The sequence below is a fragment of the Pleuronectes platessa genome, chromosome 10 (genome assembly GCF_947347685.1).
Source record: "Pleuronectes platessa chromosome 10, fPlePla1.1, whole genome shotgun sequence".
NCBI lineage: Eukaryota > Metazoa > Chordata > Actinopteri > Pleuronectiformes > Pleuronectidae > Pleuronectes > Pleuronectes platessa.
In genome coordinates, this window is record NC_070635.1 from 24669489 (window position 1) to 24795008 (window position 125520).

Consider the following 125520-nt stretch of genomic DNA (forward strand, 5'->3'; position numbering starts at 1 on the left):
GTTTATTTTACTTCCATAGAAGTTATGTTTTCATTTCATTTTTCTTGAAACCTGGTGGAAGGATGGAACATGAATCAGGAGAGAACCCAGTAGTTTTTGCTGGGGATCTGGACAAAGGGGCAAATCCAGGAATTTTCCATCGCTTTCTTTAACATTGTATGATATTTCATTTTTTGTAGGGCTTTGAAATGATTAAACATTTTAATCAAATTAATCCCAGGTTTCTATGGATTAATCATGATTAATCACATTACCAGTTTTCTTGGTATATTTTTGTGAGAACAAAAAGATTTATGACAAAAGACGGGTATATACATTTAACACGTTTTCTTTTTTATTCATACAAAGACTAAACAATGGTGCTGCAACGCAGCAGTTCTTTAGCAGTTCTCTTTGCTATTCCATATGGAACATTAATATAATCTTCATCCTAAACAGAATTTGGGCTTCTTAGCCATTGTATGGTTGAATAAAACTTTTTCTTTTTAAATCAAACTGAAATTATTTAGGCTTCTTAGCCATTGTTTGTATAGGATGATTGAATTTTTTTAATTTTATGTCAAACAACCATTAACGACACCATGACACAATCTAATGCCCTCTTAGCTAGTCTTCCTTTAGCCAGTTGGTGAGGCAAACTAACTTGTTCACATTCTTTGACAGTAAAGCTGACCGCTTCTTTTGCACAATGGTGAGGCTGGTTTGGCGCATTCCACTTGAACGCGGGTATTGCTAAGGTGAAACGATAACGTCTTCCCGCAGAGTATGCATATCACCTTGGTTTTTTATTGATTGTTTCATCTCTTATTTTTGGAGCACGAACTTCCCATCCAGAAGGTTCTCAGGTTCATCAGAATTATCCATGTTGTTTGTTTGTTTGTTTGTTTGAATAGCAGCTGCCGTCTGACTGCATTAGAGCGGCGACTAGTGCAGATTGGGCGGAATTGTGGGTATATTGGAAGGTCCTTCTGCGTATGCGTTAAATGCGTTAAAAAAAAAAAAGAATCCTGTAATTTAATCATAACGCATTAACGCGTTATTTTTCACAGCTCTTATTTTTTGACATTTTCCCAGATTTCTCAAGGAATCATTAATGGATCTTGATGATCTTTGGTGCAAAGCATAAAAGCTTGATTGGATTTTAGGGTGCTGTTGGGTCTTTACTGAGGTATGTGCTCCACCTATGCTATTGTAGTTTTTAATGAGCTCTTCTTACTTGTTTAAAAGTGGGCACGGCCCATTGGAAAGGGTGACATCACTTCTGTGCACCAATGAGAACCTATCAATATTTTAATAACAAGTAAGTGGGTAGTTTGCTCATGTATGTCCCAGGATCAAATCAACAAGCAGACACAATAAGTCATTCAGAGTTTAACGCATGTATACTTGATTTATCTGGACGAGTCGCTGCTGATCACACTGTGAGTCTCAGAGAGCTTAGCCAGGTCTGTCCATTTGGCAGGAGTCTGATGTTGACTCTGAGTCTTAAACACAAAGAAGCTTGCCACTGCCACAAGGAAGCATGCAGCAAAAAAATACTATGACCCCATGTGAACCTCCACGGCCTGATGGGGCTTCATTGGTTGTTAGACAAGTATGCAAATACGTATGAGATAAAACTGTATTTCTAGTTCATCTGAGATGGAAAACATCATGAGAAATGTTCCCAACAACCCAAAACACCAAGAGAAATATCAAGCCTCTTTGTATATCTGCCAATTTACACGTTCAACAGCACATGTGGATGTCAAAGAAGTAACAGATGTATCAATCGCTTCACTAATAACAGGATAACAACACTTAGTTAGAGCACCAGCATGGTCTGATTTATGTGAGGAAATGCTGTATGTCTGCAACGAGTGCAGTCATGCTCATTACTCTGACTATTGTTGGCACATTCCATTTAGTTTAAGGCTTATTTTTCTTCTAATTCAAAAAAATGTCTCGGCCTGTCTGTCAGTCGAACCAATAAAACTGGTCAAACATTAATATCGTCTTCAACCAGCATAACCACAGGCCAAGCAAACAGTAAGTTCCAAACAGGCATGTTTAGACTGCATTAGTAAAGTGGATGAGGGAGGAATCCACAACAGTCCTGAAAACCTTTCAAGTCATTATAAGCCTACCAGTGTATGAGGACTTAGCCTCCATTCATACTGAGTCTTGGTTCTTGCACTCTGGTCTGCAGATGCACTGTCAGATAACGTTATCAGTGCAACTGTCTTCACACTCTTGGCACAAGCTCAAGCTGTGCATGAAATCAGACTTCAGATGTTCTCACCCAGGTTCCAACCTCCCTTTATCTCAGTGACACACAGTTCTGAGGATACCTCGGTAGTGGAGGCAGACATGAAGGAGCCAGAAAGATATGACAGCATGCACCTGATTAAATCATTTTAAGGCGAAACAACAATAATAGTAATAATAAACATCTCTGTAAATACCTGTGCATCTAAACGGACAATAATACATTGGCTAGAATACATTGACCTCGATAACTCAGCTGGTTTCCTGGTAAGACCTTTGTGAATTCGGCGCAGTCATTCCATCCCTGTGTGGTGTGTGGAGTAACAGTTGAACAACCTTAATCTCACGCCACAGTCACTGTCAAACTTGCTGCTCTCTGATGTTGCAAAACTTTTCAGCTGTAACCATGTGAAGGTCGACCTTGGCTTCAAATTTCCTCACTCATGTCACAGCCCTCCAGCGCTTTGTGTCATAAAGTCATATCAGTTATGTGTTTGTGAGAAATGTCATGACTCTCAAAAACCCTGGAGAAACCTGTGGAGAGGGGAGGGGGTGGGTGCAGTCATACTAATTACAGCATGAAGGCCTCGCTGTTTATGTTAGACCCAGTAAAGTCACTGTCACCCCTGGGAACACTGCCCATTGTAACACATACTGCACTACAATTATTAACAATATTTCTGCAACTGCAAACTCCTTTTGCTACACTTATTCTACTACCACCACTATTTTGGTATTTTTAGCCTACTGCTATTAATAGCATAGGGTTATGTAACCTACTGTTACGACCACAACACAACATCAAATTGTTCTCAAAGGCTTTTACTCTGGTCGAAAGTGTTTAATGTACAGGTTCTCCTTGCTGCTTCTTCCTGGAATATTTTTTTTCTAGATTCTCGTAATATTACAACTTTGTTCAGAAATGTACAACTTTTCTCCCCTTTATTCTGGAAATATTATTTTCCCCTTTAAGTTGCCCTAATACTTGTCATTTAGCTATGCTAACAGTAGTGCTAATATGAATCTACTGTTACAACCTCACTTCCTTCAGTAATATGCTGGTGCTTCTCTTTTCTCATGTAATGCTTGACCTCTGGTCAAATATTTAAAGGGATAGTTCACAGAGAAATGATAATCCATTCATTATCTACTCACCACTATGCCGCAAATAAATTAAATAATTACTAAATAATTAACAGCATGAATGTTTTTAAATGGAGGCCTATGGCTCATATTATTTTCTGTGAGGTGACCTAAGCCGTACACAGAAATCCTAAATTCAACATTCGTACCATTCATAAATTAACCTCAGAAAAAAATGAATGTGATGTAGTTTAACAGTGTAAAACGATGTCATCATATAGGAGAAGTGAAGGCATAGAAGTGAAGGACAAGTTCCCTCCAGGTTCACGTGTGTGACAGAGTGAACCCGGTGGCCCACTGATCTGCGGGGACTGATTGGGAACAATAAAAAGCTGTGGACTGATAAAGACGCTGTGCCTCTTCTTACACTCACTCACTGTCCATGAGGGACCTGGGCTGAGCGGCTGCACTTGTTGAGTTCACAATAGTTCACCGGCGTCGCTCTATAAAAAGACATGTCACACGGACTGGTCAGACGGGAGTCGGTGGACACGGAGATGCAGAGGACCGGCGGGAAACCCTTGGTGTACACCACGAAGAGGGGCTTCGATGTGACCCGGAGCCCCCTCCTCAACAAGGTGAGCGCGGACACAGCGGGACACAAGCCGCCTTGGAGTTTCCACGGCGTTTCTGTCAAAGACGGAGCGGCCGGGCTGGTTGCTGCCTTCAGGGGCCGTGGGAAATCACACCTGCCTCCAACATCACTGTGACGGTGTTGGGGAGAGATGGAGCTGTTCATTAATATCACAACTCAATAGGTGTATTAACTTTTAAATTGTGCTACGCTAACAGCTACTGAGATGCAGGCCCTATAGCAACCTGTAGCATCGCTTTGCTAACAAGGTGCTAAAGTGCTAATGTTAAAGATGCTGACTTGGCTTAATGAGGTGTTACATTTAGCGTCATACTCACTTGACGCGCCTCCTCTACTCACTATGAAAGCAGCAACAACAAAAATATTTGAGATGTGAATCATGTTTATCATCAGACAACTTTTTGTCTTGTTTTCTGGATCTCCCAGGGAGTCAATGAACGCAGCACCAGCCAGGAGGTTTAGGTATCAGCTTTGTGGTTATATTTAGATTTAAAGAGGCTATTACTGCTATGTCACGTTTTACATAACCATTCCAGCCCATCTTCATTCACCACAACAAGTGATGCATCACATTGTTAAAACTGGTGTGAGACCAGTGTGACAGCGGACATCGATCACAGTAAGTGAAAGTCACCACTGCCTCTACAAACTCCTAAAGACATTTAAGATTGAGGCTTGGTTTAACTTCCTCTCTAAAAGAGTAACAATGAAAGTTGCTTAGTCATGCAGCTCATGACATAGAAACAAAGTTATAAATAAAGATACATAGAACTTTATCAAAATCACAGCGTAGCCAAGTGCAGAATCCACTTAAAGATCTGTCACAATATACTAATAAAAATGGGCAAACACAAATCATAGACTGTTCTCCATATGTAAGGGACCATGATAAGTACAGTCTCCAGCAATTGTAATATATTTTTTCAATTAAAATCCAATTTATCACTGTGACTGATATTGCAATGGTAATATCTGTCAATCATTTAGTTAAAAGTACAAGCTTTTGAAGATATCTTTTGTTTGTCCCAAAGCTGGGAAATTTGCTGTGTTGCAGCAGCAAAGAGAAGAGTTAAAGATAGACACCAGTTCAAGTTATAAATAAGTAAATATGTAACATCAACACAATCAAATGAACGACTATAGTTTGAAGGACAAAAAGCTCAAGTGAGCAAGAGCTACAATAGGCACCTCTTTTCATTTTAGTGCTGAGTTTTCTCACATGATTTTAGTGACCAGCATTAACTGTTGAATATTCCCTTTTTTCCCACTCTGTAAATGCATCTTTAACAAAAGAGCCCCTGGCAGCCTTTGAGTCCTTCCAGTGTTTTCCTGGTTTGTGTGGGGGGATGGGGCCCCACAGCTCAGGCAATGGTGACAGGGTCTCTGTCCATGGTGCTGACTGGCCATCAAAACAACTGGCTTGATTCAGGGTCACTCTTAACATCAAGTGTGCACTGTGAACACTGAGCATAGTCTGACTGCTCTTTGTCAATATCAGGCTAATTTTAGAACACTTGTGCAGTCTAATTCCCCCCCTCTGAGCTGCCCTCTGCACGCTCACTGGACAAATCCTCATGTTTCCCTGTTGGCAGCGACAGGAGCACGTTGAAACTGCTCTGGCTAATTTCACTTTGAATTCATAGATACAAAATCCAAAATATGATGTTGCAGACCACAGAGTCTGTTCACTTTTAGTATGACAGCAGTCCCTGTGTGATAACAGCCACAGGCAGTTTAATAACGGCTGAAGGAGCTGCCAGCCGGAGTGGTGTCAACACCGAGCTGATAAGTGAGACAGTGGAGTTCACACAGGCCAGTGTGTTTAGGTGAGGGGCGGTGTTGTGGTAGCTGCACAGAGACCCGGTTGTCGGTCAACTTAATGACTCCACTCCGACACCGCTACCTACTGTGCATCAACCCTGTGTCTGTTTGATTTAAAGTGCGTAAGTGTGCATGGTGTGCAGGGGTGAGTGAGGTGAGGTGTGTGAACAGAGATACATTATAGGAACAAATTAGGCCACAGTTTTCAACCCTGGTGTGTTACACCAACATGCACATGTCATGTTGGTGTAAAGTGTAGATCATGTTTGTTTAATCAGTGGAATTTGTTTAGTAAAATGTCATTTAGAAACGGTACACCTCATTAACGTTTGAGCTTGAAGTAAACTGGATTATATTATAGTACAGAATAGATCGGGTTCTTCAACAAAATGGAATAAAAACTAGAAATACATCTCCTGTGTGAAATAAATGATCGCATTCAAGGGAAGTGTAGTGCTAATCTGGACAGAGCTGAGCACTATGATTCCAATATTTCAAATGTCAAGTTTTCAAATTGTGTTTGAACTTTTCAAATTATGCGTCTCACTACAGTGAAAATTAACTGGAAAGACTTCTTTTTTTATAAGCACTTTATTCAAATACGACAACACATCGACGTCAGACACTTGCTTGTTTTTATACTAATCAATATCAAGTATAGGTAGATGCAGTTCATGTATATGATGAGATGACTACAGGACATACATGTCACACAAAAGTCTTTGTCAGCTCCCTTAATTACAATAAGAAACCTTTACTGACCAGATCGAATGTAAACAATCGTAACAAAGGCAAACCCTTGATTAAGACATTAGTCTGGACCTCCATGTGTGAAGTCACACTGTTGGCTGCACTTAGTTCTTTGCTGTTTGTGATAGTCTACAATTGCTTTTTCTCTATGGAACTGGAGAATTTTCAAGGAATGGCTCGGTATATTATTGACTTTGTTAGGTTATCCGACATCTCTCTCATTGCTTCTGTTTCTGCTCTGTCTATATATTAACTTAATTTGCAGTGGATCATGTGTAGCTAACCACTTGTTGATGATCACTCACTATTGCTATGTAGTCACAGACATGGTACCAAAGCACAGGTCTGGTGGTCAGCCTGTTGTTTATATTCTTCAATTTATCAACATGTTGTGAAGCTTCTCTGTTCACAGCAACATTTGAGCCAACCATGGTGTTGTTTCAGGTTGTGGTTTGTTGCTGATCTGAGAAATATTGTTGTCTCAACAACCCTTTTTGATATTCTCCTTATAAAACTTACATTTGTTAAGAGAACATTTTCTTACTGATCTGATATGAAAACCTTCTGTTTAGACTACGAGGATGCTTGTATAGTGTGAGAGGTCAATCTGCAGGCCTTTAGCTTCAGTGCGTAGAAGCTGGCCCAGTAAACTGTTTGTTTACATCCCAATTTACACCTTGGGGCCCTGAATGGACCCAGTGTACAGTGAGGCTCTTAAAAAGGGCTGGAAAGGTTGACCTAAAACTATGTGGAAGCATGACTGGTCTACAACAAGGGATGTTTCGTTTGTTTTAATACACTTCTGTTGTGATCTGGGGCCTTGTCTGACAGACTCACAGCAATCATCTTAACACCAACTCTCACAAGCACTTCTCGTATTGTTTGTCCTTTTTGCTCTCCCTTACTCTGTTTGCTCTCTTCTTTTGCTTAGAGTGAATGTTACCAGAGCCTTTGTTCTTTATTTTACGCAAAGGCTTTTCATTTCTCTTTCAAGTTGTCCATCTTCAAATGAGCTCATAATTTTGTGCAATTTTGTTGTTTGAAGTTCTCCTGGCCTTTAGACTTTTAGAAACAGTTTTTAAAGACAGTTTTTACGAGTGCACCAGTTTGTTCAACCTGAAAACAAAAACAAAGGGGGAATCTCCATCCATCTATTATCTGTACTGCTTAGGGTTCCTGGGGGAGCTGGGGCCAATTTCAGCTGATATTGGGCGATAGCTGCAGTACACCCTGGGTAGTTCACCAGTGTATTGCCATTCCCTCTTTCATTCACACAAACACGTACGTACAATTTAATGTCTCCAAATAACCCCAATCTCCATGTCTTTGGACTGTGGGAGGAAGCTGGATTACCTGGAGAAAAACAACACAGACATGGGGAGAACTTGCAAACCCCACACAAACAAATTGAACTGAGAATCTTCATATTTCATTGTTTTAAGAAGTTACCCAAACAGTCATTGCATACAGAAAGATTGTTAAAATTGGCTTAAATAACTCAAAACACAGGCTCCACCAAACACACACGTTACAGTAATAGCACAAAAAAGGGTTCCTTAAGCAGCCAGGTGAACCATTCCCTGTCAGTCCCGTACATGAACTGGGGCGAGGAAATTGGAGGAGAAGGTAGGAAATGACTGCTAAGCGCGTTAGCAGTCAGGCACAGGCGAGCTTCTGTGGCTCAGGCAGTGGCACATTGTTGCCTTCCATCTGATCCCCTGGGGATGAGGTGTGTTTACCTCCCTCAGCTGGTCCACTTCACCTCTAAGGAGCCAGTCACAGCACAACCTGCTAATTGATGCTGAGGGCCGCAGCGCTGAAAGCAGCCTGCACTCACCCCGGCAGGATTCGATTTCCTTTTAATCTCTCCACACATACACATATGCAGAGCAGATGTATGGGCACACACACATACTCACACTCACACAGCTTCACCTTCCTCTTTGGTTAACACTCCTTACTCCCTCCTCCCTCCACCAGAGGTGGAACCGGATATTATAGGTGTGTGTTCACCATGCAATAAAGAGATGAAGTTGGGTGCAAGATGCAGAAAGGGTTCTCTGTGATGAGGAAGAGAGCGCTGGCCATGCTTCACAGACGTCCTCTGTCTCTCTTGATCACACATTAATGAGGCATCTGTGTGAATCCCGGCCCTCAGTACGTCTCTCTGACGCTGGTTCCGACTGCCACGGCTATGAAAAACAACAACAAACTTCTCAAAAACGCTCTTAGCACCCAATCAGGGATGCTGTTTCACCTCCAACACTGAACTGAGTTGCCGGTGTGTCGGCGACCAACAGATGCCCATTCACTGGCTCTGTGCTGTGGTTGAAGTCAGTAACATGTGCAGACAGTTAGAAAGGTTGGGGAGAATAAGACGTGCAGCTTTGGTCTGTTTGTTGACCATTTTTCACAGTCTTACAGCAGCTGTCTGGCAGGCAGGTTTTACTTGTTCCAACAATTAACTATACTTGCAAAGACCTGCATTCAAATACATTTTACCCCTAGTGAGAAATGGTGCTGTCAATCATGCCTTTTAACGCTAAATCCTACGAGAACATAAATTGTTCACCTTGATTGAACAGCAACGATTTGTTTATTGAGGTTTTCTGAATCGCAAAGTCATGCATCATTTGAGCCTCTGAATGCTGAGTAAAACATAGGGCCCCTGAACAGACAGTGCTGCAATTGGATGCCCCATTTGTAACCACAGGCTCTGCATATGACACCGCAAGATGGCCCGCCAGATGAAAGACTCAAATTAAGAATCTCTGTTCTCGGCAGTAGCGGAACAACAATGTATCTGATTGGACACTGAGGATGTTTTGGTATGCCAAATGGCGACAGTCCTGATAACCCTCTGTTGAAACTGGAAACCATTAGGGTCACATGTTAGATTTACTCGGGTTTGGCAGATGCACTCGTCAGAAATGTTATCCCTCAACCAGGTTTACATTTCTTACCAAGAGCCACATAAACAAATTCAGAGTTTTTATTTTCCTAAGTGGACATATTTCTGTATGAGTTTCTACGTGGCTCTCTTCTTTGTGTAGCTTTCCATGTGAAACATAATGTACTCCAGCTGGTCTGTATCTCTGGTGAGGCCTGATAATGTTTTTATAACAGTCCATGCACTCTGATAGGATTATGTCTCAATTGGTTAAAGGTGCCTGTGAGAAAGAAGCCTGATGATCTGGCACAGACTTAAGCCAGTGGCGTCTGGAACTTTTATTCCCAGTGAGTCACCATGTCAGCGTGACACAAGGTCAAAGTTTGTTTTCTGCACAGTCAAGACGATGACAGTTGTGTGTGTTGACAAAGTATTACAGCAATGCTTTGTTTGTGCTGCTAGCCAAGGTTCCCATGGATCGTGGTAATCTTTCTAAAATTATCGGTCTCTAGTCTTGCGCCCCTATCCACCAATTATCAACATTTCAGGGGAAATTCTGTGATGGATGTCTGTGAAGATAAAACAGTGGTTTTAAAGCATATTGTATTTCTTGCAAAATTTAGGAACAAACAATGCTAATAAGGATAGAGTTCAAAAGTTTAGATGATATGGTTGATACCAAAATCAAGTCAGCAAGAAAAACAGTAAGAAGCTAGAGGCCATGTGTTTTACAGTAGCCTAGCATAAAGACTGCAAGTAGTGACAGCTAACTTCCAGGCATGAGTCAGTCAGCTCTCATCTAGGAAGTCTTGGAAGTCATGTGCGAAGCGGAAATATAGCTCAAGCATGTGTAAACTTGTAGTTCTAACATGTGGGATGTTTTTTTAGATTGTACAGGTGAGCTTTTCAGGTGCTAGTGATTCATGTTCCCCCTGATGAATATAATGGCTCTGCCCGAAATCACTCACTTATATAATGAGTTTGCCATTTTGTATTTGTGTCTGAATGTTTTATGAAGTTTTTTATATCCTATACAGTAGTGCACACATTGTTTCCCATAATGCATCATGAAAATAGTTTACAACTGATAGTCACAAAACCAAGCAATATATACCATCATGCATTGCATTCGCGGCGGATTGTTTAGAGGAGCGAGGGGAGCAGGAACAGCCCGACCTGTCGTACAATTATAAAAACAAGCGGAACAGATCATCACAGCTGTCGGAAACAAGTCTATTTCTGTGACAAATGTGGCCAAATCAATGTTTGAACACAAAGGGCCTCATATGACGGACAACCTACACAACGCCACAATATCAATACTTTGATCAAATGGATAAAATCTCTCTCTCTCTCTCTCTCTCTCTCTCTCTCTCTCTCTCTCTGTCTCTCTCTCTGTCTCACTCCTACACAAATGCAAGTGGTCACAGGAGACAGATTCAGGATGCATTCTATCTTCAGGTGATGTAAGTGTAAGATGTAAGTTTTTGGTTTTGTAGCTACTTTTATGCTGGCTCTGGCTTTCTATTTAATGTGCCGGCATGAGAAAGAAATGATGGTAATGCATCTTGGGCTGCACCGTTGAATTTCACCAAACTGCAAGAAACTTTCTAACCTTCAATCAAGACCTTTTAAATGCTTTATTTATTTATTTAATTATATTGCTGTACGGCTACTGCACATGGGGGTCGGACATCAATCTGCATCAGTCATCAGTCTGATTCTGAGCAGAAATGATTTTGGAATAACAGTGTGTGTATATATGTTACAGGATGTTTTGAAATGAATGACAGTGGTTATGTGAGGGTGAACACGATGATGATGGTCATCAGATTACAAGGCTACGTTTAATCGAGCGGTAAAAATTGGGACAAACCGTTCTCTGTTCTGGCTTCAAACAGAGCAGCTGCACTTGTCAATCCCCCTCCCTAGGTGGACTGCAGAGTTCTGTGAATGTGTGTGCACACTGTTTGAGTGTGTGTGTGTGTGTGTGTATGTGTGTATGTGTGTGTGTGTGTTTGGGGTCGAGGGGTTGTCCCAGGTGTGGCCAGGTGTTTCAGGGCGACCGCACGCATTGCTAGTGACCAGACATTCCTCTGATGGACTGGAGTGGATCGGCCAGACAGAGAGAGTGCATGCTCATTCTCCTCCAGTAACCTGCAAACTCGAGCTTTTTACACAAACGCACATTCGCACACACACACACACACATACACAGACACACGGACACACGGACACATACATGGCAAGTTCACAAACAGTTGCCATGTTGTTAAACTGCCGACAAATCAAGGGATCAGTGTTTTCCTCAGGATTGGCTTGAATAAACTTTGTGTCATATGATCAGACTATCAATTCAATTGTGTCGGCACAAACACAAATATAAACACACAAACATCTCTGAAGCTGTTTATACAATAGCAGGTCCCTCTATATACCCCTATCTCCTTAGCTCACCTTTGCGTTTTTTTGTAAGATGGTCCTCATTCATGTGAGCACAATGGAGAAGTCATTAGCTTGTCCCAGACAGAGACGGGGAGACAGTCTGAGCCTCGTCACCTTCCTATGAAGCTCATCTCAAGCATCCCTCCTGTCTTTTCCACCTCTGCTCCTCAATGCGGCTTTTGTCTGTTATATTAGAGTAGTGGAGGAGTGGAGGAGGGCTCTGACTGTTGTAACAGTGAAGTATTTTGTTTCAGCATTCTGCTTCATAGTGGACGCAGGACCATTATGTACAAATGGTTTTCTCAAGGTCTGAGAGAAGACTGACAGTATGACTGATTGGGTGAGGAATGAGAGCTTCTGATAGCATCAGAGGATTTAATGCGTTAAATACAAAATGTCAAAATGTCAGATTAAGGCCTAAAGTACCAGTCATACCAGCATTTAAAATTGATTATTTACAATTGAAATATCCATCGTGCACCATTACTGGGGTTAAGATATATACGCTTGTGAACTTTGACCCACCAATTTCTGCCTTGACCAATAGTAAGTTGACTCAACAGTGCTGACCTTTGAGAGAACAGGTGATTCTGAAATTCAGTCTGTTGAAGTTTTAAGCAATGTGCAAAGGACTAATAAACAGACAGTTATTAAATATGAGGCAATGGTTCCAGGATACAAAACAAAATAGAAATAAGAATCTAACTAATTAGCACTAAGCTAGCAGACCAGTTGATCAGCACTTAAATTCCAATCAGTAATGTTCATCATTCAGTTGTTTCATTACCCATCTTTTACAGTTTATTGCACCACCACCCAGCATATCTTTACTCCAACTGACCTTGTTCATCACCAGCTGCTCCAACACAAACAAAGCAGTTAAAAAACCCTTCAAAACCCTGGTATAGCTTTTACTTTCTCAAGTGAAGCTTGCCCTTTACCATTGACAATGAGCTCCTGCATTACCAGTGAGTGTGTTTTCCGGCCTTTTACTGTGTTTAAACAGTAGCAATGCTGTTGCTTTGTGGAGAGAAAAGTTCTCTTATTTCCTTGTTTTTACTGTCTAAGTGCATTTAAAGAACCAGCTGCCATGTAGGTGGTCATTTCTGCCATTAGAGAAACTCGCTTTGACACAAGGCACATGCTTTTCACTGGGGCCCGGACATTAACTTGACAAGTCCACGTGTGAGTATAATGATGTTTTACTTCTGAGGTGAGTCACAGAAGTGAGTGGGAGACTTCTGTGATTAATTGCTTCAACAGAAAGAATGTCAATGCAAAAACAGCTTAATTTCCCCTCTATGGTGATGCTAAAGTATAATGGTTCCTTCTTGGTATTGCCTTCAGTAGTAGACAGTTATTTTGAGACAGCCAGTTAAATTGGATTGGCCGTCTCTGAGACCACAAAGAGATTAATCAGGGATTTCCTGTGCTATTAAGATAGTTCAGCCAGTGGACACTTCACTGTGTTATAAGTGAAGCTTAAACATTACTCTACAAATTACACAACATCACACAACATTAGAGTTACAAATGAGAGAAATAAACATAAGTCAGGCAGTGGGCCAGACAGGGCTAGCAAAGCCGCATTCTGTCACCTGAACATGACCAGTGAATACCGATGCACCACAATCCAAAAGTGAATATTTGGAGGGACTCACAGAGTTACAGAATTATATCTAGGCTAGGACCCTTTCCCAGCAACACTCAGGCTCCTAAGGGACCTGGACTGTTCAGCATGAAAAGGCTGCCTCAAGGGGATTGGCTGCCTTTGAAGAGCGCTACATGTCCGCTACCTCCGCCCACTCAAGGCTGCCCTCCCTAAGTCAACAGTGGCTCGGTTTTCAAGGCTGTTTGGCAAACAAGCGTGTCTGTACATTCACAAGTTGACACCTCTTGATTTAAGAAGCACTGCGCTTGCATATTTGCTCTAGATGAGGAATTTAAGACGCTTCTTTTGGTCAGTGTCGAAGCTCAGCGTTGCTAGGTGGAGATCATGACTCAGGAAAATGAGAAGTACACACCCTCACAAGAGATGTGCAGTTGTTGTCCACATTGATAATAATCGGATCACAGGCAGGGGAATTGATACACAAAACGTCAAATACTATATGCATTTCTCGATAGGCAATGATGACTTTTTTACCTCTTCTCCGAGGTACAATTTGCAGTGTTTTTGAAAATAATAAAAAAAAATACAGATATAGTCCAAATATACAAAATGTTGGTAAAATATGCTCAAGATATGATTAGATTACAGTAAAGAAATTGCATAATCAACATAAATAAGTGGCAAGTGTACAAAAGGAAAGAAACAGACAATATAACACACAGCTTACCAAAATGGTTATGAATCAAATAAAAATGCATCACTACAAACCACGTGACAGTATTCACTCTGCTTATTGGTCAGATGTGTTCTGAAATAGGGCATATTTCATTCAATTTAACATGGATCCGCTTCTACCTCTCAACAAAATGCCCTGACTACAACACGTAGTTGATAGTATTTGTTAACTCAGGACTCTTAAGGCTGTCAAGATATTTTCTTACACTCCAGTGTGTGATAAAACCTGTAATTAAGATCAAATACATAGTAAGATGGGAGATTAAAACCAAGCATATGAATCTAATTTAGCACACAGAACTCAGCTATACATTTATAACTCCTCTTTTTGTTGTCAGCCTGCTTCTTCTCTTTTATCTGACTAACATGTTGATAGAGAAAACACTAGTGATCTTTGTGCTGAATGTGTCTGGCCCAGTGCACAAAGTTCAAGTGCTTGGTCTTCTAATGACCAAAATTGTTTTGCAAAGAGAGAGCACGTGAAGGGCCTCCACAGCACATTTATTGGGAGGCATTCACTGGGAAAAGCCTAGTCAGGTCATAGGATCTGGAGAAGAGATGGATGGGGATGATGTGTGCTCTTCCAATTCCTTCAGAAAGGAAGTGGTGGATTTTAAAGGACGTGATTTGCAGGGCATTCCTCTTTAACCCAGTGGGGACTACATGTTTAGTAGGGGCCAGATGGGGGCCAATAGGCCTTTGCTGAGAAGATCTTTTGGATTTTGTCACCTAAGAGCGACATGTTAACGTGTGGTTTCAAACTGAATACAAACATTTTCTTAAATGAGAGCTTACATGGACAAAAAAGGCACTGGCCGTTTATTTAGCTTCTAAGTTTAATGATAAGTAACATTCCATTTCGTGTTATCGTACCTTTTCCTCTGCTCTGTTTCATTTGCCTTTCAATGATAATGTCTTTCCATATTACCCTCTCCTTATGCAATCTTCTGTTGACCTTAACCTCTTTTTTCAACAATGATATATTGTATTAGCGTGTATCGTGCAATGAGTAACAAGCAATCATATAGCTCATGTCTTGCTCTTATGTTTAGAGCAAGATTGTGATCAACTATGGTGAGATATCAATGTGTCAGAGTCTTGTCAAGTCCAAATAAAACTTGACCGTTATTTGTTGAACTCATTTCCCCATTTTTGAGCCTTTGTACAATCTGCACACAGTGAGGCACTAGTTCTGTTCTAGAAATTATTAACAGTTTCTTTGTGTGTTTCATATGACATCCATGCCTAGCCCTTTCCATGGAGACAGCATATAGACATGAACTATACAACCCAACCTTCTTAACACAATACCAGTCAAAGACATCTGATTGCCCCCCAAAAATAAAATGTTCCACAGTTCAAACTGAATGTGTCTTTAACATTATACTTTACTTTCAGTGTTCATCCACAGACATCTTTCTATCGTTTGGTACTTCATACAGGTGGTGTAGTGTTTCTCCCTCTGGCAGCTTTGTTGGGCTGAGGGTGCAGTCCCGTCCATCAACAAGCACTGATGGTCTACTAACATGAGGAGGAGAAAGACAGGAGATAATGAGCTGTCTTTGATTGCTTGTAAGTCATTGCACGATACAGGCTAATACAGTATATCATTGTAGAAAAAAGAGGTTAAGTTCAACAGAAGGTCGCATAAGGAGAGGGTAATATGGAAAGATCCAATAGTACATGTAATGTCATATTAAAATATCAATGCATCTCTACTTGAAAATCAATTGAGGAAAGTTGTTATGGATGACAAGTCGGTAAAAACAGCAATGTTTCATGGGCATTCATTTTATTTCCTTGGCCTCAAGGGACAAAGAAAATATATGGCCAGAGTTTTGAGACAGTATGGTTTCCCACTTATACCCAATTTGAACAAAAATGGCTTAAATTTGGTACTGTGGGACCTTTAAAATTTAATATAAGCAGTTTTTTTCCTTGTCCTCTGCAATAAAGGTAACTAGCTGTCTATGAATGATCATCTTTCTTGTGGAATATTAGTAAAGAAATATGTAAAAACTATTTTTTTATTTCTTACAGCAATATGAAACTGGGAATCTGCTTTTTTTGGGCTATATAAGAAAATAATAGATTTATTCTGGCTAAATTCTATTTAGTTTCTTAGTAGTGATTATATTTTCATGTTCAAAGGTCAAGGTTATTGAGACATCATATTCGTATAACCTAAGAAAATCATATGCTAATAACGAGAAAATACACTTATTGCCTTATATTAAGTTCCTTCATAGTCGTCACTATGTCCTCTTGGGTTGTCTCTCTATCCAAATGTACATTTGCACATATGTGTATCCCTCATGTTCATCTCCTGTTTCATTGCATCTGGCTTGTAGTCAAGGATGAAATGATCTGAATTTGGTGGTCAGACGTCAAAGGTCAAGCTCACTGTGACCTAAAAATGTTTGGCCATGAATCATGAATTCAAACTCAAATTATGATCAAATGGATGCAAACTACAACTTGACTGGTTGGCGAAGCCATTTAACCACAAGGCAGTAATTCAAGTTTTGGAACAGTTTAGGGGTCATTTTTTGCATTATTTATTGTATACTATATCGCTGAGCTAGATTTCTCCTAGGAGCCTGTGGTCGAAATGTGATATTCAATGAAAACGAGCACATGTTGGGTGGGTTCAGAGATACTTATGCAGGTTGAAGATGTTGAAGCAATGGCAGAAACAAAGATGTCATCTCTCTCCCTTTCATGTGGTGGTTATTATTGGCACCAAGGCAAACGTGTGTTACCATGTAGTCCTTACAGGAGATAGAAAAACAGGGGCTTTAGTGGGAGACGAGGAGAATGTCGTCTGACAAATGCCCCCAGTGTCAGGCTTATACCCACACTCTACATCTGGTGAGTCCAAATAACTTGCAAATAACACACATGCCAGGTTCTCTGGCATGTGTGCTGTTTGGAAATGATGTCAGTGGAGATGGTCGTTTGCCTTTAGGATGCGTGACAGTACTTCACCTCCATGGGAAATGAGCGCAGACATATTTGACCTTCATGCTCACGTAACTTTTTCAGACTTTCACCTCATGTCCTCTGGATGTTGACATTGATACTTGGTATATTTAGATGTGCTTTTGACTGAGGTAAATTAAAGCAAATGCCTAAGCCAGTGGACTTTGCAGACACATTGGGTACATTCTTGAAAATTAGTTGGCGTTTTGTAGCAATGTGCTTATATTTGTTTTGTTCTTAAAGACTTTCAGTGAACATATGTTGACCAGGTGTCAGCCTAACTCTTCTGCTTGCTCAATCAAATAATCTAATTTCTCTCCTGGCTCTACCTTCAGAGGAATCCCTGATTAAGCTCTTTCCAAAGCTAAGCCTCACATATGATTATACTTCTCATGCTTATCCCTAACGAAATGTTAGCTAAGACAAACCAGAACTGTAAGCTTGGGAATTCAGAGAATTGAATGGGGAGGCGATCAGCAGAGAGAGCAACTACAGTAACTATAGGAAGTTATTTTACCTCTGCTCATTCCAGGGGAGTGCAACCTAACAGCAAAGGGGGGTTTCTCCTTTGTGAAATCAAAGATCCACTGTGTTAGATGTTGGACTTCAGTACAGTGAAAGGTTGGATTAAAATAATCCCTGTTTCATGTATTTACAGTTCATACTACTTAGTTTTCTTTGTAATCTTCCATTAACATCAAATAAAGTACAATTCTTGAAATGTTTGTACCAGTTTAAATTATACACTCAACTTCCAATTTTGCCTTAAAATATTTGACAACAAGAGGATAGCAAATATTTCCCCTTAAAATATTTCACCTCTTTATTATATGCGCTCATCAACTGCTGGGTTGGTTTTCTCAATACACTGGTGTTAGCACATATCTCCATACATAATTCAATGTTGGATAATTGTGTCCATAAAGACCAAAAAAATCATGCAATTTAAAAAAAAAAACATTCATAGTTATAATTTAGGATTTTGTTAATTGCCAGTGAAAACCATGAAAAGACTAATAACTAAGCATGGCTTCTGTGGCTCATTACAACTGTAGTTTGTGACTATGAAAACCAAAACATATATACAACAATGGATCATTACACGTTAAACATAACCAATCACATTTTTTAGAATCAAAGTTTGAAGTCCTAGAGCTATTTTGCACTATTTACTTATGGCCTGGTCAGCATCATTATGTGATCTGGTATTGAAACACATCTTAGGTCATGTTTCCCTGGGGCCACATGTGTGGGCTGATGTGTAGCCACAGCAGGCTGACTCTGTTTCAGGATAGATGGCCTTCTTATGTTCCTACTGTTTCCACTTGATTGCTGAAGCCTGTATGATTAATATAGTGTAGGATGACTGTGATGGCCATCAGGAACAATGAGTGCAGTGATGCCATTAGGTTTGCTTCCTTCAAATCAGGAAATGCATTCCTGTGAAGCGTGGGCCTAACATGTCGTTTTTTTTAAAAGACATGGTTTAAGTTTACCATGAAGTTTGCAGAATTTGCCTTTGTGAAATCCAACTTCTGCAGGCCGGCTCCATATGGCTCTACAATGCAGATGATTGACACAGCATGCATGAGAGATATCCCATCATTAAGGGCAGTAGCTGGATGATTGGCAGCAGGGATACTCTCAAGCTCTCATGTCTTTCTAAGTGGAAGAAGAGAGGGGATAGATGGAGGGCTGGAGATAATTAATGAGTTAGGAGGAGAGAGTGGAGTGTGTTGGGACGAGTCAATAGTTTGAGTGTGAGTGTGAGTGTCTCTATTTGTGTTGGACATAAACCAGTTCAGTGCACACTTCCATTCATATTCATGTCCAGTCTATGCTTTGGAGATCAAACATAGAGCGTGAGCACGAACACACATACTGGCATGAATGTATTTATTTTTCCCTTCGCTCTCCCTTTCTCTCTTTCCTTTTATCACTCCCCCAACACACACTTATCCACTCATCTAATGCAAAAATATAAGAGAGCACATGAGAACACACGTTATGTCTGAACCAGATTTGGTTAGCTGCTTCTGCAGCGGAAACCACTAAAGACCGCACTATGGTTTAACACCTTCATTCTTTCTCTTTCCATGTCCTCATGACCACAGACCCTCTCTGAAGGGCTGAGGCTGCTAATTGCATATTCAGTTTCTATAAACTTGAACATTTTCCCTAAAATATTTCCCAAAAGCATCAGTGAATTATTCATGCAACAAAGGTCCCTGAACAGAGTCAAACTAGGGATGTTACATAAATGGTACATATTACCGCAGATGGCAGTAGTGTGGAGTAGAAGGAAAAAAATACGTATATCCACACATGTTGCATATTGATAAATGACTGAGTTATTCAAACAGCGCAAATACTAAGTAAAAAGTACCAGATAAACGATGGTTGGCTGAACGTGAAGGAAAAACCGCTGAAATAATTAACGGCAATGTTCATCCATCCATCCATTCATCTATCTAGCCATGACTCTTTTCCTATGAGGGTGGCAGGGTAGCTTGAGTGATTGGGTGGGAGGTGGGGTACACCCTGGACAGGTCTTATAAGTTGGAATGATTAGCTAAAAGGGATCAATAAATATCTAAGAAAGTTAAAAGATAATGGTTAAAACATTGCAGTTATTATTATTATATTATTATAACGATTTATATGATAAATAAATAGTAAAGGGTCTCTATCGCTTTTCCGAGTCTAAATCATGACTCAAAGCACTTTACACCACAGCTTTGCCCTCCACCCATTCACTCACACACACACTACTCTTCTTCCTCCTACACTGTCGGCACAGCAGTCAGGGGCAGTTAGTAATTAAGCCCAGTGCAAACTATTGTCTGTCAAAGAAACAAACTTGAGCTTCAGACATACACTGAACAGTGGACATTTTATGGAGGGGCTACATGTGAGATTGCAAATGTCAACAAATTTCTACTTCAACTAGGTTTGAGAGCTTCTGGTGATGAGGGCCAACGCAGGTGTCAATGCAGTGGAAACCAAAACATTGAGCTTACTGGAGTGGAATTTATACAGTACATGATGTCCGGCCTCCAACATGCTCTACCAATGCTCTACCAAGGTGACAAGCTTTGGTTTAGTTATACTGATATGGCCAAAGGTACATGTAAACGTGTTGAAGACTCCAATTCACATTTTTTATTGCCTGGTCATCAGATGAAAAACTTCCAAAGTAAGGTTTTGTTGCTGTTTTTACAGACTGTTTGGCCACAGACCTGTTGAAATCCCTGAATGAGATTTGGTGGCCTGGGGCAAGGCTTGGTTCTGTGTTCCTTAATTTTGTTTTATTTAATTGTTGAAGACATCCACATCTGATTTGAATAATGTGACACTTCCCTGAGGTTAACAGCTTGACTTAGTTTCAAATCAGATGTCTGATAAAACAGTCCAAAAATCGGGCTGCTGACTACATTCAAGATGCAAAATAAGCATCATTGCACAGTAAGTTGTACTGAGATTTTGGGAAATACTCACCATCATGCTTTTTAATCAGATACATGATACTGCCACATATTCTGACATTGTGAGAAAAAACTGGGTGAGAAACATGTGCACTTCTTCATTCTTATCCATTAACACATTCTTCCGTTTTGGTTTGATGACAAATTTTTGCTCTTGAGTGAAGGTTTTGAACTCTTCTTCATGACAAACATTTAAACAGCAAAACATTTAAACCTTATAACTTCTCACTGTGCTTACATAATGCATAATAAATATACCGTTTATAAATAAATATATACTTTTTTTGATATTGCCATCGAATGACATTTTATTATGGATATTGTTTTATTGCGCATCCCTAATCACAATTGTTTTATGAAAACACTGTAAATCTTCGGGGGGTGCTAAAGAGGTTCACCTTCTCTGATGAGTTTACTTTTCAGTGGACAAAGTACTTTTATTGCTTCAGAGCTTCCTGTGTTTTGGGCAGATTCCCTGCTGGTGACCTCACTTGAATGCAGATATGTCATTGGATATTTGCTCTCCTCTGTGTAAACCCCACTTTTAGACTTTCACAGCAAAAGCCGGTGTAAGTTTACCAAACAATCTTTTCCTGTGCAGCTTTAAAAGATTCCTCAACTTCCAGCTCAGGCCTCATTTGAGCATGAAACAGCCTCTGAAAGGCGCTGCCTGCTGCATGCTAGATCTCTCCTTCTCGACGTGGCAGCACCAGCGAGAGGGTGAGCTGTTTGGTGGTGCGTGGTCTGGATGGTTTGCTGTTATATAACAAGCGTGGTCGGTTGGCTGATCAGAGCCTAAAAGAGCCATGGATACTGGGCCAGTCCAACTCGTCCATTAAATCCAGTGAACCAGTTACTCCACTAGCCAGATGCCTGACGCCTGATCAGTTTGCTTTGACCTTCATAAAGGAGTTAACTCACCCCTCCCACTTTATTTCTTTCTTTTTCCCGCTCCTTTTTTTGTTTTGTAATTGTCTCCCTTCAACCCACCATTTCTCTCATCTGTGTCCTCTAATCCTAACTATGACAACTATGGGATAAATCGTCATTCCGCTGGCCGATCCACTCTCCTACTCCCACCAGCTGTTTTTACAGAGTCTAGACACACATGCCGCTATTGATAAAACAAAAGGACGCCATGGTTTTGCTGCTGGACAATGTGGACGTCGTGGAGTGTGGGTGCTCTCCTGCAGCGGGATTAAATAGACTCTCTGTTCTTCTTTGATTCACAACCAGGAATTTGTTAAGTTTAGCTTGTTGTGTGTGTTTAGGAAGCATCACAGTTTATGTAACTGTACATAAACATAAGGCTAGGTCTGTTTAGTAAGATATCACTTGAATCTGCATCAAGGTCACAATTTTTGCGTGTGTGCATGCATGTATGTAAATGTGTGTGTTTATAAACACTAGAGCAGGAATGGAGAAGGAGGGAGGCATGTGACTCAGTCTTTCCTCCAGCTGTTGGCCAAAGCCCCCCTCATCTGTGGGTCACTGCCAACCAAACCAGTGAACTCATCCCGAGGCTTCCTGTGATAGCGAGTTTCTAATTATATTTTTTAGGTTTCTGCTGACTGTGACTATTTGCTTGTCTTCTTTATGAGCTTTGGTTTCCAAATAGGCTTACTTTGCATGTCTGGGACACATATTGTATTCAGCTCTGAGTCCTCAAGGCAGGAAACCTCTTTAATTCCAAGTCTACTGTAAATCCCTGTTTTATTGTTTTTATTCTTTTCCTTGGAGGACCACTATTCTTTTCAGCTGATTACAAAAATTAATATGATCTATTGCAGGAGAGTTGCAATATACTGGACCTCTCCTGCAATAGACAGTATTTTCTTTGGGACCAGGTTGCACTGTGGGAGAACATGTGGCAGTAATAGTGGGGTAGAATAGATGGCGCTGGTGGCGGTATTTATGAGAACAACCTCTGCTCTCTGTTTGGGCAGCTGCAGAGAGGTTGCTGGTCTGAGGAGCTCTGACATCACCCCCAGAAGTGAATCCAGATCCACTGGCGTGTGGTGTAAGAACAGCGTGGGCGAAGTCAACCGCTGTTGAGGACTTTCTCACAGTCACGTCTAATGTTAAGCAAATTTCTGTCTCCTTGCAGTTTCATTTCAGGTTCACTCAAAGTCAACTTTAGTATTGGCAGCAATTGAAGAAATGCTCCTTTGTGCTGCTAGCACAAAAGTTTTCCGCTCTCTGCCCTCCAAGTGGCAATAATATCACTCACAATAGTTGCTTTCAGACATGAACTGAACTTGAGAAAGCGATGTGTGAACACAGCAGGGGATCCCCCGGTGGATTGAGATGCTGTAATGCGTGACAGTTAGCCTGGATGCCAGACGAACTTAGCCCCGCCCACAACATTTGTGGTCGGGAAGTTCGGTCGGGAAGTTCGGTCTGGCACCGCTCCGTTGGGGAGAAACTATGCCCGAACAGAAGCTTTTGGACCAATCAAGTTGTCAGGGCGGGCTTTATACGATGATGGACAGATGATCAACAGTAACGGAATCTACCACGTCACCAAAGAGTGCTTGGGCCACCGGTCTCTTTTCTCTGATGCCTCAGATGAACACTCTTCTTCAGCCTGGTCTCCTTCGTGGTCTGTCCATTTTTTAAACACGGGAATGTCGCGTTCCAACCGTGTTATTAAGTTCTTACAGGAACGACAAATGCGATACGATTTGTTTGATGTGTTGTGGAGTTGTAATCCTAAACGGAGAACTTGTTTGTAAATGCTCTCACCTTTACGCCGGGTTCACACCGGACGCTGAAGCGACGCCAAAGCGACGCGTAAGCGCAGCGCCAAGCCTTAAAAAACAGCTGGCTCCCATCCACTCCCATGTTAAACCTTTGTGCCGGTCACACCGGAGGCTGAAGCGCCGCGCTGCGCCAAGGCTGCCTAGCGCCGTGCAGCGATCGTTTTGACGTCGAGTCTATTTTTAGCACTTGACACGAGCGTATCGCAACAGGAAATACACTGAAAAAGGATTTTAAACGATATTGATGACATATTTTATATGATATAAATGATCAAATATGGATCCCATACTTTGAATTCCCCTTCTGTTGTCCTGGAGTTTTAATTTTACCAATTTTACCAATGACATTATTAAATGTCCCCCTCTGCCCATCCACTACAGCCACACAAGCAGTGATAAAGATAAAAAGAGAGAGGGGGGGGGGCTACGTATTCTCCACATAGGCTTGTGATATTATAAGCGCTGCCGGGCGCTTCAGCGTCCGGTGTGAACAGCCAAGCGCCGGTGCACTAGGGATTAGCGCGGTGCGTTGGCGTCGCCTCCGAGTCCGGTGTGAACCCGGCGTTACTGTTTCTCTCAAAAATGCTGATCGTATTGGTAAGTTCTCTGTGTATCCTTAAATTATTTTTACAACACGTTCTTCATCTTCTTCTTCTTCTACTTCTTCCAGCGTGCGTGCAGTTGAGTTCTGTTGAACTATGCGTCGCTTAACATACGTCACATACTACGTTGCTCTGATTGGTTGTAGGTCTATCCAATTGAGCAAAGAAGCATTTTTTTTCCTGGTTCGGTTGAAACACGCCCCATAATCACAGCCCAATGGAGCGGTATCAGACTCATATTCTGACTAGAATTATGAGTATGACAACGTCAGGCTACGTGACAAAAAGGAAAAAAATAAAACCAATATCTCGAGGTGATAAGCTTTGAAACCCACACACAGAGAACACCGACAATGATGTCAAAGGAGTTTGTGTTATTAAGAAAGCTGTGTGTTGTCAAGAAAATCACTTGATCTCCGCAGCAGAGATAATATATCACTTCCTGTCTCTGTCTGCTGCAACCGGCGGATCCACCTCTTGCCTGAATAATGCGGAGGTTTTGTTGTCTGTGCATATAACCTCTCACTGTGTTCAATACCAAAAGTAAATGCCAGAAGTAAACAAATGCTGTCTTTATAGTAAAGTGCATCAAAAAGACTTGTTGGTCTTGTCTTAGGATTTGGGACAAAGCAAAGATGTTAGACAAAATTGTGAGAAGTTTTGAGAAGTGATGACTCGACTGTAGATCCTCCATTAAATTACATGTAATTTGGCAGACGCTTTTATCCAAAGCGACAATTAGTGCATTCAATATTTATGAAGGGCCATTTTTAGGGGTTGAGTAACTTGCCCAAGGTCACCTTTGCATGCAGATGGGGAAGACTGAGGATTGAACCACTGACCTTCTGGTTGGAGGACGACCGCTCTACCAAAGCCACCCCAGAGTGCTGACCAGAGTAAAGTATAAGCCTGGCAGATGTGATTTCCTGTGTTTAATGTGCAGATTATAGATCTATTTTAACACATTTTAAACCTCTTATTGCTTTTACAGCTTTTCAGTGTGACTGATGTGGTTTACCTGTGTTCAATGTCATGGGTCAGCCCATTTAGTGTTTCTTTGATGTCCTTACAACGATGAAACAATTTTCATCTTATACAGATGACTTGACTTCAAAAAAGAAGTGGTGACACTAATTCAACATGAATGTAATGAATGAGAGGAAAGTAAGGTTAAGATGGCTATCACCAGACATCACTTTCAGCAAGTGGTTTTACTGATAAACAAGTAACACAAGAAGGCCGTCTCTTGTCAAACCTCGCCTCTCCCTTTTGAAAAGACAGCCCTCCCTCTCCCACACAGGGTTGAATAGAGAAGTGCTCTGTGGCCACACACATCTCTGCCAGACCCATATCGCGGTGCCAAACATTTGAGCCCTCTGCCTGTTGAAGGCTTGTGGGCTTTTGTCTCCGTGTCTTATCCGCAACTGTGGTTGAGAGAGACTCAATGGGGGAAAGGCCTCTCTTGTCGTGTTAGGCTCAGGTCTCTGTCAATAGGGGCTGTTTCTCCCAGACGAGAGGGAGCTGCCATTGAAGCGGCAGCTCTGCGAACACACAGGCAAAGAGGTGGGGCGGAGTGACGCTGCATCCAACACTTTGATGGATTTTTATGTGGACGTGGGGATTTTTGTGTTGTTGTGCTGGGAGCCGGAAGGTCCTCCTCCTTCATCTTGTCCTATCTCTAAATCTCAAGTTAATCATGGCTTTATGGGGAATAACATCATTTTTGAGTTTTCCCAGCCAGTGGAAAGGTTTTCAAGGGTTCTTGAGTTGAGTTTTTCTGAGTCAGCACATCAACAAAAATGTCCATCTAAACCAGTTATTTAGTCTAATAGTGAGTCATAAACCCTTATTTTCTTTTAAAATGGAGGGAAAAGTAACTGCTGAAGAAAGAAATGACTTCCATACTTTCACTGAGAGAAGTTTCTCTGCTCAAGTGTATAATATGTTTTATCTTCCTAGTCATAGCAACATTCTCACAATTGCATGACAAATAGTGCAGGATATTATGGAGATACAGTATATATACCTAGACATGGTTAGATTGTTTTATCAATACCCTATTTCCCTTTATACCACACTTTGCAGTTAACCTGTACTGTACTACGTGAGCATCTTTGGAAACTTGTGCAAGGAAGGCCTCACCTAAAAGGGAGTTTAAAACAGCAGCTGATAAAACTATACAAATACAAATACACAATTCTTAATGACATAAATAAGACAAAAAGAACAGAGAAAATTGCCAAAGGCATCATGTGTTGTCGAATTTACTTTAGTATTAAATATCTGTTTCATCCTATCACTTTTTGAAGAAAAAAGGTTACACCTCACACCAAACAATTCTGTATTTATCAATCCATTAAGCAACAAATACAAAATAAACATTTTGCCATACAAAAGTACAATTAGCATGATAGAGCATCACCAGACTCGTGTTTATTTTCCTATACAAATCAAATGTGTTCACTTTAGGTTCACTCCATATTTCCCCAGGTAATCCACACCCCGACCCTGCAGTGACTCTATGCCCCCTCAGGGGGGCCTTGACCTCAAGTTTGGGAACCACTGCATTAACCCTTGAGTTGTGCTCATGTTTTTTTTAATCAGCAAATGTTTGTGTTTAAATATAGCATATGGTTGATATTTGCATCTTTCCTCTTCGATGACATTTATGAATAAAAGTGCTATTTGTCTAATAGTGATAGATTAAAAAAAAAAGAATAATTATAAAGCTATAAATACCTGAACACCACATATGTAGGGGTGTGTGGAGTCATTAAAAGTGTGATCTTTTATATTTACAGAAAATGAGCCTAGGACAATGAGTCTGAGGTTGACATTTGAAACATCTAAACATTGGAAAATGGCCCTACAGAATCGAACACCCCAATGGTTAACTTTGTGTTTTTTTTTTTGTGTGACCTGTGTCTTCATCTTGAAGGAAGTTCCACACGTACAGTCATCCAACACATCAGGGAAAAGCAGTCTGAGAGAAAGGTTTATGAACCATGTCAATATTGTGAGCCAATGGCATAACAGAATGTAACTCGTTCCAGATCAGGTGTAGCTGTCTGTAATGATGGGAAGGGCCCTGCTGTCAACTGCAGTTAGACGCAGCCCTTTGTGGTTATGGGGGAGACAAATTAAAAGGTTGAAGTTGCAGCGTGTTTAACTTTCTCAGTCTTATAACTGAAAAGCTGCAACAAACCCATCCTTTGAACTCCTCGGGAAGCACAGAAAGGCATTTTATCGCTTTCACAAGAGCATGTTTATCTCTCTTGTTTGGCCCTCTGGTGAACTAATTAGCTGTTTCCTCTCCGCTGACTGCTTTGGGGTGGGCATGGCAGCAGTCCGAGGTTAAGGGGTGGCACTGCCCAGTGGGTAGATTACAGGTTTGGTTTGTTACCACGGCTTCTGGAACATGGAGTTGCGGGCATCACATGTGTTGGCACAGGGTGCGGGCACTTCAGATGTGGTCAGGGCCATGTGGAAGCTTTCTAGGGTTTATCCAGCCCAGCCCAGTTTAGTTTAGAGCCACAGCAGAGAGAGAGTCGGCATTACAGCAGTCTAACATGTGAAAACCTGTAGTCAGGCAAGCAAACACAGGGATGGCTTGTGTGTATACAAGAGTCAATGTGTGTATATGTGTGCATTTTTGTGAGCTTGTCACTGTTGACCTGTGAGTATGTACTGTCATTTGGTTTTGAAGAACATTAACCAAAAGACAACATACATCTGTGTGCATATTTGGCTCATTTACATTCATACATATTTACAAGCTAACAAGCTGATATATTCAACTAGGCAGAAGTATGGCAGGCTAGCGATTTTTGCCTCCAGGGAAGCTGACATGATGGATTACTTTTCAGGGACATTTTTGTGTGCCATTGTCACGGAGAAAGCATGCCACACTTTAAATGCAGTGCTTTAAATAATCTTGGAGTGAAGCCGTCATCACCCCCGCACCATCTTGGATCATCATTCCTGCATATTTACATATTTGGCCGATGTTGAGACAATGGATGGATTGGATCTCTCAGAGGGTTGACTGATGGACGTGTTGATTGAGTCCAGCAGGCAACCTTGGAATTGAAGATTGGCAGCTTTTTTTACATGCTGAGGACAAGGGGGCGTTGAAAGGCCAATATTCATGTCAAAAAACAAAGAGATGTAAGGTCTAGCGTCACCGGTTCCCACGCTTTGTGCAATCCGTGCAAAACTGCTAATCTTTAGTGCGCAGCCCGAGCACCAACCAGCCGTATCGTCAATCATAAAGTCACTCTACTGGCCCCAGCCCTCCCTCATGTATGGCTACCTCCTTTGTGGGGGATATTAATTGGTTATTTTGGTCCCGACTGCATGATGGTTTCTATTTCACATGATAGCCTTTTAGGGCCCTTATAGCTGTGTCGCTAATTGTTCTTCATGAGCCATGGTGCACATTCATGGGTCCTTTTATTCAAAATTGACTGGCTGCAGATTTGCTGTATTAATCAATTTTAATCAAAAGGTTTTCCTCCACTTCCTTTTTCCTCTTCAGACCACTCACCCATCATGAAATTAATTAATTGATTCAACAGTTGTTGTATTCAAACCCATTTCTGACAACAATAACACATCATATATGAACATGGAAGACTTTATTAGTTTGAATTAATCCCTTATTACATATACATACAAATACTGCAAATAAAAAAACACACATTTTTGCTACATGAGAAAAGAAGACTCTCAAGCCTCCCCAGCCATCTCCCCTACCATCCCTCCAAATGAGGTATGACTGAGAGGAGGGAGCTGTTGAATGTTGAACTCCCTTGTAAAAGAAAAAGATAAAGAACGGCCAAAATCACTTGCAGAACGACATGACTCCAGGCATGGTGTCAGGCACAAATCTCCTCTGCACATTTTGTAGTTATCATTAATTTGCATTGCACCTTATTTCTCCCTGTTGAGCTCAGGCGTCACTTTAAAAGTGATAAGAGTGAAAATAAATTCTTAAATGTTCTTTGGTGAAGTACAGTGGAAGTGCTAGAAAAGCTAAATGTAAGCACAAATGTGTGTGTGTGTGTTGATTATAGATTTGCATGCTCTGTCATGATCTGCCTCTCTCCTCTAAACTGAACCTGTGGACTATCTCTTTCCTTATGAGACCATTACTATTCCCTGTGTTTGTCTGTTTTTATACTTTTGTGGTTGTCTGTTGCCTGATGTGGTTCACTTGTGTCCAGTAATCCCTTCCTCTCTTGTGTATTTGGTCAATGAGTTCCCTGTGATCGTTGTCGGTTTTTCTGTTTGTCTGTTCAGACCTATATTGTGCTTCTTTTCAGCTCTGTTGCGTTTCCCTCAGATTTTTTGATAAGTTTTATTGTGTTGTATTTTTTAATTTGCCAGAGTCTGGCTATAAGACTAGGCAGAGTATACCTGTAAAGTTTATCTTTATCAAAATACAATATCTGCACCTTCCTTGCTGTGCGTGTGGATTTTATAGGGCTATTTCTGAAAACCTAAGTGCATGTATGAGCAACTCTGTTCAGAGTTGTTTGACCTATAACATCTGTGTTTAAACATGCTTTTATGCATGCAGAGTTAATCGCAAAACCAAAAATGATATTGACTCACCACTGTGCAGATGGAGGGTTGGGTGAAGTGTTTGAGTCCACAAAACACTTTTGGGGTAAACAGTGTTGCAGCCAAATCCAATGTAATTGAAGTAAGTGCCACGTGGTGACCACATCTTCAAACAGAAAAAAAAAAACAGAAAAGGCCTGCATAGCGGTCCTGTGATGTCATCCAGGTGTCGGTAAGACCCGACATTTAGTGTGTGCAGGAAAGAATTTGAACTTATTAAAACACAATACATTTCCTCATTTAAATCATCAGAAACAGAGAATTATATAAAATGTTTGTATTTCAATCAACATTTAGTCTCATATTTTTGATATAATTTAATGATGATAGTGCCACCTTGTCTTAGTCGTGGCCAAAAATAAAATTGACCAAGTATTTTACCATAATTTTCATGAAATTCTTGTTTTTAATCTTACAGGATTTCAGCTTTCAAGTGTGAGTTGTGAAACGACCGTTCCACTCACAGAGAAAGTCAGAGAGAATTTTCTACATGTGCTACAAAGTTCCGCTCTGAGTGTATCTCAGCTAACGAAAGAGCAGTGTGACTCTGGAGCTCCTTTTACAGTCTCATATTAAGCTCAGTTTGCCTCATGTATTTTAAGACGTTTCTCCATTTACTCCTCATGGTCAGCTGTGGCAGACAGCAGAACACTGGTGTGTCCTGAGCACATGGAGCCTGGAGTGAACAGCTGGCTCTCTGAAAAATAGAAAATCTTTTTTGATAATTGGGCAAGGTTATAATTCTGAGCTGCTTCTGCCTATTTGAGGTCCGTTAAGTACAGACTGTGTCGGGGCTGGGCGAATGGCAGCCGGATCGGGACTCGTGCTCCAGTGTCTGAAATAACCGATGACCTTTTTGCAATCATGCCTGGTTCATCATCAATCATGCCTAATTTAGTACTGTGAACTAAACTTTGTTTGTAAGGATTCATCTTTGCACGTTATTCTGTGTTAACCTATGTCATAACATACATTATAAATCCTGACGGATTGTAAACACAAAGCCCATTTCTTTCAGATGTTCTGACAAACTGGAAATAGCAATTTTTTTCCCTCAGGAGTCACTGTGCTTAAATCTAAAATCAGTCATTTGTGATCCGCCTGCTTTTTTATTCATTATAATTTAAGTCATATACGAATTTGGAAGTGTGTCTATGGTCGGCACTGATGGCTCGTCTGACGTCAAAACCACGGAAGTTTCTTCCCAATGCCTCATTCTGGGTCGTGTGCTTTTCTTCTTCCTTCTAATAGTGCGTCTCGTGTGATCAAGCACATTTTAACGACCTCAGGACTGTTTTAACACAGCCAGATACACAAAAAGTGCCGGTGGCTTGGAAAGGCTGTAGGCTGTGGTGCCGGGGCCAAGCATCCGTGGATATGATCCAAAACAGAGACTGTCACAGCGCAGCTCTGCTTCTGTCTCAGCAGTCAGCAACAGTAGCTGGTGTGTTGAGGCTGAGGCTTCACCGGGTCGCTAGTCTTTAATAGATGGAGAAAGGATTAAAGATGCCCTCCAGATCATGCCTGACTTGCAGAGAATAGAAGAGAATGTTTTCCTTATTTAAAATATAGAGTCATGATGGGGACAGGGTCCTTTGGGGGCAAACCACATTAATTTTGTATAGGCAGATGAGCATTAGCTGAAGCACATCAATCTCATTCTGCTTTTTGACGTCACATTTAGGCCCAATCCCATTTCCCCCCTTGGCCCGATCCCTCCCCCTTGTTTTCAAGGGGTAGGGGTGAGGGTTTGACATGAAATTATGTGAAAATACGGGATTATCATGCAAAAAAAAAGATTGATAACATGCTGAATCTAGAGTAATTTTGTAATCCTTATTAATTGAGAAAAAAAACTACATTTGTGGGTCTCTCTCCCAGTTTGCCGGTTATTCAATAGACAATCTGCGTACCCCTAGGTATGAAGTGAGTGTCGGAAAATCTCCGCTCCGAGGGCTAAAAGAGTGTACTCTGTGGAATAGGTCAGAGGTCAGACTCCTTAGTGTGTTTTTCAATGTTTCTCTTCAGAGGTCAAGGGTGAGCGAGATAAAAGCTGAAGTAAAGGTCAAAGCAAAGCAAGTTATTTGTCTGGGCCTCATTGAATGCGTGTGAGTGTGTGTTGTGTTTGAGTTTGAGTAGGTGAAGACATCCACCAGTGTATGAGCTAACGGCATCCTGTCTGAACACAGTGATCCCCTCTGAGAGCCAACACTGACGGATCAGACACGTTTGACCACCTCCTTCATCACACAGGAATGTGGAAACGTTCGTACGTGGGTCTGCCTCCAAATCCGCCCTCCACACGCCCACTTTCAACCATAAATGCTCAATGCAAACCACGGCACGAATATCAAATGATGCTGCTGACAAATGGGCTTCCCCGTGAGTCCTGACGGAGGCACGGCATCAAGCGATGTGAAGAGGAAGCAAAACTTTCTGACACTGACATCGAGCTGTTTGTTAGTAAGGTGGAGGTGAAGAGCGACTTTATGGGACAGCAGTGATGTCACTAATAAAGAAAATACACTGATACTCTAACGCTGCTGTGGTGGATAACACAATGTGTGAGATCAGAAATCGCTGAACCCTCGCTTCCTCCTCGTCCTTCCATTCGCATCGTGCAGAACCCCGCACCACTGTCACGGCAGTATTTATTTATTTAGAGTATTGGACCGATTCCCTGACATCAGTGGATCCTTGTGATCCACTGATGGGCTGTGGCCTGTGGCTGAGGGGTAGAGTGGTCGTCCTCCAACCTGAAGGTTGAATGTCATACAGGACCTGGTTATTGAATCAGGCTTGTGCCGTCATGAATGAAAAGCCACTGTTTGAGACTTAAAATCAACAGGAAAAAAACCACTGGGCAGGACTGGGCAGCAAGTCTAACAACTGCTGAAATGACTTAGAGTGATGTGTCCCTGAGCAAGGCATTCAACACCCAGTGGTGTCTTCCTTTTCTTGATATCCAAAGAAGGTAGAGATTGTGTTAGCCTGTGCTAGGAGAGGATAACCAAGTTGGTTTGTGTGTGTCTGTAGGGCATGGCTTTCACCCTGGATGAGCGTCACCAGCTGGGGATCCACGGCCTGCTGCCCCCCTGCTTCATCAGCCAGGATGTCCAGCTGTTGAGAGTTCTTAAGAACTATGACATGAAGAGAGACGACTTGGACAGGTAAGATGACCACGGGTCAAAGTCTCTTCATGGTGTCATTACGTTGACGTGGTATCTTCTATGAACACCAAAGGGGCAGAGTTGAATTTCCACTGATACCCCAAGACGGATCCCCCGCCTGCTTGCACACTGAGACATCTAACATCTGGTAGCTGTCAAAACGCAAGAGGCAGATTAGTGATCAGCCCTTAGAGATCTTCATTCATCCCCAAACAGCATATATTTTACTGAGAAAATCTCTGCACTGTTCTCTCCTCTGCTTTTCCCCCCTTTTCTCCATCTACTCCCTGTGCCCCTTCATCTGCATGGATGTTTTTATAACCTCCACAGCGACCAAATGAAAACTTCAGTTCAGTTATGCGTGCTTCATCAGGCGCTTAGGAGTTGTAGCTGTTGGCATTATGTAATGAGTGTACCCGCACTGGGCTCTTTGATCAACGAGGTCAGGCCTCTAACTCGGGTCAGAGCTTGGTTTACTGGTTTGAATTATATGCTGAGTGCTTAACATTATCTGTCCGTGAAATTGCTTCTTATTCCAGTCTCCATCATGGACTCTGACATCTCCCCATGTCAGAGTGAGCTGCCTGTGAGACAGGGTCGACAGTTGCTTCGTTTCTCCCCGTAGCAACATGACGGCATCAGCATCTACAAACATTCATTATGAGCCATTCCCATGCAGCATCAACATCACTGACAAGCTTTGGGCTTTGGTCCAGTGGATTAAACGCTGTTATAACATGTTGTGTTTACATGCCGTCTGCTCCTTGACTCTCAACCCCCCACTGGTATTCACTGCCAGACACTGTCATTCATTCTTTACAACCATAATTTGGAACTTTCAATACTTCCTGCTCTATTTTAACCGGTTATCTTAATTCCAACCCAGTCTCATCAGAAAACGTTCAGTGGCAACGTTGGTCCACTTGGAACGACGTTACCATCTCACAATCTGGCCTCTCAGATTGTGAGATGGTAACATTTAGTCAGCCCATTGTTTTGCATTGGCGTGTTCTCACGTCACGTGACTCACAAGCTCCCGTCTGCGGAGAGGAAAACATGGCGGATATTCCTTGTTTTTTCAGATAAAAATATAATTTTGTAACTTAGTTTGGGCATAAAAATACATTCTGACACCATTTCTAGCGAGAAATGTGCTCTTTGCTTCCACAGTCTTCAGCCAGTTCGTGCTTATGATCAATATTTTAATAGTTATCACGAATGTTTTTATCGTTGCTATGAGGGTTGCTATGACGCTGCCATGCGGAAGACCAGGCCACAGCGTGCTGTTAAATTCACCGTCCCTGCGTGGCATCGTTCAGTGATCGTGAATGTTATTCACGGTATATAATATTAATATTTGAGGCTAGATTACACCCCTAATGCTAAGGACCCATCGAGACCGTTCTTCCCGAAGGGGGACCGACTGCGCCACGGACGGACTGGGCGAGCGGAACTGACGTGTGGCTTTTAGTAAACATCCGGTCCTTTAACTCGGGGCTGCGTAATAACCACCGAGCGCTTGGAAGACAAACGATGTCATCTTCCTTCTGTCAGGTGAGTAGTTTATTGTTTTTAAAGATCGTTACGATCTAGGTTTACAGTCCGAGTGCTGAGACAGCGGATGCGGAGTCCGTTGATACACACAATGGATGCTATTCTTCAGCTAAAACGCCATTGATAGCCACATGCTACAGCCCACATTAGCCTGTGCTACCTGGGAGGTGAATACATGGTTGTTAAAACCAGTTCAAGACGCTTAGCTCATCATTGAGGGACGCTACAATATAAATATAAACATGAATTTGATTTATGAATGCTTTAGATTAATAAGGAGTGTATTTCTCTACCATTACTCCACAATATCAGGTCAATTTGGTTTAATGTATAGTATGCACTATGACAATAATGTTTCCATGTTATGGAGTTGCGATTCATTTTATAAAACAATTGCTATGTTCTGTTTTTTAATCAAGGAGGATCCAAGTGAAGCTACAGGAGTTTCATTAACGTCAACAACTTGGACCGAACACTTTGTTTTGCTTGATGAAGAGCAGGAAGGGCAGCCTGGAGAGAAAGAGAAGCCGGGTTGAGCCCACTACCATCATCCACGTACCACGAGGAAGATGAGGGAGAGAAATGATCCTACCATTAAAGAGGTACTTTTAAGTTACATACCAGAAACACCATTTTATATAATGTGCCAAATATACATTTTTATTAAATCCCCAAAGTACGCTTGCTGACATACAAGTTAATATCACACTGAAAGAATTTTGATCAATCATGCTTCCCTGCTGTGATTGTTTAACTGGGAAAACAACTTTTTCCACAGGAAGGCAAGTAAATTTAAGGAATACATTTGCAAAGTTTTCCTCTGTTATGTATAATGATGACCCCCATCAAACATAATGTTAGCAATATTTACACCTTTTAATTTATACTGATTATTTCTGTCTACATGTGTGAATTTGCCTTTATTAGTTTCAGAAAAGAGCGATGATGTATCGGTCAGTGGGCGGCAGCCCGAGACTCCGCAAACTAGTCTGTAAGCAAAGTAGACGAAGGCATCGAGGTTGCGGCCTGCCATCATTGTTATTTTGCTTAAGGGACTGAATATGTTTCATGTAGAAATATTAGCATTTCCCTTATATCTACCAAAACTGCTTGTTTCACAGACTGCAGTTTTGATTTGATCCGATGTGGTGTGCAAATAAAACCGTATCGGCAATGGGTTGTGGGGCATTAACATTTGTAACTCTAATTTTGTTTTGACAAACTGTGAAAAGAACGTTGAGAACATCACCACTCTACAGGAAGACACAGTCCAGTAACGGGTGTCAGAAGTTCAGTAGTGAACGACGGGTACTGTGGAAAAATGTGTGTCATTGTTTGACTCTGTTTACACAAGGTTAACACAAAAAGTTTTGATTGTAAACTGATATCGGTACGAATTCATGTTATTCTCCTCTTCACAAGAAACAAACAATCCAAATTACCTGCAGAACACCCTTGATGGACGCTTCAGCTGCATCGTCAGACTGGCGAGACAGCAAGATGCCAACTTTAATGCCAATTTATTTGTGTAACATTCTGTGACCAAATGTATAGATAACTTTTTGTAGATTGTAAAAAAAGATAACCCATTTATTTAAAAAAAACTACACTAGAATTACCGCACTGCGTTGTATGACTCCGCTAACCAGTGCAGTGTCCGTCTACATATTTCTACATATTTTCTCTCGTATAAATGACACTGTGTCTCTTGACAAATGAAACCATAAGATGAGGTCAGTGTGGCCTTGACCTTTTGACTTTAACACAAATACACAGTTAGACAATCCAAAAACATACAGTTATGCCAAAATATATTTGGTTTCACATTCTAGATGGCATAAGCAGAGACATCAACTCAGGAAAAATATTTCTGTAGAAAAGAAAGCCCTGTACGTGTGTACGTATGTATACATACACACGTACAAACGCACTATTGAGACGTTTTGTTTTTTATCATATATTCTCAGGAAGGACTGATGCATTTACTGAGACGGGACGTGAGGGCCTAATCTGCGTCCTCAGAGTTCAAGCCCAGCAGGCTGCAGCGGTCCTGACATATTCCGGAACAGCAGCACAGTCTTTGGATGACTCCTCTGAAGATGAAAACATGGCGAGGTACTTCTCCACTGATGAAGAACTGTGAGGGCTGTGATTAGCTACACTCTCTTGCTACAAGGCTACTCTTGCTACTCCCTGGCAGCCTTAGGAAGGCATTAGCTTGCTGTTGGGTAGCTGTTAGCTTCAGCATTTTTAGTTTTTAGCGGCCTGTCTGACGTTTATGTTTAAAACAAAAAAATCAGAGGGAACCATCTTCATAATTTAACACTATGGTTTGTTTGTGTGTCCTTCAGTTCTTCTCAAGAGAAGCAGTACAGGTGTGCCTCAGCTCCACGGTCCCTCCTGCAGCCTCCGCTCCTGATGCTAACCTCATGTCTCCATCACACCAAGCAGCAGACCTGGATTGACAGACCTTTCTCCAGAGCTGCCCCCTCCCTCTGAAACCCCCCTCTCCAAAACACTATTTGTGGCGTTTTTAAAGTCTTATTTGCATGAGAATTGTTGATCATAACATTTCCAGCAGATGCCTTAATGTAATGTTTGTGCACAATAAATGACATTGATCATAACATATTGGTATTTCCTTGCACTTCTACACCATGATATTGTCAGATAAGATGCTGATTACATTAAAGCAGTGAATGCTCTGCTTTAAGCAACATAAACACACAATGATCCAATGGATCTGAAGTAGAATGGGCACATTACATTCTGTAGAGAATGCCTCAGTAATTGAAGTCAGAAAATAACTTTCTTTATCTGAGGTTCCAGTCATTTATAGTCACAGCAAAGCACACAGGTCTGGTTGTCTAGGGACACCCATATCATATTGTTTAAGATGTGTAACATCAAGTTTGTGTATCAGTGCAAAATACATACCGTCATTAGTCAAGAGTTCACTCTCTTGTTTACACTAAATTTAGGTGACCCAGATGTTTCACAATGCATCTGATAAGGTCTTATGAGAAACATTCTTAACATTAAAGAAATGAACACAGAAGATAGCAATAACTGTTTGACTTTAATCACTAGCTGGTAATCAGCAGCCTGACTTATTCAAACACATTAATACTACAATGAATGAGGCAGGGGTTATCTATCAGAAATCAACTATATCGTCACATTAGGTTTCTCTTGAGCTCATTGAAATTACCTTCACATTCCACTCACTGTCACCTGAACCATACTGTTGTTTCTGTATCTACAGTGACTTTTAGGAAAACATGTATAAAGCAATGTATAAACAATAATACATCTTATTTATATAGAGCTTTTCAAGAAGTGCAAGTACTTAACTGAGGGACAGCTCATACAAACAATATATATGTCTTAAATCCATGTGATGGGACAGCCTCACACTTGGATGTAAACCAATTTAAAAACACATTTGCTTATACTGGAGATCTTTTAAATTAATGTCCCAGAAATGATTTCTGATAGATAACCCCTGCCTCATTCATTGTAGTATTAATGTGTTTGAATAAGTCAGGCTGCTGATTACCAGCTAGTGATTAAAGTCAAACAGTTATTGCTATCTTCTGTGTTCATTTCTTTAATGTTAAGAATGTTTCTCATAAGACCTTATCAGATGCATTGTGAAACATCTGGGTCACCTAAATTTAGTGTAAACAAGAGAGTGAACTCTTGACTAATGACGGTATGTATTTTGCACTGATACACAAACTTGATGTTACACATCTTAAACAATATGATATGGGTGTCCCTAGACAACCAGACCTGTGTGCTTTGCTGTGACTATAAATGACTGGAACCTCAGATAAAGAAAGTTATTTTCTGACTTCAATTACTGAGGCATTCTCTACAGAATGTAATGTGCCCATTCTACTTCAGATCCATTGGATCATTGTGTGTTTATGTTGCTTAAAGCAGAGCATTCACTGCTTTAATGTAATCAGCATCTTATCTGACAATATCATGGTGTAGAAGTGCAAGGAAATACCAATATGTTATGATCAATGTCATTTATTGTGCACAAACATTACATTAAGGCATCTGCTGGAAATGTTATGATCAACAATTCTCATGCAAATAAGACTTTAAAAACGCCACAAATAGTGTTTTGGAGAGGGGGGTTTCAGAGGGAGGGGGCAGCTCTGGAGAAAGGTCTGTCAATCCAGGTCTGCTGCTTGGTGTGATGGAGACATGAGGTTAGCATCAGGAGCGGAGGCTGCAGGAGGGACCGTGGAGCTGAGGCACACCTGTACTGCTTCTCTTGAGAAGAACTGAAGGACACACAAACAAACCATAGTGTTAAATTATGAAGATGGTTCCCTCTGATTTTTTTGTTTTAAACATAAACGTCAGACAGGCCGCTAAAAACTAAAAATGCTGAAGCTAACAGCTACCCAACAGCAAGCTAATGCCTTCCTAAGGCTGCCAGGGAGTAGCATGAGTAGCCTTGTAGCAAGAGAGTGTAGCTAATCACAGCCCTCACAGTTCTTCATCAGTGGAGAAGTACCTCGCCATGTTTTCATCTTCAGAGGAGTCATCCAAAGACTGTGCTGCTGTTCCGGAATATGTCAGGACCGCTGCAGCCTGCTGGGCTTGAACTCTGAGGACGCAGATTAGGCCCTCACGTCCCGTCTCAGTAAATGCATCAGTCCTTCCTGAGAATATATGATAAAAAACAAAACGTCTCAATAGTGCGTTTGTACGTGTGTATGTATACATACGTACACACGTACAGGGCTTTCTTTTCTACAGAAATATTTTTCCTGAGTTGATGTCTCTGCTTATGCCATCTAGAATGTGAAACCAAATATATTTTGGCATAACTGTATGTTTTCGGATTGTCTAACTGTGTATTTGTGTTAAAGTCAAAAGGTCAAGGCCACACTGACCTCATCTTATGGTTTCATTTGTCAAGAGACACAGTGTCATTTATACGAGAGAAAATATGTAGAAATATGTAGACGGACACTGCACTGGTTAGCGGAGTCATACAACGCAGTGCGGTAATTCTAGTGTAGTTTTTTTTAAATAAATGGGTTATCTTTTTTTACAATCTACAAAAAGTTATCTATACATTTGGTCACAGAATGTTACACAAATAAATTGGCATTAAAGTTGGCATCTTGCTGTCTCGCCAGTCTGACGATGCAGCTGAAGCGTCCATCAAGGGTGTTCTGCAGGTAATTTGGATTGTTTGTTTCTTGTGAAGAGGAGAATAACATGAATTCGTACCGATATCAGTTTACAATCAAAACTTTTTGTGTTAACCTTGTGTAAACAGAGTCAAACAATGACACACATTTTTCCACAGTACCCGTCGTTCACTACTGAACTTCTGACACCCGTTACTGGACTGTGTCTTCCTGTAGAGTGGTGATGTTCTCAACGTTCTTTTCACAGTTTGTCAAAACAAAATTAGAGTTACAAATGTTAATGCCCCACAACCCATTGCCGATACGGTTTTATTTGCACACCACATCGGATCAAAACAAAACTGCAGTCTGTGAAACAAGCAGTTTTGGTAGATATAAGGGAAATGCTAATATTTCTACATGAAACATATTCAGTCCCTTAAGCAAAATAACAATGATGGCAGGCCGCAACCTCGATGCCTTCGTCTACTTTGCTTACAGACTAGTTTGCGGAGTCTCGGGCTGCCGCCCACTGACCGATACATCATCGCTCTTTTCTGAAACTAATAAAGGCAAATTCACACATGTAGACAGAAATAATCAGTATAAATTAAAAGGTGTAAATATTGCTAACATTATGTTTGATGGGGGTCATCATTATACATAACAGAGGAAAACTTTGCAAATGTATTCCTTAAATTTACTTGCCTTCCTGTGGAAAAAGTTGTTTTCCCAGTTAAACAATCACAGCAGGGAAGCATGATTGATCAAAATTCTTTCAGTGTGATATTAACTTGTATGTCAGCAAGCGTACTTTGGGGATTTAATAAAAATGTATATTTGGCACATTATATAAAATGGTGTTTCTGGTATGTAACTTAAAAGTACCTCTTTAATGGTAGGATCATTTCTCTCCCTCATCTTCCTCGTGGTACGTGGATGATGGTAGTGGGCTCAACCCGGCTTCTCTTTCTCTCCAGGCTGCCCTTCCTGCTCTTCATCAAGCAAAACAAAGTGTTCGGTCCAAGTTGTTGACGTTAATGAAACTCCTGTAGCTTCACTTGGATCCTCCTTGATTAAAAAACAGAACATAGCAATTGTTTTATAAAATGAATCGCAACTCCATAACATGGAAACATTATTGTCATAGTGCATACTATACATTAAACCAAATTGACCTGATATTGTGGAGTAATGGTAGAGAAATACACTCCTTATTAATCTAAAGCATTCATAAATCAAATTCATGTTTATATTTATATTGTAGCGTCCCTCAATGATGAGCTAAGCGTCTTGAACTGGTTTTAACAACCATGTATTCACCTCCCAGGTAGCACAGGCTAATGTGGGCTGTAGCATGTGGCTATCAATGGCGTTTTAGCTGAAGAATAGCATCCATTGTGTGTATCAACGGACTCCGCATCCGCTGTCTCAGCACTCGGACTGTAAACCTAGATCGTAACGATCTTTAAAAACAATAAACTACTCACCTGACAGAAGGAAGATGACATCGTTTGTCTTCCAAGCGCTCGGTGGTTATTACGCAGCCCCGAGTTAAAGGACCGGATGTTTACTAAAAGCCACACGTCAGTTCCGCTCGCCCAGTCCGTCCGTGGCGCAGTCGGTCCCCCTTCGGGAAGAACGGTCTCGATGGGTCCTTAGCATTAGGGGTGTAATCTAGCCTCAAATATTAATATTATATACCGTGAATAACATTCACGATCACTGAACGATGCCACGCAGGGACGGTGAATTTAACAGCACGCTGTGGCCTGGTCTTCCGCATGGCAGCGTCATAGCAACCCTCATAGCAACGATAAAAACATTCGTGATAACTATTAAAATATTGATCATAAGCACGAACTGGCTGAAGACTGTGGAAGCAAAGAGCACATTTCTCGCTAGAAATGGTGTCAGAATGTATTTTTATGCCCAAACTAAGTTACAAAATTATATTTTTATCTGAAAAAACAAGGAATATCCGCCATGTTTTCCTCTCCGCAGACGGGAGCTTGTGAGTCACGTGACGTGAGAACACGCCAATGCAAAACAATGGGCTGACTAAATGTTACCATCTCACAATCTGAGAGGCCAGATTGTGAGATGGTAACGTCGTTCCAAGTGGACCAACGTTGCCACTGAACGTTTTCTGATGAGACTGGGTTGCTTAATTCCCACGTTCTTTTCATTTTCAGTGGAATTTGTCCCGGTTTTGAATTATTGTGACAAATTGGGGAACAGCACTGTGTTTAGGATTTGAGATGATGGAGCAGGTTAAGTATCAACATTGACTGTGTCAACAAGTGTCAGAGGAAATGGATGTTCAAAAGCTTTGCCAATGAAAATAGTTCAGTGTATAAAATAGCGAAGGGAAAACCTTGTAGTCAGTGAGGTTGTTAGAAGGCAGTAACAGGCCAATAATGAGCCTGACAGACTAGAGCCGGTTCATTGCTCATGCTACAGTAGATGGAGATAGATGATGTCCTGGCTTCCTCAGTAGGTTGACTTTAAAGGAAACGCTGCACTCACTAAGGCAGCACGGCTACTCCTCTGTTAAGCAGTGTGCACCAATAATATTCTTGTTTCCTGGATGTGGGTTATGTTCACTTCTTTTAAGGCTAAGAAAAGAGGGGCAAATTATATGTAGCAGTAGTTTTAAGCAGTAACTCTGTGGCTTGTATTTGACCAAGTGATTTTGTTACAATTTGTTTGATGAGTGAAGTCAACCAAATATTTAAACTGAGAAAACTATTTTGTTGTCTGAATTCACATTTTCTCTTAGTGTAGTTGGGGAGTTTGCCTGTAACAAATTAATTCCAGCTATCTCATCAAACTGCCTCAATCCTAACGATTATTGTCTATCATTAACTAACCTGGTAATAATTTTCTCAAATTGTATTATATATTATTATATTTGGCCCATGAGGTGTCGATAAATAATAATAACAAGAAAATGCTAATCAATATTTCCTTAGGTCCAAAGTGACTTCTTGAAAACCCTAAAATATTTAGTTTACCATCATGTAAGATGACAAAATGCAGGGTATTCTTACATTTACGATAAAGGAATTTGAAAAGTTTTGGCCTTCTTGCTTGAAAAATACTTAAACAATGCACTTTCCCAATTTTCTTCGACTATTTGATGATAAATTGAAACAAATACTATACTTGAGTCTATCAAGCAAATTATCACTCTGTGGAAAAAAGAATAATTCAAGTCCAAACATTACGACAGAAACCTTTCATTTGACATTTGGCGGATTCTTAATACATTTAAACAGTTTTCTTCAAGAGCAGCTGTCATCACTGTGCATTGTGCTGCAGCCTTTGTGGCTTAACCTATATCAGAGAGGGTGTGCATGCTTTGTAACCCCTCAACAAGAGGTACCTTGTGCGTCTGGCTTCATGGAAACTTCTCTGATTAGGAAAAGAGCCCTCTCTGGCATGCGCTGCTTAATTTGGCTCATATGCAAGCCCTCAGTTCTCGGTCATTCTGCAATGAGATCAAAGGACTTGTGTGGCCTATCTAAGGAGCTGATTTTTTTCCTGTGTTTATCCAATCAGCCTCATCATAAACAAATATACCATTAGAGGTAGTTACTGTACAATAGAGCAAAGTTTTACAGTATTTTTTAGTATGTATGTGGCCCAACTCTCACAAAATCTCCAGTATCCTCCAATCTTACTGTTTTTTCTCATTCACAAACACGCAGGATTTAACATCTGACTTTAATAATCCCGTTCTCAGTTCAGCAGGTATGAGTCGTCAAGCTGGTAAAGATTAACATGAGGTGTTTTTCTCCCTGCTCCTCGCTTTCATTCACAGATATGTGTTCCTTATGGGGCTCCAGGACCGCAGCGAGAAGCTCTTCTATCGGGCGCTAACTTCAGACATCGAAAGGTTTATGCCCGTCATTTACACCCCCACCGTTGGCTTGGCCTGCCAGCAGTATGGCCTGATATTTAGAAGACCGAGGTGAGTCACCATCACAACACTTTCCTCCCTCTTGAGCTATGAAACAGTACATTCCCAAGCAAACTGACCTAATTTACATTGAGATTTTATTCATCCAATTTCTCACTGCTGGGAACAGGAAGTTGCCGATGCTGTTTTCTTACTCGGTTTCCACCCAGTCAATCTTCCACCACTCACTTATTACGTGTTTTTTATGGTATTGGCTCCTTTGTTCTTTCTTCTACTGTTGAATGTTGGCTGAAAGGCACCAATGTTCCACTGCCTCAGGCTGGTTCTTCACACGCTGCTGAGAACTTCCTGGTCACAGGTTTAGCCTAGTAATATGGAACCTAATGGGGACTTTATGTATTTTGTCAACTCAAGAAAGACTATCCAAGTTGAGGGAGCTTACTACTGTTACTTTAGTAGCCTCTCCAGTTTAAACCCACGCAATAACAGCAAGCTTGTTTCCGTGAGCCTGTCTCTGATTTGTGCAAAAAAGCCTCAGAGTGGAGGCAGAAAAAAAACATTTAAAGTACAGCAATTGTTTCTTTTTTACTTGGCTTACAAAATGATTGTATAGATGAACGCAAAATGTGAGGAAATGCAACAAAAACTGTGACTAAATCATGATGTACAAAATTAAAACAAGTAGCAGAGTCCTCCTGCAATTTGATACATGTACAATAACAAATGCCAAATTTTCCATATGGTATCATTTGAGGTTTTGACTGACACCCTTTTAAAAACATAATCTTTCTCATGCCCAGTTATTCTGTGATGGTTTAATGGCCCCTGCGGGAAGAGTTGTGGCATATGTAGCAAATGGAAACACATTAATTAACGGGCGGCTGTGGCGTAGAGTGGTCGTCCTCCAACCTGAAGGTCGGCGGTTCGATCCCCAGTCTGACCCATATGCATGCCTAAGTGTCCTTGGGCAAGATGCTGAACCCTAAATGGCCCCCCATAGAATAACAAAGTGCTGCAATTAGATGCACTGTATGAATGTGTGTGTGAATGGAAAACTTTACTGTAAGGTGCTTTGAGTGGTCATCAAGACTAGAAAAGCGCTATATAAATACAAAACCATTTACCATTTATCAACTGTCAGTTTTCAAAATATTTATCAAAAATGTGCTCGTTTTGGTGAAAACCTGGATACTCTGTTCTACAATGTGAAACATTTGTATTCCTTCAGACACAGGGTATGTGTACGCATCATGTTTATGGGGTGTCCATCAGGAGTTACGTACTGTATCTGCATCCCATTTCTTGTGAACATGATATCTCAAGAATGCCTTGAGGGAATTTCTTAATACTGTATAAACATCCACTTGGACTTAAATAGGAACCGATTAGATTTTGGTGAGTGAAAGTCAAATGTAAAGATCAGTGGACCTCACAATCTCTTTTTTGCATTGGAACAATGATATCTTAAAAATGCCTCAAGACTCTCCTTTCAGAACTGTGGACCTTGTCACAAATGCCAATTGACTCGAAGATTAATCTTTTGAATTTGGTAGATCAAAGGTGAAAGGTCAATGTGGCCTCACAAATTAAGTTTTTAGCCTGTTGAGCCTGATATCTCAAGTCTTCTTTTAGGGATATTATTCAAATTTTGACCAGAGTGAAAGATTAGGTGATCAGAAACCAGAGGTCAAAGCTCATTCCAGAGTCTAGATAAAAAATAAGTGGAAAGTGCAGTTATTGGTGACACACAAATTCACAGTACAGTGTTTCTAGTTCAACTCTTTCGCACAAAAAAACCCCCTCAAAATTCTGGTTGTGTTTATTTACTTGCAAAAACCTTTACATCCAGGCTGCGAAGGTCAGACAACAGCCTTAAAGTTTTTATCCCCCCAAATAGTGGCAATCGATCAGCGTCTGGGAATGTATGCAGTTTATTCCTGCCACTGTAATCATGGTGGCTTAGTTAAACAGCACACGGCAAATATCATACAGTGGGTTCATCTAAACATCTGAGGTGGGTTCATCTACAGGATATACAGATTGACATACAAAAAACAGATACAAATCTTCTTTGAGGCCTTGTTTCACCCGAGGCTCCAGAAATTGGTAAAACTGTTGTAGGTCTGAAAGCTGTGATTTGAAGTGTTCAGGCGAAACAAAAAGGCAGTCTTGAATGTGTATGTAATGTTAGAGCTGCTCGTAGATGCTATAAAATCTGAACCAAATTTGGAGGTTGCGGTGACTCGAGCAGCTGGAGTTTGGTTAGACAGCTCAGCCTTAGAACTGCTGAAATTCGTTCAGTGTTCACCTTAAGTGGCATTGGCAGATGTTCATTGGTTTCCTCCCCTTTTCTAATAAAAACACACTTTGACGCTCTCCCTCCATCCCACACACACACACCTCTCCACTTGTATCTTTTCCCCCTCAAATAGGTTCATCAGGTCCAAGTCTCTCACTATCTGACAGACTCTCTCTAAGCAGTTCGTAATAGATACTGATATGAAGATAGTGCTTTTTTTTTTCCAGTGATGCATTCCAGGCCATATTCTGTTTTACCTCCCTGCATTTACTCTCACCTAGGTGGTTGCAACTGTTGGTTTATTTTCATTCTAAAAAGACTGATAGGAGAAAGACCACACTGGTCAACAGATCTTCATCATTCAAGTTCACTTCCACTTTAATTAGTGCCTCCTTTTAGAGAACAAAAAAGGACCGTTATTGGGGTCAGTTGCATTTTCATAAGTGTCAGTTGCATTTTCATAATGATGCAGGGAACAACCATATAACTTCTCTGAGTACATCATACCTCTAGCATTGCCAGAAACAGTTCACTCAATTTGTTTGTCTATTCCCACCATGGATGTTTTTGATAAGCTGTGAAACCCATGTTTTCCTAATTAGGCTGTTTTATTATGAATTATTACCTTGGGCAGATTTTAAATACTTGGAAAATCAAGTTCTCCAATACACATTGCTCTGTTACCCAACAGCTCTGTGTTTCCCTGTCCCTGCACAACTATGTGGAAAATATTCCTAGCATGCTTCCCTTCCTCTCACACCGAGCTGGCTGGAAGAGTCATTTTATACACTCCCTCAGTCTCCTAGCAAAGTGGGCCAGGACCTGCTGCCAGGGCCCCGAGGCTGAGAGTAGGGCCTCTGTGAAATGTGCATCAAGGGGTCAGTCAGCAGAATACGCTGGGGACAAAGCAGGCAGTCTCTGAAAATCTCAGGCTGTTTCTCTATTCTGACCATGACTGAGAAGAAGAAAAGGAAAAAAGGAAAATAGATTTTTATATATATATATATATATATAAATATATATATATATATATATATATACAGTGGCTGCTAAATATTGTACCGTGCCTCAACAAATTTTTGGTTTTTACGTGTGATATTTTAATAGCTGTTACATAGTCATGGAATTTAGTCCTGACAGTTAGATCCTAATTTACTAAGGTGATCCCCTGACCCTTCTCTAGCACCATGAGCGGGTTCAACTTTTCACTTATCCTTGAAATATCTCTCCTGATTGGCACAAAGTTGTGTAGAGATATTCATTTTTCCAGAATGGATTGATATGAGGTTGTCAATTTGGTGGCCTCAGTGAATCTTGCCAAATATCGGTTGGATTGTGACAAAATTTGGTAGAAACATCCACTCCTCACTCTGAATTAATTGAAATAACTCATCACTTAACTTTGTGCCATCATCGAATTCAAAATGTCTCTACTTCACAAATACCCAATACAACACTCCTTTTGTTACACCCACATCATTTGCTTCCATGCAGAGAAGCATGCTTTCATATGGTGGTTTATTATGATGTGCATGTATGATAGGTTGCATTTTCTCCCTAAATACACACCCATCATTCGAGGGCTTTCACACCTATCTTGTTCGGATTTTTCAGTTAAATCTAAAATAGCCTTGCGCCAAAGAAGTAGTCTCAGTCTGAATCAAATGAACAATGTCTCAGTTTGTTTGCAGTGTGAAAACATTTCAGACAATGGCAATAAACAATAGGAGAAAAATTGGGAAAAGTGGCTCACAGGATTGCTTAAATCAAGGAGGATGACATTTTTATATTTTTCTCGTACCAATACCAAATGGATATTACAGTGACCACGAAATTAATGTCTTCATTCATTTTCTTTTTGAATTCAAATTGAAATCCCAAATTTTTATATCCACTTTAATGAAAAAGGTTTACAAACCAATCAATGTAATCTATAGATAGACGCAGCACATGTAGATGATGACAGGACATACATGTCATACAGCTCCCTAAATTAAAATGTGAAACCAAAACTAACTGGATCAAATGTAAACGATGGAACAAAGAAATGAACCTTGGTTTGAAACGGGTCCAGTCTTTCAGGTGCCAAGTGACTAAGTGCAACCCTGAGTTTGTATCATTAAAATAAAAAGGACGTAGTCTTGTTTAATTTCACAGCATTGTGCTAAAAGATTGTAAACTTTGTCAGCTTCATGGTAGCATTGCCACTTTGAGCACGTTAGCATGGTCATGTTATTCATTCTAAAGCCTTAAATGCCTAGTTACAGCTTAACAAATGTCTCACGTCTGTAATCTTTGCTGCATGTGTCAAGAGCGCGAAATAAAAACATTCTGTTACTATCTAAGTAGCAGAGTTTTTTACTCATTATCCTCCTCTAAAAATGCCTGCGTGTGTGTGTGTGTGCCTGTTTTCCAGTGGGACCACCATAGCTGCAGATTAGGGCTCTAATCACTGGCTTCTAGTCATAAAGATGTTCTGTTAGGAAGCAGCAGCCTCGCTTTGTCTTGCCTGATTTGACCAGCTAATCTGCCTCATGAAGACTAAACACTCCGACACCGGGCTCTGTACCTGAGGCCAAAGGTCAAACGCCATTAAGTGTCAAATAACGGCTGATTCACTGATCTTTAGACGGGGCAGACGCAGGAAGGCAAGCCGCACAAAGGAACACATTCAATTCATCAGAAGATTAGTGGACATGCTTACTCTTTAATGGTTTGTAAGCTCATGAGCGAACACTGTGTTTAAGCAGAAAACGTTTCTATGTCTCCGTCACATGAAGTTGGGTTGTGGGTTGTCTACTTTTTTTGACAACTAAAAGTGCTCAGTTGTGATAATTGAGTGTTTTATCGCAGAAACATATACTCAGTGTTGCATGAGTATAATGCGATTTTATTTCAGCTATTTCCAGTGCCACTGTGCTTCTGTGGTGCACTGCCAAGAAGTGTTTAAATAAACTTGTAATGAGCCCTATTTAAAGTAAGAGACTGCATGTTCAAGGAGCTCTCAGGGTAAATGACCTGAACCAATCCATCTTACTGATGGAGATGGATGATCATTGGCAGCCCATTATAGAATCCTTGTTAAGGGTCAAGGGTTATTAACTCTGTTGTAACTACAGTTGTCTATAAGGAGCTGGAAAGTGTAAAACATACACATTCTTTTACTCCCCAGAGTTAGTTTGGGTGAAGACCAGATGTTTTTTTCTTCCACCACTCCTTCAGACATACCGTAGCTTTTACTGCCTACAGATTGATTATATCTGTTTGATATTAACTGCCAATGCTGTGTTGTAAACAGGCTGTAACTGAGATGTCCACTTATTCCTGCACACTCTCGAAAATTCACAAGTTTATATGATAAGTCAGGATAAGTCAGAAAGCTTAGGTATATTTACTGAATATGCACTGTGAATATGCACAGTGTATAAAGTAGATAACAGCAGCAGCATCCTTCCACACTTTTGAGTCAACGTTTAGAGGTGTCCCGGGGGTCCCTTGTTTATGCGGCCACTTAAATGTCTCCACCGGCCCGGTTAGCTTGCGAGCTAACGCTAGCCGGGGAGCTGGGCTCCCCTAGCCGGGTGGAACCCCTAGGGAGCTAGCGTTAGCTTGCGGGCTAAATGGGCCGATGGAGCCCGGCTAGCGTTAGCTCGCTTGTCCAAGGCCATGTAGTGTTACGCCCCTGGTCTAGGGGAAAACAGAGACATAAAATGTGGTGCTTCTCCCATTCTCCCACTCCCAAGCAGGCCAGTGTCACAAGGTATTTTTGTTTAGGGGTAGCTTTTTATTTTAACTTCAGAGGGAGAGAAGGCCAACACAACAAACAAAAACAATCTATTTCCCTACCTTCCTTCTACAAACCAAAAATGTTAACAAAAAGACAAAAGCTTGCCTAACTCCTAAACCAGAAACACAGGAGAAAAAAGGGTAAAAGAAAATGGATTCTCCCTCCTACAGGGCTACCACACACAGTTTTTCTATTTTCATACATACGCAACACAACAATAATTCAGCCTGACACTGGTCCCAGTTGGATCTGGGAGAATTGGTGGAGAGAGGAGGACTGCAGTCAGTCAGTGGTTCAAGTAGGTTCCTCTCTTCACTCTGGCCAATCCTGGAGCAGCAATCAGGCGGCTAACGCCAATCAGCAGGTCCAACCTGCTAGCAATCAGGCACCCACACACACACACTCAAAGAGGAGGAACAGAGCAGTAACACATATAGACAGTAACACATAGACACCCAGGGTCGTAACAGTAGCGAGACTTCCTACATGGGCATGGTGTGACTATGATGTTTATTTCGGTCGTAATCCCATTCGACGCACTCTAGTGTATCGTTTCTGACATAGAGGAACCACAACAAATCGCGGGAGTTGTTTTTTCCAGAGTTTTTGGGATGGTAGACATGCCAGATACCCAAATTAACGTGTAGAAGCACTACAAAAGTGGAATTTTCATAATATGTCCCCTTTAAATCCACAGCAGGGCTAGGGTTTGCTGTGTAAACATAGGAAGTAATCAAATTAAATACGTTTCACTAACTGTCTACTCAAATAAGACGACCTGGATGATTTATCTGTGACCTGCAGTACCAGAGATCACTGCTTATTCAAATAGTATAACTTTCCATGACTGAAAGTGGAGTAGCATGCCCAGTGAGCAAGGTGCTTGGATTTGGCTCTTTGGGTGAAACTCCAGTGTCTCTAAGAAACCATAGAATCATTACAGATATATTTATTTAGGGTTTTGGTTGGGCTAAAGGCTGTCAGCCTAAAAGCCTGCCTGGCAGTCATTGTGATTATCTCTCCCTTTACCTCAGACATGCTCGGCTTTTGGTCAATCTCCCATTTGGTTTAGATCCGCTCATGGTCCGTGCAGGCTTCAACTGACCTTCTGTCACTCAAGTTTGGATTTTGAATTCAGGCATCTGTTTTTCTACAAACCTTACATAAACCAGAGGAATGACAGATGTGGAACAATGAAGAACAGACTGACACTGTTTACCTTCTTCAGCAGTACAAGCAGACCAGGTTGCACGGCCACTAAAAATTAAGCGATAGATGCCTTCTGACAGTTCCATTGGTTAGGTGACCCTTGCTTTGGAGGTCAGAGAGGTCTGTCAAATGTCTTTTGCCAGAACTAAGCCTGTTAGCTCAGAGCCAATCACATGACACACCCCTTCAGAATGACTCTGAATTTTTCTTTGTCGATTTCTCTTTTTTCTTATTATGTGCTTTCAGTTTGACTTTACTGAAGCTGCTGAATGAGGCATCCATAAAAGCTTCTCCATCATCACCACCATTATTATTGGATCCTATCAACGAAATTTCTGAACAACGCTGTTCAAATTTTGGTTATTTGTAATGATATTTTACAAATCTACACTGGAAATTACGACTTGTTGAACATGTATGCAAGCTTATTTGATACTCTCGTCACTGGTCGAACACTCCACTAACATCCACTAACAATTGGCTTTTGTCTGCAGTGGGAATGGATACAATCAGCATTCACACCTGGGTCAAATTACTCTCCAGTAAGCACAGGCTTTTATCGGCTCTGATCCAATCTGATCAGCGGTAACGGAAACGAGACATTAAGGTTCATCAGAGTGGTTTGTTGTTTCTAAGAAAACGCAGAGGTGTCTAAACTTCATGCTGGTAGAAATGTCATTTTCATAAATTTCATATACATATATTTCTAACAGATTAACAACAGGGCTAGTTTCTCTCTAATAGCTTTAACATGAATTTCACAGAACTTTAGAAATAAGAGGAACATTTATGGAATGACATTTGATGACAGTGTTTTAAGTTTGATACATTAGGATATTCAGCTTTTACTTAAAATGAAACAACTGCCAAAGCTTCTTCGACAGTAATAACCTGAAATAGCGTTTATTTGGTTTCCCTACTCTGTGGTAGAACTATAAAACATGCAGTAGGCGAGGTTGGTGAGTTAAATAAGAGGCCTTATGGAATAACCTCATGTTTGCAAATGTTGGCCACTTCCACTGCTTCATACTTATGGGCTCTGTATATTTTTAATGATGTTATCTTTCCTTATTTCTTCACAGTTACCACTGCCTGTGGCCCTGTGAGACACACATTCAAATAAAACTATACAAATTCTTTATTACACTTTCAAGGCTGAAGAGTGTGTGGCAAAGCAGTTGTTGGAAATGGATTTATAAAAGAAGGGTTGCCCGTACCTCAGCAGGATCAGCAAGATAAGGGTATTTGCAGCATTGGTTAGAATAAACAGTTTGTAGAATATTGGAAGGTAAAGGAATTGAGGAACTATCGGAGAAGACATATTGTATATCATGTAGTCTTGTTGTAATCAAAGTCCACGATCAGGATCCACCATCACGATTGGATGCCACCACAATCATGATCAACTTCCGCCATCAGGATTCACCATCAGCTGCCACCTCTATCGTGGTCCACCACCACTATCAGATTCCAACACAAATCAGGATCCGCCATTATTATCATGATCGACAGAAGTTCAATAGGTGCCACATGTAATATATCAACCATCCATCAATTAATTCATTATCTGTCCCACTTATCCTTTGAGGGTAACGTGGGGGGGGGCTGGAGCCAATCCCATCTGTCATTGGTCAACATGCAGGGTGCACCCTGGAAAAGGTTCTAAACATATCGCTGGGCCAACATGTAGAAACAACCATTCACAGCCTCATTCACACCTACACTATGGGCAATGTAGAGTCTCCAATCTGCATATCTTTGGACTGTTGGAGGAAGCTGGAGTACCTAGGAAAAAACCGACATTGTGAGAACATGCAAACACTGCAAGAACATGCAAACTCCACACAAAAAGTCCTCAGCCAAACCAGGATCTGAACCAAGAACATATTTGCTGTGAGGTTATCATGCCGCAAACTCAATATGACCCCTCTCAACTACCCCTCCCCTATGAGAGAGAGAGTACTGCATGTGCAGATGGAGATTTTGTTTTTGCATGTGAGCATCCTATAGTTAGGGCTTCTTGCTCAGTAAATTGTGAGATCGGCTTTTTATTTTTAAAAGTTGGAACCGTCTGCTCCTGCTACTTTTGCAAAGTAGGAGGCGGTCCTCAAAAGTGACACGGTCAGAGTTAGACTGGAAATATCGACCAGAATGGCATCGAAAAGAACATGGGGATTAACAAATGTTAAAGCTAACAGCACAACACAGATGGGCTGGAAGTTACTGAAGGCATAATCTTATTACGACTATAACTGTAACATTGGAACTGTTGCAAAGCAGTTTTTTCCAGTCCCTCCCTCCCCAAATGTGCAAAAACTTAAAAAAGTTTGTACTTACTTACCACTGCCATAGAGCATGGAGAAGAGCCTTACTAGTTTGTTGAAACCAGTTTGGTCTCTCCAGGGATTGCAGGAAATCTTCAAGCCAAAATTTCCCCATTTCACAATAACACTTTATTGGCACTTTGTCATTTAAAATCTTTTCCGTTTTCTTTTCCTTTTTAAGTCAGCTGTAAAACTCAAATTATGGTCTGAATGGGATGATTGAACTCCAGTAATGACCTGATGAAGGTGTTTGGACCGTGTGGATCGGTGAAGACGATGGAGCTTGACAGTTCGCGGTCGATGAGCAAACTGTCTGTTGCTTGTTTTTCCAGGTGTGGCAGTTTAAGCCTCAGCTCCACATGCAATTTTGTTTTTTGTTCCTGTGTTACCAAGAATTACCATGGGTGTATGGGATTCAAACAGAATTACATGTTTGAGATTCATTTACCGAGCGAAATGGCAATTTTCCTCAAGTCTGATTTGAAGGATTATTCCACCGATTTATTTGCATTTCACCCCCATCACTCTCATCGTCATGGTTAAAAGAACTACTTAATGGAATAGTCAAAACATTTCTGGATATAATTTGTTTTCTTACCAAGCATGAGAAAATGGATCGCCAGTATTATGTCTGTGTGTAACGTTTTTTAGCTGGAACCACAACAGGGAAACATCTTTTATGCTGAGAAGACCAAACTGGGTCAGCCTCATGTTGACATGGAACACTCTCTTGCTGATAAGATGTAAGTCAACAAACTCCACATTAATCATCCAAGGACAACTTTTCTATAGATTTGGCCATAGATTTGTCTATAATATGAGACCTACAGTAACAAACACTAACATCTCTTAAAGGCTCCTTTTTTTTTCTTTTAAATTCCCTCAGCTTTGTTAATGGATGCGGTGAGAAGGCAGGGTTAGAGCTAATTTCTCTTTGTTTTGACAGCTCCATGAGCTCTATGCTGAGCTTTGGCTGCAAACCCGTGAAGTCCTGTCATGCACTTGGCCCGAGGATAGAAACTGAAAACTTGAACATGTCCATCTGCACTCTAAGATATTCTGAGAGATGGAATCTATCAGAACGCTTCCAAACTGTAAACACTTTCCACAGCTATAACATACAGTAAATAAGACATGTGATAGTAGAGTGGTGATAGATTTAGGTCTGACTAACTGAATTAATGAATGAATGTGCAGCTATGGAGAAACATTTTACTCATTAAGAAAACTATCGATCAATAAGTGGTGATCAGTGTTGATATTGTGACGTCATTCCAAACAGATCGATGTTTAAAGTTTCAGTGTGTAGAATGTTATCTAGTGTGAAGTTGCTTGCTGCAGATGAATACTCGCCTCACCCTCCCCTTCCAAACTCAAAAGGTGTTTATTTTGTCCAGATTGGACTGGACTACTGTTAAAAACATGGCGGTGTCCATAGAGAGGGCCCGCTCCCGATGTGAATATTAAGTATTTCAATATAAAGGGGCCATTATAAGGTAAAGAAAACCACAGTTTGAACGATTTAAATGATTACACACTAAAAACATCACAAGGATTATTAGTATATTCAATTTCTGCCAATAGGTCCAATGTGATGCCGCCTTTATCCTTTCCCTCAAGTTCTGGGACTATCATATAGAAGCTACAGAATAAGGTTATAGTAATCAAGCACTCCTTTGATCAATTTTGCCAAGACACTGTTTGGCATTTCCACTGTATGAAGAATAACTAATGAAATTGCAGATCTCCAAAACCTTCCTGCAGTTTCATTCCATTCACATTTGCCTCGTATATGTGGTCCTGTCTGTGGTCAAATGTTGTGCTTTCACATTTATATGAAATGTTTATGTTATGTAGAATAGACGTAACAGAAGACTGTTGATCCTGGACGTGTATTTGACTGAAGGGTTTCAGTGTCTCAATGAAAGTGAGAAAATTGACACTCTGACCTGCTGATCACAGATGATCTCACTGTGTGATGATTGTTTTCTGAGGGACTACCTAACCAGCACTCAGTCCGACCCCTGGGATTTGACCCCAGGTGACTTTTCTTTACCACTTTCTTTGATCTGTTTTCATTACGTGAGACTTGACCTCTCCCCTGGCACCCTGCACAATTGATCTGATTTAGGTCTCAGCATTAGATCAGTAGGAGTTTCCTTGTTATAGTGTTGAAAAATCCCCTTCAGGGCCCACAGGGGGCTACATGCTAACAGACCACACATTCCTCTTGTGTGACAAACTGCTCAAAAGCATCTATTACAAAAGATAGATCACAAATTATGTTCAATGATTAATAATTTTGAACTTTTAATGACATTGAATATATTATTATGTAAAAGTATCATATTACATCATCATTATTGACCCCCCATTTGACACATGGGTACTACAGCCATGTATCTTAAATAAATGTTGACATTATTCTAAAAAAATCAAACAGGAGAATTCTGTCTGTTTCCATTTGTAGGTCAACATTCCTATTATTCCATATGCCTACAAAGTGGCTAAAATCTGTCTGTAGCAATGCTTTTGAGTTGTCTGTATGTCTGTCCCATTCTTGTAAATATGATATATAGAAAATACCCGGAGCAATCGTCCACTTTGAATTGATTAAGATTTTGTGGCCTAAGGTCAATGTCATGGTTACCTCATAACATAGCAATTACTTAGATTTTACTTCAAAGAGCACTGTGCTTAACCATCCTATAGTTGACAGATGAGCACTTTTTTAGGACAATATACATTCTAAAATGTATGTATTAAGAAAATACTGGCAATACATTTTATTCAGCCCTTGGTAGTGTCTGCAGGTAGTCCTCTCAAACTGCATATAGCCCCACAACTCTCCCTTATAAAACAAGATAGTCTCAGAGGCAAACACCAGATTAGCCCCTTGTTGCACCACTCACTTGATTCCAGATATTTACAAATGTCACAACCCATTTGAATGCTTTGCCTTGCAACTTGCTTTACTTTGCTTTGCCTGCTTTGTGTTTGGTAACTCATTGCAAGAACCAGCCATTCAAATACGGTTTAAACAAACACTCGAGTCAATCCGATCGCATTAATTCAAATCCAGGTCCTGTCTGACATCAGAGATGAAAATGAATAAGAGGAGGCAGAGGCAATTGCTGAACATGGTACATTTTTCATCTCAAGTTTATTTCCCATGTGCTTCCCTTTAGCATTGCTTGGACAGATAGCATGGCAGGTGATCATGCAAGCTAGGCTATGCTTTATATATTTCGCTATAAGAGAAAACTGTGGTTGTTGTCATTATGATCGTTATGACCAGAGCATCAAGCACGGCCAACATCAAGTTAAAGCAATGTATATATACAGTGCCTTGCATAAGTATTCACCCCCTTTGGACTTTTCTACATTTTGTCATGGTATAACCACAGATTAAAATTTATTTCATCGTGAGTTTATGTAATGGACCAACACAAAATAGTGCATCATTTGGAAGTGGGGGGAAATATTACATGGATTTCACAATTATTTACAAATAAAAATCTGAAAAGTGTTGAGTGCATATGTATTCACCCCCTTTACTGTGAAACCCGTAACAAAGATCTGGTGCGACCAATTGCATTCACAAGTCACATTTGCAAGTCACATAATTAGTAAATAGGGTCCACCTGTCTGCAATTTAATCTCAGTATAAATACACCTGTTCTGTGACGGACTCAGAGTTTGTTGGAGATCATTACTGAACAAACAGCATCATGAAGACCAAGGAGCTCACCAAACAGGTCAGGGATAAAGTTGTGGAGAAATATGAAGCAGGGTTAGGTTATAAAAAAATATCCAGAGCTTTGAACATCTCTCTGAGCACCATAAAATCCATCATAAGAAAATGGAAAGAATATGGCACAACCGCAAACCTACCAAGAGGAGGCCGTCCACCCAAACTGAAGAGTCGGACAAGGAGAAAATGAATCAGAGAAGCAACCAGGAGGCCCATGGTTACTCTGGAGGAGTTGCAGAGATCCACAGCTGAGGTGGGAGAAACTGTCCACAGGACAACTATTAGTCGTCTACTCCACAAATCTGGCCTTTATGGAAGAGTGGCAAGAAGAAAGCCATTGTTGAAAGGGATCCATAAAAAATCCCGTTTGGAGTTTGCCAGAAGCCATGTGGGAGACACAGCAAACATGTGGAAGAAGGTGCTCTGGTCAGATGAGACCAAAATTGAACTTTTTGGCCTCAATGCAAAACGCTATGTGTGGCGAAAACCCAACACTGCCCATCACCCTGAGCACACCATCCCAACAGTGAAACATGGTGGTGGTAGCATCATGCTGTGGGGATGCAACTCTTCAGCAGGTACAGGGAAACTGGTCAGAATAGAGGGAAGGATGGATGGAGCCAAATACAGGGAAATCCTTGAAGAAAATCTGATGCAGTCTGCAAAAGACTTGAGACTGGGGTGGAGGTTCATCTTCCACCAGGACAATGACCCTAAACATACAGCCAGAGCTACAAAGGAATGGTTTGGATTAAAGAATGTTAATGTCTTAAAATGGCCCAGTCAAAGCCCAGACCTCAATCCAATAGAGAATCTATGGCAAGACTTGAAGATTGCGGTTCACAGACGGTCTCCATCCAATCTGACTGTGCTTCATCTTTTTTGCCAAGAAGAATGGACAAACCTTTCCATCTCTAGATGTGCAAAGCTGGTAGAGACATACCCCAAAAGACTTGCAGCTGTAATTGCAGCGAAAGGGGGTTCTACCAAGTATTGACACAGGGGGGTGAATACTTATGCACCCAACAGATGTCAACTTTTTTGTTCTCATTATTGTTTGTGTCACAATAAAATTTATTTTGCACCTCCAAAGTACTATGCATGTTTTGTTGATCAAACGGGAAAAAGTTTATTTAAGTCTATTTGAATTCCAGTTAGTAACAGTACATAATGGGAAAAAGTCCAAGGGGGGTGAATACTTATGCAAGGCACTGTATATGAATGCTTGGGTAAGGGAACCTTCAATGGCTTTCAGGTAATGTAAAACTGTGAAAGGCCCTTTCCAGAGACAGTGTTTGGTTTGACCATTGTGGGCTACTGTAGAAACCATACTCTGTGGGCCCTATAAAGATGGACAATGGGTCTCAACTTCCTTCCACTAGCAACTGTATTCATAAAGGGTTTATTTATAAATGTATTCATGTGGGAGCGAGCTGGAATCCAAAGTGTTCGAGCTACATACGACACTATCTTGAGATTTTCAGCCAGCAAATGGGGGATGGAGCCATAGTAGCGTGATCCTGCAAATACGTGTTCTCTATTATTTGTGAGTTAGTCTCAGCTGTCAATCATGATATCCCCCCATTTTGATAGCGTCAACTAATTCATTGAAAGCAATCAAGAATCTTTGGCTTCATTTTTGGGGAGCTCATTTCCTCCATCTTTATAGACAGTCTATAGAAACATGGCATGGCTAATCCAATAAAAACGATGCTTCTTTCACGTTATTATATATTAATTAAAACATAATTATGAATAGTATCTGCATATAGACCCTCCTTTATTACTAAACACTAGAGCTTTAAATGATATTGAGAGCATGAAGATGTGAAGTGTGTCACAACTACTTATATTGTAAAATAAAATGATTTGAAATTCCTCTTTGGTGTCATATGCTACACATTATATATCCTCACCTATAAGTCATGAAGATTAGAAAACTCTTAAAGCACTTCGCCATCGGTTTTATAGTGGACAATCCCTAAAATCGATTGCATAGTTTCCTGTAAATGTCAAAGGGAATACATTGGACCATAAGTCATAGTCATCCATGCTCCGTGATTTAACAGTATTCTGTCTCCCATCACCAGTGAACTGTGTGTCTGTTTTCCATGAAAATATGACCTACTTGAATTTTGGATGATTTAGGTGTTCCCATATATGCACCATGTGATCTGGTCTCGACCACTGTTGCTAACACAAAGCAGCATTTGCAAATAAACATACTTCAACTGTTCCTTGGATAGTTACTGACTGAGGCAAAACCAATGGCTTTTGAAAGTGACTTTGCATCCCACGCGAAACATAATTGGCATGCCCCAAATCTCATGTGAGAGAAGGCGAGTGAATGGAAAACCTGGTTGCAGATGGTAGAAAGTCATCTAATAGCCAGCTGGGTTCATCAGGTCTGTGCCTCTAATTCCTTTAGCAGGGCCTTTGTTCTGGAATGGGCCTTTTCCTGCTATTTCTTACCCAATGAGTTATGTAAGGTTTGGCTGAAAAAGAAACTGAACTTCCACAGCAGTTGTCTGGACACTTGATTGCCGCTCCTTCACCCAGACATCTATAGCAGACGACAGCCTCTGAAACCCCAGAGCCCCACACTGTCTGGTTGCTATTTTCATCACCTGCAGTTTGGCCTGTTCCAGAGATTCAGTCATTTTCTGTTTGGCCTCAGCATGTTACCCAAGGTGATGAAAGGCTGATCAGTTTCGCTAAACTGTGTTCATTTTGGCTTGAAATTCTCCAGTTTCCCCTTCTCTCTAAGTTTGGAAAAGCTTCATAGGAGAAGATTAGCTGTTGTGTGGAGACCCGGACTGATTTCAGTGGGCTGCAGTGGAATGAGGTGGGGGTGGGTTTGGGTTTTCTCAGGCCAGGGACTGGAACTGGTCCTCACTTGTGTAAAGAGAGAGCGTGATTCAGGCAACATGTAGAGTATTTGTAATGTGATGGAATCCTGTCAAAGTCTGAGCGTGCCATCGAGGGTGGGAGTTGGAAGAAGAAGAATGCATTGTCTGTGGAGTGTCGTACTGTATGGAGAGAGGAAGGTGTGAAGGAAGAGGAAAAAGAGGAGACTGGAAAGAGAATTCCTGCCTCTCATGTCTCATTTCCGAGGGATAAGAGCTCTCTGTTGAACAATAAGTACTGGGTACTGTTCTTTTGCTGCTAAGAAAAATTCCTAGGAAGAACACACATAAAAACATTCCCCTCAGATCTCCTACACAACTGAATTTTACTGATTGAACAATTAGAGCAGAACATGTGTTTAGACAGAAATGGATTATGGGCGAGTTAATTGTGTTTGTTGTGCTGATCCTAAATTATTCACCCACTATCCGAATTCCTTTGTCGTTTTATATATAAATCTTCTTCTTTTTGTGTTTACAGAGCACTTCTTCATCCTTCCATAACCCTGTTGTATGTTTAGTTTATTTAACGATCATCCTTTCCATTACAATTAGTTATTTTTGAACTGGGCAGAGTTTACATCAGCCCAGGCTGCGGCATGATCGTGGTCATTGATTGGCACTGCCAGACCCCCTTTTGAGTTTTCTTCTTCTCCTCTACTGGTTCAGTCAGTTGCTTGGCTGCTTCATATGTGCTGCAGGGTGAGTGTGTTATTTTTAATGCTGACAGCTTCACTACCATAGTTACTTTGGAAATTACCAGTATGAAAAAAGCACCAAGTTGTGAAGCTACTATATTAAAACTAAAATAAAATGATCTTTGTCACAAGAAATTATCCAATCTCTGTCGTAAAAATATCATCCTCTCTTTCCATGGAAAACCATTGACTTATTAAATACCACTCAAGAAAGGACGCAAGAAAGTTGAAACCGGTGGTCTTGTTGCTTAAATAGTGTGCCGTCAGTTCATACTGCAGCTTGTGGTCAGATACCACATCCAGTCGTATAAATGTCCCTGTCTCCTTGTGAGTGTACTGCATGTCTGTGTGCTGGGTTTTAGAGGATGATGTGCTCAGCTAATAACTATGGATTTCAAACCCATGGTGAGTATAACGACTGGAGAAAATTGATCTTCAGTGCGAATTAAAGCATGAAGCAAAATCCACAGCACTGTATATCATGGCCATGTCTGAAATGTTTGGTTTACCTTGACAGAGACATAACCAAGACCCTGTTGTAGCCAATAATTTGCCAAATCCCTTCGTGTCTTTTATTTGTGCCTGCTTTAGCTGCTGTAACTAGGGTGTAGTAAAAGCTTCATGTTGATTCAAATTTTTTTATATCCATGCTTGGAATATCTGTATAGACGGCAATGTCATTGTGTTGGTCTCTGTGGGTCTTCATCTTTGGTCCAGACTGCAATGTCTCAGCAACTAGGGATTGCTTGCCATGATTTTTTGTACAGAAATGCATAGTCAACAAAGAATGAATCCTACCAAGTTTGGTAATCTGCGTTTATATATTTAAGCTCTCAGATTAGCAAGGATGTAATACAGATATTCTTTTTCCAGTTTTTCAATCAAAGACACAACTCCCCACATGACCAGAGTAGGACAATATATTCATTAGAGTTTATCTAATTGTTGATCTAATTTGACAAATTGAAGTCATAAACTGGCAATGACTGAAACAGGATTACTGTTTCTTTAAGTGAGTCATTGTCCCCTTTTAGGTTGTTGTTTTATCCAGTTATTAAAAGACAGAGCCAACACATTACTGATAATAAATACTGGCACATCAAAATCTGTGGTTTATTATTGCTTAACTCTTTTATTTTTGACCATTTTAACCCTGACCAAGCAATTTTGATGAATCTATTATGAATCTATTATGAACATTTACATATTAAACTGTTGCAATTGGCAATGGACTGTTTTTGTTTCTGTGGAGACCTGTTTTACTTCCCAACTTTAATAAAACGATATCTCAAATTTCTCAGCAGCTGGTCTGGCAGAAGGATCAAGTGTGTTCATTTTGGAGAGACACTCCTGTTTTAACCTGTTTTGAAAAGCCATGGATCTTCACCAGGGAGTTCTCCAATTGAATAAATGTGTTTCTTTCTCTGTGAAAGGCAGACAGTTCCTTGGCTATTTCTCAGCTTTTATTTACCACAAGTGTCGTACTGTGCTAGTGGTCACACTTCAATGATTATCCACTACATGTTCACTGCAGAGGCCCATTTTGTATAGACACAGCTCAATGTAGAGCAGGGATGGGGACTCTTCCTACCGTATACAGCTTGCAAGACAGGTTGACCTGGCTTGCCAGAAAATTCATAAATGCAAAAATAAAAATTGACAGCAATTTATTTTTCAAGGTGGTCCCCTCCTGTGGCTGTATGTGTAGCGTGTCATCACTGACACACATCATGACAACTATCAATGAAAAAAGTAGGTGCACAACATTGCACTTTCTCAGAGAAATGGACTAACAATAATTGTTTGGTCAAAGCATAGGTCAATCCAAAGGTTGCATCATTACAGCTGGAAACACTCAGCTTAACTGTATGAGTTGAAAGGATAAATATGTTTGGACAGAGTTAAGACTCTTCAGCAGAGTTTGGGCATTCAACAAGCAGCTTTAACAAGACCACATTCTCACCGAGACAATGCTCTGCAGACAATTTTTATGTTTATTGAGTTATAGCTAAGATGCTAAAAAAGAATATAATAATATGCTGATGAAGGGAAAATGTTTTCACTGTGTCAGTTTGTCTTGAGGAGGTCAACAGTTTTTCTCTCTGGCCTGCAATAAAACAACAAACAGAACAAATACCAACCAACTAGACCTTTTTTGGAGGATTACTCCTGAGTTTGAGACAAAATGTGCTCTCTCACTTTCTATGCTGCTTTGCGTGACTTGCATAACTCTTCATGTTGCATAATCATTTAGACACGGTAGGTCAGCTATGTCAAACAGCTTGGTGTAAATGAGAAAGTAATAGGACTAACGGTAACAGTTTTGGGGGTCCAATGGCAGCTCCAGCTGGCTGACAGCCGGAACGGGTACAGAGGTGGATAAACAAAACTCTATGACTCACTAAAGATTAATGGTGTCAGTTATAATGGGCTGGAAATGAACCGTATACAGACATATAACCTACTATATTTAGTGTTTAAATATTTTTATAGAGTATTTCCATGTGCTCATGATCAATTATTTACACAGAAATGTTAATATCTGTTTTGTACTCTTGATTATTAAATAGTATCTCTATTGTCACCGTTGTTTGTATGCTGCATAGTTTTCTAGGCAGTTGTTTCCAGTCTAGGTCAGGATCCCCTATAAGTTCCCAGAGTACATTTTTAGGTGTACAAGTTCATCATACAGATTCAAAACCAAAATACATTTCTACTGCACAAACCTTTTTGTATTTTTCCCGACTCCATTTTTTAACGTTCCTACCGTGGAACTGGGTTTGGATTTATAGGTCAGTGTCAGGTTTCACACACTGATGGCTCCACTGTGAGGCTCAACAAAAATGCACCTACTAAAGTGCTATCCAGGTAACCGATTCCCTTGTATCATTCCCGAATAGAGGGTATAGAGACGATAAGATAAAATACATGTATTGTCCCACACACACGACATGCAAGGGGGGAAATTTGTTTTCTGCTATGACCCATCTGGTGTACACAGGAGGACACACAGAGCAGTTGGCAGCCATGCACGGCGCCCTGGGGAGCAGGTGTTAGGGGAGTAAGGTGCCTTGCTCAGGGGCACTTAGACAGTGGGGTTCTAGCAATACGTTCTAGTATAGCATCTTTGTCAGTGAGCAAGTGATTTTCAGAGAAAATAAAGCCTTTGCTAGACTGGTGAATAATCGATGAAACTGTAAATATCCTTTTGTTCTTTCTTTCCTTGTATCCTGGAAAGATACCATAAATGCTGGTATTTGAAGACATATATAAGTTTTATGTGACCCATTGTTTTGGAACTGTGGCTTTAACTCTCAACAATTACATTTGCTCTCTGTCAAATTGACATTTCATAGGCTTTTACAAAATGTCAGGCATTTGTTTTTTTAAAATGAAAAGTTCAAATTACACACAGACACAATACAGGAATTGTCCGCACTTAGTTGACATTTACCTCCTCCCTCTGGGCAGAGTCCCAATCTAAGATGTTGGCTCTGTTCACTTCCAATTAGGGCCCTTTCAAACAAATAAGAAAATTCTCTGTCATTTTTTCACAGTGAACACCGTCCGACTATATGTGTATGCTGTGGCAGATTTTGGGCTTAATTGTATTGAAAAATCTCATACTGTGTGACTGTGACCTTTGAAAATGTTTTCACAGTCTTTACTCAGTGATTTGTGTCCATTGTGTCAGTTGAACATTATGTGACTCGCTAACTGAGGGCGCCGAGCACAGGGGAGATTAAGGCCATGCCGTTGGGGTGAAGAATGGCGGTTGGTGGTGTTTTGTGTGGACACGGGTCAACAATTGGAGGCTGGTATCCTCACACAGAAAGCAGCTTTTCCTCTTGCTGGCCCCCTGCAGCTTTTCCACAGTCCCCGGGGTATGTTTTGTGTTGGGCCACAGGTCAGTAGTGCTGCTGTTTTAGGCCATCAGGTTGTTTTCTTTAGTCTCTCTGTTCTCGCCACACTCTCTTACAGGAGGAGCCAGACATAGCAGCTCCACGCTTTGTGGCACTCCTCTCATCTAGAAAATGAGCCGAATGATGGTCATTGTGGTTGTTTTAGGAGCAACATGCTGACATACATGGACCAATACAAACACATGTGCATTCAACTGTTGTTTAGAAATAATTCACAATCAAGGCAATTTCATTTAAGCGAGATCATTGGAAATTACGGGTGTCCGATAACGATAAGCAGCTGATATTTTAGATCCTTCAAATATTTGTTCATAAAATTATATTGTCCTTTCTTGCTCTTGTTAATAGAATAATACGTGCTAGTTGCATCAGCGTTACATAGGGTTTGTACGTCCTGCCATCTGTTGCTTTGCTTAACTCTATTTTTGCACAATGACTGATAAAGTTTCCACAGTGTGTTTTTGTTGCTGGGATATGGTTCAGGCCTGCATGTCGTTGGCAGCTGACATCCAAAGCTTTTAAAACTCAACATTCTGTGTGGCAGTTAGTTTGCCAATGGTGGTTAGTCGTCGATCTGTCATTAACAAACATAGTTTGTAGATGATGGTGTTTTGAGCAACATCCATCCTTTAAAAACCAATTAGATTAAATAACATCTAACAACATATATTATGAGGCTGGTGGTGTCTGTAATTTGCCTCATTTTGACTTAAGTCATGCATTTTTAGGCAGCTATGCTTTACTTGTGGTGTGCTGACCATGCACTCTCAAAGCATATGTGCGGTATCCTCTCCTGTTAGACATGAATGCGTGGCCTCTTGTGGCATCTGTTTGATTTTTACAAAGTAAGTGACATACTACTATACATACTTATACATATCTGCTCTCAGATAACTAAAAGTAATTAATGATGGTGACAGTTGGGACAAAGGGACTGTTGAGTTTGTTGATATGCCTGCAGGGAGTCATTGATCAAAACAAGTTGGTAACCACTGTTGTAGATGGTTATGATTTTTTAGTAGACTAGAAATGATGCTGGACATGACAACAATACAAATATCAGAGGGTGGAATTTCCGCTGAACTCTCAACTGAAATTCTAACCCTAAATTAGCAGGCAAAATGACTTCACTTTGCAACTATGTTCTCCCACAAGTTTATAAAACAAGTTTTTTTTCCAATTTAATTTCTCTCTCCCACGGTCTAAGCACAGACACATACAGAGCCTGCGGTTTTATGGATAAAAATCTGTCTTATCAAACACATCCACTTGACACCAGTTTAAAATTCTCAGCCTGAAAAGATCATCATCATCTGAACAGGGAGTGATAACGGATTTAAAACAGCAGTACTTCTGACATCATGAGACACTAGTGATCTGCTCTTGATACTCTTGATACAGAACCTCTGTAAGGAAGTGGTTCATGTTTATATGTTTTTTTTTCGCTCTGCGGGATGCTGTCGCAGATGCTCCTGCCGCTCTACTTTAACATACTCATCTGGGGCAAAAGGTCATGAGGTCACCACCTCTATAGTACAGACAAGCAGAGAATGAGAATGATCAGGAGCAGAGGATTAATGGCTTGCTGAACCCAAAATGTTTTTGGTGACATTCAGGTTGACAGATTAGGATTTATGTTGAGCTGGCCTGTCTGCTCTGATCCATCTTGTGAAGTTGTTTTCCAACAGTCGTATTGTGGGGTCAACCTTTCAGCCCCACTGCTGCTCTTTCTCCCAGAATTCCTCATAATGCTGTTGCTGGCAGTGGCTCACACACTCAGCAGGCCACTCCTTTTCTCCGCTCCCATTCCTCTCTCACTCAAATACATTGTATAAAGTCAAACCTCATCCAGCTTCCCACAGCTCTTTACAGCTGCACAGACATGACCCTTTAGATGATCTACCCATGGTGCAATTCAAGCAGCACTCATTAATTTCTTGTGTAGATGTGCTGATATGCAAATGTATGAGATTACATTGCCAGAAGTCTGTGTCTATGACCTTTGTATGACCTGCAAAGTTTTTTTGCATAGAGGGGATTGTGTCCCTTTTAAAAGCTTTATAGTAAGTTTCTCTTCAAATCATTTCTGCCCTAGACCTGCAAATAACTGTTTGATTAGTGATTTGACTATACAGCAAAATGTCAGCGAATTGGAAAAAGGTTCAGTTTTGATTGTCTTTAAAAGCTTTCTTCAGATTTATAATGTGTGACACAGACAGACGAGTGTATGCCGCACACATGCATGTTCAAGAACACAAACACATATGTATACACCACATAAAGACAACATCCAACAACAAACCGCACTTTGTGCTTGATTCCTGGATAGACTCTTTCTATTTATTGTCGATCTCTTGTTGTCTTTTGTTTTGAAAAAGAAAACAAAAAATGAATGATATTAAATGCAGAAATGACTGAAAACTATCGGTCAGTGTGTGAGCTCAGCCTAACTGATAACAGAATAGACAGGGTACTCTGTTTGTTTACCAGTGTAGAGGGAACATGCCCCGTCCTGGGACCACTGATGTTTGATTTCCCCTTAGGAATCTTTCTCTTTTTTTGGTTGTTGAAGTGGAAACGGTGCGGAGGGTTTATTGTACCACATGCCCAGTCTATCAAAGTATTTCTATGTGACATTTTCATGTCTCTTCAGATGTCTCTTTCTTTTAACAACGTCTCAAACTGTTTCCAACTGCTCCACATATCTTCAACGTTTCCGTCCAACAGTGTTGACCTGGGATAGGTTTTTACATTTATGAGCAAATAGTGACGTTTTAACTGTCGCTGGCACATGATGGAGATGTCTCCTCCCTGTAATCAGATGAATTGGTCAGGGTTAGAAAGACGCTGCACCTGGACCCCACGCACTGAGATGATCTCTTTATCCTGGGATTGTCCCAGAGAGAATGAATTGATGCCAGGGAGCAAGGACAGGAAGGAGTGAGGGTTGGAAGAGGGATGGGGTACTAAACTGAGAGCCTAAAGTGTCCAAAGCAAACTAACTACAGAGGCCTGAAATTCAGGGCTAAGCATTAAAATCCCAGGTACCATCAGTAGTCAATAAAGTTCTTGGTTAAAATTAGAATGGCAGAAAATATTTAATCTCTCTAGTTCAAACAGTATCTGAACTAAAACAGCTTAAAGCTGTTTTTCCATGAAATCTTAATTAAGAAGTTTGTAAATGTTCATGAGCTATTTGAGTTCTTGTGCTGCCATTGTTTTAAACAAGGTTATTTTAGTGGCAGAATATAGCATGACAGGAGCCTTGGTTGTGAGAAACGGCCAATAACCATGTGGTTCCTTATGGATATTAGTCTTGAATCTTTATCTTCTTCTTTTTTTTCTGTGTTGCAGGGGGCTGTTCATCACCATTCATGACTCTGGACACATTGCTTCACTGCTCCAGAACTGGCCAGAAAAAGACATCAAGGTTAAATTACATCTGCTCAAACAGTGGCATTTACTCTTTGATAAATAGATGAATAATTACTACTGTACTGGTCTAAATCGTAAATAGTCCATAAGAAATGTAAAATTGTCATTATTGGGCTATATAACATACAATATGTAATGGCTTAAAGGATAACTACCAGAATAGTTGTAGTCAACAAATTGTTAAATTGTTGTCAACAAAACAATAAAGACAAACAATGCTGAATTATGGACTTACTGTAATGTGGTCCTTAATGATATACAAGTAGTTTTACAATCAAAATATACTCGAAAAGTACTTTAATATTGTTATCTGAAAGTACTGAAAATACAATTTGCTCTATATGATCGCGAACTGATCGAGGTTGAACGGACACTCTACATCACTGTGCTGGTATATACATGCACATTTTTAAATGTGTGTTTTCCATGAAATTTAACAAACAATGTTTAAAGCATAACAACATTCAACAGGGTTAAACATGCTATATCTGAATAAGGTTTAATAAGAAAAGTGAGGCAAGAGAAAAAATCTCTTAATTAATTGCATTTGATAATTATGGTGAACTTTCAGAGTATAGAATAAAACATGGTGTTTGTGCTTTTTCTTACTATAAAATATATAGAGGGTTTCTTTAAATACTACAATTTCAGACACTTGCATTAGGTTGTTATCAATAACAGTTAATGTATATGGATCAACATTGTGCAAGTCATGATTTAGTCATATTTAGAATGACGAAACCGACAGGCATTTCTGGCATGTCAAATATTCCTGCAGCCTCAGACACCTGTTCAAAGCTGTCAACAGCAGGACATTTGCTTTAGGGCTGACATGCCGCCTCTCATTGTCAGGGTGGTCTTATCGTAAACTCATCTATTATGCCTTACGTTAAACAATTCAACGGAGACACGCTAATTCCGAGGCAAGGTCCTTCAGTTACATATTAAGACGTGATATTTAAGGTCACAATGGGTGTGGTCCTCATGCCTTTTTAGCATTTGTAAGGGAAAAGCAATGACACTCTTTAAAGCGGTCAGAATGTGGGAGGAACACGGCTGTTAGTCCTTTGTGCCAAAGATTTGTACGTCACACTGATGGTGGAAAAATAAAAGACTCAGAACGTTAGGAACATTTCAAATTAAACACTTCTGCTGGTGATATTAAGTGTTACACAATTGATTTGTTTAATGCCGTGGAATCTACCCAGAGGAACCTATTTATTGCTTAATCGGTAAAGGGAATGGAAAGCCAGGTAAGTGAAGCAGGACCTGGCTCACACTGAGGAAAATACTCATGGTTCTGGGTAGCCGCGTGGACTTGGTTTCAGTGAAGAAGGTTTAAGTTAAGAAGACAGTGGGGTGGAACTGCTGCTCTCTTAATTTTCTCTCTAAGCTGTGAATGATTTCAAATATTAGTTCACCTTGTGCAGCCTCACTGACAGATTTTATGCTGATGGGGTAGTTTGTGTGGCAGGTGCACAATATGGCTGACAGTTATCTTGATTTACAGGCGGTGTGTGTGACTGATGGAGAGAGGATTCTGGGATTGGGAGACCTGGGCTGCCATGGTATGGGCATCCCAGTGGGCAAGCTTGCTCTTTACACAGCCTGTGGGGGTATGCCTCCAGAGCAGTGCCTGCCCGTCATGCTGGACGTTGGCACAGACAATGAGGTAAGAATTGTGTTAAAAAATGACTGTTTACAGAACTACAAGCTACTTGTTTTATACATACAACGTATATACAGCCATCGGTGATGGAAAAGTAATTTATAAAAAATTAGTTTCAGAATGAACAACGCAACAATATATATGAAATTGATCAAATTAGCTTCACTGAACCAGGCACAAGGTAACAGGACTGGGACGCCGGGTTCAAATCGGACAAGCAGCGCAGTGCAAGTGCCAAGAAAAGTTGTCCGCCTCCATGTTAATCAATCGGGCTGTTCACATCGGCTGCAAAGCGCCGCGCAGCACCGAGGACGGCTCGTGCTCTGCAGCGATGGTTTCGCTTTCTGGAGGTTCAATTTCCCCGATTTTTTCCCCCAAATGATGGAATTTTCCCATCTAGCCGTCCACTACAAGCACACAAGCAGTCAGACAGAGAGAAAGAGAGGGGTGGGGGAGTGGCTATGAAGACCATCAACATTTACCGCGCATCCGGTTTGAACCCGGCGTGATTCTCAACAGCAATTATCTCTTTCCTGTTGTTATAAAAAAATGTACTTAATATAACCAGGATACAGGAGGTGACATTTTGTGCTTTAGACATTATTTGGAGCCAAAACTCACAAAGGAAAATTAAAACTTGGACACTTGGCGATAAGAACTACCTAGAATGACAGAAACCATCTATGAAGAAATGTATTTAATGTGAACTTTTAGTTTAAAATTGATCCATGTCCCATCCACTCACAGGCTTAGTGGGAGGTGGTTTGTATGACCTGTTCTGTAGCCAGCCACCAGGGGATGATCAAGATAATTTAGCTTCATCTTTGGGGAACTATCTTGGCATCCATCTGTATATACAGTCTATCGTCTCCAAGCCAAACTGATGGGTCTGTGAGGTGGCTTAGTAATTAGTGCTTTGAGCTAAATGGTAACATTAGCAAAACAACATGCTAACAAGGTGAATGCTTACTTGTTCTTTTTCTAATTTAAGGGTAGTGTGTGCATAATTAGCATTAGCACAAAATACAAATTAAATATACAGGATATAATGAGTTGATATCATTACATTTCCCCCAATTGTTAAGTGTATGGTAGGTGACCTTTACGACTCAGATAGAGCGTGGTGATTCTTTAGAAGAAGCCATCAATCTATCCATTTTCGACTGCTTATACGAACTTGAGGTGAAGAGGCAGTAAGCTAAGCAGGATGTTCCAGGCACCCTTCTCCCACCCTCTACAAATTCTCCTGGGGGATTACCAGTCCAGATGGGATATGTAGTTCGCACAGCATGTTCTGGGTCTACCCCTGGGTCTCGTCCAGCTATACTGGTTTGATGCCAGAACCACCTCAACTGAACATCAACAAGAAACCAAAAGAAACTAAAATAGCTATTGTATCTTGCCCACCTTGCTATATAACCTAGTTACCTAGTAAGCATGTGCCGTTCCTGCTGAACTCTCAACTCTACTGCCCCAGACCCTTAAATTTCAATTATTGCTCCAAGAAAAACATTAAATGCCACAGTATAACATGCCAGCAGTGGGAAATGCTCTTAAGAATCCAGCGTAGCCAGTTAGGTCTCACCTCAGAAATAGCCAAGAAAAAGAAAACAATTCTAATACTTTACAGCCAGGAAACACCCTTTACATAAGTGAGGTAAGCAGCTCCATTGACGGATGCCAGCTGGGAAAGCACCTCTCCCCTGTGAAGCCTGTGAGAGTAGCAGCCAACAGAGTAGTTGTTATCCACCTGGTACAGTGGTCCTTGTTCTCTGTGGCAGCTCTGAGAGATGATTCAAGCCCTGGGCAGGGCAGCATGAGTGTGTGTAGCCTTAAACAGACTAAGAATAGTCTGTGTGCACTTCTAAACACAATGATCTTTCTTGGCCAAGGGTGCGGCCACCTCAGTTGCGTGTGTTCCCAGCAAAACTGAGCTCTACCTGTCAGAGCTGTTCTTCATTTTCTGATAGTCTCCAGATGACTAAGACTGTGGAGTTCAGTTTCATTTCAAGCAAATGTCTCATATGGATTTGGGATGACAGACATGACTCAGGGTACATGACTTTGAGAATAAAATTTAACAAGAACAAATATAAGTAGGAAAATAGAGGAGTAGTCAGAGCTGGTCAGAGAAAAGACAAATAAAAACCTTGAGCTCATGCAAGTGATGGCCTCTATAATGGCCTGAGATCTCTCTCTCTCTCTCTTGCAGTACTTAACCTGAAGCTTCATCTAAAAGTCCTACTACTAAGGACTACAGAAAAAACTGAAAATCTATAAAAGATATAGCTACATTACTCGTTTTGTGCCTCTGGAACTGGATTTAGAGCTAAATCTTTTCATTCTGCCAAGTCATCCACCTCACCGCTTTAACTTTATAGCCTACTTGTTATGGCCCTACCTTTTGATTACCAAGTTCCTTTACTAGCATCTTTTCTGTCATTGACACTTTACTATTCTGAATGGGTTCGATTTTTTACGACCTGCAGGTTAAAGTTTTTAGCCATTTGATCCCAAATTTCGTGTGTCCTCAAGTTGCCTTACACCATATGCCAAAGCAGGAAGAAGAGACACACTTGCTTATTGATGAATCTGTTGCACTTGAGGTGGCGCAGTTGGACTTTAACCGTTGGAACTTCAAATTGCCTTTGACATTGAAATTTCCACGGAACATTTTAGCCTATAAACTTATAATGTAGAATTTAGGAAAAAAAGTAAATAAGATTGAACCCACTCTAATGTCTATGTATTAAAGTGGAGCCACGTGACAATTAGCTTAGCCTAGCATAAGACTGAAAGCAGGGGTAAACAGCTAGCCAGGTTCTCTCCAAAGTTAATGAAAATAGTTGCCGAGACCTATGAAGTACATTGATGAACACATTGTATTTAATTTTTTTTTAATCTGCACAAAATCAGACAAGAATGTTCAACATTTTCTGGTTTGAGGATAAGTTATGTGCCGCAGTTTTTACTTGACAAATACAGCAACCTGCACCATATTTATGTACAGACGCTGTACAAATGTGCTGGATAGATAGGGAAAACTAAAATTGTGGTTTGTACAACATCTTCCACACCAAAATGTTCTTATTTGAAGTCTTTTTGAAAGGCTTGCTAAAATTAGGTACCTGGTTATGTTTAAAGCTGGAGGGTGTATACAATTCCTGGCTTTACTTAGAAGTGCTGCTGTGTGTGGTCAAAGCAAATGATAAGGTAGCTGTTGTTGGTCAGTAAATACCTTTAATATACTGTTTTCTATTCAATATGCTTTAAATATGTGATAGCTTGGATGCTTGGTGGTTGTTGAAAGGCATCTGTGATGGAGCTGGAGTAACAAAAATGATAAAAACAAATAATGCAACTAACCACATTTCCTTTACCTTATATAAAATAAGTTATTACATCATTGAAATTTTGACGTATTATGCTGAACATGAGATTTACTACAACCAAATCTTCCTAACTCTTGGAAAGAAGGATATAAGATAATTTTCCTCATTTCTTTAATATTATATTATCTATAGGTCAGGTACTGTATGAAGCAGAGACTTTATATACTATATACACAGAGACTCACTTGCCTGCCAGAGCACACATACACACACATGGTTTTGCTGCTTACATTAGTCTCTTTTTCTATTACTCTGAAGAGATGACAAGCTAAATGAGATGTAATGGGATAAATGGGTGGGCTGTATATGTGTCGTTTTTCTTGACTGGCTTTATTTGCCAGGCAAACTTGCCTGTTGCTCCTCGATGCTCCGCCTCGCTGCAGCCCAGACTGTAAATGCCCTAATGGAAGCAGATGAGGGTGGGAAAGGCTATGAGGCAACAGTAGCTCCAGCTAATTATTTAAATGACTGCTATTATGGGATTGTCCTTGAGGGGATATGGGAGTAGATATAGAGGCAAGCAGGCAGACATCCAAACAATCATAAAGGCAAATCCCCTGACCAAGATTGACTTTGTATTGTTATTTTTTCGATAAATTTATAAGCAAACATTTGTGAACTTTACAGGTTTATTTTTTTGATTATGAATTAGATGACAATTTTGTTACTACTATTACATTGATCATGAGAGGATTTATGCCTTTTCGAATTAAATGCTGACATTTTGCAAAACAAACTTTTTCCTTTGTGTATGGGCCTCTTGTCTAAACGCAACCAGTGCTTTAACCAGTGTACAAAAATTGGAGCTTTGGAAAAACTCCAGTTTCTGTGTACCTTTGTGTACATGTAAAACAGAATTTTATGGAAACAATGATGTCCCAGCTGTCATGATTCTGCCGTTATGGCGATTAACTTTTGAAGAAAAACTTAAAGACTGTTTTGGTTCTGGTTTTGGATGCCTTAGTTTGTGGACATTTACTTGGGTTCTCCTTGTGGTTAGATTTGTGTTCATTCTGAGTTCTGTTTTATTTTGAAATTATCCTCCTTGTGTGTCTACAACTTGATTTCCTGCCTTTGTCCTATTTCCCCACTCTTGTGATCATCTTCACCTGTTTCTAATACGTTTAACCTGTGTTCAATGCATCATCCCTGCCTCCCCTGTGTATATAAGTCTCTGTGCTTCCCTTTATCTTTGTCAGTTTGTCTTGCTTCCCTCGTTCCCCTTGTTCCATGTTGGTTGTGTGTGCCAAAACCTTTCCTGATGTTTCTCTGTATATTGATTGTTTGGGTTTAGATTTTTGGACTCTGCTTTTCATCTGCAAGAGCCTTTGCTTGAATTAAAGACATTTTAGTTTTTCCACCTAAATTTGCCTGCTGCATTTGGGTCCTCCTGCTCACCACGATATAACCCCAGCTTACTTTGCATTCCTACTGTTGCTGGTGAATGAGCATGCATCAGAAAAAACAACATGCCTATATACTGGTATTTCTATGTTTGGTTAACAGTGCTAGTTCTAATAACATCGGAAAAAACTAGTGGTTGTAGTCATGTTTGTGCCCTTGTCTGGACATAATTTCCAAATCAAAGGTTGTGTGGACAAAGACAATTTTCCTCAAGGAGTTGAAAATATCCTATCTTTCTCCAGTAGTGTGGACAATGCCTCAGTGTCTGTAAAGGTCTGTTCTGTTTAAGAGATTCAGAAAGTGAGCCACTGCAGAGTTGTTATTTTTCTTCTGTCGAGGAAAAGTAGCTGTGTAAGAACAGTAACATAATCTCACTACCTGCACAGCTCTTATCTCTCTTTTCACAGAACCCCCCTGGAGTAACTTCAACACAAACTTACTCAGTCTAAAATGAGAGTCAGTGATGTCATCCTGGACAATCTGATGTTTGTGGTCACGTGGGGAGGGGCTTTAAGAGTCCAAATTTGGGTGTCCTTTTATCTTCCACAGGTCCAGGCTATTCTTGATGTCCCGTTGATGGACAAATGATCAACGGGAACGTATTCAACCATGTCATCAAAGTGCGCTTGGGTTGATTTCGTTTTCAACAAACATGCCTGCCGCTGGAGAGCTGAGATGTGTAGATGCTGCCATTTAGTCTGTTTTAGAAGACATCGACAGCGCATTCATTTTGAAAGAGGAACAGAGAACGCGGAGGCGACGCCAAAGCACCGCGCTAATCCCTATCGCGCCTGTGCTTGGCTGTTCACACCGGACGCTGAAGCGACGCTGAACCGCTGGGCAGCGCTAATAATATCACCCGTTGATCCAGTAGTATAAAAGCATATACTCAAGCCTATGTGGAGAATACGTAACCCCCCCTCTCTCTCTTTTTATCTTTATGACTGCTTGTGTGGGTGTAGTGGATGGGCAGAGGGGGACATTTAATAATGTCATTGGTCAAATTAAAACTCCAGGACAACAGAAGGGAGTTCAAAGTATGGGATGCATATTTGATCATTTATATCATATAAAATATGTCATCAATATCGTTTAAAATTATTTTTCAGTGTGTTTCCTGCTGGATACGCTCGCGTCAAGCGCAAAAAATAGACTCGACGCGGAAACGATCGCTGCACGGTGCGAGGCAGCCTTGGTGCAGCGCGGCGCTTCAGCGTCCGGTGTGACCCGCACAAAGGTTTAACATGGGAGTGGATGGGAGCCATCTGTTATTTAAGGCTTGGCGCTGCGCTGAAGTTCGCTTTGGCATCGCTTCAGCGTCCGGTGTGAACCCGGCTTTAGTAAATAACTCACAATGCGTCACTTAACATACGTCACATACTACGTTGCTCTGATTGATTGTAGGTCTATCCAATTGAGACAAGAGGCTTTTTTTTTTTCTGGTTCGGTTGAAACACGCCCCATGATCACAGCCCAATGGAGCGGTATCAGACTCACATTCTGACTAGAATTGTGAGTATGACAACGTCAGGCTACAATTTTAGTAAAGCTTAACTTAAACTCCCTCATCAAGAGTTCCGTTTTCCCTTTAAGGCGTGTGGAATCTGGCCTCACTTTACTTTACTGAAATCTGACAGTCAACAGTGGAAAGTGAAAATAAGGGGCTCCTGTGACTTCAGCAAGCAGAGACTGTAAAACCAAACATGAGGATTAATCCCTCTTGACAGAAATGGAGCCGTACAACACAAAGAACAGCTCAGCCCGACAGACGACTTGTGTCGACTGTTCAACACATTGTCAACGAGGTCAGCCCTCTCGAAACCCACTACCTGTGTCACTTCTATCTGCAAGTGAAGCAGCAGAGCCAAACAACTCGACATAAAATCTTTCCTCTTGCATGCTGTTGCATCATCTTGTGAAATTGCCACCAAGATCTCGCTCTGATATCAGTCCACTTCTCTGTGGGATCGCATGAAAATGTTTTTGCTTGTTTTGGTAACAGTTGAACTTGGCCACCCCCTGACCATTACAGCCCATTAAAACCTTGCCAGGAAATGAGTTGTCAAGTTCAAATAAATATTGCCCAAAATAAACTTTCTGAGCTGCTCTCGAACATGACCCTGTCATGGAAAGGTGGTCGCTGCGTTGTCCAAGACTCGCTCATCGAGTGGCAGCCTCTAATTATCCATCTCCACAAGTAAAGGTCGCCTATCCCAATGTGGCATGACAACTCTCCGGATCACTTCTCCACTCTTTGAGGTTGTGTGGCACATTTAAATATATGAGTCTATCCTCTAAAATCTGATTCTGTGGGAATCTGCCTGTTGGACACTGACACACACAGCCAAGTTACTGTATTTCAGGCAGGTGCAGCATGTTAGAGATCTGATGAAATACAGGCCGATACCTTAAAGTCTGTTAACAATCTAACACGGTTAAGTGGCATCTACCTCATTCATCCCGATCACTTTCTCTCTACATTCTTCTCTCTGTAACACACACACCTTCATAGTCACCTCTGCTCTTAATATGTACACGTCATGCATCCCTCTCCTTGAATTACCATGTGCAAATGTCAAAGTTAACCCTGTCAGCTGTAATGGTTAGTTCAAGGGACTGTTTAGTTAAAGGGAATTTAAAGAATAGTTCCCGTAGCCCTGTTTCTTACAGTCAAGAGACTACAGTGACATCTTTACATTTATTATTTTCATTCATACTCCTGTATAACTTCTGCCTTGTCATTCTAAATCCTGCCCTAGGAGAGTTGTAATTTCATCATAGTACAACCAGACACTGACTGAGTAATATCACGATACAAATGAAGAAAATTGCAAGGTTTTGATTTGCTGGAGATGGATTTGCAGATTGTGTGTGAATCAACATGACAGGAGCTGTTGCTTGTGCTGTGTAGGATCACACACATGGTTCACGTTATAGCCGGGGTCTAAGGTCTACAGAGAAACCGCTGTGTGTACATGTGTGCGGGTGTGCTCACATTATATGCAGGATATATTACTCTTCTCTCTCTGAATTTCACATCCAACAAATTTCCAGACATAATACAAATCACACACACTGTCTCCTCAATTTCATACATTCTGATAAAAAATAGTTCCTCTGTTGTTCCTGGTAAACTGGGGTTCATATTCTATATGAGAATGCAGGAGATGTACAAGTACTTTCTTAAACCTACATATATTTTTATTTAGGCATCTTAATATACAAACCAACCTACCTTTACATTTAGTATACACCAGAATTAATTGTAACGTAAATCAATTCAGCAGTAAAGTAAAGAGTAACCAGTTAAAGCTAGGGTTTGTATCCCTGGAAAAGCTAGCAAAAGTAAATATACTAAACCAATACTTCCCATCCGACCCTCTAGTCAAAGCTACACCCCCAAAAACACATGAAAGTTCACTGACAGACAACAACTAGAAGCCAACTTTTCAGTCGCTTGCTCGCTAAATTCTGACTATCGTCTCCATTTCAGTACTGTATGTCTATTCGTGAAGACTCTAGTCATGTGTTGTTAGAGCTCAAGCAGGGTGTGCAAAGGCAGGCAGGTCGGGTAGTGAAAGACAGGCATGAATGAAAATAATTGATTTTTTTCTGCTCTTCATTGTTTGGACTGGATTGAACTGAACTGTGTTGGGCTTGTGGGGGAGACTAAAATGGACATTGTATATATATGGATTGAACTCTGGACATTAAGACTGTGGGACACACACACACACACACACACACACACACACACACCATTTCCTATTGGTTATTTAGTAGCTTCATGTGAAGTCAGGTCCAGCATGTTCTTTAATGTTCCTTTCTTTACTGTTCCAAATGTTGGTGTTTTAATAAAACCCAGGAATTTTATTTCATCTCATTAAACGCCTTCATTGACTGTGTAAATGCATAAAGGAATACCGAGCCGTGTCGACCAACCTCCAGCAACGAAGCACGAGGACAGTGAGCGTCCCAACATCGCTGCATGGGGCTTTAGTAATGTTTAAAGTCTTGTGTATAACCTTAAATTGAAATATCAAATACAGATATATTTATTTTTGTGAGGGTATTTTGTATTTTACTTGCATCATATCACAATGTTTGAAACAGTTTCTCTGGTAAAATATGTGATTTGGTCCTTTCGCTGTCCTTCACTTTGATCATTCCCTCATCCGTTGCCCTGATCTCTGCCTCCATGTGTTTTTCCAGGAACTGCTGAAGGACCCTCTCTACATCGGGCTGAGGCACAAGAGAGTCCGAGGCCAGGCCTACGATGACCTGCTGGATGAATTTATGAAGGCTGTGTCCAACAGGTATGATAATATCAGCCATCCTTTCATTTGCTCCGCTTCTCTTCCGGGTCTGCAATTGTCATCATAAGACAGACAGGGCACGGTGCTCTTAAAAGAAATATGTTGAGCAGTTTAGCATGGTCAGTGTGTGCAGATGCTGCCAAACCTTTTGGGATTGAAGGGTCTGGAATCTCCGTCACCAGTGATTCAGCTGCAGCTTCTTTTGAAGTCTTAGTTGCTAGGCAATATCAGTCAAAAGTCTACTCTCTGTCTGAATGGCATTAGCCTATTGAAAGTGATCAGAGAAGTTGGAGCTATTGATTTTATTGGAATGATTTGCCCCAGTCAAGATGGGGGGACAACTAACCAGCTACGTGGAAGACAACTGAACTGTCAGCAGGCAACATCCATTTAAAAATTATACACAATTACCCGATCAAAATGTAGTATTATGAAATGCAGTACATCTGAATCTTATCTTATCTTAATCCTGTTCATCCCTTGAGAGCTACAGTTAGGTCCATAAATATTTGGACATTGACAAAATGTTCATCCTTTTGGCTCTGTACACCGCCATAATGGATTTGAAATGAAACACTCAAGATGTGCTTTAAGTGCAGACTTCCAGCTTTAATTTGAGGGTATTTACATCCAAATCAGGTGAAAGGTGTAGGAATTACAACACATTTCATATGTGGCACCCCCCTTTTTAAGGGACCAAAAGTAATTGGACAATTGGCTGCTCAGCTGTTCCATGGCCAGGTGTGTGTTATTCCCTAGTTATTTCATTGATAAGGAGCAGATAAAAGGTCTAGAGTTCATTTCAAGTGAAGTATTTGTGTTTGGAATCTGTTGCTGTCAACTCTAATTATGAAGTCCAAAGAGCTGTCACTATCAGTGAAGCAAGCCATCATTAGGCTGAAAAATCTAAACAAACCTATCAGAGAGATAGCAAAAACTTTAGGTGTGGCCAAAATCAACTGTTTGGTACATTCTTAAAAAGAAAGCACGCACTGGTGAGCTCAGCAACACCAAAAGACCCGGAAGACCACGGAAAACATCTGTGGTGGATGACTATTTCACTGAATAATTATTTCCCTGGTGAAGAAAAACCCCTTCACAACAGTTGGCCAGATCAAGAACACTCTCCAGGAGGTATGCGTTTCTGTGTCAAAGTCAACAATCAAGAGAAGACTTCACCAGAGCAAATACAGAGGGTTCACCACAAGATGTAAACCATTGGTGAGCCTCAAAAACAGGAAGACCAGATTAGAGTTTGCCAAACGACATTTAAAAGAGCCTGTACAGTTCTGGAACAACATCCTATGGACAGATGAGACCAAAATCAACTTGTACCAGAATGATGGGAAGAGAAGAGTATGGAGAAGGGAAGTAACTGCTCATGATCCAAAGCATACCATCTCATCAGTGAAGCATGGTAGAGGTAGTATTATGGCGTAGGAATGTATGGCTGCCAATGGAACTGGTTCCCTTGTATTTATTGATGATGTGACTGCTGACAAAAGCAGTAGGATGAATTCTGAAATGTTTCGGGAAATATTATCTGCTCATATTCAGCCAAATGCTTCAGAACTCATTGGACTGCGCTTCACAGTGCAGATGGACAATGACCCGAAGCATACTGCGAAAGCAACCAAAGAGTTTTTAAGGCAAAGAAGTGGAATGTTCTGCCATACCCAAGTCAATCTCCTGACCTGAATCCAATTGAGCATGCATTTCACTTGCTGAAGACAAAACTGAAGGGAAAATGCCCCAAGAACAAGCAGGAATTAGAGGCCTGGCAGAGCATCATCAGGGACGAAACCCATTGTCTGGTGATGTCTATGAGTTCCAGACTTCAGGCTGTCATTGACTGCAAAGGATTTGCAACCAAATATTAAAAGTGACAATTACATTTATGATTATGTTAGTTTGTCCATTACTTTTGGTCTCTTAAAAAGGGAGGGCCACATATAAAATGTGTGGTAATTCCTACACCGTTCACCTGATTCGGATGTAAATATCCTCAAATTAAAGCTGAGAGTATGCACTTAACGCACATCTTGATTGTTTCATTTCAAATACAATGTGGTGGTATACAGAGCCAAAATGATGAAAATTGTGTCAATGTCCAAATATTTATGGACCTAACTGTATAATGCATCAGCAATCTGCCTCCATCTAGGCCTGTCTTGGGCTACATGTTGGGCTTCTTCCCATGTCACACCTAGTTTGTGTATTCTATGTCTTTGGTATGCTGGCCCAGACATGCTGTAGTCATTGTATCTGCCAACATCTGATCTCTTGTACCACACTTTGGCTCTGAGTGACCTTTTAAAGTTTTTTATTTTATATTGTTGATGTCACCTTATACGAACCGCCAGCATTCTGAACCATAAAGGAAAACTATAGCCTACTTTTTTGACATCCAGATGCCCTGGAGTCTTGCTAATGCTCTGCATGCTTTCCAAGCCTTGATCTGATGTAATTTTGTGCTGCAATTTCTTTGATGACAAGGCTGCCAAGGTAGGTGGAGACCTCGACATAGTCAATGGGTTCACTGTTGACTGTGATGGCTGCATCTGGGTTGGCATTTATGGACATCACTTAGATTTTTTAAGTTTGGCGAAGGTGTTCAGCTTATCAGTTTCCTCCTGCAGGGTTAGTGTTATTTAGGAGAGAGCAGCTAGGTCTTAAGCAAAGTCCAGGTCTTCAAATTGGTGATTGATTAATTCTGAATGCTTAGGGGACATGATGGAGCATGTTCAGAGATGCTTACATGAATAGTGGGTGACAACTGGTTTGTGGAAGAATCTGTTTTGTCTATGGTGACTCCATTTATTCTGTCCAGGGAAAACTATCTGGTTATATCGTCCCTTTCCACACAAGATGTGAACTTCAGGGTTTTTCTGTCATGTTTACATTCAGCAGTGGGTCATAGAAGGGTTCATTCTTACTTCTTGACTTGGGTGTGTTTACTGTTCCATATTGTTACTCATTTAGATGGCATGTACCAATATATGAATTGATTAAACTGACATTTGTATCTGTGATCCTCTTCAGAGCTTCTCCCTAATATGTTTACTGCATTCCTGTCCTTAACAAGGCTCCTGTAGCCAATTGCTTTGTATCTTGGTGCCACAGTAACCACACACAAACACACACATGGGCCTGGATAAGCTTTGTACTAACCCAGAGAGAGCAGAGTCCAGAGGGAGAAGCCTGGGTCTGGGCCCCCTCCAGCTGGCAACAGGAAGCCAGGACTCTAATAACCGGGTGGCTTCTCAACTACAGGGAGCAGCGATGCTTTTTTTCCCCATAGGAGCCAGATTGGCGGAAAATGAATAATTATGGGCTCAGAAATTGAATGAATGATTACAGCTCTGCAGTCTTTTAAGTAATATTCATGTTTATTCTTCTTAGAAACTAAACATGAACTAAAATACTTTAAATTGACTCATCATCAGTAAGCCAAAGTCTGGAGAGATTTTTTTGATCCACGATTTAAAAAATGCTTAGCACGGTGAGCGTTTGATTTCAGACCAGACCTTCTGTTCTCCAGGAATCTGCTCCTGTGGAACAATCACCTATGTGTTGACTTGTTTTGTCTACAGGCAGAAATAAATTATCTCACAATCTCATTGCTCCTGGACACACCCACAACACTTTACAGAGGATGAAAGGGGCTCAGCGGTGGATGTGAAACTATGAACTCTGTATTTTCTCTCAGGGCAGCCACTCACCATTTTGTCACCTTTCATCACACCTCAGATTTTGATGGTGTGTGTGCAGAATGTTTCTGTTTAGAGGTGCTGAGGGATGTGCTCAGAACGAAAACTTTACACTGTAATTAACAAAACAGTGGCTTAAGTCACACAGCAGCAGCACTTTGACTCTATTTTGTACAGACATTCAGACAGAACATCTTCACACCTTCTTCTTCCAAGGTGTATTGACATGTCAAAAAAATTCAATCAATCTTCCTATCTGACTCTAGGCAAGAAAGCAAAGAAGCACATTCACTAAAATGACAAACTATTCCTATAAAAGGCAAGGTTGGTAATCTATATTTTTGTTATTTAATCATTCGTAAAAGCCAACAATGTATTTGTCTACATCTCACTCTCGTCTCTCTCTTAAACTTTCTGTTGCAGTCAAGGTCCAAGCCCATTATTTCCTAAATGTACCCAGTAATTTTCTAAAACATCAGGGCAAAATCTTTTTCAGCAAACATTGCTTGAACAGGTATTATCAGTGCATTCGTAGACACAAGATAAGTATTAGATTAAATGTATATATTGGGGAGCTAAAGCATGATATGAATTTACTGGAAGAGACACAGTCAGTCAGGAATATTTTGTGCCATGATATCTAAACTGTCACACATGTTTTATAGACTCTATAGGTGTTTTCCACACCGATCTTAGTAGACTGCAAAGACTACAGGAATGCCACCAACTATTTTAAACTCTTGGCACTGAGGGAATAAGGAATAGACAGACCAAAGGAGGGATGGATGGATGGATGGATGAAAGGGACAACAGAGGAGAGGAGAAAGAATGCAGAATGGGTCTTTGTCATTAATGATGGCTCGGGGATTTGAGAAATAATGTGTGCTGAGAGATGCTAGCTCTCTGGAGAGTAAGGTGTGTGTGTGTGGGGGGGGGGGGTTAGGGATTTATTAAGACCGCAGCCCCAAACCCCCTCAGGGACGAAGGTAACAGACAGCCTGTGTGTGTACACCAACACACTTGTATGCACACAGGTTCGACAGCTGTGTTTGTATAGAGCAGCCTTGTCTTTGCCCCTCTTTGCAAAGTCCTCTACGGTGGTCATGAATGCGCTCCAACTGAAAGTATCAGTTCATACCATTACCTCTGCGTTTAGACTCCCCCTCAGTATATGGAAGTACATTGTAGGTGACATACTTTCTGTTCACAAGAGATTCGGATGAAGCCGGATTGTGTTTCCTAAAGGAGCTGGGTCTTTTGTTAAATCGCTCATCCTCCAGATTGGCCCAGACATAACACCAAAAGTCTGAATGATTCGCCACATGCAAACACTGGGTGTCTCATGCTTCATGCTCTTTTTCACATTATCAATCATTATAATAATGCCACAAGCATTTACGCTCAATATATTGGAGTGTATTGTCAGTACCTAGAAACCGTAGAAGTACTGCTCCAACAAACAATGACAAAATGTTTTTTTCTTTTACTCAAATCCTAAAACTATTGTGAGGAAGTTATAAATCATAGTTAAAGGTTCTGAGAACAAAAGAGCTCTGTGTTATTCTGTGTGTGTGGTTCAGATAGTTTAAACAGCCCCATGACAGGAAAGGTTGGACTTCTGGATCTTCTGCCGTTCTTTTATTTTCTGGAGGTTTGCATTGTCTAAATTGATCAATTAAAGTATCAGAGAACATCTAACTAGACTGAATAAATCTTGATTGTAGCTCACAGATATTAAACAAATACACAGTTACCACAAAAATAATAAAAAAAAATTCATGTAGACATTGGATACATAATCTTTATTTCAAATGTAAAGTTAAATACCAGTAATTGTTTTTTGTTTCTGCTCTACCTTTAATTTTATTTATTTATTTTGAACAATGTGAATAGTTTATATAATATAATTTGATTGTATCTATTTCTTATATAGAAATACTAACAGTAAACTTTTTGGGCAAACCCTCTGACCTGTCAGAAAGGGCATGGAGTCAGTGTATGGGAGTCAGTCGATATACAAACAAGTTTTTGGTAGAATACCTCACAATTCAAATTAAAATCTAGAAATCAAAACTAATATTTGTTACTAAAAGATGTTACTATGGCTGATTCACAGCCACAAAGACAAGCAAGCTCTCAAATCCTGCCTTTAACTGAGACAGTGAATATAACAATGCAGCCAATGGAAAGGTTCGCTCTCAAGTCTCATGTTAGTCTCATGTTGTTTAGATGCTCCATCTATTGCCCTGATACTGCTCACAAGAGATGCAATTTGCAACTGGGGCAAAATAAACTCCCTGTGAGATGAGGCAACCTTGAGACGAACCTGTGAGGCTCTCAAGGGCCTGCATCCTTTTGAGGGCCGGGGGTCTTTGTCCTGCTCCAGGCCATGGTACATGCTCATCACCCTTCAGCCCCCCTGGCCATCATTGGCGATGGGACCTTGGGGTGGGCCAATGCTTTCCCTATGGGAGACTCGCATGCACTAATCTTAACGGCACCGAGATCAGCTACCAAAACAAAGAATAGACAAGCTTGGATCACAAAACACGCACACACACACACACACACACACACACACACACACACACACACACACACACACACACTCATCCCAGTGACAGAAATGAGAACTTTCCCACCAGCTCCTTTTTAATCTCCAAGCTCACTGAGTAGACTGGTGTTGACAAAGCACTGGAAAGACATGTATTTTATGCATTAATTCCACATATCCCTGTCTGTGGCTCGCATATCGAGAACCGTTAATTTTATTGGCTTTCGTCTCAGCATGTGTAACGTTCAGGGACAGAGGGAGTGCAGTGTCGAATTTGTTATGATTTGGTGACAGTAATTATGTATACATGTTTTTTCCCTTATTCAGCCCATGCATATGTAAACCTTGGTCAAGTCTATTCAAATTGAATGTTTTATTTGCCATCTGTAAGGCAAAGGATCCAGAGAAGAACTTCCCAGGTTTTGGCAGTTGTGGTACATTCTGTATACAATCTCTTTCCCACGCCTTCCATCTTTCTCCTCTGCTGCTGAGAGATTAATAGATTGATTTAATGGATCCAGCACAGGCAGGAATATGGCCTGTGTTTTTCATCTTTTTGGGTGTGCCCTGGCTTGGGTACTGCCCTTGAGAATTAAACACTTAGACACAAAAGCATATTCTGCTTCTTTGTCCAGGGAACTTTTGTTATTCAGAGGGTTTTCAAGGAAAGACTTCCAAAGAGCATATTAAGCAATGGACACAAATGGCCTCCAACACACACACACACACACACACACACACACACACACACACGTTTGTTTCACTATCTCCACAGGAAAAACGAATTGATTTACTGCATTCCCCACACCCTTACACAAACCTTATACCATCACAACTAAGGCCCTGTACCAATTCCTTTCCTTTGGTTCTACCCTTAGATATGAAGTGCCCTTAGCTGATAGTTCGGCCACAAGGGAGAGGGCTGGAAAATAGGAATTGGGACACCACCGCTACGTCATCAGCAGCCAACCAGCGTTAATACAGTGACAAACACTATCAACTAATATTATGACATCAACAACCATTATCAACCAACATTATAATAGTGACACTACGGCTGTTGCTGAGTGGTAGATGGGTTGCCCTCCAACCAAAATGTTGGGGATTCAATCCTAAGTCTTCCACATCTGCATGCCGAAGCGTCCTTGGCAAGAAACCTGAACCCCTGACTAATTGTAATCGCACCCCCTCTATCTTATAAACCTCTATAAACACCCCATCTATCTTTATTGGCTCAGACCAAGAACCAAAGATGACTCTTTCTGCATTGGGAAGATGTTTCTTTCTTTCTGAAGTCCCAACACCACACTGTGTCCTACTGTGTATTTGATGGTCAGTGAAAGCCCATAAAAGTGCACATGTTCACAGCTCAGTCATTTTCAGATCCATGTCAAATGTTTATTTTTTCACTCGATAAAACAAGAACAAAAATCTATGAGTTCAGTGTTTGGCAGGGCGCATAATCCTCTGGCTTTATCGTATGATGAGAATAGTTACAGGAAATTCAACATGTAGTTTGACTTCTGCAGAGGATACACCCCCAAGTCCTCTTCGTTAGACTCCACTGCATGAGCAGCTTGGTTCTGTGTGAACTAACCTGACCTCTCGTAGCGACATGCACCATGCTATCCTACAGGGAGCTGTGCTGGCATTTGGGATAGGCCACATCTATCCTGTCGCTTGTCGCCTGTCTCTGTCTATGTCTCCTTAAGCCCAAACACAATAAAAACATTTATAGCTCCTTTCTTGGCCTCATTATTCCTCCTCTTCACACAGGCTCTCTGTGCTTTAGTGCTGCTCTCAGCTTGATAGAAAACACATTTCTCTCTTTGACGCTACTGCCGTGTTGGCAGTAAGTCAGCAGAACTGTCTGAATCTGTATTAGGCGTCAGTGTCTTGCAGTGTGGCAGAGCGGAGGATACACAATGACCCTCCAATAGCACTCTCTGATCAGGACATTAAGTTTTATTACAGCTAAACTCAGGTGGCTTCGCATCCTGCATTTCTTTTCTCTGTGCTTCTGCTCAACATCCTCCTCCAGCTGAAAATAAGCAGTTTAGCAGCCACTGTAACAAGTAGGAAACGGCTTTATTGAGATGTACATGCCTTTTTTCCAGAGTAGTTAGATGGGGTTTCATAAAGAGGCTGAAATAGAGCAGGAAGAAAGAGAAAGTGAGAAGACAGGGAAGGGAAAGAGAAAACAGAGTGAGAAACCTTAACTGCAGAAGGCGACTGTGTGAGGAGAGAATACAAACATTCATCCCCCTGTCACCTCTCCTGTTGTTCAGTTAGCTCAGTGGGCTGCAGGTGTTTCAGATGGTTTCCTCTGTTTGCTCAGCCTGTTCTTAATTTCCTCTTTCACTCACTGACTGAAACATGGGTGCTGGTGTTTATAAAACAGGTTTAAGACAACCTAACCATTGTTTCTATCTGTGAAATTGACTCAAGCATTACACTGCTCATCTTTAATTTGAGTAACAACACATAGTTATCCCATATTTCCTGCTTTTGAAATGTGTGTTGCAAAATATTAGTCAGTTGTTTGGTGTACTGCAAAGTCTGAGCTGCAATTATAGCTTGTGAAAGAATTTTCCTTGAACAGAACAACTAGTAATTGTCTAATCCTGCCTTTAGAGTTTCTGAAGTGGGAGTGGACTCTGCTTCTTGAAGTGTTTGAAGTGTTTTTGTTAAAAACATTTTATAAACCATATTCTAAACTCAGAAACACAGATCTCCCCTGGTTAAGGTAATGCTCCTGTAGCTGTGTTTAATATATGTTCCACATTTGTAACAATTTTAACTTCTGTCTGGGAAATCATGCTCTCTCTGTCATTTTGCATGGTGGGCAGGTCTGAATAGTATGAGCCTTGGGCACCATTGATGTGGCATTATAGCTGCATTCAAATTGAACTTTTGAGCTCAATGTTGTGAGAAGGGATGTCGTTTACACAGAATGATTTTTGTTTGAGTGGAGAAGTTGGGAGAACACAACATGGACGCTGACACAAAGACTCATAATGTAGTAAGCTGGCAGGCAGGAAATGTAATGCAGGAAATACAAAGCTCTAATCACATTTTGCCTTAAATTGACTATACAGTTAAATAAAATAGATAAAATGTATTATCTTACAACTCCAATTTAATGACTTCCATGGCCTCAACCATTTCTGAAAACATCTGCAAACTCATCTTGACTTGTGGACTCTGAGGTCTTCAGAAAATCCTGAGGGCCAAGGTCATGAATAGCTACCACAAGAGGGGGCTGTTCATATGGACTCCATTCATTAAACAACCCCATTTGAATCTAAATGAGTAATGAACAGTTGGTCCTCATACTTAAAACCATTTCTCTGCTCTGGAAAAAAGTACAAGAATAACAATAATGCCTCTGCAGCCTGTTCAAATGAGTACATTAACCAAACGGCCAAACAGTGTTAATGCTAGATTGAAAGACATCTGACCTTGAATACTACAAGGACTAACTAATGCCACCTTACAATTCCTCAACACTGTTTATTTATATTTCTTCTGCATGCATTATCAGGATGGAGTTTATAATCACTTTTATATGATTCTTAACAAAGGCATCCAGACCTTTTGCACAAAATACAATCATATAGGCAAAGTTAGCCTTATAGGTTCGTTATCTAACTTTTAAGTGGGCAGTTGTAAGCCCCAACAAATAAAAAAAAAAAGAATTGTCTTGCTATCTCTTAAAATCAAGGACCTGTCAAATTATCAAGAGAAAAATATTTTTGATAAATACATTATTTTCTTCTGCATGCTATCTTGCACTTTTATCAGTGTTCATTCTTCTACTTTTTGTTTTTTCTTTTGGTACATGTTTAACTGTATATCATCGGCGAGCCTGAGCAGCAGCAAGCTCCCTGCAAATATTTGATACATTTCAGTTTCATCTGTTGAAAGGCTTGGGAACTTGCTGTTGCTAAATCTAATTTACAGACTCATAACACTGGTTTTACGGGTTATTTTGTTATATGTTATTGTAGGGGCTTACTGACACAGGCTCATGCGTGTGTGTATGTTGACTACATTTGATAGGTGGTCTGAGCAGCATGGTGTTAAATTGAACACTGCTGTTTTACTGGGGACTGGGTGGGCTCTGCACTATTCTTTCAAATTTGATGTTAATGGGATTCAGCTCCTTTTGTGGGGGTTTGACCTTCTCTACTGAAAACTCATTGTGAGGTGCTGTCAAACAGCTGGGGAAGCAGGTGTCAGCCTGTTAAATTTCCATTAAAAAAAACGCAGCACAGAGTTCCATGGCTTTAAAGTCACCACTTTATACATAACTGACAACAGAGATTCCCACTTGTTTTCATTTGAAACATGCTCATATAGCTGTCACTCGGAATATTGTGATTACAATTCTTGAACTTAGTGGCATTGAGGAGTCGACATCCCCCCTCTTCATTTATCAACCCTGTGCCACGTCATATAGTGGAAGAGCGCCCCCCTATGGACTGAAATAGTGCTTGAAAGCAGAGGCTATTCTCCCTGTGTTTAGAAAATGACCCCTCACATTACTTGCTTTAGTTAATTCCGGTATCTCTTCTGTTGGTTCACTCAAAGTAAAGCCACTCCCTTTTCACAGGTATGGGATTGACTGTCTGATCCAGTTTGAGGACTTTGCAAATGTCAACGCTTTCCGTCTACTGAGCAAGTACCGCAAAAAGTACTGCACATTCAACGACGACATCCAAGGTAAAAAATATGAATACTATTGGTACAAATATTCTTTGTTTTTCAAGTGAGATTAAGTCACATTTTTCTCTGGAACAATGAAAGAAAAAGAGGGAAAAAATTCCACAGCTGTACCTCACTCATATAATTTTGTATCTAATTAAGCTCCTTTATAGAATGTCCTTGTTGTGTTAATCTAACTGTACCCTGATGTGAATAATTCAACGAAACTGTGTTGTTAATTCTTCGCATTTATCCCAAATTGTTTTCTTAAGTTACACTGTTCACTTCAGATGTACACTGACACCTCTCCCTTGAATTCTATGCAATGAATGCTAACATCAAAGTTGCAGAGTGTAATTATGTCTCATCCCATAACACTGCAATTTAGAATAGAACACACATTCTTTCATAAAGCTAACATCTCACAGAATAGCACAAAAACCCTCCCCACACAAACATCTGAGGAGAAAGCCTCAGTATAACTCTCTGGGCTTATCCAAGTGATGACTCCACAGTTTCCCCTTTTTGTAAAAACACACTCGTCTTTTAAACATCCACATTTGTTTGATTGCAGTTTGTTCTTTTTCTTAGCCTATTAGTGTTGATCAGTGTCATACTGTGAAAGAGCCAGTGTGATCACAGGCTCACGGACCCACTCAAAAAACATCTTTACGGGAGTTGATAAAAATATATTTATTGACTGATACACATATTTTTCTTGAGTTTAAAAAGTCAAAAACAGTAGCATCATGTTGTTCATCTCATGAAGAATATCATTAATTGTAGGTTGAACTCTTCATGTGTAACCTTCAGGTACTGCTGCTGTGGCAGTAGCTGGACTCCTGGCCGCCCTCCGCATCACCAAGACCAAAATGAGTGACCACACCATTGTTTTCCAAGGTGCAGGGGAGGTAGGTGTTTTAACTATGGCTGACTATGGGTATTTGTCTGCTCAGGACCCAGCCAGGGAACGTCCACATGTCCTCACCCCTCTTGTTGTGTTATTTTCTGTCAGCTCTTTGCTGTATCTGTTAAAGCAAAATGCAAGCTTTAAGAATGAAAAAACACAACCATGTCTCCCAGTGAAATATGGGGAATTTGAAACCTATTTTATTGAGAGAAAACAACTGAAAACTATATGACACTCAGTAGAGCTCACACCCCCGCCAACGTCCAACAGTCAAAATTCAATCAATCTGCACCCAATGTCACATATTAAATAAAGGGACATTCATAATTTCCTTTTACAAATGTGAAATCTCATAATGTTTAATTAAATGGAAAGAAAATCCTAGATCCACCCCCTGATCCGGATGCACATCAACATTTAATGGGTTCTCCCCTGACCCATTCTGCATCCTTCCATTAAGTTTCAATACAAATATGTTGCGTTGTTTTTGATTAATCTTACCTTTGAGTTGAGCGTGGAACAATTAATTAACGTTATGATTCATCATCATTTCTCCCTTGTGTCTTGCTTCCAGGCAGCCATGGGAATTGCTGAGCTCATCACTATGGCCATGGAGAAGGAGGGACTCAAACAGGAAGAGGGCTTGAAAAAGATCTGGATGGTTGATTCCAAGGGTCTCATTGTCAAGGTGACTTAGTTAAATCCAGCAAACATACACATATGAATACATGCAACCTACACAAGGGATCTAAGCGCTGTAGCTGACCTGAATGAATGGTCCAGTATTAATCTATTTGCCTCAATGTATATGGATGCTAAAAAATAAAAAAAAGCCAGTAAGTATGAAAGATTGAAAGATTTAAATATTTACATAAAATATTTCTGAAATGAATAGAAACATGAGAGACTGACATCAAAAGCCAGGTTGAGAATATGTGAGGGTGGAACTTCCTGAGCAGTTTGTCATCACTGCCTCCTCCACTATCCAGAAAAACACATTTCCTGTGGTTTGTTGATTTCTATGACAGAGGTCTTTCCTTGGAATCACTGCAAAAGAGCTCTCCACGGGGTTATACATCTGTTTTCTCCACAATATCCATGTTATTTATTATTCCTCCCCCATACTTTCACCTCCTCTTCACTGTCTTTTTCTCATCCCTCTGCTTTTCATTCCGCCTTCTCCCATCCTCATGTGCATCTTCTTTTATCTCCTCTTGTCTCTCTCTTGATCCAAAGTTGTTATTCTCACAAGAAATCCATCATTTTGTGAGCATTAGACCTAAATCTGTTGGCTGAATCTGTTGAATTCAGCCATGTTTTTTTTGTTTTTTTTTAAAGTGTTTAGTGTTTCCACAGATGGTTTTATGTTTTTAACGCCCCCCCTCTTCACCTCAGGGTCGGGACAGCCTGACTCATGAGAAGGAAAGGTATGCTCATGAGCACCCACAGATGAAGAAACTGGAGGATGTGGTCCGGAAACTCAAACCCACAGCAATTATTGGTAAAGCAACATGCATGTTGTTTGTCTCTACCATCATGATAGATACAGAAGAACTTCATTGTCCAACAATAAACACAGTTATTGTTATAAAAATAATAACCCTAACCCTGACTTCAAGTGACCTGAAAGGAATAGTTGAAAATTCACTCCTTATCTACTCACTACTATGCCGATGGAGGGGTGGATAAAGTGATTGAGTCTACAAAACACTTCTGGAGTTTTAGATGTAAACAGTGCTGCAGCCAAATCCAATACAAATGAAGAATATGGCCAATTTCTTCAAACAAAAAAACAAAAACATAAAAAAGACATTAAATGCCTCCATACTGTTCAGGTGGTGTCATCCAAGTGTCCGTAAGCCCCGACATTCAGAATTGACTAGAAACGGCTTCATTTACATCATGTTTTTAGCCTAAATGTCCTCTGACTTCCTCCTCTGGAGCTGGCTTCACATTAACATATACACACTGCACATAAGCTCTCGCCCAAGAGCATGTGCAGGGTGCGTGGTCGCATCGCTACATCTGCTAGCATCGCTTCTTCTGGTAGAGGATATTTAGGCCAAAAACAAGTGTAAATGACTAAGTCTTTTCTATTGTTTTTTTACGTTTTAAAAATCTGTGATTATGATTGATAATGATTAATATTTGATCAAACCTGAAGTAGTTATAAATGGTTATAAATGTAATGTTAGACATCGATGGCTTTGTGTGTCAGGTGTTGCTGCTATTCCCGGAGCGTTCACAGAACAGATCATCAGGGACATGGCGTCTTTCAATGAACGCCCTATCATCTTTGCCCTCAGCAACCCAACCAGCAAAGCTGAATGCACTGCTGAGCAGTGTTACACACTGACACAGGTACTCACTCTACATGCTCTACATAACTATGAATTATTTCTGTCTCTTATCTCTAATAAAACAATTGTTGAATACTTACTCCTCTGTATTGCAGGGGCAGGGTATCTTTGCCAGTGGCAGTCCCTTTGACCCTGTCACGCTGCCTGATGGGAGGACATTCTATCCTGGTCAGGGAAACAACGCCTACATCTTCCCCGGTGTGGGCCTGGGCGTCACAGCATGTGCCATCCGTCATATTACAGAGGAAATCTTCCTTACTGCAGCAGAGGTAACACACTGACATACACACACAAAATTAATGCATGGCATTGCAGAGCTTTGTAACTTTGTGAATGTCTTTACTGAACCTCCACTTACTCTCCTGAAGTCTCATTCAGGCCACATCTCGAGAATCTACTGCATGTTTTGAGAATGTCATTTGACTTTAGATACAACAATGGAGAAAGAATTTCCAAACTTATTTTTTTCATAATGAGACTGAAAAAAACTAGTAGAAGTCATACACTAAAATCTAGTAAAAAGTACACAGGAAACTCAAGTTCAAGTATTCAGAGCATAAAAATATCTCCTGTGAGTTTTATATTGTATATTGTATATTGTATCTCTGCATCATTATTACTGATGTGTAGCATTTTAAAGTTGTTGTTTGCCAATTTCTGTCACTTCAAATACTGTTGTAAAAGTGAATCCATGACAATGCTTTATATTTGAATACATTAATAATTAACCATGTTGTCAAACATCACTTGTTGTGTGAAAGTATAAAACTACTAATGAATAAATCATTAATAATAAAACAAGTACTTGATTGACTTGAGGTTATGAAGGATACAGATCATCCCAAAGCTCAGGCTGATCTATAACATCACATTTAAAACTTTATTCTTCATAATTTATGTTATATTTGATCGTAGTTATTTCTTTTTTTCCAGATTGTTTATTTATTTAACCATAAATGTGTTCACTGAATATGAATGGAAAGTGGCAGCACAAACTGGGACTCATGTAGCCCGTTAACATGTTATATAATTTCTCTCTGTGATAACAGCAAAGTTGTGTTTGCTGTTTAACAGACTCTCGCTCACCTGGTGACAGAGAAGGATCTGTCAGAGGGACGACTGTATCCTCCTCTCTGCTCCATCAGGGAAGTCTCTGCCAAACTGGCTGTGAAGGTGAGGGCTCTGTTTACATAAAGCAGCACTAGTAGCCCACCACATCGGTATGACTACAGTATAACTTCAACTTCCTGTGCATTACAGATCATGGAATATGCCTACGAACACAACTTGGCCTCACTTCACCCGGAGCCATCCGACAAAGAAGCGTACGTGCGCTCGCTGACTTACAGCACCGACTATGACGAGTTCGTGGTGGACTCTTACCGCTGGCCGGCCGACAGCATGACCGTGCAGTCATGCAAACTTTAATACACTGGACCGAGAGACAGAATGAGCCCTGCAGAGACAATCTAACTACTGACGGGCAATACCATCACAAGTCATTTGAGAGAGGATGTGTGCAGAATTTTCTCATTCATATATTACTGTGAGATGTATGGTGGCAATACAAGAGCCAATACTGGAACGTTTCATACTTCTGGTGGGTCTACTTTAGGAGGTATTGAGCTTTACTTCTTGTTATTAGCACCTTCCCTGCAATAGTAGAATAGTAGTTTACACAGGTTTATAATAAATAGTCCATCATTTATTAAGTACAGATGAAATGGAAGCTGATGAAATGTGAAACAGATGCTGTTTTATTAAATTGATGAAAGATTGGAAACATTTTACAATAATATATCAAAAATCTTTCAAATGGAACTTTTAATTGTACTTTATTAGACAATTACTTTTTTGACTGTGTAAGATATAACCCCAAAACTCTTTGTCAAATAAAAATGGTTTAAAATAATGTTTTCCATGTTTGATTATTACATCTGTGCCGACTGCTGAAAAGGATGCACTAAACAAAGAAGATTTATTATAGAAATGTGAATAGCCATCATCAAGTTGGTCTCACAGGAAGTCCAGTTCCTAACTTCCTCTCTCTGACATCTTTGGTGTCTTTTTATTTAGTCGCAGTGGCAACACTCACTTTGTAGTTCATAATCCTTACAAAAACCGAATCGCTTATTTAGAGGATTGAGCAAATATGGTATTATGGCCCCCTCCAGAGGTCAATGATTATCATTGCAACATAATTAGTAAATTGAGAGTTATTTTTATTGATTGTTGACATATTTTGATAGAAGAAATGGTTGGCTATATATACCTAATATATACAATACGTTGTATTTGTGTAACATTTGAAACAACAGTTATAAAACACATGTTTGCATTATTTATGCAGAGAAAACTCTTTGTTGTCTTTTTCAGTGGGGTTAGACCAGATTTGACTAACAGTAACAAAGAGACATACTATCTGTCTAAATATGTATGTAAGTAAATAAATAATGATTATTCAATAGAAAATGTAAAGTTTTTGGGGCACTTTTGGCCTTTTTATGACAGAAAGTGTGAGAGAGACGTGCAGCAAAGGGTTGGGTCTCTGCGTCAGAACAGGAGGCACCTTGTACCTCATGTGGTTAATCATTGAAAAACTATTTTATTAAAGTGTTGCTGATCTGATCAGTGAACAGAAGAATCTGTTTCATTCCCTGAGCTCCACCATTATTTCTATAATTTTCCCTTTAAATGTAGTTGTAGAATAAAATGGCTTTGGAATATCCCACATATTACACACATACATGTCTGTGGTATATTCAGGCAAAGCACAACAGCAGGTGAATCAAAAAATGTAATTGGTTTATGGACCAACAGTGTTGTTTTTGTGTGTCTGGTCCTGTCTGAATTAAAGTGCGGATGATATAATGTTAATTAATCGATCACAGGCCAGACAGTCAGTACCAGAGGCCTTGGCTGGGCCACTGCCCATCCCAGTCTGTAATCAATAGAATGGCAACCAGACCAGTCAGTGTGCAGTGCTGAGCGTCTGTCCCGGGGCCACACTCAGACAAACATTTGTTTTCCTCACTTTCTTTGCCCCACCCTCACTTTGAATCTCTAATCAGCCCAGGGCAACCAACACTCTGACATGACAATGTGTCTCAATGTCAACACCATCCAGTAGTCAGTTAGCTGTCTAGGCTGTGAATGCTCCATCAATATTCACATACACAACTTATCCAATACTGTGTGTGCACATATCAGAATAAATATTCACTGTTTCTTTTAGTCAGACATAAAAAGGTGTCACATGGACAGAAGTACCAATATGTAACTTAAATTATCAACTAACTCAAAAACTGAAAGATATTTCAGTTTTTTTGTCCATCTCATGTAGATAACTATTATCTTCATGTATGTATAACCTTAAGCTATAGCTGTCTAGACTTACCTTGTTGCTTTTTCTAAAATAGAAATCAAATCATGATTCATGGTCTGACTTAAATGTTTCCACTCTGCCTACCCTTTAGCAGCTGCAGATGTGTAATCTGCTGTAACAGTACCCCTGTCTCAAATCAGTGTTTTAAAGTTTGCTCCTCTGCAAATGTGTAAAGTTTGTAAAATAGTGTTGATATTTCTTTCTCATCTCTGACTCTTTCCAGTATCATGTGAGGTACCTTGCTGGTTCACAAACTGGCCAGCGACTGGCAGCTGTAACCCGACATCCCTTTGACCTTGTTTACAGTCTCACATTAAATGGAACCTTGTTAAGACCTTGTGATCGGTGTCTATCAGTGAAAGCCCCGAGGGAATGTCGCCTGTGTGAGTCTGTCTACCCATCCTCCAGTTGCCTGTGTGACAGTAAGCCCCAAAACCCTCACCCATCTGCCGGCCACCAATGCACACACACAGCTTGTCTACTATTACTTCATTTTCTATCAGGACCCAAAGTTTGTCCTTTTTGCCATTATTTGCTTCACAATTTATTTAACTATGTTTAACGTGCATGTTCCTTTCGTCAATATTGCAGATATATACTGGTGTATGATCTTTTCTGAAGCCACGCTGGATATAGGCTTAAATTTGCAGCTTTGTGAAGACATTATAATACAAGAACAGCAGATGGCGCTCTAACATACTGTCTGAGAAGATGTCAACAAAAGGGCTTAAAATCAATATAATTCAACATTAGGAACAATAATAATTCCAGTGCGCATTTATCTGTTATCATCTCTCCTCTCCAGCACATTTTATATAATCATATTTTCATATAAGTCTAATGCAGCTTTAGTTTATATAATCATATTTTCATATAAGTCTAATGCAGCTTTAGTTTCTACTAAATCAATATAATGACGCAAGGCAATGACTAATATATATATATGCACTAATACCCCAACCTATAAATCGTGTATATGTATTGTTCCTGCTCTTGTATGACAGTGCTAGTGGTTGGCATTATAGCCTGTTCTTTACTCTGTCTATAAATAGCGAAAATGGAATAAATTACATTGTGTTCACATATTATCTATTGCTGGTCTGTTCACTTGTAAAAAGGCCAATTACAATTAGTATATGCTGCATTTTTACACAAAAAGAAATTCAGGCTTAAGACTGAATAAAAGAGGTAATCGAATGAAAGGTAAACTCTTTCTTATAGGTTTCATTTCATTTGTTTATTGATTTGATCATGAATCAACAGACAAAATACTGTAAATGAGCCAGTAAGCTTTATAAACTCATTTTCATCTGCTGTCCCTATAGCCAGTTTTTACAAGGCAACCTTAAATAAAATGACCAAACTGCACCTATTTATTGATAATGAATGTGCATTATACTGTATATATATATATCATTCAAACTTACTGTATGACAAACAGAGCATTTAAACACAATAGCCGATAAAAAACCAATGATAAACCAGGATTAAACACCACACCCGATAAATACAAGCAAATTAGCCAGGATTCAAATAAAATGAACAATAGTATACAAATATAGCCAGAATGATGCGTGTAAATTAAATCACATTTGATAAAGTGGAATGATTACACACAATCACAAATTTGGTTTGCTTAAACCATAAAATAAGAAAAGATAAGTTGGGAAATTTGCACAATTACAGCAGCGACAGGAAAAAATAGACATCAGTAAATTAATAATTAATAATGTTTCTGAAATCAACAGGTACACTTTTTGCAGCAGAGAAAAGACAGATTCTCCAAACTTACATTATGATTTTCGTCCTTAAGTCCAAATAAAAAGATCCTGTGACAGGTGAAGAGATTCCTAATAATTTGGACAAAGTGCTTGTTCCAGCAGTTTAACATCTGCTCCTTGTATTGTAAATGAATCAGTGTGGTCATCTGCTGGACAACAGTTTAAACTTCAAGGATTTCATTACACTGCTCTTCATTGTCACTCACAAAGAGCGATATATTACATGCTCTGAAGATGGCTGCATTAGGAGTTGATGTGTTTTGAGTACAAGCGGTAAATATGAATATAATGCAGCCATGCCCTTTTGAAATAAACGTATTCATGATGGTAGGCTGTATGTTGGAATTGAAGGATCACGTTACAAAAGCTCCCTGAAAAAAAAAATCGGTATCCTTTGCCTCCTCTTCTCATCATGATTTAAATAATTTGTTTACATTTGCTTTTGTCTACTGAACAGATGCGGAGCACAGCTTTGTCAACATAAATCGAAGTTTCACAGCAGCCACTTTGTCAGAGAAGCAGGGTGTTAGCTGAACAGACGCGCTGGACTTCCCGTGATACCTCTTCATCTTACTGCTTCTGTATGGAGTCAGCAGAGACCTGTGATCACAGTAGCCGTGTGTCAATGTTCGCTCTGTGATGAGCTGAAGCAGTAATATGGATCTAAATAAAGGTTGTCAAATGGAACATAGAATGTTCTGCTCTTCCTTGTGAAACCACAAGTGACAGAACATCAGCTCAAAAATTAGATTAGAGGATAAACTCAATGTCTGACCGTCAGCATATATGACAATTTTCAATCACTATGCCGTCCAGTTTTAGTTTGATCTGCTATTTATATTCAATTTTATTTGTCTTATTATTGTTTTATCATGAATGTTACTGGTAGTATCATGTCGAGCACCTTTGTTTTCACTCTGTGCATGAATTGTGCTGTATGCATAAAGTGTGTTGTATTGTTATAGTTATAATTATTGTTATTATTGTTGTTGTTTGTTGTTGTTGTTGTTGTTGTTTTTGTTGTGATTGTTGTCATTTTTATTAATGCAGTAATTCTGATGCACCTATCTTTAGTTCTTTTACTATTTTAACATCTATCCAAATAATATTTTTTTTATTTTTAATCAAGATAGTGTGTTTGTATATTACTTTTCTTAATGATGTTATTTGTCCAATGATGTCCAATCAGGCGTATATTGAACATCTACAGGTCGTGAGGAAAGTGAAATACTGCATTCTCAAGGTGAGTTTTTCCCATTTAGGCTTAAATGTTATTGTGAAGACTGTGAAGGTGGTGTGGACATTGTTTGACTTGTGCCCATTATCAGCTTCAACCCTGATCTCTGACCTCCCTGTATGAGGAATCGATAACACTGAAAAATGTTTTATATGATTCATTTTAGCCTTTGTCCATTTTTTTGGATTGTTTGTTTGTTTGTTTATTGCAAGACTGACAAGATTACACAAAAAATACCATACGAATTACGACAAAACTGCACTTTAGGATATACAGTAACCTTTGGGATCCTTTGAGTGCGAACCAAATAAAAATCTGGATCTAGGGTTTTTAAATTCGATTTTATAAGGTCTTGAGAGTGCTAAGTGCTATTCTAGTCCTTTAATTAATATTCTTCAGTAGTTCAGGACCTACTGTATATAAAATAACCTGATGTGAGTCTTGGTGGTGAAAACAGCTCCCCTTTGCCACTGCATGCATGGTGCTCTGTCGAGGTACCAATGGAAATGGTCAAAGGAGGTCAGCCTCACGGTTTCCTTTCATGTCATTTGGGACTTTAGTGGAGTGGAGTGGATGGAGACCTCGTTCAAAGAAATTACTAACTAAAGATGGAGCAGGACAGCAGTCCTTCCCCTGAAGCTGGATCTGACTCAGGAGAGAACTGAAAGAAAGGGTCTATTTCTAACGTGAGAAGTCTAATGATTATGCTTTTCTGCCAACCTTATTGGTCTCTTGTTTGACCGTTCAAGCAGCTCCTTGATCAACCCATCGAGAAACAGGATTCATAGATCTGCAGGGCAAACCTCTTCAGGGCTTTAAAAAGGCATTCAAAGTCCTCAAGTCATAACATATCTCCAGAGAAATTTCAACCTACGACAAGGTGAAACGGAGAGTGGACGAGCGTTGAGCTATTTTGTAGAGACTGGTATTTGTTAAGCATCTTTGCAGAAACTGATTTGAGAGCAGCTCTGGCAACAAGGGAAACTTTGTGGAACTGGTTCAAGCTTTTACCGAGTTTGAAAGAATGTCAACACAACACCAGCAGCACCACCTTCTACATTTACTGGTACATACTCAATTGAGAATGACAGACAGCACTGCTGGTATTCAGGAAATATTTTAGCAGTCTTAAGTATTATAGCAAAATACCCTATTAGCCCTGTGTTGTTATCCAATTAAGTGTGATGTCTTTAAATGCAGTTTTGTGTGTGATAAGCTTTTTTCTTGAGATGAGAATAAACATCCCTTATTGTGTATCTTTTAGACCAAACGAAACTCATTCAGTTTGTTTTGTGAAAGCAAGTAACTATAATATCTAAATGTGATCATCACCATCAAATCCCGACCTTACTCCCTTATATTTGCTACACACCAGCTGAATGAGGACTACAGGACCACCTCTGGTCAGCAGCCTCATACCACTCTGCTGTTCCTGTTCCTGTGAAGGATTCTGGGAGTGATTCATAGAGACATCTCTGTTTTGCAGAGTCTTTGTGAGGCCGGGCCGTCACACAGGTTTTATCCTGAGAGGCAGTGGTGGGCACAGGTTTCCGACAGCGTGTTGTTTCTCAGGCGGGTACCACGCGCAGATACCAAGCAGGAGCACCAACGCCTTGACAACTTTTCCATAATTAGATGAGGCCTTGCACTTAGCGTGGGGATTCTTGCACTGAAATCTAACATGACATGTGTGATCACGACCCATAGTCGTTTTTAATTAATTTGTGTTGCAACACAGGGAGCACTGACATCATTCCCTGCAGCTCTCTGCACTCACAAAACCAACCAATGTTCTACTAAAATAGGCCACTTGGTTGGTTTTGTGAGAATTTAGATTTCTCTTTTCAGAATTATACCTGTATTTTTTCAACAAGTGATTGGAGCAGGCTTTTGAAAAGTACTTTTTTCACCTACCAATCATTCAGGAGTGGAGAAATGAAAATATTCAGTAAAGCTATCCTGATTTAATTAAGCTACGCAGCAACTCGCCTTTAGCTGTTCAGCATGTCTTTCCCGCCTTTTGAATGTCGGCACATGCTAGCCAGGCTTGTGCTTATTATTCTGCTGCAAGCTCCAGATGGATCAACACATGCTGAAAATATTACAAGCAAGACATTTGCATGTGACCTAAATCCCTCACTTCTGCTTCACCATGCAAACGCGACAGTCAAAAGACATTATTTAATTATCCTGAATTGGAACATTTGTACTGCACAATTCATTTTCCCATATTTAGGAGACATTAAAATCACCTAATTTTGCCTGATTAGTTAAAATGAGTGTTATATGTGGGAATTAAAACAATCAGCCAAGGAATGACTCGAAATTCACTAGACCTACATTTTTATTTTGATCTGCAACAAATTGCACAAACTCCCCCCAAAAAAGTCAACTAAACACGTGTTTATTTTATCAAAATCCATGAAGTATTCTCTGTGAAATCAACTCATCCACTGTTCGATCCAAATTTGTTCCGCCACATTTTTTTGTTACTTTATTTAGAATCTTTTAAGGGCATAAATACTGGCCTAGTCAGGACCATTAGACCTTACATGGACCAAAGCCTCATACTAGTAAGGCAAAACGTAACTTCTGAACTCCTGGTTTAGTTATGAATATGAATTGTGGTAAGGTTAAGGTTAGGGTTTTGCTCATGGTTTTTCTCTGCTCCCCCGGACTGATTGAGGCAGATGTCCGCCCACGCTGAGTCTGGTTCTAGAGGTTTCTTTCAGTTAATGAAGGAGTTGTTTCTCTCAACAGTCCCTAAAGTGCCGCTCATTGTGGGAACTGTTGGGTTTCTCTATCATTTTTAGGGTCTTGATCTTCTATGTCAAGTGCCTTGAGATAATGCATGTCATGATTTTATGCTATACAAATCAAATTGAATTGAATTGAATTAAGGATGAGTCTTTGCTTTCCATGGAAGCTAATGCAAAGCCCTAATATGGATAGCTATACAAACCTGTGTATGTGTGTTATCTTAAAATGCTGTGTTAAGGCGTAATAGGTGAATAATTAATGCATTGTTCAATTGTATTGTTCTTTGTGACGAGTGGACATATTCAAACTTTGAATCATGTCTTTAATGAGTGAGGGCCATGGTCCAAAATAAATGAAACTGACTGATTGACAAAGAGAGGTAAGCCCACCAACACACTTGATGTACTCAGGACCTGTAAGAGAGCACTGATGATAAGCCTGAGGTACACTATTGGCTGAAATCACATTTAACATGCATGCGCCTTCACATATTAACATACATGCATCTGCAACAATAGCCTGTGCTGTTGTTTTCTGGACCTTCATTAATTCTGTGATTGTTCACTGCCAGTAATTTACTGCCAAATTTTGTGGACATCAAAGCATGATCTCTTTTATTCTGAAACCAGACATAACCCATTAAATTAACATGCATATTGAATCTTGAGCTCAACAAGTTCCCTAATTAATTGTGAGAAGCAACAGTGGCTTGTGGTTGTTATGGGTATAGAAATTAGTTTGTCCTCTTAGCTTGTGTGGTGATAGTGCGTGTCCATCCCGCTGAATGTATGTTCAATGTGTGTGTCGCTGATTATAAATGAGGACAGCGCGGCGTATGTGATGGTAATCCAGCCTCCAGTGCTCTCCTTGCCCATTAATAACCAGGTTCCCTTTGAACGGGCCGTGATGAGCAAGGTGGCCCCTTTTTTCTGCATCAGTTGCAGCATGTAAATCTGCCTGCTGTGTTATCTCCTTAACTGCTCAAGGGTCCATCTGAGTTTGTCCACCTGATGGATAATTTAAAGAAGAAAGAACCTACAAAGGCTGTATGTCACAGTGTTGTGTGCTATTACTATTGGATACTGAACACTAGGAAGCTATGTGTCCACCTTACATGATGAAGGCGAATAAACGAGGCGTCCAGTTTATTACACAGGCTTTCAGCTAGACCTCGTAAAGGTCACGGTGAAATATCAACAGCCTCAGGGTTATTTGTTGTAAGTGTAAAGCTTCGACATTCAACTAAATGTGTAAAATCATTGGAGATTGCTGCTATTGTCAATGTTTCTGTTGACAGTAGAATAAATGAGTGTTAAAGGGGCTTCTAGTGGTCACAAACCCACAGAATTATGGCAGAACCCTTCAGCTCTTTGCAGAAATTTGTTATCTTTTAGCTCATTGTTTTGGTTTTGTGCATTGACTTTATAGTCTTAGTTCTCTATTACCAATCTCACCAGTGGGTATTTCCAGGTACAGCAGACACAGAGCATCTCTGATCATATATGTCTGCCTCAAACCCAGTGCCACATTGGAGAGTTATGTTAGCAGTTAGCACAGAGCATTCAGTTAGAAAGAGTGTGGGTGAAGACCAAATCTGAGCGGAAATGGAGGGTGAATAGGAGACTTATTTATCAGGTGGCCAGGAACAGAACTGGAATGATTGTCACTGCTGTCACTCTGCATCTGCTGGATGGGATTTTAGATATAGTAATATAGGGGACTTTATAAAGTATAAACTATATCATATTTTGGCTGCATATTGTCTTTACAATAAGTTTCTTCAGGTATAATCTACAAATATACTTTTTTATCCTCAAATATTTAGTCACCATTGGTTAAGGTTTCACAGGCTTGTAGAGATCACCTGATCACACTTGACCTTGGGTTGAATGCCAAACTGAAATCTCCACTCATATGCTGAAAGTAGGAAGCTCATAATTTTTTTATCGAGAAAAGTTGAATCAATCCAGTGTTTGTACCCCTGCCTTTTATCAAATCATACTCTGTGTGTGTGTGTGTGTGTGTGTGTGTGTGTGTGTGTGTGTGTGTGTGTGTGTGTGTGTGTGTGTGTGTGTGTGTGTGTGTGTGTATGTGTGTGTAGGGGTGCACGTCTTCTGCTAGCTGCAATTGGGACGATAGCTCATCATCCCTTGACTCTGCCCCCCCCCCCCCATCCAGCACAATACCTGTAAACAGCGAGCAACCTACTTGAAAACACAAACTTGTTGTTGTCTCACATTGACAGCGTTGATGATTAAGGAGGTGGGCTCTTAAACAGGTGAGCTTTATGAGTTGAAGGTGGGAGTGTGTTCCTAACAAAAGGCTGCAGCAGGGAAAAGTGTAACGTAAAAAGTTTTTGAACGGTTGTGTAATTGCAGGTGCTCTCGTGACATTTTCAAAATAAACATTGTTTGGTTACACCTAAATGTAAATAATATCGACACCACTAACTCTGGATAGCTGCACATTCATGATTAGATGTTGAAATACAAAATCAAATGACGCTAGGCATCGATTTGCTGGAGTAGCTTTTAAAATGTTGTGAATCAGCTCACTCATGCATTTAGCACTCATGTTGATCGGTACAAATGTGCCCCTCATACGAGCCTGCAGGCGCTGAAATTAGAGATACAATAGTCCTGTTTGCTCTAAATGAGGCCAATATGTGCATTAAATGACGTACGTGGAGATGTCATTCATGTAGGTCACTGAGTCTACATCCATCCATCACCTCTTAAGGATCTTAAACACATCAACAGAGAGAGGGAGTCAATCTAAGAAAAGCGCTTTGTGTTACTTGTGCTTGACTCTGTGCTGTCTAAGTAACAGTAATCCAATCAGATGTAAGACGACTCACATTCAAGTTCTGCCAGAAATTCAGCGGCTGCGCGCCCACCACATATTCACTAGTTCCCCGTCAACTTGTTGGCTTTCATTACACTGAGCTCTGATATCATGGCCCTAATTGTTCTGACGCTGTTCTTTAAGTGGGTTTTGTGATTAGACTCAGATATCTGACTGAGTCCCGGTGAAATACTTCTACTTCCTGTCCTGTCCTTAGCAGTGGCACTGGGTTCTGACACCTGACCATAGACATTATGTAAAGATGAAAAATACCTCTGCTCGCAAAAAGTGAAGCCAAAACATCTGGATTGCCACCTGTAGGCTGGCTATAGGTCATGAATTCTGCCTCCATGCTTGTGGATGCATGGACCATACAAAACATTCAATGTACAGGTCAACTTTTTTTCAGAGATGGTTTTCTGTTCTAGGTAGTTATTATTGCACAGATCTATGTTCGGGTGCTAATTTGATAGCTAAGAGTGACGCATGTATCAGCAGGACCTGGCTGCCTTGGCTCCATCCCCCAATCGCTGCTAAACAGACTCTTGCTCCAAATGTGCAATATTTTCCCTTCATTTGTGGATAAAGTGAGGAAGGTGAGAGAGGAGTCGTCCATCTGACATCTGACTTAGAAACTCTACAGCTGATACATTAGTATCAGGTCAAACTGGCCTGTACCCCAACCAGTACCAGGCCTCACTACAACCTATTGTTTTTATTGTAGTTTACAGGAGGTTATGAATATTTATACAGTATTCACTATACCTTAAAGGACCCATATTGTGTAAAATACATTTTCTGGGATTTTACCATCCGTAATTACTTGAAGTATGAAAACAGTCACTCCGATGACTTTTTCACTCTGTCAATTTGAATAAATATGCTATCGAAACGTCTTGTTTTGTACGTCCTCCCCCTTATGATGTCATATTTGGGATCACACTTGTCTCTCAGCCCCACCCAGCTGGTACCAGTCCAGCCTCCGAACCCACCACCCATGCTCCCCGTCACCTCCACCACCACCACCCCTCCACACCGAATGCGTACCAAGCAGACTTGTTGCTGAACTAGCAACTTGTTAGCTACCGCAAGCTAACCAAAACAAACAACACTGAAGAAACACAGCAGCGTGGAGAGATGCAATGAACAGAATGTGTCCTTGCAACTTCCTCCTAAGAATGTTACTGTTCGAGACCAGCGGTTATGCTTTATTTCTTCTGACGTGCCGTGTCGGTGTGCTCAGTACGGAGTAAAGTCTATGTTACTCCATATTGAAACTCCGTTGTGAAACTTGGGTCGTTACTCCTTCATTAGCTGACTGTCCTGCTAATACTTGAAAAAACATGAGGACGGTGTAACTTAGCATTCAGAAACTTCCTGTTGTAACCGACTGTTAATAAGTGGCTGGTCTTCTATGGCTGCAATCATAACAACGGGACTTTCAGCTATGTTTACCAGAGAGAACTTCAATGCACCAGAATGAGACCAGTGAAAGTGCAGTCAGCCAATCAGTGGAGGGGCTCAAGAGGCAGGCGAAAACCTCCTGTTCGGTCTGCAGCTCCAGAGAGAGGCAGAAGAGAGGACAAGGAAATACACATTGCAGCAGTTTCTTCGACTTTAAACCACTGAGATATCATCTTAGGTGTACCAATACCTCAAATTAAATGCCAGAGAGGTGTAAAATATAGGACCTTTAATTCTCCAAAGTGAATTGTACACTTCACCCGCAAAGCAGCAGGGAACGTGTAGCAATCCTAAATTCATAGATGTGCTGTCTGATTCTCTCAGGTTCCATCTTTGGCGTTGTTGGATTATTTTGATTGGCTTCTCATACGCCTCACAACTGACGTACGTCTCTCTCTCTTTCTCTATTCTTCTTTACTATTTAACTCCATCTTTATTTAGCAAGAGAGAAATTAGAAATTAAATTAAGAATCACTTTTTCTGGCGAGAGATTGGGGAGAAGACAATACATACAATACCTTTCAGATTCATTCAGAGATATGGTTGACCATATTCTACAGCAAGTAAGAGGCAGCAAGCTACAATAAAATATGTACACAACAGCCACTGTTCTAGAATAAGATAAAGACAAGGCAAGCCATGCAAATTGTAAAAGCAACATACGACGATACAAAAAAGAAATCATTTAAAATTAAATGAAAAGAGTTCAACACAGAATATATAAATAAATAAAACAGGAAAGTCTGTGAAAGTTGTGTGTCGTCTGCCATACTGTGGTAGCATATTTTGTGTATATACTGTAGGTTCCAACAGCAATTACAGAGAATTAATGTGTGCAAATGGCTGATTGATAAATTAACCAATAAGAATGACAAAATTTAGTAAATGTTGAGGATTTCTTGATAGGCCAAGGTTCCCGTATGTGTAGAAATATTTACTGAACGATTTCCTAAATTGTAACATATACAGGATCCACATATCTCTCTCATTGTGTCTCTGCCTGACTCGTCCTCTGTCTCTTACTATCTCCCTGTTGACCGTGCCCCACTTCAGCCAGTGACACACCTCGTGCTGCTCGTGGCGATGACCGCCAGATGTTTTCTCATCCAGATCTTTGCCTACAGAAAACAAGGGAGGGGTCATCATTGACCATCATGTGTCCGACCATGCTGGCCTTTCTGGGTCGGCCGGCCTCCCACTCCCTCGCTGCTGCTGCTGTTTCAGTTGCCTGAGGCCAGCGAGGCTGGTCAGTGAGCCAGCGTGACCCGGGGCTATGGGTAAACTCGGGCAGGTCTCGAACCCAGGGATGCCGCCTTAAATTTGCAGTTGGTCGGTCTGAGAAGCCGCTGTGACGGGCCTGGATGTGATCGGATCCGAGTAGCACTAATCCACTGGGCTGGTTGGGACGGGTTGGGACTCTGGTGTCCCATTAAGTTTAGCCTGGAGGATCATAAGGTTACAATTTTGAGAGTCTGGACTGGCCTTGGGTAATGCAGTCTGAAGGTCCACAGCGCAGAGGTCCTTGTAAGACTACAAGAGAAGAGAAATTAGTCTATCAGAGTGACAGACACACACACACACAGAGAGAGAGAGAGAGAGAGAGAGAGAGAGAGAGAGAGAGAGAGAGAGAGAGAGAGAGAGAGAGAGAGAGAGAGAGAGAGAGAGAGAGGTTAAAGGGTAAGACTTCTGAACAAAGAGAAGAGTCTTCAGGCCTGGAAACAGCTGAAAAATATTTATCTTAAACCTGTAAACTCAGCAGAACCAAGTGACTAACACATCTGGACCACCATAACCTGGTTCTATTGTATTCTCTTGATCTGCATCGGGGTTTGTCTACATTTAATCCAATTCACGATGGGATGACCCCTACGACACTGAATAATCACGAGCATACAGGAGTTTATTAGCACTCTTGTCAGATATAGATAATCATATTGGCCCCGGAAGTTGAAATGAAAGAGTTTTAGTAACAATATTAGCACAACAATATATTATAATGTGTAAAAACAATAGTATAGTAAAGAAAAGGGTCACTCGGACTGCAAAATAACTGCACCCACTATTCACATGTTTCAGTTTTATTAATCAGGTTTCCGATATTTATTATGACACTTCTGCCTCCACAACAATTCACTGTAAGTAATGCAATGTTGCTTGTGAGCACATTATTAAAAATAGTGCATGTTAAAAATTCATTTAAACACCTTTTGACCCTAAAAGGTTTAAATTAGCAAATTTTCTAACATTTCTGAATGTTTATTGGTAAGATAGAAGCTTATTGGTGGATTTTTCCATTCAACTGCGTCTCCAAGTGGTGACCTGGTTTAATGAACACCACCTTTACAGATATGCAATGAAGGATCAGAGCTGTATAGAGATTTAGGATTTTTTTTTCATATAAGAAAAACTCTAAGCCTGTGGGCATCATTGGTTAAATGAAAGCTGATTTAATCACATTCAATTATATCCTGGGGATATGCCCCTTTCAGATCTTCTTCTATGTTGCTGATTTCAGCTCATGATATTAATTGGGTCCCATCCCAGGCCTTTATTTAACATGACAGTCCAAACAGGCCATGTCTTTACATCTAACAACGGAGGGAAGAGGGAGGAGAGGAGGAGAAGAGGAAAACCTGAATAATTCAAATCAAATTACTGACCAGTTGATTTTGGGGATGATGTTTAATTAGCCAGCAAACGGGCAAGTGTGAACATTTGAGCAGGACTAATTTTCAAATGAGCATTTTGACACTGTGACCTGTTTGAGCCTGCAGGGGCAAAACAGATGTTCAGGAGCAGTGTGTGCTGTGGGGATACATTTCACACCATCTCACAACACACATACCACACAAGTTTTTTTACTACACTGATCTTTACAACCCCAATCTTATTGAAAAGTCACAAAGCATTTTCAAACTGACCACACAACGACCATACGGTAAAATAACCATGCCATGTGAAGTGCCGGTAGACATGATCAATAAAGGAACAGTTTTTAATTCCCTTCAGTGATCAAACATTCGATGAAATTATTAAATATCCAATTAAACCAAACATTTTAGTTATTTAATTAAATCTATCCCCTTATTAGTTCTAGATCGTACATCCCTCATCACATCCCGCATCACATCCCTCTTACTCATACTTATTGCCATGGTAGCATTTGATATGTTGATTTGAGTATATCTGTCCACCTCTTTTGCTGCTATATCTATCTGATTGGTGGCCTTGAATTTGCTTCATGTTCCCTATAAGATAAATCTTACTGACTTTGACGATCTTCTCTCCTCCTGTGCCACCAGGCAGGTTGTCACAGTCTGCTCATCTCCTGTCTGCTGGTATTTTTCCACTCACCTGTCTCTGCTCCACTCTGCCAGTCAGCCACACCTCCTCATCAGGCCAACTCTCCACACCTGTAACAGCCCTGGCTGCATTTAAGCCTGCTACTGTCTCTGCTTAAGTGCCAGATTGTCTTGTGTGTTGTGCAATAGTACTAATAGATTTGACGTTGGCTAATTATTAATAGTCATGAAATATGATTATTAAAATAAAAATTATTTATTAAAAATAATAAAAATGATAAAGCTATTAATTAAGAATAGTAAAATAATTAATTAGAAATGATAAGGTTATCCATTAATAATAGTTAAATAATTAATGAAAACAATAAAATTATCAATTAAGAATAATACAATCTGTAATCATTGCTTATCGTTGCAGGGCACCACCCTGTTTACAGGGACCAACGAGTCAATCTTTAAATATCAGTCTCAAGTGATATACGTTATATTAATAATCTCAATATTCAATATTAATGATTATATAATAAACAATGAAGGGTTTTAAGTTCGAGTACAGGCTATAGTAATCCAGCTGTATTCACATACATATGCACAAATAATCACAGAAATACAAATACTTTAAATACAAAAGTATTTATTAAAGGGAAATAAAGTTAATGTTATTCCATGATTCTTCATTTAACAAACTCCAATATTTCAAAGATGGCAACAACAGCAGCAGCACTTATCACAATTGTCACACATGTGATACTGAGTATCTATGTGTGTGTGTGTGGTCGTGGGTGTGTCTGCCTGTCTGTGTCTCTATGTGTGTGTGTGTGTGTGTGTGTGTGTGTAAAGGCCTAATTATACTCCTGCGACTGCAACCGCGGAAGGCCACGCAGCTGCATCGACGGACTCGTTTTGGTTTATGCTTCACTCACGTGTTGCGCATGTTGCAACGCAATTCACCGCCAGAACACTAGGCGGAGTAACGTTTTGTTTCGAAAACAAAACACACAAAGAAGAGACGTCTTCTTCTTCGTCGAATCTTTATTTACATCGCCACTCCGGCTCCTAATAGCCTATTTCTGGCGGACAAATCGGCCAGTCAGTGACGGGTTATACAAGTGGTCATACTTTCGGATCTCTTCTGCCAAGTGCTCTTCTATTTGTTCCATATTCGTTCTTCTAAATCTTCCGTGATTTCCGCGTATTGTGGGGCATGAAACCGGAAACTAGAGTCCGGACGGGATGTAGTAAGCAGACCAATCACAGCCTTGCGGGCTGCGTGAGGCTCGCGTCGTTTTGTCGTGTAGTTAGAAAAATTGGCGGACGCACGCAAGCCCGCAGAGGGCACGAAAGGGGCGTGTTGCGTGTCTTGCGTGCATGCGTGCGTCCGTGCAACACGAGTATAATTCGGCCTTAAGAAAGAGAAGGGGGAGTGGCTATGGCGTAATGACGAGATCACGTGGTGACGTCGTCTGGCCGAAATCAAGAGGTTACGTTCAAGTAATCTCAAGATGGAGGTTTATGACCTCTGTGACGACATGAGGTCGAAGACAAGATGGCGGTCGGGTCGCCAGTTACACAAAGGAATATTTCTAGACTAAGAGATTTCTTATCTCCTGGTTCTGGCGCCGAACGGCGTCAAGATGAATTTAGGCTCTTTTAGTCAAGATTTAGCTGTGTAACATGAAATATGTAAGTGTAGGTCGGGACGTGTGTAAAAACAGGTTTAGGAGAAAAGAGAAAGAGAGAGAGATCAGAGAGAGAAAGACATCAGAAACATCTTCAGAGACAGACTTCCGGCGAAGCGGGCAGTCCAGTTACGTGAGATTTATCTTTTAACAGATGTAAATCACAATATCTCTGACGCTAACACGTTAAAAGGAAGCGCCGGCTTGTTACCGCGCGCTTCTCAAAACACAGTAGACAAAGGAACCGGATGTGACATCTCAGTTCGCCGTGTAACACGGCTTAAAACAGATCTGCGATCTTCCAAACAAACATACACTCAAATAAAATGACACGCTAAGTATTTAAACTAGTTCTCTGCCCAGACAATAAAGCCTCTTACTGTGACCTTCTCGGTGTTGCATGCGCGTGTAGCACGGATTTTCCGGAAGCCCAGTGAATCTCTTGTTGTTGAACCTCAGGATGCGTGCACGAACGGGCGGATTCCTGGAAAACAAATGAGTGAAGTCCTGGCCTCTTAAGCGGGGCTCCGGTGGGTCTCGTGGTTGCAACGGAGGTCAGCGCTGGGCCGAATAGAGCGAATTTCTCTTGCTCTTGGAACGGTATTAAACGTTGTTCGTCTTCTTCGACGGGATTCTGCTTCGTCCTTCTGCGACAGAATGATGCTTTGTCCTGCAGGGATTAACAGCTGTGGCGCAGTTGTGGATTGTGGAAAAGAAAGTCTCTGAGCTCGGCCTGCGAGCGAGTTCCTGTGCGCGGCCTTTTCAAGTTAAAAACAAAAATAGTCTCTATCAAAGTAAAACGTTGACTGAATAAAGAAATAAAGAAAAAATGAAAATAAAACAAACGTCTGTAATTGCTCCCTAAAAATATCTCCGGCTCAACTAACTGGAAAGGTCAGCTCTATCTTCAGGGAATTGGGAAATGGCTGATAAATCTAAAAGTTAAAGTTGCCCCCTTTAGAGCTGGAACATCTGGGAGACCCGGAAGCGCCCTGGTCGAAGTCCTTAGCAGGGAGAATGGCCGCGATTTTTGATGAGCAGCCCCTCTTATTAACCTGAGGAGGGTCATGGGATGATGCTGGCTTTAAGCCAATTGAGTGTCAGAGGTCAGATCAGAGTGGGAACAGGAGTTTCTGGGGAAACCCCAGGGATTAAGTTACCATCAGAAGATACAATCTCCATGCTTGATCTTAGAGGGAAACTTTAGCTGGCTTCATCTTGGCTCACTGGCCTCACTTTTATAACCTATTTTCTGGTCAACTCACTGGGCTGTTGCCCAACATGTGTAATGCCTGACTTCCAGCGTGTTTTCCCCCGGACTGATCACCTGTTGCTGACCCCGTCGATCCCCGACCTGCCTGCCTCGTCTCTGCCCTGGATATTACCTCAGCCTTCTGTCTCCGACCACGAGTTTTGCCTATTCCCTCCTGGTTACGCTCCTGCCCGGCTCTGTGGCTACACAGCTCACCACTGGACCTGTCTGCCAGCTAGGTAACCAATCAGCTGTTGGCTTAACCTTCAGTCAGCGACACCAGGCTCGCTCCTACTCAGATCTCGCTGATGATCACTGTGAGCAAAGACTTTTCACCCTGCCACTGTTTGAACTGTTAAAGACTGCAGTGAACAATAAAGGTCATTACCGACTGGTAATTTGTCTGCTTGTGCTGCTTTTGGGTCCTCACCATATCCGTGACAGTACAATCTGGCCAGACATGGACCCAGCACACACGCCGATGGATCGCCTGGAGAATGTAGAGGCGATGCTCCAGCACCACAGGGTGCTGTTGCTTTCAAACTCAGCAGAGGTTCAACTAGCGGTGGCTAAGCAAGAGCAGGCGTTTACCTCGCTAGCCTCGCAGGTCCAACAGCTCGCCTCAGCTTTTGCTCAAGCTGTCCCTCTGCCTCCAGAACCAGTCCAGCCTCCACCAGCCCCGGCTGCCTCTGCCTCTGCCTCTGCTTTCGTCTCGGAGCCTCGTGTGGGGGTTCCTGAACGCTACGCCGGGGACGCGGAGGGCTGCCGCCCGTTCCTCACGAACTGTTCCATCCTGTTCGCCCTCAAGCCCCACACCTTCGCTTCTGAGGACGCCAGGGTGGCGTTCACCGTGAATCATCTGACGGGGCGCGCTCGGCTGTGGTGAACAGCCGAGTGGGAGCGTCGCACTCCAGCGTGCTCCTCTTTCCAAGCCTTCGCCGCTGAGCTCCGCAAAGTGTTCGGAGAAGCTTCCCGAGGTCCGGACGCTTCAGGAGGGCTTCTGGGTCTGAACCAATGATCTCGTTCAGTGGCCGATTACTCCATCCACTTCCGCACCCAGGCTAGCTCCAGCGAGTGGAACCAGGCTGCCCAGTGCGACGCATTCCTGATGGGGCTCGCTGACTACATTAAGGACGAACTGATTTCGTACGAACTTCCCTCCACTCCACTTCCCCTGCCAGCTCCAGTCTCCACCAACGCGCTGGATGGCCGACTTCTGGGAACTGTTACCCACCTGACAGCGCCTATACGGATGTTAATCTCCGGGAACCACCATGAAACACTCTAGTTTCACATCCTGCACTCTCCTCGTCATCCTCTCCTTCTGGGGTTCCCATGGCTCCGACGTCACAATCCACACCTTGATTGGACCATAGGGGCGATCCTGGGGTGGTGTTCGTCCTGTCACCAGGTCTGCCTCAAGCAAGCCGCCGCCCAAGACCAGGCTGGACCCAGTGCTTGCCCTCCCAACCCTCTGTTCGTCCCGCCGGACCTCCGGTCCGAGGTTCTACAATGGGCCCACAGCACTCAACTTACCTGTCATCCAGGGATCCAACGGACCAAGGACGTCGTGCAGCGCCGGTTCTGGTGGACATCACTGGATGAGGACATTCGGGGTTTCGTCAATGCCTGTCCCACCTGCAACCAGCACATAGCCGGCTCACCATGCCCCTGGCGGTCTTCTACATCCTCTGCCTGTGCCTCATCGTCCCTGGTCGCACATTTCTTTGGACTTTGTCACCGGTCTACCACCATCCAGCGGCAACACTACTATCCTGACGGTGGTAGATCGGTTCAGCAAGATGGCACATTTCGTGCCCTTTGCCCAAACTTCCATCTGCCAAGGAGACGGCTAAACTACTCCTTTTCCACGTCATCCGTCTCCATGGCATCCCGGTGGATGTGGTCTCTGATCGGGGTCCCCAGTTCGCCTCAGTGTTCTGGAGGGAGTTCTGCTCGCTCCTGGGAGCCAACGTCAGCCTGTCCTCAGGGTACCACCCCCAGTCCAACGGCCAGACCGAACGCAAGAATCAGGAGATGGAAACGGCACTACGCTGCATAATATCTCAAGACCCTACTTCCTGGTCCGAACAACTTCTATGGGTAGAATACGCCCACAACACCTTGACCAGTTCCGCCACCGGTCTCTCCCCCTTTGAGTGCACCTATGGGTTCCAGCCACCGCTTTTTCCTGCACTTGAGAAAGAAGCATCCTGCCCCTCTGTCCAGAGCTTCATCCGCCGTTGTCGCAGGACTTGGACCCGAGCCAGGGCAGCTCTACTCCGGGCTGCTGACCGCTACACCGCGGCATCCAATCGCCACCGCTCCAAGGCCCCGGACTACCAGCCGGGTCAGAAGGTTTGGCTCTCCACCCGTGATATTCCCCTCCGGGTGGAATCCAAGAAACTGGCTCCTCGCTTCATCGGCCCGTTCGAGATCCAGGAGATCGTCAACCCGGTGGCAGTGAGGCTCAAACTCCCTAGATCCATGCGGGTTCATCCCACGGTTCACGTCTCTAAGGTTAAACCGGTCCAAGAAAGCGCCCTGGTCCCTGCCGCGCCGCCTCCACCGCCTCCTCGCCTCATCGATGGAGGTCCCTCCTACACTGTCCGTCGCATCCTGTAGTCTCGCCGGCGTTGGAGGGGATTCCAGTACTTGGTGGACTGGGGGGGTTACGGCCCTGAAGAAAGGTCCCTGATCCCCGGGAGGAACATCGTGGACCACACCCTCATCAGGGACTTCCATCGACGCAACCTAACCCAGACGTCCAGAACCAGGCCACCTCCGAGACCACATCCTCCAACGGAGTCCCCGAACGACAGCGACGACGCAGAGGACAGGGCGGGTCCCCCCTACTCTGAGGAGGACGACGACACTCTCCCCGGGACCATGGAGGTGGAGATGGACGCTGGACTCTCGGACGAGTATTAGCCCTCCTCCGGGCCCCCGCCTCCCACCCGGTTTGGTCCATTCGTCTTGGGACGTCGAGAGCCGTCCCTTGAGGGGGGGGGTTCTGTCACAGTCTGCTCATCTCCTCTGCTAGTATTTTTCCACTCACCTGTCTCTGCTCCACTCTGCCAGTCAGCCACACCTCCTCATCAGACCAACTCTCCACACCTGTGACAGCCCTGGCTGCATTTAAGCCTGCTCTTGTCTCTGCTTCAGTGCCAGATTGTCTTGTGTTATGCCTGACTTCCAGCGTGTTTTCCCCGGACTGATCACCTGTTGCCGTCCCCGTCGATCCCCGACCTGCCTGCCTCGTCTCTGCCCTGGACATTACCTCAGCCTTCTGTCTCCGACCACGAGTTTCGCCTATTCCCTCCTGGTTACGCTCCTGCCCGGCTCTGTGGCTACATAGCTCACCACTGGACCTGTCTACCAGCTAGGTAACCCATCAGCTGTTGACTTTACCTTCAGTCAGCGACACCAGGCTCGCTCCTGCTCAGATTTCGCAGATGATCACTGTGAGCACAGACTTTTCACCCTGCCACTGTTTGAACTGTTAAAGACTGCAGTGAACAATAAAGGTCATTACCGACTGGTATTTCGTCTGCCTGTGCTGCTTTTGGGTCCTCACCATATCCGTGACACAGGTTATGTTTTCAATGTGGTGTCTGTGTGTTTCTTGTCTAACTGCAGAAGTACACAAAAACTGTGGAACTGCTTTCATTGAAACTTGATGCAAGGGTGACATATGGGCCAAGGAAGAACCCATTCACTTTTTACTTTCTACATTTTTGTGAATTTCTCAAGAAATAATGCAGAGTCCTTTATAATCAGGCATCTGTGCTAACATCTGTAAACAGATCAAATTTGGTGTGGATCTGGATTATGATTTGAGGGTAAAAGCGCCATCATCAGGCCAAATTATAATTTATTGCATCGGTCAAGAGCCTGGATGACCTTTAAATCATAATTAATCATTACAGTGCCCAAAACTCCACTCTACATGATCACTTCTACATAAAATGATTTCTTATTCTGCTGGAGAGGCAGAGTAGAACAACCTGCCATGAGAGGGCATAGTGGCGCTCGTGCTGCGCTCTGTTCCAAACATAACAGCTTTCGTATGGCTCAGAGGTTATTGAAGGAATGAATATTACATGCTTCAGTTCCCCACAGTAATAAGCTCTGGTAAGTATTCGCAGACAGGCCGATGATCCAAGTGGAAATCTGCATCAAAAAAGACAAAGTATTAATTCCTGCTGGTGATTCTGCATTTCGTTGCCTCCATGTTTATTTCTCACATGTCTAGTGAACAACCAGACTGATAAAAAGGCTTTGTCTCCCTGTCACATTAGATGAAGAGATGTTTTATACCTCTTACGCCTTGGTGAGGAGACCTGAGAGGAGATGGAGTCATCAGTTATTATAAAACAGTGTAAACCCCTGAGCAACAGATTCTTCTGAACATCTACTTACACCAGTATACCACTTTCCATTGAATTCAAAGGTTTTTGGGTGGCACAGTTAAAGGGTTTGTTCTGTCATGGTTTTGAGTTGATCTCTGCTCTTTCGTTTTCTCATACATTCAGTCCAGTAGTTTGACTTGTCCTGGATCATCCCTTACTCAGGCTGCTATGGTTAGACTGCTGGACGACGTCGACAAAGCCCCCAGCTCATCTTTGTCCTCTCTCTATATCTGTACGCATTCATATATTATTTATATTACTAAAAGTCTTAACACACCTAGTCCGTATTTTAAGTCCAAAATTGTTGCATGCTTAAAAATATGCAACTTCACGTTGTGTTAATAACTTTTGGTGAATCAGAAACTTTTGTACGTTTATATAGCGCCTTTGAAGAGACCCAAGGTCGATTTACATGTGTAAAACAAAACAGGACAGAAATAGACTGAGCCCTAACGGCAGGGTGGAACATTAACTGAGGCCGAAGGCATTAGGGAACAGGGTGTGTTTGAGAAGTGTATTGAAGCTGCTTAAATTAAATATTGATGTGATAACACTTCAAACTGGATCACTGACTTTGCAAGGTTTACGTACGTGACGATTTTATTGGATGACATATTAAACAAATTTAAAATAATGACCTGGTGCACTAAGACCTTGAGTTGGAATCTTCTCTGTCTCCTAGTTTTGTGCTTTCTCCTCCTCTTTGCAGGTATTTCTCCCTCCAGAACTGGAGTCGGGATCTGTGGCTACTGCCCCCTGATAATCCTGCTCAACCACCACAGCTACAATTATTATTAGTATTCCTATTATATTACTTCACATCAATCAATCAATCAATCAATCAAATTTTATTTGTATAGCCCATATTCACAAATCACAATTTGTCTCATAGGGCTTTAACATGGTGTAAGATCTTCTGTCCTTAACCCTCAACAAGAGTAAGGAAAAACTACTAAAAACCCTTTTAACAGGGTAAAAAGAACGTAGAAACCTCAGAGAGAGCCACATGTGAGGGATCCCTCTTCCAGGACGGACAGAAGGGCAATAGATGTCAAGTGTAGAGGACAACATCATCAAGATTAAGGTTTTAGCAGCATTCTTAAGGGTAAACTTTTTGTCCATGATGTGGCCACAGCTGAGGCCCTGGATCTGCGGACGATAAGGCAAAGGGACTCGGGGGAAGGGGTCAAGTCAGTAACATGTATTGATGAGATATGAATTTCTTTGATGTGATAATGATTGAAAAGAGGAAGGAGAAGGTGGAAAGAGAAGCTCCGTGTGTCATATGTCCCCCGACCTTCTAGACCTATAGCAGAATAACTAAGAGCAGGTCTAAGACTGGACCGGCTCTAACTATAAGCTTTATCAAAAAGGAAGGTTTTAAGCCTACTCTTAAACCTACAGATGGTGTCTGCTTCCCGAACTGAAAGGGAGAGATTATTCCATTATTCCTAATCTCTGTATCTGCTTCCAGAAATGCACTGAACTCCAGGAAATCTCCTGAAAATATCTCGAGGGGCTATATGTGTGAACGCAGAATTGCGAGTCAGGCATTCTCCAGAGTTATTATCGCCTGCTCCCTGGTAACATCTCCGGAGAATGCCCAAATAAACCCATGTGAGAAAACGGTATGAGATAATATGGAGGATTGGCTGCGAGCGATGATGGGTGCATTGATGATGCTTCTAACACACGATGGACTTAAAACTGAAATAAACAAAAATAGCACAAACATCTCAGGATGAGAAATACATGTCACACACGTAGAAGACAAAGAAGAAGGTGTCAGTTTGGAAAGACAATGCGATTTAAAAGCTTTTGATGATAAGAGCCGACACCGGTGTTGATGTGCTGTAAACAAAAATCAACATGCTGTAAACAACAATCCTTTCCTGCTTCTGCTGTGCCACTCCTCACCTGAACACAGATATATGTTCTGTGATGACCACAGAATCTCCTGCTGCGTCCTTCATATGTGAAAAGGAAACGCCGGAAAAGTCCAGAACCTATTGTCATATTTGTGTTCTGAGTTCATGCCTGAAAATGGCATTTTTTAAGTTCTTTCTCCATCCCCCATCCCCCCACTAAGCCTTTTACCTTCTCGCCTTCTCTCGACCCAACCAAACGATCACTCAGCTTTTCCTCACAAAGTCCTTGCTCATGGTATTGTGTGCTCCCTGTAAATAATATTTTAAAGACTATGGACTAAGCCTTATACCTGCCTGCTTTCCTCTCCAGTAGGATCACCTGACCTGCTCCTCCTCCCCACTCACCTGTGTGTGTTTAGGACCTTGCCTGTGTGGTTCTGGATTAAGCCTCCCTTTGAAATCCTCCTACCTTGGTTGCCTGCTTGAATTTTTATATCCTCGCTTTTCCTCTAAGAAAATGCTCTATTCTTTTTACATCTGCCTCCTGAGTTGTGCTCCCGAGTCTTTTTTCCTGAGAACCGTGACATCTCCTGAGGCGATGTTTACCTTTATGATCTAAATTTGTTGGAAGTGCTGCCAGGTTAACTGCTAAAATCTTTTGCTGTGGTCAAAACTATCAGAATGTGCCTTTGTTGCAGATTTCTCCACTAGAAATGTTGTTGTAACACAAACCTTGAAGCAGTGGTGCACTTTATTTGCAGTTAGATAAAGAAAGACTTGTATCCCAAGACCACAGTGTGACCTCATTCTCAGCTCATGAATTGATTTTTATTCAGTAGTGGAGAAATGGCAAGGCCAGTGTCTTACAATTGTTGCAAAAGTTCTTTGAGAGGGAGCAGAAAAATAATTTGCCTTACAATTTCTTAATTCTGGCAGCAATTTGTCCATACCACTGTACAATTCCCTCCACTTCAATAGGGACGGATGTGTTTACATGATTCTGACTGCTCCTGAGGTCATTTGCATTACTTGGAGCCAATCCTTTCAGGTTTTAGTTCAGGGAGATGCTATATTTCTTTGGACATGTCATTTGATATCCCTGCAGTCAAGTGATGGTGAGCCGCCAGGTTCGTCCTTATATGAGGTGTGAATGAGAGTGGGTAAAAAGTGACAGACAGGGTCCTTATTATAGTGAACAACTCTCTGTAGCCTAGGTGTCGTGACCTCCGCGACCTCTCATCTGCACTGCAGCATACAGCCCTGAGGCAGTACAGAAAACTGTACTCCCTTTGATGTGTTAACAAGCCACACAAACACATTGCAATTTTTTTCAATAATATTACCTTTTAATATGACTTGACTTTATGATGCTGTTTGGAAATAAAATCAGTGTGAATGATAATAAGATGGTGGTAATCTTTATTAATGAAATAATACAACTTCAAGAACCTTGGTGCACATGTGTAAAAATATAGTAAATACGTGTAAAACAATCATAATCGGTCAATGAGTATTTGTTGAGATTTGCTGACTTTTGATGGTCCTTCATTAATTTAAATACAAAAAAACCTTATTGCAATAATATAAATATCACACTAAAACATATTATAAACTAGAATGACACTCAGAGCACTTACCTCCACAAAGGCCCAACAGTCCCGTATGAAACCACATTTAAATTCATGAGATCCAGATTTCTGTTTGGAACTGAACCAAATTGTAAAACTATCAGTCCCCTTATCATGCCAAATTTTTCTGTAGGATCAATAAATTATTACTCTCCTTTCTCATAATGTTAAAGAAAATGATATGACCACTCATCCAGATTCACACATATATGGTATGGGTTCATTCCTTGTCCATACCACATCCTTCCAGCAAGTTTTATTGTAATGTGTCCAGTATCTTTTTCTGTAATCCTGCTAACTAACAGACAAACTAACTAAAAGAGACATGGAAAGATTAATATATTACCTGTTTGGTGGAGGTAAAACCACAACACAAAGTATTTTCTTTCTGTGAAACTGCATCAGGACTGTTAGAAAACTTTCAAACCTGGGATCATTATATGTTCTACAGGAAATAGGAATTGAATGAAATGTAATTTTACGTCTGTGGACATTCTTTCAGACAGTCTGACATGTTTTGTTGTCAGTCCATCACTGTCATTCCATCAGATCAGCTAAAGAGCCAATTATAGTGACGACACACAGGTTGCAAAGCTGGTTAAAGTTCGTTTGAGTCACGAAGCGTGTTTTACCATTCCTGCCGGGGGAAAAGACTGGGGACCCAATTATGATAACAAGAATGCCTACTCTGGAAGGCAATGGAAATAACAACAGAGAGGCCTCCCGTGGCTTTATTCTGCTTGATTTGCTGAGGCCAAGATTTTCAAAAACAGCTCTTATAGCCTTAAGCAACATTGTTAATTCATAATAAAAGAGAGAGAGAGAGAGAGAGAGAGAGAGAGAGAGAGAGAGAGAGAGAGAGAGAGAGAGAGAGAGAGAGGGAGTGGGAGAACACAGTGTGCACAGCAGTACGGAAGATGTTTTCTTGAACATGCACTTGAATCCAGTCCGATGCGCTTTTGCAACGCGCAGTATGCCTGTCTGAGTTCACAAGCCATCCCTCCCTCCAGGTTTGAAAACTGCTCTGGCCTCTCACAGACCCCAGGGCAAGACATTCATATGGCAGGCGAGCAGCATATTAGACACATATGGTGCCGAAACAGATTTAAGAAATAAGCTGTCATCAAATAATCAAATCATTCATGTTTCAGAGAGCAATAACGGAGGTATGTGAGCAGATATGTCTAGGACCTTTCCTAGTGGGACGCCTTTGTGTGTGCTTGGTGTGCCTGTGGACAAAGGCTTGTTACTGCCTCTTCTTCTCTCTTCTTCATGGTCACACACACACAAAAAAGCATGCAAAGGAGAGAGGAATGTGAAAGATTACAGCAAACATGCTTGATTCTGATGTAGATTGGCCAGCTGATATCAATTTGATTCATTTTAGATCCATTTCTAAGTGCAGCTGATCAGAGGATAGTTAGCTGTCCTGCTGCGAAAGGGGGGTTTAAAGATGGAAAATATCATTGCTATTAGACAAAGGAAATAGTCCCTGGTGGATTTATTCCATTTAATTTCCATTGTATTTACTGTTTTTATATTGTGCTTTTGTCTTTTGTTGTTAAGTTCTGTCCGTAAGTCTGACATATAAATCTAGTGTGCAATGCACTTTACTACTTTTATCACCAAATGAATCTTAAACTCTCACTGATTCTAATTCTGAAAAATCCTTTTGGGTATTGATACAACATTATTCATGAAAATCAAGCAACTTTTAATATAATTTGTGTATTATCCTCTTTCACATATATTTAAAAAAAAAAACTTTACAAATGATTGCTACTTTAGATCTGTTTCCACAAACAGCATGGAGGAATGCAATAGCTGAACATGTAAGACTACGTTTTGCTAGGGACTGTTTTCCTCTTCGTGGAAAGTAGCAGCTAACACTTTTGTTGCTGATGAGTCGACTGCTGATCAATTCCCACACGGTCCACATAAGCACTGAAATTAATTCATTAGAGCCTTAGTTGAGCAGTGGCTGGACATGATGCACACTATGCAAGCACTAGAAAAGACAAGCCGTGCTCCCTGTACCCTGTCTGCACTCATCCCATCAACGTCAACAGATCACAGCGTCCTCACTGAGAGAAACAAGCCAGCACAGTGGAAAAGAGCAGGAAAAAAAACCACTCCGCCCACCAAACCCGAGGCTCTGCTTTTTTTAACCCACGCCTCAGCCCTGTGCCCCGCCTGCTTGCCTGCTATACGCCAACCGCCCCCCCGCACCACCACCACACAGCCCCAGCTCTGCCCCCCCACCCCACCACCACCCACCCTCCACTTGCAACCCAAGGCCATGTGTCCATGCTGTGCATGACAGCTCACAACATCCTCTGCCACAAATGTTTTCTCAAAGCATCCACTTCCGTGACCCCATCAGCACATAAAACATCCCCACAACCCCTGATGGAGTGCGCCTCTCACTTTTTTGAATGTGTCAACAATTTCTTTCTGGTTGGCCAGACACTACGTCCTGGCTATGTCTGCTCTGTGTGTGAGTGTGTGTGCCGCAGTGGGCCTATGTGTACACATGTTTTTAGAGCTTGCTTATTTACAGTATGCTTGAACATATTTACGTCTATGTGCTTTTTCTGTCTTTTTTCTATATGAGGCAGGGGAAAAAGGGCCATGTCATTCTTCCACATCTTAATCAGGAGCTACACACAGGAGAGGGCTGCTGCAGCATGGACCTCTCTGATCATGTTAATGAGGTCCCCTGGCTATGCAGTCATTGAAGTATAATTGACTTGTTCGTCTCTTATCTTCCTAATAGACACTCTGACCCAGAGCACGTTTATTTAACTATGAGAAATGTCAAGAAGAATTGGAAGTTTCTTCAGTGTGCCCATTAAAACTGAAGGCATGCCACCCTGTCTTCAGCCAGCCAGCACCGCCATTGGCTCCCTGCCTCATTATGCAGATGCCAAACCTAAATAAATGATTTGCAGATCACTGCTGCCTCCACCATTCTCCCCCTGCACTCACCGTGTCCCTCTTCCCAAAATGTTATGCCCTTCTCTGCGAGGACTGAAAAGGAGGACAGGAAGGAGGGAGCAGAGGAAACTGTCCGAGGAGCACCATGACGATGTTCTCTCTGGAGCAAAACAAAATAGTATAGGTACTAATTATAATAAGACATGTCCCTGATTTGAAAACCTGGCGAAGCGCATTGATGTTGTTACAGCCACGTATGTCTCCTGGCTTTCAGACCCCATCAGAATCAAACAGGGCTTTGTGTTTATTGGGGAAGGACTAAGAGTCAAGCGGCAAAAACAGGCGCCAGGCGAGGGCGAACCAGTGCCTGTGGTCACACGCTTGTGGATATGAGGGGGAACATCTGTGCACATCAGCAGCCGACCGTCCCTGCATGTCCACCATGTCCTCCCGGGCCAGTCACACAGTCACAAAGAAATTCTGCTGTTCACAAAAACCATCTTCCTTAAGCCTAGTACCCACATGTTACATCCTCCATTGCTCCTCCATTCATATTTATTTAGTTTTACTATTTAGGTGATACAGATCAATTTAAAAACTCAGCTAAGAAAAAGGGTTTTGGTAGAGAACAATGATAAAAAAGTGTACAGATACAGGTGATCAGAATGATAATGAAAATGTATTATTGGTGCAGATGTGTTGATGCAGGAAAATACTTGTTTTGCTGTTGAACGTTTGAGGAAATGAGTGACAGAAGAACACTGTGTGAAGCTAACTGTTCATAAAATTAGGGATGACCACTGTGGTATCCAGCTACACATGCTCATAGCTTATTTAAGCTAAATACATTTAAAAGGAGATATATTGTGGAGTCATTCCTGTAGGTCAATAAAACCTTATTATGTGATGCATTTATTTCATTATAATGTATAAAGGTTATTAGTGTGCTCTGCAGCTGGATTTGGTGCAGACAACAATGAAACTTATCAGACTACAAATGCAAGCTAGCTAGACCACAGTGGTTCAGACTAATGAGCTTCTTTTGGTGGAGGAATGGTAGCTACTGGCCTCAATCCCTCATTTTTAATTTTCAATAAAAAGCAATCAGCTGCAAAATGCTGATTCAAAACGTGGAACATAGTAAAACAAAAACAAAAATTATTAATTATTTATTTGGCTTAATATCGATTCTTTCATCTTATTTTTTTTAATATGTATTTATTTATATATGGATATTTGTAAAGGGCCCAGAAGAATCTTCCTGTCTGTCATTTCTCCTGATTTAGCGTGCGTTAATGAGATGACTGTGGCTGCCTTGTGTGCCCCCTGAACATTTTATTTTCTGATCAGCTTCAGTGTGATCGCGACACTGGCTCTGCCTTGACTTGGAGACATCATTATAGTAATTACCACAAGCTCTAGTAGTTGCAGGCAAATAATTCTGCCGGGTCCACACCCCCACCCCCTCTTTGCTGCAGCTCCACAGAAGAGGGGAAATTACATTTTTCACCAAGCCTTTCTGTTGTCGGTATTGTGACAGCGGTCATCCTCCATCACATAGCCCCTCTCTCGGCTATGTGTATCCCACAATCGGAGTAATGGTGAAAAACCTGAGCAGAGGATGCAGCCTATTTACCTCACAGTCCCATACCACCTTTAGCTTGTGAATAGAAAAATAGGTTTAGTTTGTATACTTTATCATTTGCATTAATTTAAGTGGTGGTTCAAAGATTCATCTTTTAATAAAAATGAAATGAATCTGGATTGAGGGAGGCCCATTAATCTTTTGCAGCGTTGGTGTCTTCACAAAATAATCTCTTTCTCTCGATTCATCCTGTCACCCTGTTATTCAACGGCTTAAATTTACTGATGAAAGGATTAAAGCTTCTGACCTGCAGAGATGTGCCACTGCAGAGATGTGCCACTGCGGTGTGAGGTGCTCCAGGTTTCGGAAGAGTTTGGAAAAGGATTTTATTTTATTTCTCCAGTGGCTCACTCACATGCATCCTTCACCACACCCTCTAAGATGTAAAGTGTCTCCTGAAATATGAAAACCAGAGAACTGATGTGACCCAAACTGTTGTCACTACTGCTGCCCACAGACAATTT

At 41.1% G+C, this 125520-nt stretch overlaps 1 protein-coding gene and 3 long non-coding RNA genes across 5 annotated transcripts; 3 read left to right on the forward strand and 1 right to left on the reverse strand.

The window, feature by feature from the left end:
- The first annotated feature begins 3665 nt into the window (after positions 1-3665).
- On the forward strand, positions 3666-94774 carry me1 (malic enzyme 1, NADP(+)-dependent, cytosolic). Of its 2 annotated transcripts, none has more exons than XM_053433422.1 (14): positions 3666-3968; positions 32731-32864; positions 43407-43556; positions 67760-67835; positions 69351-69512; positions 78518-78621; positions 89501-89610; positions 90406-90503; positions 91077-91190; positions 91898-92003; positions 92721-92863; positions 92958-93131; positions 93937-94035; positions 94123-94774. In XM_053433422.1, the coding sequence occupies exons 1-14, from the start codon at positions 3846-3848 to the stop codon at positions 94288-94290; spliced, it is 1761 nt and encodes a 586-aa protein (XP_053289397.1). In that variant the 5' UTR covers positions 3666-3845; the 3' UTR covers positions 94291-94774. The 2 variants fall into 2 exon arrangements, with proteins under 2 accessions (XP_053289397.1, XP_053289398.1); XM_053433423.1 differs by lacking the exon at positions 3666-3968 and adding an exon at positions 15689-15810.
- On the forward strand, positions 34115-36422 carry LOC128450021 (uncharacterized). Its single transcript, XR_008339935.1, has 3 exons — positions 34115-34418; positions 34838-35020; positions 36386-36422. It is a non-coding gene; the product is annotated as an uncharacterized LOC128450021 (long non-coding RNA).
- Positions 36429-37045, forward strand: LOC128450022 (uncharacterized). Its single transcript, XR_008339936.1, has 2 exons — positions 36429-36533; positions 36770-37045. It is a non-coding gene; the product is annotated as an uncharacterized LOC128450022 (long non-coding RNA).
- LOC128450020 (uncharacterized) lies at positions 38444-41305 on the reverse strand. The gene is made up of 4 exons (XR_008339934.1): positions 41071-41305; positions 40469-40651; positions 38956-39103; positions 38444-38719 (listed from the first exon to the last, which is right to left on the reverse strand). It is a non-coding gene; the product is annotated as an uncharacterized LOC128450020 (long non-coding RNA).
- Positions 94775-125520: the final 30746 nt, after the last annotated feature.

What these genes read in the sequence shown, in the direction of transcription:
- me1 (XM_053433422.1), top strand. Translation starts at nt 3,846, where the DNA reads ATGTCACACGGACTGGTCAGACGGGAGTCGGTGGACACGGAGATGCAG. An exon ending in GGCCAGAAAAAGACATCAAG is followed by an intron (nt 67,836 to 69,350) that starts GTTAAATTACAT and finishes CTTGATTTACAG; the next exon opens with GCGGTGTGTGTGACTGATGG. An exon ending in TTTTCCAAGGTGCAGGGGAG is followed by an intron (nt 90,504 to 91,076) that starts GTAGGTGTTTTA and finishes TCTTGCTTCCAG; the next exon opens with GCAGCCATGGGAATTGCTGA.